At 37.1% G+C, this 121,896-nt stretch overlaps 1 pseudogene; it reads right to left on the bottom strand.

Moving 5' to 3' along the window:
- Positions 1–45,277: 45,277 nt before the first annotated feature.
- LOC131423505 (ubiquilin-4-like) lies at positions 45,278–109,375 on the bottom strand (annotated as a pseudogene).
- Positions 109,376–121,896: the final 12,521 nt, after the last annotated feature.

A 121,896-nucleotide genomic window follows, 5' to 3' on the forward strand; every position in this document is an offset into this window, starting at 1 on the left:
TTCAGTTGCTTTCCTTTGTACCCACAATATATACATAGAATCTGAAATTTAAAACACTAATATTTTAATATTTACATGAACACTTAACAAACTAAACCAAATTATTGCACTGCAACCCATAAATATGTACAATTATTATGCTGATCACAAATTAACTTGGAAAATCTAACAAACACCAAATGTCCAAAATTACAACAGATCTGCACAAAGGCATATTATAATGAAAAGGCCTAGCATAGAGAAGAAGGGTAAAATCTTAAAATCTGCAAGAGAGAGGAATCAGATCACATATATGAGGAGACCAATTCATATCTCACCAGATTTTTCAACCCAGACCCTCAAAGCCAGGAGATTCTGGAAAAACATATACCAAGCTCTGAAAGAAATGGATGCCAACCAAGATTCTTATATCGAGCAAAATTAAGCTTTAGATATGATGATGAAATAAAAACCTTTCATGTAAAGCAAAAGTTAAAAGAATTTACAACTAGAAAGCCTGCACTATAGAACATCCTTGGCAAAACATTCCATGAAGAGGAATTAAACAATGATAATTAGCAAAGGGAGGTAGTACACTAAAGAAAAAAACTAATCAAAGGGGAAACCAAGTCTAGTTAAATACCCAAAATAAACAAAAATGGCTGGGAATACGAATCATGTTTCAATAATAACCCTGAATGTTAATGGCCTAAACTCACCAATCAAAAGACATAGACCAGTAGATTGGATTTTTTAAAAAAGACCCAATAATATGCTGTCTCGAAGAGACACACCTCATAGGAAAAGACATCCCAGACTAAAGGTAAAAGGTTGGGAAAAAACATACCACTCCAAAGTTAATCAAAAGAGATAAAAAAGGATATTTCATTCTGCTTAAGGGAACCATATACCAACAAGACATAACAATGATAAATTTATATATCCCAAACAATGGAGCAACGTCATCAAACAAACTTCTCAAGTTCAAGAGTCAAATAGACCACAGCACAATAATTCTGGGTGACTTTAACACACCTCTTTCACCACTGGATAGATCTTCCAAACAAAAACTAAACAAAGAAACTATAGAACTCAATAATATAATCAATAATTTAGACTTAAGTGACATATGTAGAATATCTCATTCTTCAATGAGCAAATACACTTACTTCTCAGCAGTACATGGATTCTTCTCTAAAATAGACCATATATAATGTCACAAAGCAGCTCTTAGAAAACACAAAAAAGTAGAGAAACTACCCTATCTTCTATCAGATAATAATGAAATGAAATAAGAAATGAATGATGAAATAAAAAAACAAAAACTACTCCAACACCTGGAGACTAAGTAATATGCGACTGAATGAAAAATGGGTTGCAAAAGACATCAAGGAGGAGATTGAAAAATTCTTATAGCTAATTGAGAACATTGATAAAACATATCAAAATCTCTGAGACACTATGAAATCAGTATTAAGATGAAAGTTCACTGAATGGAGTACATTCCTTAAAAGAAGGAAAAGTCAACAAATAAATGACCTAACATTACATCTTAAAGTCCTAGAAAAAAGAAGAACCAATCAACACCAAAAGCAGTAGAAGACAGGAAATAATTAAATTTAAAGCTGAAATCAATTTTTAAAAAATGACAAAAAGTTGGTTCTTTGAAAAAAATGAATGAAATTGATAAAAACTTAGCCATGCAAACAAAGAGAAGGAGAGATAAAATTCAAATTACTAACATCTGTTATTAAAGGGAATATCATGACAATTCAGAAATACAGAAGATAATTAGAAATTATTTTGAAAATTTGCACTCCAATAAAATAGAAAATGTCAAAAACATCAATAAATTTCTAGAGTCATATGATTTGCCCAAACCAAAACAGGGTGATTTATACAAGTTAAATAGATCAATTTCAAGCAGTGAAAGAGAAGTAGCCAGAAGCCTACCAAAGCAAGAAAAGTTCAGGAACAGATGGATACACAGCCGAGTTCTAAAAGACCTTCAAAGGAAAATACCAATACTCCTCAAATTATTCCATGAAATAGAATAAAAGGGAACACTTCCAAACCCATTCTACGAGGCCAATGTCACCCTGATTCCAAAACCAGACAAAGACAAATCAAAAACAACAACAAAAAAAAAACATCAGACCATTATCTTTAATGAACATAGATGTAAAAATTCTCTGGCAAATTGAATAGAAAAACATTAAAAATATAGTGCACCACGATTAAGTGGGGTTCATCCCATGGATGCAAGGTTGGTTAAACATACAGAATCAATAAATGTAATTCAATAGGCTTAAAGATAAGAACCATATGATCATTTCAATAGATGCAGGAAAAGCATTTACAAAATACAACACACCTTCATGTTCAAAACCCTAGAAAAATTAGGGATAACAGGAACATATCTCAACATTGTAAAAGCTATCTATGCTAAGCCTCAGGCCAACATCATTCTAAATGGAGAAAAATTAAAAGCATTCCCTCTAAATACTGGAACAAGACAGGATACCCTCTTTCACCACTTCTATTTAACATACTTCTTGAAACACTCGCCAGAGCAATTAGACAGATGAAAGAAATTAAAAAGAAGAACTCAAATTATCACTATTTGCTGATCATGGGATTCTGTACCTAGAAGACAAAAAAAAAAAAAAAATTCTGCCAGAAAATTTCTAGAACTAGAAATGAATTGATGAAAGTAGCAAGATGTAAAATCAACACCCATAAATCAAAAGCATTTCTGTACATCATTGACTAATCCTCTGAAAGGGAAACAAGGAAAACTACCCCATTTATAATAGCGTCAAAGAAAATTTTCCCCAAAATACTTGGGAATCAACTTAATGAAAAAGGTGAAAGACCTCTACATTGAAAACTACAGAATACTAAAGAAAGAAATTAAAGAAGACCTTAGAAGATAGGAAGATCTCCCTTGTTCTTAGATAAACAGAATTAATATTGTCAAAGTGACCATACTACCAAAAGCACTATACACATTTAATGCAATTCCAATCAAAATCCCATTGACATTCCTTATAGAAATAGACAAATCAGTCATGAAATACTTCTGGAAAAATAAGAGACTCAGAATAGCTAAAAATCCTTAGTAATAATAATGAAGCAGGTGGCATCACTATATGGGACCTTAACCTATACTACAGAGCAATAGAAACAGAAGCAGCATGGAGTTGGCACCAAAATAGACTTGTAGACTAATGGTATTGAATAGAGGACATAGAGACTAACCCACATAATTACAGTTATTTTATATTAGAAAAAGGCACCAAAAACATACATTGGTAAAGATAGCCTCTTCAACAAATGGTTCTGGGAAAACTGGAAATCCATATGCAGCAAAATTAAATTAAGCCCCTGTCTCTCACCACGAACAACACTCAATTCAAAGTGGACCAAGCACCTAGGAATTAGGTGACCAGAGACACTGCACCAGAGACACTGCACCTGTTAGAAGAAAAAGTAGGCCCAAATCTCCTTCATCTCGGATCAGGCCTCGACTTCCTTAATAAGACTCCTATAGATCCAACATGGCGGCGGGCGGAGAGGCAGCGTTTTCAATACCCCCCCAGTGATGGGGTCATAAAGATGCATAGATAATGCTTACATTCTACCAACGGGAGAATCTCCTAGCAAAATTCCACTGAAGAGAGACCGGCCGGGAGCTACTAGGATTTTTTGAAGCAACATATTGCCCCAGACGAGCGAATCCCTGCCAGGAGACGCAGAGGTCCAGATCCACCAGCCACAGTCTGCGCGCCGCGCCATGGCGCGGCTACCGGCCCATCCACCAGCAGCAAACGTGACTGGGTCCTGCTAGCCTCCGAGACACAGCTTGGCAGGAAGAAGTCTTTAGCCAAGCCTTCATGAGATAGTGAGCTGGAAGCTGAAGCCTACCAGGGACGGACCAGTTCCACCCCTCACTTCAGACACTCTGGCAAGGAGCCTGAGGCCCACCATAGCAGAGAGGTGACGTCATCGGAGTTTGGCTGATGGAATTCCTTCCCAGCAGAATCCACTTTAGCAGGTGTGTGACTCCCTCCCCATCCAGATACAAGCAGCCAGGAAACTTCATGGACCTCTCAGGGGTCGTGTCTGTAGGGAAGCAGAGGGGATCCCTGACCCCCAACCCCCCATATCACCAGCGGTGACTCCCAAGGTCTTAGCCGCCAGTTTACCACAGCACTGGGGCTTAAATGGGACATGCGGTGGGGCTGCAAGTGTAACTAGATCTCTGGGGAACCGCTTCTGGTGAACAGGACCTGGCTGGCTGGCTGACAGGAGGAAGGGGGGTAAGGGCCGGAGAAGTGAAACGGCTCTGGACTGACAAGTCTGAGAGACTCCCAGGAGATGCCTTACAGGGATTGCTATGGGCAGGTAGAGAGCAGAAGCTCCGCTGGGAGGGCACAGCTCCGCCTACTGGAAGAGAAGAAAATGGATCTCTAAGACTTCAATATTTTTTTCTTCTTCTCTCTCTGTTCCTTTCTTCCCTTTTCCTTCACTCTTTCTTTCCAGTTTCAAGTTTTATTGTTCTTTTCATTCTCCTCTAATCTATCTATCTCTTTCTCCTTCTTTCTTTTTAAGAGCACCTTCATTCCCCTACCCCCAAACTTTCATCCCAAGCATTATGTCTTCCATTACGTGTAGTTGTCTAAATGCAAATAGGTGAATGTCTCGAGGCTGTCTATGGGGCTCCTAAATACCTAGCTACTACCAACACCCTGATCCAATTGCCTGTTAGTATCCACCTTCAGTAGAGCAATCTTCTAAAGTAGCCAAGACATACTAACCCTAGTACCATCATAGCACCTAACCTAAACATATAGTCCTAAGAACAAACAACAAATCACTATATGCATACAGAACCTGGAAGCCTTTTATGAATTGAATGAATCAGCTTTAAAGTACAATAAAGCCCAACATTTCTAGACATAATCTCCCACCACAAAGGAGAGACAACAGAGATATACAAAGCCAAAACAAATGTATAGGAGAAAGCAGTTACAAAGCAGTCAAACAGAGCTGGAAAGTAACGTGAACAACATGAAAAAACAAACAACAGTGCAGGACAACTTAAATCGACAGGAGGAACTAGAAGCATCAGAAACATGGACAGGGAAAGAAATCAAGGCATACCTAACTCAGATGGAACAGAATATTAGAGAAGACATGAGACAGCAAGTCCAAGCATTGAAAGTATATTTTGAAAATGAACTAAACAAACAAATTCAAACTGCAAAGAACGAACTTTACCAGGAGATAGAGATTTAAAAAAAAAACCAGACAGTAATCCTAGAAATGCAAGAAACCATAAACCAGATTAAAAACTCTAACGAGAATATTACAAATAGACTAGATCAAGTAGAAGTCAGAACATCAGATAATGAAGACAAAGTTTATCAACTTGAAAAGAATATAGTCAACACAGAAAAGATGCTTAAATCCCACGAGCAATCTATCCAAGAGATATGGGATCTCATAAAAAAAACAAATTTGAGAGTCATTGGGATAGAAGAAGGCACAGAGGATCAAACCAAAGGAATGGACAACTTATTAAATGAAATAATCCTAGAAAACTTCCCAGAGATGAAAGATGGAATGGATTGCCAAATCCTGGAAGCCTACAGGACCCCAAACATCCAAAACCGTAATAGACCAACTCCAAGACATATAATTATGAAGATAGCTAACATACAGAACAAGGAGAGAATATTAAAAGCTATGAGAGAAAGGAGGCAGATTACATTCAGGGGTAAACCAACTAGGTTAACGACTGATTTTTCATCACAGATTTTGAAAGCGAGAAGATCCTGGAACAACGTATTTCAAACGCTGAAAAATAATGGATTCCAACCAAGAATACTGTATCCAGCAAAATTAAGCTTCAGATTTGACAATGAAATTAAAATCTTTCATGATAAACAAAAGCTAAAAGAATTCGCAGCCAGAAAACCAGCACAGCAAAGCATTTTGAGCAAAATACTACAAGAAGAGGAATTGAAAAATAGTGCCCAAAACTAACAGTGGGAGGTATCTCAGTAAGGGGGGAGAAAAATAACCAAAGAGTAAAAACTAGCCAAACTAAAATAAATAAATAAATAAACATGACTGGAAGTACAAACCATATTTCAATTGTAACCTTAAATGTTAATGGCTTAAATTCACCAATCAAGAGACATAGGCTAGTAACCTGGATTAAAAAAACAAATCCAACAATATGCTGCCTTCAGGAGACTCATATGATAGGAAAAGACATACACAGGCTGAAGGTGAAAGGTTGGGAAAAATCATATCACTTACATGGCCCTCAGAAGCAAGCACGAGTGGCCATACTCATATCGAATAAAATCAACTTCAAACCTAAGTTAATCAAAAGGGATAAAGAAGGACACTATATACTGTTAAAAGGAACCATCCACCATCAAGACATAACAATTATCAATTTGTATGCACCAAACAATGGTGCTGCAACGTTCATAAAACAAACTCTCCTCAAGTTCAAGAGTCAAACAGACCACAACACAATAATTATGGGGGACTTCAACACCCGCTCTCGCCATTGGACAGATCCTCTAGACAAAAGCTGAACAAAGAAACTCAATAACGCAATCAATAACCTAGACTTAACCAACATATATAGAATATGTAAACCATCATCAAGTGGATACACGTTCTTCTCAGCAGCACATGGATCCTACTCAAAGATAGACCTTATATTATGCCATAGGGCAACTCTCAGTAAATATAAAGGTGTGGAGATAATACCATGCACCATATCTGATCATAATGGAATGAAACTGGAAATCAACGATAAAAGAAGGAAGGAAAAATCCTACATCACATGGAAAATGAACAATATGTTACTGAATGAACAATGGGTTACATAAGACATAAAGGAGGAGAAAAAAAATTCTTAGAGACAAATGACAATACAGACACAACATACTGGAATCTATGGGACACAATGAAAGCAGTTTTAAGAGGGAAATTCATTTCTTAGAGTTCTTTCCTCAAAAAAAGAAAAAACCAACAAGTAAATGAACTCACACTACACCTCAAAAACCTAGAAAAGGAAGAGCAAAACAACAGCAAATGTAGTAGAAGACAAGAAATAATTAAAATTAGAGAAGAAATCAACGAAATTGAAACAAAAAAACATTGAAAAAACTAAAAGTTGGTTCTTTGAAAAAATAGATAAGATCGACAGGCCCTTAGCCATGTTAAGGAAGAGAAGAAGAGAGAGAACTCAAATTACTAACATACAGGATGAAAAAGGCAATATCACAACAGACACTACAGAAATACAGAAGATAATTTGAAAGTATTTTGAAACCCTATATTCCAATAAAATAGAAGATAATGAAGATATCGATAAATTTCTTAAGTCATACGATCTACCAGATTGAGTCAGGAAGACACAGACAATTTAAACAGACCAATAACAAAAGAAGAAATAGAAGAAGCCATCAAAAGACTACCAACCAAAAAAAGCCCTGGACCAGATGGGTATACAGCGGAGTTCTACAAAACCTTCAAAGAAGAATTAATACCAATACTTTTCAAGCTATTTCAAGAAATAGAAAAAGAAGGAGCTCTTCCAAATTCATTCTATGAGTCCAACATCACCCTGATCCTGAAACCAGACAAAGACACTTCAAAGAAAGAAAACTACAGACCAACATCTCTAATGAACGTGGATGCAAAAATTCTCAATAAAATCCTGGCGAATCGAATACAAAAGCATATCAAAAAAATTGTACATCATGATCAAGTAGGATTCATCCCTGGGATGCAAGGCTGGTTCAATATACGGAAATCAATAAATGTAATCCACCACATCAATAGACTTAAAGACAAGAACCATATGATCATCTTGATAGATGCAGAAAAAGCATTCGACAAAGTACAGCATCTCTTTATGTTCAAAACACTAGAAAAACTAGGGATAACAGGAACTTACCTCAACATGGTAAAAGCTATATATGCTAAACCTCAGGCTAGCATCATCCTAAATGGAGAAAAACTGAAGGCATTCCCTCTAAAATCTGGAACAAGACAGGGATGCCCTCTATCACCACTTCTATTCAATTTAGTTCTTGAAATACTAGCCAGAGCAATTAGACAGACAAAAGAAATTAAAGGCATAAAAATAGGAAAAGAAGAACTTAAATTATCTCTATTTGCGTATGACATGATAATATATTTAACAGACCCAAAAGTGTCTACAAAGAAACTGCTAGAGTTAATAAATGAATTCAGCAAAGTGGCAGGATATAAAATCAACACGCATAAATCAAAGGCATTCCTGTATATCAGCAACAAAACTTCTGAAGTAGAAATAAGGAAAACCACTCCATTCACAATATCCTCAAAGAAAATAAGATACTTGGGAATCAACCTAACAAAAGAGGTGAAAGATTTATACAATGAAAACTACAGAACCCCAAAGAGAGAGATAGAAGAAGATCTTAGAAGATGGCAAAATGTACCCTGTTCATGGATAGGCAGAACTAACATCATCAAAATGGCGATATTACCCAAAGTTCTCTACAGGTTTAAAGCGATGCCAATCAAAATCCCAATGGCATTTCTTGTAGAAATAGATAAAGCAATCATGAAATAAATATGGAAAAACAAAAGACCCAGAATAGCAAAAGCAATTCTAAGCAGGAAGTGTGAATCTGGAGGTATAGCGATACCAGAGTTCAAACTGTACTACAAAGCAATAGTAACAAAAACAGCATGGTAGTGGTACCAAAACAGGCAGGTGGACCAATGGTACAGAATAGAGGACACAGAAACCAATCCACAAAACTACAACTATCTTATATTTGATAAAGGGGCTAAAAGCATGCAATGGAGGAAGGATAGCATCTTCAACAAATGGTGCTGGGAAAATTGGAAATCCATATGCAACAAAATGAAACTGAATCCCTTTCTCTCGCCATGCACAAAAGTTAACTCAAAATGGATCAAGGAGCTAGATATCAAATCAGAGACACTGCGTCTGATAGAAGAAAAAGTTGGCTACGATCTACATACTGTGGGGTCGGGCTCCAAATTCCTTAATAGGACACCCATAGCCCAAGAGTTAATAACAAGAATAAACAAATGGGACTTACTGAAACTAAAAAGTTTTTTCTCAGCAAGAGAAACAATAAGAGAGGTAAATAGAGAGCCTACATCCTGGGAACAAATTTTTGCCCTTCACACTTCAGATAGAGCCCTAATATCCAGAATATACAAAGAACTCAAAAAATTAAACAATAAGATAACAAATAACCCAATCAACAAATGGGTCAAGGACCTGAACAGACAATTCACAGAGGAGGACATACAATCAATCAACAAGTACAAGAAAAAATGCTCACCATCTCTAGCAGTCAGAGAAATGCAAATCAAAACCACCCTAAGATACCATCTCACTCCAGTAAGATTGGCAGCCATTATGAAGTCAAACAACAATAAGTGTTGGGGAGGATGTGGGGAAAAGGGTACACTTGTACACTGCTGGTGGGACTGCAAATTGGTGAGGCCAATTTGGAAAGCAGTATGGAGATTCCTGGGAAAGCTGGGAATGGATCCACCATTTGACCCAGCTATCGCCCTTCTCGGACTATTCCCTGAGGATCTTAAAAGAGCGTACTATAGGGATACTGCCACATCAATGATCATAGCAGCACAATTCACAATAGCTAGACTGTGGAACCAACCTATATGCCCTTCAATAGATGAATGGATAAAAAATGTGGCATCTATACACAATGGAGTGTTACAAAATCATAGAATTTGCAGGGAAATGGATGGCATTAGAACAGATTATGCTAAGCGAAGCTAGCCAATCCTTCAGAAACAAATGCCAAATGTCTTCTTTGATATAAAGAGAGCAACTAAGAACAGAACAGGGAGGAAGAGCATGAGGAAAAGATTAACATTAAACAGAGACGAGTGAGGGGAGAGAAAGGGAGAGAGAAGGGGAAGCATATTGAAATGGTAGGAGACCCTCAATGTTACACAAAATTACATATAAGAGGTTGTGAGGGGAAAAGGGGGGAACAATAGAGAGAATTAAACAACAGCAGATGAGGTAGAGAGGGAAGATGGGAGGGGAGGGGAGGGGGGATAGTAGGAGATAGGAAAGGCAGCAGAATACAACAGTCACTTATATGGCATTATGTAAAAATGTGGATGTGTAACCGATGTGATTCTGCATTTGTATTTGGAGTAAAAATGGGAGGTCATAACTCACTTGAATCAAATGTATGAAAGATGATATGTCATGAGCTTTGTAATGTTTTGAACAACCAATAAAAAATAAATAAATAAATAAAAGACTCCTATAGCACAATAATTAAAATCAAGAATCAATAAATGGTTTCTATATTGAGAGAAAAAAAGAATCAATAAACGGGATGAATTCAAATTAAAAAGTTTCTTCTCAGCAAAAGTGAGGTGAACAGAGAGGCTACATTTGGGGAGCTAATTTTTACCACACACACATCAGATAGAGCACTAATCCTTAGGATATATAAAGAATTAAAAAATCTTAACACCAAAGTAACAAATAACCCAATCAACAAATGGGCCAAGGAATTGAATATACACTTCTCAGAATATGATATACATTCAATCAACAAATATATGAAAAAATGTTCAACATCTCCAGCAATTAGAGAAATGCAAATCAAAATTATTCTAAGATTTCATCTCACTCCAGTCAGAATGGCAGCTATTATGAATACAGAAAAAAAGGAGGCTGGGGTTGTGACTCAGTGGTAAAGTGTTCACCTAGCACATTTGAGGCCCTGGGTTCAAGCCTCGGCACCACATAAAAATAAATAAATAAATAAATAAATAAATAAAGGTATTGTGTCCAACTATAACTAAAAGATAAATATTTTTAAAAGAATACAAACAACATTAAGTATTGGTGAGGATGTGAGGGAAAAGGCACACTCAGACATTGCTGGTGGACTGCAAATTGGTACAGCCAATATGGAAAGCAGTATGGAGACTCGTTGGAAAACTGGGAATGGAACCATCATTTGACCCAGCTGTCCCATTCCTTGGTCTATACCCAAAGGACTTAAAAACAGAATACTACAGGGACACAGCCACATCATGTTTGTAACAGCACAATTCACAATAGCTAAACTGTGGAATCAACCTAAATGCCCTTCAGTAGATGAATGGATAAAGAGAATGTGGCATATATATGCAACGTAATATTATTCAGCATTGAAAGAGAATAAAACCATGGCATTTGCAGGTAAATGAATGGAGCTGGAGAATATAATGCTAAGTGAAGTTTGCCAATCCCCAAAACCAAATGCCAACTGTTTTCTGATTTAAGGATGCTGATTTATAATGTGGTTGGGAAGGGGCATGGGAAGATTAGATGAACTCTAGATAGGGTAAAGGGGAGGGAGGAGAAGGGAGGGGGTATGAGGGGAGACAAGACTGTGGAATGAGATGAACATCATTACCCTAGGTACATGTATGAAGAAACAAATGGTGTGAATCTACTTTGTGTACAACCAGAGATATGAAAAATTGTGCTCTATATGTGTAATATGAATTGTAACGCATTCTGCTGTATATATAACAAAATAATTTTTTTAAAAAAATAATAATTTAAAAATTAAAAAAGATTTAAATACTTAACTATGAATTTAAAATATGTGTAAAATCTATTGAGGAAAACTATACAACAATGACTAATAAAATAAAATAATTAATAACTGAGATATTCATGGATAGGAAAACAAATATTGTCAAGATGTCAGTTCTTTCCAAAGTAATTCATAGATTCAGTGCAATTTCAATCAAAATTCCAGTAATTCACTTTGTTCAAAATGATTCTAAAGGTTATGTGAAGAGGCAAAATATCAAAATAACCAGTATAATATTGAAGAAGGACACAACCCCAGCTCACTATAAAGTCTATAAACCGATAGTAATCAAGACAATGTATTATTACTGAAAGAATAGCCAAATGAATCAACAAAACCAAATGGTCCATAATAGTCAACTGATCTGTGTTAAAAGTCAGAGGAGTAAATCTAATATTTTTAATTAATGGTGCTGGAAACTGGACGTATACATTCAAAAGAAAAAAAAATGTAGACACAGACTTTACACCCTCCACCAAAATCAACTGAAAATGGATCACAGATCTAGAAGTAAAATCAGGACTCTAACACCTCTAGAAGATAACATAGAAGAAAATATAGATGACTTAGGGCATGGCAATGGCTTTTTAGACTTAGTATGAAAAGCGCAATTTATGAAATAAATCATTGATAAGCTAGATTTCATTCAAATTCAAAACTTCTGTTTTGTGAAAGACAATGTTAAGAGAATGAGAAGACAAGCCACGGACTGGGAGAAAATATTTGTAAAATGCATACTGGATAAATGACCATTACCCAAAATATACAAAGCTATTTTAATACTCAACAATAAGGAAATATAAAAACCAATATTTAAAAAACATTGGACAAAAAAATGCTGAATAAATATCTAACCAAAGAATGTACAGAAATAACAAGTAAGTATATGAACTGATGTTCAATATTATATGTCTCCTGACAATACCAAATGCTGAAGAGAATGTGGAACAACAGGAATCATCATTCATTGTTGATGACAATGCAAAATAGTACAGTCATTTTGGAAGGCAGTTTGGAAGACTCTTACAAAGCTAAACATGTTCTCTCCATAAAATTCAGTAATTACACTTCCTGGTATTTACCTAAATAAATTGTAAACTTCTGTCCACCCAAAAACCTATATATCAGTATTTATAGCAGCCTTCCAAAACTTGGAAGCAACCAAGATATTTCTCAGCAGATGAGTGGGTAAACTGTACATTAAGACAAAATATTATTCAGCAATTTAAAAATGAGCTATGAGGCCATGAAAATCCATGGAAGAAGTGTAAATGAATTTTGCTAAGTGAAAAAAGTCAGCATGAAAGTTATATACTGAATGACTCCAATTATATAACATTACAGAAATGAAAAACTACAGAGATAGTTAAAAAAAAATCAGTGGTTACCCCAGGTTAGCAGGGAGGGAAAGATAAATGGAGATCAGAGAATTTTTTTTTCTTTTGCAGTACTAAGTACAGCATGCAGGGGCACTCTACCACTGAGCTACATCCTTAGCTCTTTTTCATTTATTTGCTTATTTTAATTTTGAGGAAGGATTTAAGTTGCTGAGACTGGTCTTTTTTTTTTAATTTTTATTTTTTATTTTTTATTGTTGGTTGTTCAAAACATTACATAGTTCTTGATATATCATCTTTCACACTTTGCTTCAAGTGGGTTATGAACTCCCATTTTTAGCCCATATACAGATTGCAGAATCACATCAATTACACATCCATTGATTTACATATTGCCATACTAGTGACTGTCGTGTTCTGCTACCTTTCCTATCCTCTACTATCCCCCCTCCCCTCCCCTCCCCTCTTCTCTCTCTACCCCCTCTACTGTCCTTCATTTCTCCCCCTTGTATTATTTTTCCCTTTCCCCTCATTTCCTCTTGTATGTTCTTTTGTATAACCCTGAGGGTCTCCTTCCATTTCCATGCAATTTCCCTTTTCTCTCCCTTTCCCTCCCACCTCTCATCTCTGTTTAATGTTAATCTTCGTCTCATGCTCTTCGTCCCTACTCTGTTCTTAGTTACTCTCCTTATATCAAAGAAGACATTTGGCATTTGTTTTTTAGGGATTGGCTAGCTTCACTTAGCATAATCTGCTCTAGTGCCATCCATTTCCCTGCAAATTCTATGATTTTCTCATTTTTTAATGCAGAGTAATACTCCATTGTGTATAAATGCCACATTTTTTTTTGATCCATTCGTCTATTGAAGGGCATCTGGGTTGGTTCCACAGTCTTGCTATTGTGAATTGAGCTGCTATGAACATCGATGTAGCAGTGTCCCTGTAGCATGCTCTTTTTAGGTCTTTAGGGAATAGACCAAGAAGGGGAATAGCTGGGTCAAATGGTGGATCCATTCCCAGCTTTCCAAGAAATCTCCATACTGCTTTCCAAATTGGCTGCACCAATCTGCAGTCCCACCAGCAATGTACAAGTGTACCCTTTTCCCCACATCCTCGCCAGCACTTGTTGTTGTTTGACTTCCTAATGGCTGCCAATCTTACTGGAGTGAGATGGTATCTTAGGGTGGTTTTGATTTGCATTTCTCTGACTGCTAGAGATGGTGAGCATTTTTTCATGTACTTGTTGATTGATTGTATGTCCTCCTCTGAGAAGTGTCTGTTCAGGTCCTTGGCCCATTTGTTGATTGGGTTGTTTGTTATCTTATTGTTTAATTTTTTGAGTTCTTTGTATACTCTGGATATTAGGGCTCTATCTGAAGTGTGAGGAGTAAAGATTTGTTCCCAGGATGTAGGCTCTCTATTTACCTCTCTTATTGTTTCTTTAGCTGAGAAAAAACTTTTTAGTTTGAGTAAGTCCCATTTGTTGATTCTAGTTATTAACTTTTGTGCTATGGGTGTCCTATTGAGGAATTTGGAGCCCGACCCCACAGTATGTAGATCATAGACAACTTTTACTTCTATCAGACGGCTTGTCTCTGATTTGATATCAAACTCCTTGATCCATTTTGAATTAACTTTTGTGCATGGCGAGAGAAAGGGATTCAGTTTCATTTTGTTGCATATGGATTTCCAGTTTTCCCAGCACCATTTGTTGAAGATGCTATCCTTCCTCCATTGCATGCTTTTAGCCCCTTTATCAAATATAAGATAGTTGTAGTTTTGTGGATTGGTTTCTGTGTCCTCTATTCTGTACCATTGGTCCACCCGCCTGTTTTGGTACCAGTACCATACTGTTTTTGTTACTATTGCTCTGTAGTATAGTTTGAAGTCTGGTATTGCTATACCGCCTGATTCACACTTCCTGCTTAGCATTGTTTTTGCTATTCTGGGTCTTTTATTTTTCCATATGAATTTCATGATTGCTTTCTCTATTTCTACAAGAAATGCCATTGGGATTTTGATTGGCATTGCATTAAACCTATAGAGAACTTTTGGTAATATTGCCATTTTGATGATATTAGTTCTGCCTATCCATGAACAGGGTATATTTTTCCATCTTCTAAGATCTTCTTCTATTGCTGAGACTGGTCTTGAACCTGCCATTCTCTTGCCTGTACCTCCAGAGTCACTGGGATTACATGCGTACATTATTTTGCTGGCTGTACAGATAATATTTAGGGCAGTGATATTATCTCTGTATGATACTAAAATGGCTTTTATATGGTATTATACATTGATCCAAATCCAGAGTAGTGCAATAGCTAAACTAGAATCTAAACTATGAACTCAATGTGGTAATGATGTATCATCAACTGTGAAAATAAAATGTACTACTTTGGTGCAGGATTTTGATAGTGGGGAAGTTTATGTGTGAGGGAAAACAGGGGATTGTGAACCTTCTATGCTTTCCACTCAATATCACTATAAACTTAAAACTACTCTTAAAAGAAGTTTAATGTTTAAAATGAAGACTAATGCAAAAACTGTTAAAAATCTATTGGGCAAGCAAACATCTCCCACACAGTTTGAAATATGGATTTGTTAATTCACCAAAAAAAGTGAGCATCGACCACATGAGAGGAGCTGTCCAAGGTATCAAGAATACAAAATAAATAAATGAGACAGATTTTACCTAAAAGATGGAGATATAATGACATAATTATAATATATCCTTGAGAGTGCTAAAATAAAGATAAGTACTATGGAATACAGAGGTCAGAGTTTGAGCATTTAATCTATCTCCTAAACTATGGAAACGACCATATATGCAAATGAGTTACCACTATAACAAATGAATGTGTTAAGTTTTTATATAAAATTTATAGAACCTTAATTATAGTATGGAATTTATATATATATATATATATATATATATATATATATATATATATATATAAATCAGTATTTTCAAATTCAGCATCTAGCTTCTAAATATCTATTAGGAAAAAAAAACTTGTTTGAATGCCTAGACATTTGCTTTGTAGATTGTCATATATTTTTCCTTTAATATAGATCAGTGTCTCAATTTTTAGCAAATACAAGAATTACTATATAGGGCTATATATACAAAATTATGTATATTATATTTTGGGGACAAGATAGAGAATTTTTCAGAGTTCTTTAGATCACACGAATGTGCCAATTCCACTTGCTGCTCTGTTAGCCCACTGTAACTTTGTTTGGGTTTATTTGTTCCCAAAGGAGATGACAGTAAAACAGAATCTAAAACTATAAAATAAATTGTTTAAATTTAAATTTAAAATAAGTTCAATCTTAAATCTTTTAAAATATGTGATTTCATGCTTACTTTGAGATTCAAGGATCTCAAGTGATGTGCCTGGCAAAATGCTTAAAATGTGACATGTTGCCAAAAACATTCTCATCATTGAACTCTGGTTAAAAACACTCGCACGTGAAATTGAAACCAGTGAATAAGTAGGTGAAGAGTGGTTTTGTCATGAATACAGACAGGTTAGGTTAACATGAATGGAAATGGAAAAGTAAAATGTTACATTTAAATAACAATTTCCCAAACATTGTGATACTGAATATAAAACTGATAAATGCCATCAATGTTCTGATATAACATCACTGTCCCTTAAATCTCTACAGAATATCTCAACCTCAGTCATGTCCATACTTTTCAAAAATAGAAATTCATTGATATTTCTTGGATTGTTCTTCACAAAATTCCCCATAAACATGGTGGGTTTGTGATTATTTAAATGACAACAGGTTGAAGTTTGAAGTGTCAGCACATGGCTGTTTCTGCTTTTGTTATGGTCAAGGAAGGAATAGTTTATTTCCCAGTCACGGAAAATAGATTAGATTTCCCAAAATGTACTAATTTGTTTATGTTTGTTGTTTGTTTGTTACCAGGGATTAAATCCAGAAGCATTCAACCACTGGGCCACATCTACAGCCCTTTTTAAAATATATATATTTATTTATTTTGAGATAGGGTCACTAAGTTACTTAAGACCTGGCTAAGTTGCTGAAACCGCCTTTGAACTTGAAAACCTCCTGCCTCAGTCTCCCAAACCCTGGGGTTATAGACGTGTGCTGCCTCACCCAGCTCCATAATGTATTCTTATAACACTGATCTCACAAAAAGTTTCATGGACAAATTTTTTTGGTAAATGATGCACAACATACCCTTTCTTGGAGATTCAAAAGGCACATGGAAAACCATTTGAAGTCTGATGATAGAGGTCAGTATTTCACTCTGCTTAGCCAGTACTTCCCAGACTTCCTCAAGAATGAACTCTATGGTGCTTAATATTTATTAGCAACACTGAGACTGACAATTTTTCAGACATACCATGGAAAATATGGCACCATATAAAACCATAATGCTCTCCATTGTGAGAAGCAGTGATGTGAATCAAGGTGTCTGATTACCTTGTATTTATGATGCATTTCCACTGGGATTTCCCTGTACAAGAGTATAGGGTTAACATTTCCCTGTGCAAAAGCACAGGGTTAAAATTCCCCAGTTGCCATGGCATACCAGCCCTTGGTCTTTCTGGGCAAATATCCAGAGATGTCAGTTTTAACCTTGAGTCATAGAAGATTTTGATCATAGCAAGATAACGGTAATGTCTTGCCAGTGCTGTGACCTTCAAGCCTGCCTGCTTTTCAGAAACTTTCTCACAAATAACCTTTTGATGACAGAGCCTATATAATAAATGTGTGAAGCCAGCTCTGGATCACTGTTCCTCCAGAACCCCCCTGATCCCACCTTTCTCTCTAAATGTTTGTATGTTTTTCTTAATCCCCCATCATCCTTCACTGATTTCTGAATTAATGGCCATGCAGGTCATGATATCCATGAAAGTGCCTTCTGTTTGAGTAGAAGCTCTTACTTAACAATAAGTAAATCATGTGATTTCTACTCGCTTTTCATGAGCACTCATTTTAGAATTACATATTTTAAAGTCTTACATTTCAAATCCACTAATGAACTGTTTTGACCAAACTTATGAGCAATTATTTCAGAAAAATAATAATTTACACTATTTTCTTGAAACCATTCAATGTCAAAATAATTCTTCCCACCTGCTGTTCTGTTAATATTTGTGTTGAAATCTAATCCCCAATGCAATAGTATTGTGAAGTGGAACTTTTAGGAGATGAGTATTAGGTCCTCATGAATGGTATTAGTGCCATTAAAAAGAGGCTAAAGGGAGTTTGCTAGCCCCTTCAGTCATGTAAGTACACATAGAGGGCACAATCTAAGGGGAAGAAGGCCCAACCAGACACCAAATCTGCTTGCACCGTGATCTTAGAGGTCTCAACCTCCCAAACTGTAAGCAATAAATTTCTGTTGTTTATATATTACTCAGCCTAGAGTATGTGGAGAAAAGAGAACAATTTTACACTGTTGGTGGGATTCTAAATTAGTACAACCACTATGGAGTTTCCTTAAAAGACTAGAAATTGAACCACCCCATGACCCATCTATACCACTCCTCAGTATTTATCCTAAGAACTAAAGTCAGCACATTATAGCAATAAATGCATGTCCATGTTCTTAGCAGCATAATTCACAATAGCCAAGTTGGGGAACCAACGTAGAAGTCTGTTAATGGTTCAACATACAAAGAAAATCTGATATCTATATATATGATGGAGTTTTATTCAGCCCTAAATAAGAATAAATTTATGTCATTTGCAGGAAAAACAGATGGAACTTCAGAACACTATGTGAAGTAAAATAAGCCAAACTCAGAAAGTCAAGAGTCATACATTTTCTCTCATATATGAAAGCTAAAGAGGAGAAAGGAAAAGAAATGTGTGGCAGGGGGTAATCTTATGAAAATCAAATGGAGATGAGTAGAATAGAGAAAAGGGATCAAAGGGAGGGAGACGGAGAGGAAAATAAGAAACACTGGGGAAGGATAATTACCAAATTATATTGTTATGTCATGTGCATGTATGAATATATAACAATAAATCACACCATTATATACAACTATAATGCACCAATAAAAAATAAAAATATGAAAAAAATGTGCTCAATACATATGAGCACTTACAAGTATAAGAAAACAATAATAAGGCTAATAGGGCTAGGATTGTAGCTTACTGGTAGAGTGCTCACCTTGCATGTGGAAGGCACTGGGTTCAATCCTCAGAAATACATAAAAATAAAATAAAGGGCACCTGGAGGAGATCCAAGATGGCAGGCCAGAGGAAGGCAGCATTCTGTGTAGCTCCATAACCTGGAACTCAAGTAGCAAAAACACTGCTTCTCTGGGAATGATATCCCTGCTCCCACACAGAAATCATGGACACTGTGCCCATCCATGGCTCCAGGCCTCGATATCAGAGTAGGTCTCCCACCTACTTGCCCACACAAGATACCCAGTGCCCAAGCAGAACTTTCGGCCACCCACCTGAGCAGAAATCACGGAGGCCACTCCCATGCAGGACACCCAGCAGCTTCCCACATGCAGGAACTCCCACGGTCACTCCTGTGTGGACCCCCATCTACCAACATGGGGCTTCCCCGGTGGTCACCATCTTGGGACTCTGCAGCAGCCGTGATAGTTCCCTATGCACAGTAGCCTACCTTCACCCGAGAACTTCACACAGGCTCTGAAGACAACCAAGAGCCACACACTGCATACCTCAGACCCCACACCCCACCCCTGAAAGCAGGTGCCTCCATCTTGTGTTACCTTCATCACCATCTTCAGTGGGGGGCAACTCCCAGTTTGGAACTCCAGCTGGCCATGTATCCAGTTTCTAACTCCCCCCAGTAGCTGCTACCCTGGCACAGTGACACCCTGGTTACCTTCACCATCCTGAGGGCAGAGATACCAGCTAACAACAGATGACCCCATCTATTGGATGAGAAGGAAAGCAGGAAGAATACTGATCTCCAACCAAAACAATCCCTGTTTGTTCCTTCAAGATTTTTTTCTCTCCTTATCTATTCACCTGCCCTCACATCCCCAACATATGTGAAACCAAGTAGACTTAGGATTTTCAGAATAGGACTGCTGAATAGTATATTACAGTTGTGTTGAATATTCTTTTTTTTCTTTTTTCCTACCAATTTCTTCTATTTTAACATTTTTTCTTAATATATATGTGTGTTTGTTTTATGTACTCTACTGTCTCACCACTTACTTGTCTATCCAAAATTACTTCCTCTTCCTTCTTCTTCTACTAATCTTCCTCTTTAGATTTCTCTTTCACATTTCCTAAGATATAATAACTCTATATCCTCACTTCCTACCTCCTCTGCATATCATCCTGATCCTCACCCCAGTTCTTGGTCCACCATCAGAAACTGTAAACCCTTTACAAACCTACTGAGTATATTGTAGATAATAATTGAATTCATGATTTCTGTATATTGTGACCAAACTGTAAATGTCTTAATAGCAAACATTTGATTTTAGGTTATATATTGTTTATACTGAGATCTGTTAACATTGTCCTTCACCTCAAAGGAGAGGTATTGGATCCCTACAGGGGCACTATAAGCCTATAGGGTAAAAACAGTAATGCCTTGGATCCACAGTGCTAGAGGGGAAGACACACAGGCAATATGAAAAGACAAGGGAAGAAAGTGCCCCCAAACAAATCAAGATACCACATTATTAGAATCCATGGCCAGCACAGCAAAAAAAAATGACAGAGAAGGAGTTCAGAATGTACATAATTAAAATGTTCTGCTAATTAAAATATGATATAAGAGAGCAAATATAGGCAGCAAAAGATCATTTTGACAAAGAGTTACATAAACAAATATAGGAAGCAAAAGATTATGTCAAAAGGGAGATAGAGATTCTAAAATAAAAAATCAAAATAGAAATCCTTAAAAAGAAAAAAAACAAACAAAATTAAAAGTTCAATTGAAAGCATTACCAACAGATTCTACCACTTGGAAGAAAAGACTTCAGACAATGAAGAGAAAATATATAATCTTGAAAAAAATGTAGACCACACAGTGAAAATGGTAAGAAACCATAAGCAGATCATTCAGGAAATATGGGATAGCATAAAAAGACCAAATTTAAGTGTTATTGGGATAAAAGAAGGCATAGAATTCCAAACCAAAGGAATGAGCAATCTATTCAATAAAATAATATTAGAAAATTTTCCAAACATGAGGAATGAACTGGAAAACCAAATTCAGGAGACTTACAAGATGTCCAATGTACAAAATCACAACAGATTCATACCAAGGTACATTATAATAAAAATGCCTAACATACAGAATAAGGAGAGAATATTAAAAGCCACAAGAGAAAAATATCAGATTACATATAGGGGGAAAACAATCAGAATATGTGCAGATTTATAAACCCAGACCCTGAAAGTTACAAGATCATGGAACAACATATATCAAGCTCTGAGAGAAAATGGATGCCAACCAAGAATCTTATATCCAACAAAATTAAGCTTTAAATTTGATGATAAAATAAAAACCTTTCATGATAAACAAAAGTTAAAAGAATTTACAACTCAAAAGCCTGCCCTACAGAACATCCTTGGCAAATATTCCATGAAGAGGAATAGAAAAACAACAATGAAAATCAGCCAAAGGAGGTATTACACTAAAGGAAAAACTAATTAATGGAGAAACTAAGTCAAGTTAAATACCAAAAAATAAGCAAAAATGGCTGGGAGTACAAATCATGTCTCAATAATAACCCTGAATGTTAATGGCCTAAACTCATCAATCAAAAGACATAGATTGGCAGATTGGATTTAAAAAAAAAAACCACAACAATATGCTGCCTCCAAGAGACTCATTGGAAGAGACATCCACAGGAGCTGGTGTTGTGGCTCAGTAGTAGAGCGATTGCTTCACACATGTGAGGTACTGGGTTCAATCCTCAGCACTACATAAAAAATAAATGAATAAATAAAGATAATGTGTCCATCAGCACCTAAAAAAAAATTTTAAAAAGACATCCATAGACTGAGGTGAAAGGTGGGAAAAATCATACCACTCACATGGACTGTGCAAAACTTAATTAAAAGGGATAAAGAAGGCTATTTCATACTGCATGAGGGAACCATTCATAACAAGACATAATAATAATAAATTTATATGTCCTAAACTTATAAATTTAGAGTTATTATTGAGACATGATTTCTATTCCCAGTCATTTTTGCTTTTTTTTTTTTTTTTTTTTTGGTATTTAACTTGACTTGGGTTCTCCATTAATTAGTTTTCCTTTAGTGTAATACCTCCCTTTGCTGATTTTCATTAATGTTTTTCTATTCCTCTTCATGGAATATTTTGCCAAAGATGTTCTGTAGGGCAGGCTTTTGAGTTGTAAATTCTTTTAACTTTTGTTAATCATGGAAGGTGTTTATTTCATCATCATATCTAAATGGAGCATCCACATTCATCAAACAAACTCTTCTCAAGAGTCAAATAGACCACAACACAATAATTCTGGGTGACTTTAACACACCTCTTTCACCACTGGATAGATCTTCCAAACAAAAGCTAAACAAGGAAACTATAGAACTCATTAATACAATTAATAACTTAGACTTAAGTGATATATGTAGAATATTTCATCCTTCAATGAGCAAATACACTTACTTCTCAGCAGTACATGGATTCTTCTCTAAAATAGACCATATATAATGCCACAAAGCAGCTCTTAGAAAACTCAAAAAAGTAGAGAAACTACCCTACCTTCTATCAGATTATAATGAAATGAAATAAGAAATCAATGATGAAATAAAAAATAAAAACTACTCCAACACCTGGAGACTAAGAAATATGCTACTGAATGAACAATGGGTTGCAAAAGACATCAAGGAGGAAATTGAAAAATTTGTAGAGGTGAATGAGAACACAGATACAACATGTCAAAATCTCTGGGATACTATGAAGGCAGTACCAAGAGGAAAGTTCATTGCATGGAGTTCATTCCTTAAAAGAAGAAAAAGTCAACAAATAAATGACTTAACATTATATCTCAAAGCCCTAGAAAAAGAAGAACCATTCAAAACCAAAAGCAGTAGAAGACAGAAAATTATTAAAATTAGAGCTGAAACACAATGAAATTCAAACAAAAGAAAAAATTGACAAAACAAAAGGTTGGTTCTTTGAAAAAATAAATATAATTGACAAGCCCTTAGCCATGCTAATGAAGAGAAGGAGAGAGAAAAGACATATTACTAACATATGTGGTGAAAAAGGAAATATCACAACAGACTCTACAGAAATGCAGAAGATAATTAGAAATTATTTTGAAAATTTGTACTTCAATGAAATAGAAAATATTGAAGGCAATGACAAATATCTAGAGTCACATGATTTGCCCAAATTGAATCAGATGATATACACAATTTAAACAGATCAATTTCAAGCAATGAAATAGAAGACACCATCAAAGCCTACCAACCAAGAAAAGCCCAGGACCCAGATGGATACACAGCCAAGTTCTACAAGACCTTCAAAGAAGAACTAATACCAATACTCTTCAATTAATTTCAGGAAATAGCAAAAGAAGGAGCACTTCCGAACTCATTCTATGAGGCCAATATCACCCTGATTCTAAAACCAGGCAAAGACACATCAAAGAAAGAAAACTTCAGACCAATATCTCTAATGAACATAGATGCAAAAATTCTCAATAAAATTTGGGCAAATCAAATACAAAAACATACCAATAAGATAGCGTACCACGATCAAGTGGGGTTCATCCCATGGATGCAAGGTTGGTTCAACATAAGGAAATCAATAAATGTAATTCATCACATCAATAGACTTAAAGATAAAAACCATATGATTATCTCAATAGATGCAGAAAAAGCATTTGACAAAATACAGCACCCCTTCATATTCAGAACACTAGAAAAAGTAGGGATAACAGGAACATATCTCAACACTGTAAAAGCTATCTACACTAAGCCTCAGGCCAACATCATTATAAATGGAGAAAAATTGAAAGCATTTCCTCTAAAAACTGGAACAAGACACAGATGCCTTCTTTCACTACTTCTATCTAACATTGCTCTTGAAAAACTGGCCAGAGAAATTAAACAAATGAAAGAAATTAAAGGGATACAGATAGAAAAAAAAAGAACACAAGTTATCACTATTTGCCGATGATATGATTCTATACCTAAAAGACCCAAAAAATTCCACTAGAAAACTTCTAAAACTAGTAAATGAATTCAGCAAAGTAGCAGGATATAAAATCAACCCCCATAAATCAAAAGCATTTCTGTATATCTGTGACAAATTCTCAGAAAGAGAAACAAGAAAAACTGCCACTTTTACAATAGCCTCAAAAATAAAAAAATAAAGTACTTGGGAATCAACTTAATGAAAGGGGTGAAAGACCTCTACAACAAAAACTACAGAATGCTAAAGAAATGGAAGATCTTAGAAGATGGAAAAATCTTTCATGTTCTTGAATAGGCAGAATTAATATTGTCAAAATGGCCATATTCAATTGCAGGAAAATGGATGGGGTTGAAGAATATAATGCTAAGTGAAGTAAGCCAATCCCAAAAAACCAAGTGCCAAATGTTTTCTCTGATATAAGGAGGCTGATTCATAGTGGGGTTGGGTGGGGAACAAGGGAGGATTAGAAGAACTCTAAATAGGGCAAAGAGGAGGGAGGGGAAAGGAGGGAGAATGAGGGATACGAAAGGTGCTAGAATGAAATGAACATCATTACCCTAAGTACATGTATGAAGACACAAATGGTGTGACTCTAATTTGTATACAACCAGAGATATAAAAAATTGTGCTCTATATGTGTAATATGAATTATAATGCATTCTTGTGTCATATATAACAAATTAGAATAAAAAATAAATTAACATATTGTGTCTATATACAACTAAAAAAAATTTTAAAAACAATAATGAAATGAATTTCCACATCTTATTTTTAATAATGAAATAAGTAAGTAAATAAATAAATAAAAATAATCAACCAGACTAATGTGCTTTGTTATAACAATCTGATCACGCTAAGATACTCCCTATACACAATATGAACATAAAAAATAAAGACATCAGAATTAAATAATACATTAGTTTAGCAGATATTTTATTAAGCACATTTATTACAGCAACCTGCACAAAATAGGCATTCAATAAATTCTAGTTGAATTGAATTGAACTGAAACACAGTATGTTCCTTTGGAAGACGCCCTTAGACCTCCCCTTCTCATTATCTTGAGAATAATAATTCTTTTAGAATATCTGTTGCCTCTGTGTGAGAGGCAAGTGAGCTAGTGTTCTGTCAATTGTGTGTTTCTATTAATCAATTGGTTCAAAAGAAATAGCTAATTAAAGGAATTGTATCAGGACAGAATGCAGAAGTTGTGTTGTTGGATAGTCCGTTTTTTCCAGCAATGGGAACCATAAGAGAGAAGGAAAAGTACAATATTCAGAAGGAAAGGAAAGCTGTTTAGGTTTGGAAGCTACACAGGCAGGAGCACTTTCTGTGCTGTTATTTCAAATGAGTGCCTGTACCCTGGATTCCTTTTCCAAATACACGTAGGCCAGCTGTGAAATGTTCTCCCTTTGCTTGAAGCTCCAATTTCAGTAGTGTTGTGTCCGTGTTAGCAAACCAGCATTTTTATTCTATGTTGCTTGTGCATTTTTAATATCCCATGAGGCAGTCCCCAGCTGTTATGCCTTCAGACACTATTACTGTTTTTGTTAATGCTCTGGTTAGAAAATTGCATTGGTTTTAACTACTCTGCCCCAATTCTATTTTCTAATAAAACCTGTTATTTTTAGTATAGAATTTTTCAAATTAAGAGGCTTCCAGGAACATAAATTTTATGTTCTATCAAAATTCCATGCAATTATAAATTAATCCTTTAAAAACAGGAATGAGTAGTATGGTTTGATGACAAAGGCCACTGAGTCTCTGACACCAAGGATATTAAAAAAAAGAGGAGTTAGGAGTAAGTTATTTATATTGTGGATTGAATGACTTCAATATCCTCCTAACCCTTCCAGTTGCTCTCATCTGGCCTTTTTTTTTTTTCCTATTTCTGGAAAATATCAAGTTCATTCCCACCTTAGGGCCTTTCAAGATATTTTCTTTCTTGTCATCCAAGTCTCAGCCCCAATGCCACTCTCAGGGAAATCTTTCCTGACCATGTTGCCTAAGACTCTACTCCCCAAACTTATGTTCTATAATATACCTCTATTTCATTTCCTTCCTAACATTTAATGTTTGCTCATTTTTGTTTGTGTCTGGCCAGCCCTGTGAAAGCCTTGTTAACCAAACAGATGAAGCCAGAGATGTAGGAAAGCTAGAAATATAGGCATTGGGAAAAGGCCCTACCACCCATCATGCACAGTCTAACCACCTGTGTCTCCAGCTTCTTATTTATCACTGTTTTCTCTAACAGCTTCTCATCACAGCCCTAATAATTACTAAATATTTAAGAGGAAGCACTAGGCTTTTAGCCTCATCTCAGGCTACACCCTATCCTTGCTAGTTTATTCATAAATTTCCAGTATCTTGAAGGCCTGACTTCTCAGAAGCACTACAAAAAAATATTTCTTGAATGTATGATTTCATAAAAGGAAAAGTACTAATTGACAAATTAAGAGATTTTTTCCCCTGGCCACTTAAAACAATCCTTAAACAATTGAATCTGTCAACTTATTTTTTTTTCTCACTGTCTCATTGGCTCTCAATGCATACAGATGGGCATGGAGATAATGGCTTAAAGTTGTATTTGTTTGCTGTCTTCTAATGGAGCATTCTTCGGCTGTTTTCCCTTTTAGCTGCAATGTTTTTAAATAAACCAGTGTCATGTAAAGATGAGGGTTTAAAAACAAGTAGAGTTGGGTCAATGAATTCCTTAGAAATTCAATTTGAGAACAGTATGCTCTAGTGGAAAAACTGACTTAGCACTGTAAACAGACTGAAGGATTTTAATAGTTACATTCAGAGTTGTTTCGTGGATACAGTCTTGTCATTTATTGGCACAAAATAAATGAAAGTAAGTTTTTGTCACTAGGATTATGTCTTTAAATATGCCATAAAAGTTAAACTTTTTCTCTTTTTCTTAATCCCAGCTCCAAAAGTGATTCTCTAAGTGTTATGGTTTGGAATGTGAGGTATCCCCCCAAAGCTCATGTGTCAAACAATACAAGAAGGTTTGGAGGAAAAAATATTGAGTTATGAAAGCCTTAACCCAATCAGTGAATTAATTACCTGATGAAATTAATTGAGTGGTAACTGAAGGCAAGTGGGATATGGCTGGAGGAGGTTAGACATCAAGGGATATGGCTTTGAGGTATATATTTATATCTCACAAGTGTAGTCTCTCTCTCTCTCTCTCTCTCTCTCTCTCTCTCTCTCTCTCTCTCTCTGCTTTCTGATCATCATGTGGGCTGTCTCTTCTGCCATGATGCTCTTATTCACCTAGAGCCCCAGGGAAAAAAGCCAACCTTCTATGGGCTAAGACTCCTGAAACAGTGAACCCTCAAATAAACTTTTCCTCTGTAATTGTTCTGGTGAGGTCTTTTGGTTGCAGCAGTAAAGAGCTGACTAAAACACTAAGGAATCATCTCTTTACTAGATCTGTAAAATAGTTTAGTTGTACTTAACTATTGTATTCTTTTTCCATAACAAATTTATTATATAAGCCATAAAAATTTGAATCAAAGGAAGAGATATTTTGACCCAAAAGGAAATATCTGATATGAATGTATATTTTAATTTTTATTAATATATTATAGGTTGGTATCATATAGCTACAATCATAGTGATGGACAGGGGCACCAGTCACAGCTCACGTTTTCTTCATTTGCCTAACATCACTGAACAATTTCAGTCAATGATCATAATGCCCAATTTCACAAAGGCATTTCTATCTAATCAATACACAAAAGCTCAAGTACAGAGCACTTTGTTTTAATTCAAGAGGAGTTTCATGCCCTACCAGCCCTCACAGCTATGAACTACCACATTCTAATGGGACTACAAAGTCATTACCCTGCACACTGTCTCACAACTAGAAAGAGCTTTTGCTTCTCTGAATAGTCATTTCTAATGTAAACAATATCTTTACAACAAACCAAAACATGGAAAGTTGTAAGCTGAATGCAGCTGTGAATTTAAAAAACACTGGGAAATTGAATGTTTCCACTACAATAACAAATAAATTCACTGCAGATGAAGCATTTGCTATTAACTGGTGCCATGGGGCTAGGTGGCTTAGCTGTCAAGAAATTTCCCATGGGGTTGCTAGGCATAAATCAGCCCAACACTAATGAATCTCATCCTATTTATCTCACTTCTAAAACCATTATATAAATTGGTTCAATTCCACATGGAAGATAAACACAGTAAGCCAAAGGATAAAAAGCAGAAGAGAGTTTAGCATTTACATATCCTGGATGTCCTGCATAGGGAAGTTTACACCAGATTAACCACATAAATATAAGCTAATAGTTATTATTCTATGAGTATTATTATTTGATGATGATTATAGGTGATATTTACTGAGCTGCTAAAAGACATCAGGATTTAATACACTAAATACTAAGTGCTATGTATGTCATCTCATTTAATCCCATCATTCTAATGGGTCAGATGCTATTATAAACTCCACTTTAGAGATAAAGATGGAGTATAGAGCAGTGAAGTAACTAGGGATCACATAACTAGTAAATAGCAGACCTTGAACTCACTGTGTCAACTTCAGAATCTATCTTCTTAAATATCATGATAGACAAGTTAATGGTACAAATAAACATGAAAATTCAATAGGGCTGAAAAGTATTAGTTTCTTCCTAGTAATATCAGAGTATGTGATTTCCACTTTTCAGTGGATTAAATATGAGCAAGGATAAGAAATAAAGTGATCTAAAACTCTTACTTCAATTGTATATTAATCAAACTCTTAGAAACACGGTTAAGCTATGTCTAAGATCCTTACCTATTTAGAAATTTTCCCTGACTTAAACAGTGTTTTTCTAGGACCAAGTTGAATTTCTTCAGTCACATCAGAAACAGAGAGCCTTCTGCATGTAGTCTTTATTACCTATTGAAATAATGAACTGCTACTGTGAAAATTAGGCTCCCCCCAATATTTTCTAAAATATTTTAATTCTATTGTGCTTTCTAAAGTACAGCCTTATGTCCTCATGGATTTCCCAAGTCGATGGGTCAAACTGTAAGGAAGGTCAAATCTAGTCCTACGTAGGACCTACAGGAAGGCCGGGAATAGGCCCTGTGCCTCAAGATTGCAAATCAGGGGTCACAGATATGGTCAAGGTCATAAGCCTGTGACTATTGATTCATGGATATTACAAATTCAAAGAGATTGTTTACAGAAATGCTATCAAAGCCTCTGTGGCCCTGTAAACAAATTTAACTTTAATAACTACTTTAAATCCAATAAATATTCAGTTGTTGCACTTGCTATCTCCTTGCTGAAAATCAATGACTCATTGTAGTGAGTTTGTCACTTGGTCTGATCTACCTAGGAACCCTGTAACCCTCACAAAGTCATGCTCAAGAATACAAGCCCTGAATATTGCCTCCTTTTCCTTTCTCTGTGAGTGAAAAGACCAAGAAAACTCAGGGAAATTATCCAATTTTTTAATTTAAGTACAATTTACCTGAATCTGAAATATATAGCTCAATGAATTTTTATAAACATATAATATTTTTAGAACCACCATTCTTTTTTATTTTTATATTTTTAGTTATAGATGTACACAATACCTTTGTTTTATTTTTATTTAATTTTATGTAGTGCTGAGGATCGAACCCAGTGCCTTATACATGCCAGGCCAGCACTCTACCACTGAGTCACAAACCCAGCCCCATAACCAACTTTATTTACAATCACACTGGAGTCAAAGACTTCTCCAGCACCTCTGATAGTCCCCTTGAGTCCTCTCCAGGTCAACAACCCCCATTCAGGTTAATCACTACTCTAACATTTATCCTCATGAATCCATTTTTCCCATCTTTTAACTTTAAAAATGGAACCATACAGATGTAGTATATGTTCTTTGGTACTGGGCTTATACATATTGTTTGGGGATAAATAGTTCATTCTTTTTATTGCTCTGCAAATACACTTTCTGTAGAAGGATTGTTTCTCCTTTGGGGAAACAATGACTAACACTAATATGAATAGTCTCATACAAAGCATTTCTGTTGGGTCATGCCCAGGACCATAGCATAGGTATGTACTCATCTTCACTAATTATTGCCAGTTTTATAAAGTATTTATACCAATTTGATTCTCACCAGCAGTGTATGAGTTCCAGTTGCTTCACTCATTTGACTCTTGTATTGATTTTAAAATTGACTGAAGGCAAAGACCTTTCTCAAACTCGCCATTGACCTCCAACCAAATTTCTGGTCATTCCTCAAAACCAGTTAGTTACTCTCTGTTTCACAGAATTTAAAAAAAAAAAATCAAACATGTCTATTCAGATGGCTATTCTGAAATCAGTGAAATACTAAGAATTCTCTCTTTTTTTTTTTCAGATCAAACACTAACATTTTCTGTTAACAGCAAATGTTCACAAATGTTCAGTGTAGAAAAACCCTGAGTTTTCTGTTGGATGTGTATGTGAGAGTTTTACAGCTGTTTCTCCAAATAAAAGTCTGTGTATTTGAACAGGATAGTTGCTGATGGCTTTCAGCAGGAATTAAGCAATTAGCTGATTCTATTTTTCTCTTTGCAATAAATTTGCCGTTAGCCAGCACAGTGGGAAATGAGTGTTCCTCCTCCGCAAAGCGCAGTTCATTTCTCCCCATCCATCTTCATTAGCTGTCACAAGGGTGAATATAAGAAAGTTCCACTTTTAGCAATTTATTATTGAACCAATTTGATTATGAAGCTTCTGTACACATAAAAAAATCCATTTGTCAAAAATGCAAAACGCACATGGTTGGAAGATAAAGATTGTGAAGAAATGGTAGAAAAAAATTATCCCTGAAATTAACAGAAAAATTTCTATGCCTTTCTCACATTAATTTAAGAGTAAACACCACCGGCTTCCTCTCAAATTCTTACAAATGTATTTTCTTTCTTCTGACATGTATTATATATGAACAACAAAATTTTAAAAACCTCTGTAGAGTTACATTATTCAGCTTCAACTACCTATTATTCTTCCTGATAATTTTCTTTATGTGCTGACTTCTCCAAACTTCAAGTGCCGTTCATGTCTAAATGTTCTTTTTTGTGCAACTTTTTCTGCATAAAAACAATGTATGGTTTGGATCTGGAATGCCCCCCACAGGCTCATGTTCCCAATGTAGCAATGTCCAGAGGTGGACCTTATAATCTTATTCAGAGGAAACAATTAGATCATAAGAATTCTGACCTCATCAGTGGATTAATCCATTGATAGCTGAATGGACTAATGGGAGTTGGGACTAGCTGGATGAAGAAGATCACTGGGCACATGCCCTAGAAGGGTTTATCATCTCCCAGCTCCTTCCTCTATGCCCCACTCCCATCTCTACTTCTTGGCTGAAGTGAGCTAAAACCTTACCTTAACCATAGCCTCTTGCCACTGTGTTCGCCCCACCTCAGGCCCAGAGCAATGGGCTAGAATCATGGACTAAAACCTCTGAAACCATGAGCCAGAATAAATCTTTCCACTTCTAAGGTATTCTTGTCAGATATTTTAGATACAGTGATGAAAAGCTAACCAACAATAATGGTATCCAAAACCGTTCTCCTAGATGATGATGATGATTCCTCAGGTGTTTGATATCTGTTTTTTCTCCACTGATTTTTTTTGAAGAAAGTATTTCCTTCTGTAAATACAAACACTAACTTGCTGAGAGTTTGTCAAAATAGTCTCTCATAAATGTAAGCTTTATCCCCTGATCTTTGTTATGTTAGTCAGCTTTTCGTTGCTCTGAGAAAATCAACTTGAAGGAGGAAAGATACACTTTAGCTCAGTTTCAGAGGTTTCAGTCCATGGCCACTTGGCTGTGTTTGTGAGGCCTGCTGTGAGGCGGAACATCATGGTGGACAGCATGTAGTAGTGCAAGTCTGTTCACCTCATGGCAGTCAGGGAGAAGAAAAAGAGTAAGAAAGAAGGAGACCTGGGACAAAATATATCCCTTTGGAACGTAACACCAATGGCCTGCTCTCTCCAAATAGGCTCACATCCTACAGTTTCCACTGCCTCTAACAGTTCATTAAGTTATGAATCCATCAATTGGCCATTCCACTGATAAGATTATATCCTTTATGAGCCAATTCCCAAAGGCTTCACCTTGAACATTATTGCATTGGGGACCATAGAGCTTTTGGGGGACATTTCAGATGTAAACCATAGCATTCATGAAAGTATCTATTATAAAATATAGTCATGAAAATTGCTTTTCTTTAGTCCAAAAACTCTTATCTTCTGAAATGTCATGATAGGATTATTTTGGTTCATTGTGCTAGAATCCCTAATTTTTTATCCCTCAATTCTAGAAAGTTCTCATGAGACTCCCTGCTCTGTAATCCAGAGATCAGGTTCTATCTTTGCTTGCCCCTCCTTAACTTCCCAACCCTCTACATTTCCTTCTTTCTACAGACTCCTTCTCATCTTCATTTAAATATGCTAATGAAAATCTTCTTTATCAAAACAAAAGCATTCTGTACCTTCACTCCCATGGTCAGCCCTTATCCTATCACACTTTTGCAAAGCCCAATTTCTTGAAAGAATTATCAGGATTCTATTTTCTCACATCCTAGTTATCTCTCAATCCATTCAGACCTTGCTTTTGTCATCACCAATGACATTGGACTTCTTAAATCCAGCTAACACTGTTTAGACCTTACCCTACTTTTTCTACAATGGAACCATGGAGTACATTATCCTTGTTGAAGTATGCGGTCTGCCTGGCTTTGTGACTCTGCCTCCTGACTTTCCTTCCAGTTACACATTCCCTTCTTCTTTACAGCCTACTGGCCCTCTGCCTACCCCTTAGAAGCTGACACTTCCCAGATGTCCTTCACCCTCTGTTGTACTCACAGCACACCTCCTCCCAACGATGTGAACTCAATTAATGCCTGGAGCACTCCACCTCCACAGGGTGATGGGGCAAATGCAACATCTAATGTGTTGAGGGACAACAAGGATGTCAGAAGACTGAATTCTGCAAATCGCAAATCTTTTCAAGAAATATGCTAATTTGGGTGACATTCAAATATCTCTCCTGAATCCAGACCCATAAATGCAAACCTCCACATCTTTACTGAAACTCTGTCTTACCCTCCTTCCTCAATACCTGCTTCCAGATAAGCTATTTCCTGCCTTACCCTCATCTCTCCCAATTATTCAGGTACTAAATTTAGTTGATTCCAAAAGTATCAAGTAATCATTTTTAAGAGCTGACTATGCCAAGCACTGTGCAAGGAGCTGTTACATGCATCTCTTAATTTAATCCTAACAACTGTTAAGATAAAGATTATCCTTATCCCCATTTTCAGATGAAGAAATTAAGGTTTAGAGATGTTAGGTAACTTGTTCATCTTGAAAATGTGAATCCAGGATTCTTTGTTGTGTATTCCCCTAAACATTTTTCCAAAGTACCTGAGTTAAATCACCATCCTCTGTCTCTGCCACTCTCTCTCCCTTCCTCACTCTCTGTCTTCCCTGAATTCCTAAAACAAATTTTTATTATATTCATTCTGTCTCAATTTTATACACCAAAGGGAAAGTTCCCAAACACAAATCTGACCAAGTCACTCCTGTTTGAAGATCTTTGATCTTTAAGGGGAAAACTCAGTGTCCTTATCATGTTTTTCCAGACCTTCTGGGTTCTGAGCCTCTTCAGCAAGTCACCTGCACTCTCCTTAACATATACACCACTTGAACCAAACTTGTCTCATGTGCACTCTAACCCTCAATGAAACGATCTGCCACACCCATCCCTCACCTCCTGGCTGATCCTACAGGTCCCATGGATCGGCATTTCCTCCAACACTGTTTTAGTCAGGTTTTTTTTTTTTCTGCTGTGACTAAAAGACCCAACAAGAACAATTTTAGAAAAGGAAAAGTTTATTTGGGGGCTCAAGGTTTTAGAGTTTTCTGTCCATAAACAGCTGGTCCATTCCTTAGGGCTCAGGGTAAGGCAGAACATCATGTCAGAAGAGTATGGCAAAGGGAAGCAGCTCACATGATGATCAAAAATAGAGAAATTCCACTCGCCAGATACCAAATATATATGCCAAAGGTACACCCCCAATGACCCACTTCCTTTAGCCACACCTTATCCAACCTCAGCCACGAAACAGTTAATCCCATCAGGGGACCAGGTACTGACTGGATTATGGCTCTCGTGGTGTGGTCATTTCTCCTCTAAACCTTCTTGCATTATCTCATACATGAACTTTTGGGGGACACCTCACTTTTAAGCCACAAGGGACATCAACAGATAGGTCTGGCTCCTTGGCTATGTGTCCCCACTGAACTCTCTACTTACCCTATCATTCTTTATTCCAATTATTACATTATCCAATTCCTCTGCTACATTTTAAGCCCTTTGAAGACAAACATGGAGTATCTAATAAGTATGTGTTTGATGAATAAAAATACATTTCATATAAAATGATTGCTATTTTTTCTTATTTTTTCCCTACAGAATCAGGTTACTGACCTCCAACATCAGTTGTGTGCCTCAATCAGCAACTTCTAATACTTAATTCTCCAAATATCCATGTGCTTTTCAAGACACAAGAGCTACAGGAATGACAGAAACAGAGTTCCTGCTGACAAAGGAGCATGTGATCCAACAGACAACAAGACAAAGTCCCAATGATCTCAAGAAAATATGATTATTTTCATCAGGGTTTTCAGGAAGGAAATTTTGAAATGGTTAGAGTCACTAAATGGACATGAAGACAGGGGTGCCAGAAGTAGACACAGTCTGAGGAAAACAGTGAAGGTAGACTGTGAACACCTAAATAACAAGGACAATGTCTAGAGCTCGGGGAATCACAGTGGGATTAGAGACCAGAAAGATAAGTCAAAGTCATCTCAGGAGGACCTGGATACCAAGGGAAGAACCATATTCATGTCCAGTTCCTCGATGGAGAACTGGTACAGAGTTTGAGCAGTAGTGACATGATTGGAGCAGTTTTACAAAGTTTTTTTTTTTTTCTCTCAGTGGTGTGTAGAATCAATCATAAGATAATAAAGGTGAGGAAGTTCCCAAACTTTATAAAATCTAGTTCAAAAATCAATGGGAAGAAGCACCATTGTTTGATTTCACATTAAAAAAAAAAAATAGGGGGTGGGGAGAAAGCATCAATACCCAAGATGGAGAGAACATTGGCTCTAGAATGAGCATTTTGGTCTCTATCCTAGAGGAGCCTCTGTTGTAATAAAAGCAGAAAGTGTGATAAGGAACTGAAATAATGTGTGATAGTAGAAATATAAAATGCAAAAATAAGCAGGAACCACCAATTTGACATTGGACCGGGAAGAAAAAAAATAATCTTTCCTAAAAAATCTGAAATGCCAAGCAGTTTTTATATAAATGAGTGGTCTGAATCAGACTATAGTGTGAGCCAAAAACATCAGGCAGAGAACATAAAGGAAAGGACAAAAGAGACACAGTAGAGATGAAATTATTACAATGAGACAAGCAATTTGATGTGGTGGGGATTGAAGGAGAAAGAGAGGTCAAAGAGACCAAGAGTCTGACCCACAAGGACTGGGTTGATGTGGTACCTGTGGCACACAGAGAAGTCAGGAGCAGATGCTGCTTTAAGAAGAGAGATGAGTGTAGTTTTGTACAGGTTACATTTTACTCTTCCAGTGGGACTCCCAGGTAAAGTTTCACAGCAGGAAAATGAAATGCAGATTAAGAGCTTAGAATTTCATTATTCAAAAAATCAAACTCTGGATGTCATCATTATATTTGTTGTATATAAACAATGGAAAAGGCTACATAATTACATATGCTCTTCTTTCACCCTTTAAAGAAATAAGAGATAAGGTGATGTGGAAAGAAGAACATTCAAGTTTTACTTTCTACATATTTATTTTTTATTTAAATTTTGCTTTATTATTAAGAACACATCAAACTATTTCAGCTTTTTTTCTACATATTTATATTATGTTAAGTTTTTATAATGATCATGTGCCCAAGTATTATGTAGTTTTAAAATCTTTGATTTGGCCTGGGTGTGGTGGTGCACACCTGTCATCCCAGCTACTCAGAAAGCTGAGGTGGAAGGATCACTTGAGCCAAAGAGTTCAAGATTAGCTTGGGTAATTTAGTGAGGCCCCAGCTCCAAAAAAAAAAAAAAAAAAAAAAAAGTATCAATTTAAAATATTTGGCACTAGAAACACAGGTTAAAATATCATTGTCATGAAGGTGATAGTAGGAGAGGATACAGCTGCACACAACCACAAATATAAAGATATAAAATCGGTGGTTTAAGGATTACACTTGGAAACATATTCTTAAAGAATGGGAAGAAGAACCCAATATCAAGGAAAAAAGTAATATCTGTCACTAATATGAACATGCATAACATAAAAGAGAGATTGGGAGAGGAAGACCAAAACAAACCCCTTGGTTCCAGATATTAAGTTAGTGACTGTACATATACAAACACATACACATACATATATATCAGAAATGATTGCCTTTTGTTGAAGAATTATTATATCTCAGAAACATGATGAGAATTATAGAGATATGATTTTATTTTACCTTCTTAAGTAACCTAAAGGTATATATGAAAGGCCTGGTTTTGAAGATGTGGAAATTAAGACTCAGAGAAGTTAACATTGAAGTTAACATCTCATCACTAGCTTAGTTGAAAACCCAAGTTCAAAGCCAGTTCTGAATTCAGAGACCTTGCTCAGAGCCCTGGCCACTTTTTTTACCTGAAAAGTACAACCAGAATGTCAAGTGCTACCTTGATGTAGTGAAGGTAGCAACAAACAAAGAAGGAGTCAAGCCAGTGTCTGGAAACTCCCTACTGAAGTTTTTTGAGATCTGTGTTTCAGTGCATAAAGGGAATGAACATCCAATGCAAGAAATTAACATAAAGCTTTATTTTTTTTTTCAGGTGGGGAACTGGAATTTGTCCATCCTTAAATTAAGCTGGTTCTGCAACCTAAATTTATGATCAGTAATTTTATTTTTTTGTACCAGGGATTGAATCCAGGGATGCTTAACCACTAAGCCTCAGCCCCAGCCCATTTTGTATTTTATTAAGAGAAAGGGTCTCACTGAGTTACTTAGGTTCTCATTAAATGGCTTTGAACTCGCATTCCTCCTGCCTCAGCCTCCCAAGCTGCTGGGACTATAAGTGTTTACCACCATGCCTGGCTATGTTCAGTAATTTTTATTGCACCATAAAAAAAGGATTATTTATGGTAGAAGAAGTGAGAGAGGGGTCACAATTAATGGAGTGATACCCTGGAATAGATGGGCCCAAGACTACAGATAGAAAGTCAAGGATACAGATGGAAAGTCAAGGCTTGCAGAGAACACATTTTAAGAAAAAGGAGAAAAAACATAAATGAGAAAAAATCTCAATAGAATCAATTGTGAGAATTCTACTGAGTGGCTTCAAATAAGAGTGTCTAGTAGAGGATTGGGGCTTGAGCTATGTAGAAATTTTGAATAATCACAGTGAAAAATATGATAGCAAGCCAACTTAACTATCAAAAACTTGCTGAGTGACAAATGGATCTGATTAAGAAAATAAAATAAACCAGGTGTGGTAGCACATGTCTATAATCCCAGAGACTCAAGTGGTTCAGGTAGGAGAATTGCAAGTTCAAGGCCAGTGTCAGCAACTTGGTAAGCAACTTAGTGAGATACTGTCTCAAGATAAAATATAAAAATGGGCTGGGGATGTAGTTCAGTGGAAAAGCACCCCTGGGTTCAATCTCCAGCAGCCCCACCCCCACCAAAAAAAGAAGAAATGTAAAAGAGCATGGGTTTTATAGGTACATTTATTAATCATTTTAACCTGATTTGGCAATGTGCAGTGGTCCAATATTCTAAGGGGTGGCCTAGAGTAGGTAAAAGGTCATCACTATGAAGTAGTGGTGAAACCAGAGACCAGGTAGGGAACTGAAATTTCTACATCCTTAAATTAAGCAGGTTCTGCAACCTGCTACCTCTGTAGCTGGATACTCTATTTCATCCTTAAACCTCAAAATTTTAATCTCTAGAACAAGATAATAATAGTACCTATTTCCGTACTTTGTTGTGAGAAACATATTTCTGCATAACAAGTATCTGTCATATTCCAAATTCACAACACATAATCAATATTAAATGGTGGGAGAATTAAGAGAAGTGTATAAAGGACTGAAAGAAAAAAATTAAGACAAAGAGCTAATGAAGAATGAGTGATAGAGTAAAGGAAAAAGAGGTTGTGATCCAAGGAAGAGATTTCAGAATTTAAGATCTTGCAGGTAAAGCACTTTTGACTGATTAAGTGTTAAGGTTGAGCCAGATAAGTAATTTTAAGAAATGGAGGCCATGAAAACTAAGACAATTGGACAGCTGAGAAGGAAATATAAAGATATTTCCAAAGGAGGCATCTCAGGATGGGTAATGAGGAAGACAGAGAGCTAAGTAAGTGATGCATGAAATCATTAAGAATGCTAGGAGAATGTGTGTATGGTGTTTATAGGTGACTGAGACAAGGAACAAGAGAAAAATCATATAAAGGAACTTCAAAATAAAAAAAAATGGTAATGGAGAGCAAAGAATGTGTAAAACTCTCTCTGGGAGTGCAATGTGGGGAAAATATTGTCAAGAATCATGAACACTGTGCACATAACATGATTTATACTCTAAAAAGAAATGAAAAGAAAAAATGGAAAAAGACAAGCCCCAGGTAGGGACAGACATTGAAGAGACAAGCTGGTGAGATTATGGGAAGAAGGGATAGTGTTCTGTTTACAGTGTGGCAGTTCTGCTCTCATGTTGCTTATGTCATCAGAAAGAAAAACGAGTGTGTGAATTCAGATCCCCCTGTGTATGTGGTGCTGGGCTGGGGAAGGGCCAACTCGAGCTTCCAGCCCTGCCCTGCCTTCACAGTCCATGGACAGAGGCCCTGAGGTTTCAGCTCCATAGCCCACCCCTTCAATCGACCTCCCCCAAGGCTCTGAGGAGTGCTAGTAAATATGATCACAGGGACACACAACTTTGTAGAATTTGCAAAAGGAAGCATTTAACATAATTAGTTAAGATTGTGTATCTGTCCACTATGATTTGCTTGTCATGACATTTCTCACAGGATGGTCCTGGAGTGCACACAGGTAGGGTCCAACTCCGGAGGAGATGAGTTCAGGGGTCCATTTGGTTTATGTTTAGTAGATATGTGTTGGTACCTCGGAGTCATTTCCACACCCCATGCTGGTACAGGAGTGGCATCAGAGATTCTCCCCTGCCTACTGTACTACTCTGCTTAGCAACACCACACAAGGCCATGGGGCCACAGATCAAGTCCCATTGTCAATGCACTGTAGATGCCTGTACTAGAGGTACAAGGTGTGGAGAAAACATAAGTTTCACAATGAATAGGACCAGAAGCTAATCTGTGAAAAATTCTTCCAATCATCAGATGTATAAAACTGTAAGTAGAGGTTTTCATTTCTATCTTGTTAAAATATACTCCAGTACATACAATTATAATACAGAAATGTTTATAACCTTATTACATTATATAGATGTTTTTAATAGGATTGTTATGCAACAGAACTTTCCAAATTCTTCTGCTTTTAAGAAACAAACCTACAGTAAGCTTACAAACCAGGAATAATCTTTGGGTGCATTAGATGTTATATATACATCCCATTTACGAATATTGAAGAACAAATTTATATCAACCTTACCAAAAGAAAAATGAAATCATTTTCTATTCTTCCTATGGAAAATGCTATTATAAAATCTTATTCAAATGAAGAAGTAATCAAAGAGTATTCACCAAAAATATATAGGAAACATATAATAATAGAGGTCTATCAGGCAGTTAATTAAAAATAACATGTTACTTTTGTGGGGCAAAGAAAAGAATTTGGAAAGGTCTGAGATTTTACCCTCCTTGTAAGTAGCAAATTAGCCTACAACAGTTCCACAAATGCTGGTAGAAGACACAAGCTACTATGTCAGAGACAATGGTCTTTATTACTCACAGTGACATCAGTAACCATAGCATTATCATTTACTTTCTTGTGTCAGTTCAAGAGACCCAGCTCCCTCAGAGGGTGTGAAAGGGCTGGGTGGCTCCTGAGCATGCAGTGGGTTGAGTTACAGTGGATGTTATATATATTGAACTTTGGGAACACAAACCTTCTATGATGGGCAGTCAATCATCAGGGCAGAGAAATGCCTGCACTTTGCTCTAAAGGGAAACACTATCTCCACCATCTCACACTGTTAAGTAAATTGGCTCTGTACTTGGAGGAAGACACTATCTCCATCCCCCAAGGCTGTTTCTTATACAAACATCCTTGAAAAGAAGGACCCAAACAAAGTCAGCCAGTGCCATGTTCAGGAGATTTGCAGAAATGCAAAAGACCCTGAAAGAATTTTTTTTTCCTAATAGGTATCTTCCTTTGTTGAAAAAGATGGAAAGAAAATACTAGCTGAGAAAAAAGAGCTTTTGAGTTAATACAAGCAGATCAAAATAGAGCCTTTTCCATATCCAGCTTCTTGGCTCCCAACTCATCCTCACCAGTAAGATGCCCTGTTTCCAGGCTTCCTGTTTCAACATCTATCATGATAAAACATGTGGCTTCTAACTGTAGAAAACATATTTGCAATTCTGGCATTGTTATATGACTCCCTTCTGCTCTTTGTTCATTTGTGTATTAAATTACCCCAAGTTATGCTCTTAGCCTCTTGGATGAAACTTGTTTTGTGGAAATCTCCAAAACTGACAAGGAAATTCTGTTTCTCTGAGAATTAAGATAAAGGAGTAGAACTGAGTTGTATATGTTTGCTCGTGCACTGAATGATTAAGAATGGTGGAAATTCAGGAAGAGAAAGCTTTATCATAAATTTGGAAAATCACATATTAAAAGTACCTAACAACATCTTCTTTGATCATATGAAACATTAAAAATGATGCCACAGCCACTGAACTTACTTGTAAATAATTGTTTTCAAGTGAGACTAAAACTTTGCAAGGCACAGCAATTTTTTTAATGTGCATAATACCATAAAATCCCTAAAGAAGTGAGGATTTAGTCACAAATCCACATTTAATCTGCCTTGTGAGAATGTCTGGATTTTTATAATGATCTTCTCCTAAGCACTGAATGGGCCCAATGTCTAAAAGAGTGGTATTGTGACAAACGGTGATTTTGGTTCTTGTTTGTTTTCCCAATATTTTTTGGTGTATAATTTATAATAAAAGTTATGTATATTTATGGTGTATGATGTAATATTTTAGCATACCTATCCATTGTGAAGTAGTACCACTATCAAACTAATTAATGCATTCATCACCTCACATAATTACCCTCTTTGTATGTGTGTGGTGAGAACACTGAAGATCTACTGTCAGCAACACTGAAGTATTCAATACAATATTTGGAAACATAAAAAAGGTGACAGTGTGCCAGTTATAGTGACACACACCTGTAATCACAGCAAATCAGGAGGCTGAGACAGGAAGGCCAGCCTCAGCAATTTATTGCTGCCCTAAGCAACTTAGCAAGACCCCGTCTCAAAATAAAAAATAAAAAGGGTTGGGGATGTGACTCAGTGGTTAAGTGCCTCTGGGTTTAATCCCCAGTACCAAAAAAAAGGGGACAGTATTTTACTTTTCATTTAGAAAAACACTATTATTTTCCCTTTCAGACAAGGGCAACTTTCTTTCTATGCAAGGCAATAATAACAGTTCCTGTTTCCACAGTCCTAACTTTGTGCCAGGGACTGTCCTACACACTTCCTATACATTCACTTGAACTTCACAAAATTCCTTAAATTGTATTCCATTACTTTCCCATTTATTTTCCCATTTTAAAGATGTGGAAATTCGGGCACCAGGAAGTGATACATTTTGCTTGAGGTCTCATTGCTAAAGTCAGGATTTGAATCTGGGCAGTTTGGTTCTAGCCTATTTGTGCCTTGCAAGGAAATACTGAGTGATATTTACGGAGTATGTACCATGTTCCAATCATTGGACTAATTTCGTTGTGTATTTTTTTTTCTCATGGAAGCCTAAAAACAATCCTGTGAATTTGGATTCACTGTAATTTCCAAATTACAGAGGAGAAAATTGAGGCTTCAATAGATCAATACACCTCATACAGCTAGTAAGTGATAATGGTTGTATCTGGAATTTTTTTGCTTTTCACAAAAAGACCTATGCGAGAGTCGGTGAAGGTTGGGAGGAAAGCCAGACATCCTTTCTGGACCACCTGGAACCCATTTCTACTTGGAACAAGATTCTGTTCCGCTTGCCTCTACATTTTCAGCCACTGGTTCTTCAAGAAGCCTGGCAAAATGGCAGAGGGAGGACATAATATGTCCAGCAGAACAATGTCTAATCCCAAACCAAAATCTACACTACCATCCTCTCCCCTTCTTTCGAACTTCCTGGCCTGGAGGAAAATAGTGAAGAATTGAAAATACAGGGGCCAGAGTGCCAAAGGTCAGTGGCTCTGGATGGAAATATCCCTCTACTCTTCTCCCAAAGCAATCAGGGGTGATGTAGGTACTAGTCACAGATCTGTCAGCTTCAGAAGTAGTACCCACTCTACCCTTGTGTTTTAGTCACTTTGTTGCTGTGTGACCAAAAGACCTGGCAAGAGCAATTTTAAGGGTGAAAAAAAACTTATTTGAGGGCTCATAGTTCCAGAGATCTCAGTCCCTAGATGGCTATCTCCATTCCTCAGGGCCTGAGGTGAGGCAGAACATCATGGTAGAAGTGTGTGGTGGAGGAAAGCAGCTGTGGACGTGGCACCAGAAGGAGAGAGAGAGAGAAAGAGAGATTTCCCTCAACATGAAAAAAAATATACACCCCAAAGGCACTCCCTCAATGACCCACCTCCTCCAGCCACACCCTACCTTTCTACAGTTACCACCCCCTTAATCCCTAGCAGGGGATTAATGCATTGATTAAACTAGGGCTCTCATAACTCAGTCATATCACCTCTAAACTTTCTTGCATTATTCAAATATGAGCTTGGGGGGGACACCTCATATTTAAACCATAACACTTGGGTTACCTAATATCCACAGGTCAAAGGACCTAGCTCCCTGTCTTTATGTATCCCTGCCCTAGACATACTCTTTTACAACTCTTTCTGGTAGGAGAGAACACTGAACCAGAAAACAACAAAGAATTCATTCTACCCAATTCACATGTGTATACAATACACACACACACACACACACACACACACACACACACACACTGCTGATGCAGGTTCTTTATACCCTTTTTGTTTTTTGAGAAGAGTTCATATTACTTGTGCCTGGGAGACACAGGTAGGGCTTGGGTTCATGGAAGTGTGTGTGTGTGTGTGTGTGTTGTGTGTGTGTGTGTGTGTGTGTGTGTGTTGTGCACATGTGCACACAAAGGCATATATCTTTATATATGAGTCCTCTAATCAGCTTCTTTTGCACTGTGACCAAAATACTTTACAAGAACAATTGAGAGGAAGAAAGGTTTATTTTGACTCACAATTTCAAAGGTTCAGTTCCTGATTGGCTAACTCTACATCTCTGGGCACAAGGTGAGACACACATCATGGTGGAAAGGCATGGTGGAGAAAAGCAGCTCAGGTCATGGCAATGAGGAAGAAGAGAGAACTCTGCTCACCAAGGACTAAATATAAACTCCAAATTCAAACCTCCAATGATTCCTCCAGCCACACCCCACATGCCCAGTTTCTACCCAGTAAATCAGTATGTGGATTAATCCACTTATTAGGATACAACTTCACAATCCAACCATTTTGACCCTTAACATCTCTGCATTGTCTCACACATGAGCTTTTGGGGGCACCTTATATCCAGACCATAACAAGGAGCTAATGTGATCCCTATGGGGCCCTATGGCTTAGCTTTTTTGAGCCCTTTTCTTCAATTCAAGTTTCATCAGCACTTCTAGCTCTTCTCTGCCAGGCCCAGGCCTGAATTCTCCTACCTAAAAGGGGTATCAGTGCATCCACTATCAATTCCAATTTCCAAGTCTTTTTCTCAGGCTCTTCACCCCATTTCCACTCTTCTAGAAAAAGGTTCCTTCCCTCCTCTTCTGCACCCCTCTTTACTAGGATATTCTGGAGCTTGTTAATTCCATCCAGAGGACTGTGTCCCATCTCCCCTTTCAGACGGGGAAGAAAGGCATTTTCCCAACAGAGCCCATGAAAAAGTGTTAGATAAAGTGACCTGAATAGAAGTTGGTGAGGAAAATCATAGAATGGTTTATCTCTTCCTCTATCAGAATTTCAAATCCTAGCATTGATTGACTGGGTAGGAGGAAGTAAGGGAAGAAGAAGAAGGGAAAGAGTTAACAAAAGTAAACACCAAAAAGCAAAACCCTATTGTTGCAGATGGGAGAGCCGTTTCCAATAAATCAGACAGTCCATTCCTCCTTTGATTCTGCACAGCCACTGAGAAATTTGTAGATTGAAAAAGGTGAAATAAGACAAGGAATTGGGGCATGTTAACATGAACTGTGAAAACTGTTAAAATAGCTCTGTTCAAAGAGGACTAAGAGCAAAGATTTTATAAGAGATGTATCAGTAAAACCAAATGTCTTAGAATCCATGGGGTTGAGACCCATGCCTCTAAATCACCCTGCTATTTGGGAAGGACAAGGAAGAAGACAGAAGGGATGACAAGCTACAGACAGTAGAGTCTGACAGAGGAGCTAAATTCTGGCATTGAGGAATGAGAAAAGCAGGAGGCATGCACTCCGAAATTAAGAGAGCCGGAAGCCCAGGAGTCTTTAGGTAGTGGCAATCAGGGCCTGCAGGAAGGCCTTCCATTAATGAAGCCCATGGAGTTGAGCTGCTCCAATTGTTGCTGAAATCTCACTCTGGCACCTGCACCTGTGAGTTTCTACATCCAGTCAAAAGCTGGAGCTTCTACATGAGCTGCTAATAAGCATCTGTAAAGAAGATAAGGCTACCTGATTGGATTGAGTGGAGTTGGGGAAAGTGAGTGGGCTGGAAATGGGAAAGATAATAGAATGACTCAGACATAACTTTCTTATATTCCTATATGAATACATCAAATTTGGGGTTCTAGTCTGCACTTACAGGAGGTGAGATCACATTCTGCATTAGCCAGGGTTCTCAAAGACCTGCTGAAAGAGTCCCTGCACTTCTGACCTCAGGTAAACTGCATTGATCCCAAATAGGTCAAGACTGTCAGGTGCATCTGGCTTGTGTCCAATTCTACAAGACCCTCTACCTGGCACCTAGTGGCCTCGTGGGGCGAGGGAGGAAAGGGGCTTCAGGGACTAAGGAGAAGCTGTATATTCTCAGTCTTCAGAGGCTGGGGGGATGAGATGCTAAAGTTCTCAGCCAGGAAACAAGAGGGATTATGGCCAACCCACTACTGGGAAGCACTGAACATGGGCTCCTGCATATCTATGTAGGTGCAGCAGAGGGCATTATAGCCTCTTAGGAAGCTCTTGCGATAGCTCAGGGCTTGGCCAGTTAAGCATTGTCTTCTGCATCATGGATAGATTCTGTAAGGCTGCATCATCTGCCTCATCAACTTGGGATTGGAGAACATGTAGCTCTCACCTCCAGATTCTGCCATCAACTGCTGAATCTGGGGGTTAGCCAAACCATGTGGAACATTGGGTCAGGGTTAGACATCATGTCCTGGACCAGACAGTTCTCCATGACTTTGACAGCATCTCAGGATTTGACATCAGCTGACTCTGCATCTGATGCTGCAGTTTCAGAAAGCTGGTGGAGCCCAGGCCCAGGCTTCCCAGACCCAGATGATATTTTCAACCAAAAAAAAATATTTTCACAGTTTCTACCAGGCACTGTACAAAGGCATTAGGGCTATAACAGTATATAAGGCTATAATCAATCCTCTTATCCTTCACTGAGTTTGCTCTATGGGAGAGACAAGCTCCCTAACATAGTATAATAAAGGTACAGAGTGCTTTGAGCATAGATAGGAGGCTCCTAACCCTAGTTGAAGAAACTATGAAGGCTTACAGAAGTTATTGGAGGCTTTGTAAAGAAAGCAATATTAAGCACACATCCCTATCCCCATAGAAACCTGTGGAATGAGCAGGGATTAGCCAGGAGGACAAGAAGCAAGGGGAAAGTAAGTGCTCCGTGATAAGAAGAAATCACATGCAAAGATTCTAGGGCTCATGCCAATCAATCGATGAATGGATAAAGAAAACACGAAGGAATATTATTCAGTCATAAAGAAGAATAAAGTCCTATTATTCGCAACAAAATGGATGGGACTGGAGGACATTGTGTTAAGTGAAATAAGCCAAACACAAAAGGACAAGTGTTTTTTATTGATTCTTTTTAGTTATATATGAGAGTAGAAACCATTCTGATAAAATTATACATGTATAGATTATATCTTATTCTAATTAGAACCCCATTCTTGTGGATGTATATGATGGTGGGGTTCACTTATGTTTTTTTCATGTATATATCTAAGAAAATTATGTCAGATTCATTTCACTGTCTTTCTTAAAAGTCTTTCCCCTTTGTCTAATTTACCAACTTTTATTCTTCTCCCCCCACCACTTTACTGTGGTTTAGTTTCCACATATCAATGAAAACATTCAACCTTTGATTTGGGGAAATTGCTTATTATACTCAGCATGATAGTCTGTAGGTCCATCCACTTATTAGTAAATGCCATAGTCATTCTTTTTTAATGGCTGAGTATTATTCTATTGTGTATATATATATATATATATATATATATATATATATATATATCACAATTTATCCATTTATCTGTTGAAGGGTACTTAGCTTGACTCCATAGCTAAGCTACCATGAATTATACTGTTATAAATATTGATGTGGCTGCATCATTCTAGCATGCCGATTTAAAATCCTTTGAATTTGCAGTCCCACCAGCAATGTATGAGTGTACCCTTTTCCACATATCCTTGCCAACATTTATGGTTACTTGTATTCTTTTTTTTTTTTTTTGGCAGTTGAGGGGGAGGAGGTATTTGGAATTGAACTCTGGGGCACTCAATCACTGAGCCATATCCCCAGCCCTGTTTTGTATTTTATTTAGAGACAGGGTCTCACTGAGTTGTTTAGCACCTCACTAAATTGCTGAGGCTGGCTTTGAACTCTTGATCTTCCTTGCCTCAGCCTCCAAAACCTCTAGGATTAGATGACTGTTACTTGTATTCTTGATACTTGCCGTTCTGACTGGAGTGAGATGACACCTTAGTGTAATTTTGATTTGCATTTCTCTAATTACTAGAGATGTTGAACATTTTTTCATATATTTATTGACCATACTTCTTCTTTTGAGAAGTGTCTATACAGTTTTTTTTCCCTTTTATTGACTGGATTATTTGGTGTTAAGTTTCTTGAGCTCTTTGAATATCCTGGAAATTAATGCCCCATCTGAGATGCAGGTGGCAAAGATTTTCTCCTAGTCTGTAGGCTCTCTCTTCCTGTTCTTGATTGTTTCCTTTGTTGTGAAGAAGCTTTTTAGTTTGATGCTATCCCATTTATTGACTTTTTATTTCATTCCTGTACTGTAGGAATCTTGGTAAGGAAGTCAGTTTCTGAGCCAATATGTTGGAGTGTTGGGCCTACATTTTCTTCTAGTAAGTTCAAAGTTTCTAGTCTAATTCCTAGGTCTTTGATCTACTTTGAGTCGATTTTTGTGCAGGGTGAGAAAAGAGATAAGGATTAACTTTCATTATATTACATAAGGATTTCCAGTTTTTCCAGCACCATTTGTTCAATAGGCTATCTTTTCTCCCGTGTATGTTTTTGATGTCTTTGTCTAGTATGAAGTCACTGCATTTATGTGTGATTTTCTCTTGTGTCTTCTATTCTGTTCCATTGGTCTTCTTGATTGTTTTGGTGCCAGTACTATGCTATTTTTGTTATGATAACTCTGTAGTATAATTTAAGGTCTGTTATGGTGATACTTCCTGCTTTGTTTTTCTAAGAATTTCTTTGGTTATTCTGGGCCTTTTATTTTTCCAAATGAATTTCATGACAGCTTTTTCTATTTCTATGAAGAATATCATTGGAATTTTGATGGGAATTGCATTGATTCTGTATAGTGCTTTAATAGTATGACCGTTTGGAAAAAATTAATTCTTCCTATATCCAAGAACATGAAGGTAAAAAAACAAGAATCCTTGTTCACTTTCAGATGTGGAAATTTTTTTAATGTTTCCTTGAAAATGGAATAGTGATTACTAGAGGATGTCAAGGGGCACAGTGAATAAATGAAGGTTGGATTCGATTATTATATACCGTAAGCATGTGTTGAAATATCTTACAGAACCCCATTAATACATATAATTATTACGGGTGAACCAAAAATAAAATGTTTTTGAAAATTTTCTAAGGCTAAACATAGCGGGTTGGGTCAGCATGACAGAAGCCAGGTTGAGGAAGAGCACTTACTGATGTGCTAGTGAGTTAAGAGGAGAGAGGATCATGAAGGGTCTTGCTGACTAACCAAAATAATTTGCACTTAATTTCAGAAGCGGCAGGGAATTTACTGAAGCATTTTCTGCAGGAGAATAACATGGTTCATGGAAGACCACTCAGGCTGCATGGTAAGGACTAGTCTCTAGAAAGGCAATTATGACACAGTTGCACAAATACAGGCAGGCAGGCAAGTGGCAGTGAGGAGAATGAGAAGTTGGGGTATTTGAAAGTGATTCCCAATGTATTTAGAAATTTCCAGGACTTTGTAATTGGAAGGGCTATCTGAGGAAGAATCAGATGACTTGAAGACCTCTAGCTTAAAAATGTATTCAAAGAAGAAGGAAATACGAGAGAAACAGCAGGCTTAAGAGGGCAAATAATTATTTCTGCTGGAGAAATGTTGAGCTGTATGTGCCCATGAGATATCCAGAGGAACAAGTTGCTTCAGCAGCTGCTAAGATTGAAGTTCCCTTAAAGATAAGGGAACTATCTGCAAGTAAATAGTAGTTGAAGCCCTAGACCTGAAAGATCACCCAGAGGAAAGGAAAAAGTAAGTCTGGGTGAGAACCAACCTTTAAAGATCACAGAAAGAAAGCTCAGAAAAGGTGGAGAAAGCCCGACCCAACACTGGTAAGTTGTGATGTCACAAGGAACAGGAAGAGAGGTTTCAAGAAGCAAAAAAGTGGCCCTTATATCAAATGCTGCTGAAAGGAGAAGGGAAACAACTGAAACTGTGTCCAGAGGGAGTCTCCAAAAAGTCTAGCTTTGTTCACCATGGGAGAAGCTACTAGAATAAAGCAACTCTCCCTACCTTCTTTAAATAAGGGCTTTTTGAAGGGCTCACACTGATGCCCTAGGTCTAGGTAAGGGGGCTTCAGAGTCAGCAAGAGGAGGGAGAAGAAAAGAGGAAGTGTTTGGATTAAAGATGAGAGGTGGACTGGGATATAGCTCAGTTGGTAGAGTGCTTGCTTCGGGATTGAACGGCCTTGGGTTCAATCCCTGGCACCACAATTTAAAAACAAAACAAAAAAAAAGACAAGAGGGGAGGTTAAGAGAGAGGACACAGGGGGCAGCCAGGGAAACAAGCCTGTGCAATGACTAATAATGGGAGATAGTCCATATTTAGTTCCTTGCTTAGCCACTTAGATATCATATCACCTTTGGTGAGTCCTTCATTTCTTTGTAATTCAGTTTCTTCATCAGTAAAGTGGGATTGTTATGAGATTTAAATGAGTATGAGTTAACTGCTGTAATGGGCTTGAACAACACATGGCAGATGATCAACGTTTTGTGTTAGAACTTTTTAATATTTGCTTACGTTCTGGAAACTGTGTAAGCCTTCAGAATTCTGATGAAATCTTTGAGAACAAGAGTTGGCCCCTAGTACCAACTGTGATTGGGTTATCTCCAATCTGGAAAAAATGAAAGAACAGAAGAATGCTAGGAGGTAGACTTACAGAAATATAAAAGAAAAAGGGAAGAATGAGGCCAAAGCTTGGCTACATTACTACAGCAGGAAACAGTGATTACCATAAGCATAGACCAGGCATCATGATGTGAACATTCGTGTGCTCCCAGAGTCTAGTCATTGAAGTCTAATAAAAAATATAGTGGTGTTAGGAGGTGGGGCCTAAGTCAAGGGAGAGGAGCCCTCATGAATAGAAGTAGGGCCTTCATGAAAGAAGCCCAAAGAGTTTTCTAGTCCCACCACCATTTTTTTGAAAAAAGTTTGGCCCTCGCCAGACATCAAATCTGCCTTGATCTTGGATTTCTTAACTTCCAGAAATGTAAGAAACAGGTATGTATTGTTTATAAGCTATCCAATTTATAGTATTTTGTAAAAGCAGCTGAATGAACTAAGACATTAGAGACATAAACCTACTGCCCACCCTCTGGTGTTGTAAATAACATAGCCACTTGCATCCCTCAAAATAGTTTCTATGTCTATTTTCACACTAAAACAGCACTGACTACATGGTCCTCTAAGCCTAAAATGTCTAGGATCAAGCATTTTACCGAAAAAGTTGTCAGTGTCTGATATCATCATATTTTCACAATATTATGAGAGCACCTAGAGAAAAAAAATTAAAGTACCTGGGGATTTTAATGGATGTAGATTGCACATGAATTAGTCATATGGCTCGACTACTAAAAGTGAAATTGATCCATAGTTGAATTGCTAGAAGCACAGGAAGAAAGGAAGCTGGAAGCTGGTGATCTTGAGTTCAGATCAGTACTATAACAATCTAGAAAGTTCTTTCTATAAATTTCTGTGATTATGAAAATGTTCGAAGCCTTCACTGTCTAATACAGTAACCACCAGCTACATGTAGATATGGTTTGATGAAGGAACTAAATTTTAATTATATTTATTTTTAATTACTTTAAATATAACTAGCCACGTGTGGTTAATCTGTCCCATATTGGACAATGCAGATGGAGACTATTCAGCACCACAGAGGTAGTTGTGTAATGAAAAGAAAACAACTTAATTCAATATCTCTTTGGTAATACTTTATTATGGGGATGCAAAAGTAAGATTCAATTAAAATCTAGCATATAGAAAAGATACCTACAAAACTAAAATACAAGGACATAAATGTAATAACAATAGATAAAAATTTATTGAGTGCCCAGGCTTCCATCAAAGTTGTCAACATTGTTATTACATTTAAGTCTTCAAAAACTCAGTGAAATAATTATCATCCTAAAATTCATACTAAAAACTAAAATACATAACTAAACTCTAAGTTGAGGGGATTCAAGCATAAGTCTATATAACTCTAAAACCAGAGGTAACTTTCTACAAAACAGAACAAATACTTGTCATAAGAATACAAAAATGGAAGAATATATTCTGGTTTTAGAGGGAGAGATTTGGAGAGAGGGAAAGGCTAAGAAAAGCTAAAGAAGATACATGATATTTAAGTTGAATCTCAAAGGAGGGTGTCTCCATAAAAATAAAAGGAAAAAGTCATTCTAGGTAAAGAGGAGCATCCTGAGGAAAGATATAAGCATGGAGAGCAAAGTGTCAGATCATGATGTTCAATAGGTTACCTTTTATTCTTTCCATTTACTGCCTTGATATACTTATGGTCCTCAGCATTGTAGTAGGTAAAACACACAAAAAACAGTCAAGACACAGTCCCCACAATTCATGAACACACAACCTACCCCAGAAGACCAATAGAAAAACAGACTAGCTGAAAAAAAAATAGAACTGCAAGTTAACCCAAGAGATGAGAGATTGGGCTTCTAATTCATTAGAGGCTAGGATAAAGCATCATCAAAACGGTGAACTTTAGGTTTGTATCAAGTATAAGACACTTAATAAAGATCTCAGAAAAATCAATCCAAATAGTCAATGGCACTCTGATAGAAGAAACTGGTAGAGAATTTTAGAGATGGTTAGCCTGAAAAAGGTCAAGGTCGGGAACACTTAACTTCCACCTTTTAATGTTTGAAGGCATGTGATGGAGCAAAAGGATAATTCCTGTATCACTATAGAGAGCAAAACAGAGTCCAATGGAGGGTAAACTCCAGAAATCCCAGTTTGGGTTCTGTATAATGAAATTTTTGCTAACAATGAGGTTGGAAAATGGCCTGGGTTGCCTCAGGAAGACATCACTTACTTTTACAGCAGTTCAAGAAAAGGCTGGGTGAAGATGGTGACTGCACCGATTGTCCAAAAGATGCTGTAATAGATTCCAAACTGATCTCCTGAGCCTGATGTTCTGGGGTTCTAGCACAGAGCTGGCAGCTACATTCTGCTTGTTTTTTCTTGTAACTCAACTTTGACCATTTTCTGATCAATTCTTAAAATTGAGTTGCAGTTTGTACTTCAGAAAGGAGGACTCAGAGTCTCTGGACTCTACATTCAAGGTCCCAGCCTTCTTATTTATTTCTTTTTAATTTTTTTATTCTACTTTGTTATATAGGACAGCAGAATGCATTACAATTCATATTACACATATAGAGCACAATTTTTTATATCTGATTGTATACAAAGTATATTCACACCACTCGTGTCTTCATACACCCTAAACAAAAATGTTTAATGTGGTATGCATTTTGAATAATAAATCCACATTCTTTTTCAAATATTTGACAGGTCAGCCTTTTCACTAGTCCATAACTCTCTCATGTTCCCTTGCTCCCTTTGCTGATCATTTGTCTCTAAGTTCTCCTCCGCAACCTTCCTCTGCTCTGTGTTGCAGGAGGCTGGTCCCTGGCAAATACTCCCCAGACTCCCTTAACAACTGGCTTCTCATTAGGTTTGGTGAGTAGGAGACTCTGATAGGAAACTGGAAAATAGCCAAGAGGAAGGGAGAAGGCCAACACCCTGATTTGTATATAATGTATGGCATTTCCAAATGTCTTTTCTTCAGTCTCCTGCTGTGGTCACAGCTGAGCTGCCACAGCCCCTGAAGGCCCATGCCACTGCTTTCTTTCTTTGTCCCTCCAGCCACAAGGTGGGAAGGATGTAGTTCCTGCTTTGTTAATGGCTGAGTAGTTGCTCTGTTTTCTTTACCTCTCCATCTCCATCCTTCTGTTTCCTTGACTCTCTATCCTCTTTATTCTTTAGCTTTCCCAAAACTTGGTACACTCATTCCAAGTGTACTAGTTGTACTGTTCAGCTATGTTTTTGTGTCTCTTTTTCTGATTGAACCTGACTTGTACCACCCTATTCTCTAATTTAACAGAAGTTTTATACAATTCGAAACTGCAGGTTCAAAAAGTGAGTAGAAGTCACCAAAAGAAGCTATATTAATTTAAAGAAAGCCTGTTCTTACCCTTGGTTTAAATCTTAAGTGACGGCTTTTATAGCCTCCTTTCTCTCTTCCTTGCAATCTACTTTAAAGTCCCTCTCCACAATATAAAAAGAGGCCATTGCGTCATCTTGTACTTGAACACTCATTACGCCTTCAAGGTTAGAGATTTCATTTTGGATTTTCTTATTAGACTTTAAATCCAATTGAATTAATATGAATCCTTCAATACAAAATCTATTTAGAAAATCATTCACAGAAATCCCTTTGCCTCTTGTATTTTATTTTTCTATTCTTATTTTTTTTTCTCCCTGCCTATTGCCTTTTTCTCTTTTCCCCCATGGAAATAAAAAACATGATCAGAGCAACATTTAAACAGCCCACCAACATGACCTCTATCTTCCTTCATGTCATAAGAGAGAGAGGTTGCCGTGGCAACTCTGGAAGACATTCTTGACTCCCTGGACTGCAATCTCCAAAAAAGAACTGTCTTTGAGATATTATTCATCCTCAGGTAGAAGACATGATATTGTTTTATATAGAATACCTTTCTTTATTGTGAAAGCCACATTTAAAGAACAATTATAGGTAGTCTCTGGGTCACATTCATTTGTCAGGTGGGCACTATTCACCTACAGAGCAACTTGTGCTCAATGGCTTCTCATTCTGCAGATGCTGAGATTATACTACCGACTCAAAATTGTGAATGTTGATGATCATCAATTACTGAGGTTTTGAAATGGAAAATGCTGGGAAAGGGTGACCAGTCTGAAGCCCTTCTCCTCAAATGAGTGATGTTCTCTTACCATATTCTTCCTGTGACCATTGGTCATTTCTACTTTATTTTTTTTCCACTTTAGATTTTCTTAATATACTAGACTCTTGTCTCCTTCAACTCAGCTCTCTAATCTGAATTGAAGGATAGTCATCCCCTGTCCCCTGGGTAGAACACAGCTTCTGTAGCAGGGAAGCCTGGATAAGCTAAAGTCAAAGTTCACCAACTTTGGGAGTGGAGAAATCAAGAAGAGGGGACAATGCATGTTCTGGAAGATAAATTACAGAAACTTCCACACTGAGCATACCTGAACCTGCCTTTAAGACTGCTTCTTGTTTCAAGAGCCAGAAAGAAACAAGGAGGAAAGGAGAGAATCTTTCTAAGGCAGCAGTGTGTTTGTATTGGCCTCGCTAGCAGTGATGAACCCTACATACACCACAGGGCGAGCCCACTTCAGCTCCTGTCCTATCCTCTCACTCTTCCTTAGCTCTAACCGGCAGCCTAGAGATGATACTAGGATGCCCAGCACTGTTCCAAGCCCTTTGCATGTTTTCTCTTCTCATCTTCATGAAAGCCCTGAAATATAAATAGCTGTCTCCTATTTTAGCCATATTAATAACAAGTAACAAGGACAAGTAACTTGCCCAATGACTCTTTACTTGAAAATTACAGAGGCCAGATTTGAACCTTGGCCAGTCTGACCCAAAGATTTTTTCACATATACTACATTGCATCTACAAAAGAGAAATTCTGAATAATATGAAAAGAGACTGTTTATATGTCTAATGTTCCATTGGCCTATAAGCAACGTGAGTGAAAGAACAATTAGTACACACTTCAATATCCTCCAGGCCTGGGATATTATAAATACTAAACAAGCATTTGTTGAATGATGAATGAATTTGTTAATTAATATCCACTTCTTTTTCTTTTTTTCCCCCTGCTTTGGTACTTTGGGTATTTAACCCAGGAGCACTTAACCACTAAGCCACATCTCTACGCCTTTTTTATTTTTTTTTTTATTTCGAGTCACATTCTCAACAATTTGCTAGGGCCTTACTAAGTTGTTGAGGCTGACCTTGAACTTGTGATCCTCCTGCCTCAGCTTCCCAAGTTGCTGGGATCACAGGCATGTGCCACCATGCGTGATTTGCTCTTATTCTTAACCACCTCTGATCAAGCTTCTACAACCAATTGACTAATTTGATCTTATTTCTTTAAAATTGCTCAACAGTCTCCATTAAAGAATAAAGTACCAGTTTCTCTTCCTCCACACATTTATACTTAAAATTTTCTCTCTTTCCCCTTATATCTCAAACTATAAAAAACCTGCCCCTTAGCTGGGCACAGTGATACACACCTCTGATACCAGGCAGGAGTATTACAAGTTCTAGGACAGCCTGGGCAACTTAATGAGAACCTGTCTCAAAAGGACTGAGGATGTAACTCAGCAGTAGAGCACTTGCTTAGCATGCTTGAGGCCCTGGCTTCAAACCCCAGTGTGTAAAACTAAACAAAACAATACCTATCACTTCATCCCTTTGTTGAAATTTTATAAAAGTTTGAATGATGGGAAGTTTCCCACTTAGAGTTATTTTAACCCTTTGAAATTTGTGCATGTAAATTTCCTCCAGCAGGAAGGTCTGAGTCTCCCATTTCATACACATAAATTAACACACACACACACACACACACACACACACACATACACCCTTCCCCTCATTTTCCTGGCAAACTCCTATTGCTCCTCCAAGAATTAGTTCAAAAACCACCTCCTGATATTCCTAGATGTCCCCAGAAGAACTCAGAGCTTTCTGCTCCTTTTGCAAATGTCCATTACAGAAATTGTTGTTCCATGCTCTCCCTGTCTACTTCCCACTATTTTATGAGCTCATGCTAGGTTTGAATGTTACCTCCAAAATTCAAGCTAAAATGTAATTGCCAAAGTAACAGTATGGATCAATACCATTATCAATGGTATTAAAGACTGGCTTGTTATAAAAGCAAATCTGACCTCCTTAGCTCTCTCATGCTGCTGCCCTGTCACTCTCTTATGTCCTCTTTTCTGAATCATGTCCTCCACTTCATATGCAGCAAAAAGATCCTCACTAGACGCAGCATTTTGATGTTGGTCTTTCCCATCTCCAGAATTGTGAGAAATAAGTTTATTTTCTTCATAAATTACCCAATCTGTGGTATTCTGTCATAGCAGCAGAAAATGGACTAAAATGGCTTGCTAAAGGCAGGGAGGACCTTTTCATCTCTATACCCCAGGACTAAGTAAAGTGTTTGGTGCTGTATACTTAATGAAGCCAATACTTGTTAAAAACATGAAGCAGGAAGGAAGAAATGAAGAAAGGGATGGGGAAGGGAGGATTCTCTATTTTGTGGTATTTTGAGGTTGAACACAGGGCTTTACATGGTCAAGGCTCTACCACTGAGCTACACCCCCAGACCTGAGGGCTCTTGATATGGCTGAGAAGAGGAATCTACTGAAATATGCACTCTGTGATCACATTTTGTTCTTTGAGTAGGGGTGGGTTAGAAACCTGTAAGGTCTGAACTTTGCCCCACACAACTAATATGAGAACTATGTGATAATAATATCAATTAGGGTAAGAATTCCAGAAGAGAAGGGACAACAACAAAAAAATGTTTTCATGACTTTATCTTGAGCTGTAACTGTCTTGAAAGATTTATCCCCAAACCCAATAACATTACAACTCTTCTGATATCATTAAATTTATTTGTTTTATATATTTCTATAAAGGTTAAAATATTTTGAGAAAAAAAAATAATGCCTCTTGAAAATAGTATAATACTGTCTTGTCAATTGGTTTTTCTCCCTGCCACAAACCCAAAAACTCACTTAGGGCCTGAAGCATGAAATATATTAGATTCAAAGAAAGTCAGAATTTCAAAATGCTTACATGTGCTGTATCTAGGGGAAGAGAAATTAAGTTTTTCCAATTACAAAAGGCCTGGCTTATTTTATTATCTCTCATCTATATGTTAATTATTAAAATAAAACATCAAATATACATAACATTAGCCCAAACTTGGTCATACTGAGTGAATAAAAGACAATGAACATGTTAACAGTAGCAATGGGGCTTTCAGTGGTTAAATTCAGACTCAGATATTTTTTGAGACTGACATTTTTAAGACCAATAATAATAATGCTAGTAAATGTAATAAATACACATTCTTCAACTCAAAAGGTGACGGAAGGAATATTCAATATGATGAAGGATTTATTAATACTAATTGGATAATAAATAACCTTTGGTCTTTATCAATATTATAACTTTGACATTTTTATAGAGATAATATTTATGTTGGTGGTCCTAACACCAAGGTGTCCTTCTTCTTGGTACTCTAGCTTTTTTTTTTTTTTTTGAGAATTTTAATATTTATTTCTTAGTTTTCAGCGGACACAACATCTTTATTTGTATGTGGTACTGAGGATCAAACCCTGGCTGCACACATAGCCAGGAGAGAGTGCTACCGCTTGAGCCACATCCCCAGGCCTGGTACTCTAGCTTTTTGGATTATATTTGCATGGAGGTGTATTGCTTAGGGCATTTAGTACAGCAAAGTGTACAATTGTTGGTTAATGATAGCAACAGTTATGTATTAAGAGTTTAACGTGTACTAGACACTTTCCCCAAACTATTTCTGAACAATGTAAAAATTCTTGAAGGGAAATATTATCACTGCCTCTATCAACGTTCAAACAAATTAATTTTCCTATGGCCCCGAGCTCAAAAGGAAGGACTTGCCCCATGCCTTGACACTGCCCCTTGCTCTGCAATACTGTCTCTTCTCTGAATTGAGTATAGAAGCCTGAGGCACCTGCTCAGCAAAATGTATCGAGAGAAATGCCCCTTTTCATCAGAGAATTGAGTCATTTTGCAAGTCCAAGCAGGTTTTCAAGGAGGAAAAAAGCATTAGAATTAAGATAAGTAGTTTAGCATAATCTCTTTAGAAACACTTTTTTAAAAAAAAAAAAAATCATGAATATGAAAAAACTGATGAAAGAGACCAAAAAAAGTTCCCCTGAGACTAAGCACAATCAGTGACCTTTTGTAATTAGAACTACAGGGGTCCTGGACAAAAATGATTGGCACTAAGCCTGCCTTGGCTACCTGTAAAACCAAGAAAGGATATGATAGTTTTTGATATGTCAACTTGGCCGGCCTATAGTCCTCTTTTTCTATCAAACACTAATCTAGGCATTGCTGTACAGACATTTTGTAGATGTGATTAAAGTCCATAATTAGTTTACTTTAAACAAGAGAGATTATTCTGGAAAATCCAAGTGGGCCTGATTCCATCACTTGAAAGGCTGTAACAGCAGAACTAGGCTTCCCTGAAGAAGAAGTTACCTCTGAACAGCAACCTCAGCCCATGCTAGAGAGCTCAAACTGCGGCTCCTGAACAAATCTAGATTTTAGACTTGCCAGAACCCACAGTGACACAAACAACTCCTTGCAATAATTCTCTTCATGTTTCCTACTAGTCTGCTTCTCTGCACCCTGATACAAAGGATTTGTGAATTAAAACACAACAAAACTGAGTACAAAATTTTAAAACTTAGGGGTTGCTTATTTGGTCATGCATAACTCCTAGGTTCTTTTTGACAAGGTAAGAGATAGACATCAAAAAGTCTAGGTGGAAAATCCACAATAAGGAAGCCAGAGAATAGAAGTTTGGTGGGATAGACAAAGGGGAATGAAGGGGAATGGAAAAAGGAAAGACAGTGGAATGAATCTGACGGAACTTTCCTATGTACATATATGAATACACCACAGTGAACTTCACCATCCATCATGTACATCCTCAAGAAATTAATTTTTTTAAAAAATAACTATTGGTAAATGGCAGGAAGATCAACAGAGGAAAGAGAACATAGGTGGGGAGAGGGAAGGGGTAAGAGAAGTACTGGGGTCTGAATTAAAATAAGATATAATCCATGCTTGCATAAGTATGTCAAAATGGATTCTACTGTTCAACTAAAAAGAACCAATAAAAAAAATTTTAAAAAAATCTAGGTGGGCAAATAAAGTTATACCATAACAACTTAAACTGATTTTAATGAAGGTAAATCTCAGATCAAATTTTGCCATATTAAACACTATTGATTAGCAAAACATTTCACACAAACTGCTACCTACAGATGCCTCAGTTCTCTCTTTTAAGGTGCCCCATCGTCACCCTGCATGAAAGATCACTCTAGGCACATGTGACAATATACCACAGGTAGGATTCTATTAACCCACTGCCAATAAATAAATAAATAAGCTGTAAAATACTCTAAACTAAGGGCTGGACTTGGACTGTTTATGAATCAGCCTCATTTTCCATACCCAAGGGTACATGTTTTGGTAGTTTCTGTATACCTTCTTTATGCAATACTGTATCTCTAAAATATTTTAGAAAAGTCACACAATCCTAAATACCGCTAATTTCAGTAATGAGTGACTAAAGGTTAAATCTATTCTGCCGATTAACTAGACATTAATTTCTCCTGCAAAAACTGATTTCTGTATTCATAATACTTCTAAACAAAATGTCTAGTGCCTATAGAGAACAGCCATTCTGATTAAATACTAATCTACCATAACCTCAACCAACAAACCCAAAACCACACTTGTATGCTAAAGTGTTTCAGAGTAAGTCTCAGACATAAAAGTGCTGTAACCCAAATATCTGAAAGAGAAACCAGATTTTCCTTACGCTACTCAAATTCCAACAAATTAAGTAATTTGCCCATGGTCCCAGAGCATGATCCCACCATGATGTTTTTGATGTCTTTTAGATTGTAAAATTCATCACTAACCAGCAAACTGGCATGTTTGATTAAGCATATCTTTTTTGGGGAAAGGGGGGATACTGGGGATTGAACTCAGGGGCACTCAATCACTGAGCACATCTCCAGCCCTATGCTGTATTTTACTTAGAGACAAGGTCTCATGAGTTGCTAAGTGCCTCGCCATTGCTGAGGCTGGCTTTGAACTCGCAATCCTCCTGTCCCAGCCTCCTGAGTCATTGGGATTACAGGTGTGTGCCACCATGCCCAGCTGATCAAGCATATCTTGACATCTATTTTATTTCTTTAAAAAGAAGGAAAATTACTACTTCTGGATTTAAATAGGCTGAGATAAGTAAGGATGGCCAAAATTATTTGAACAAGTTTAGAATGCCATTTTCATGGTGTTTTTCTTAATTATTGTAAAGGTTTATGAAAATTTAAATTTATAATTTTTTAGAAAATCTCTTACAGTAACTTTAATATGGGAATATATAAACCAATGAAACATTTTATCTATTAAATTAGATCTATATCAATTCTGATTGAATTATATTGAATTGAAATATATACACATATATATTTAGGTTATTCAGGACATACAGTTAATTTGACCTCCCAAGCCATCAAAAACACAACTATCAAGGGGCTAAGAGTATTGCTCAATAGTAGAGCACTTGCCTAGCATGCTCAAGACCTAGGTTCAATTCCACGCATTGAAGAAAACAAAAAGAGAAACCATGAGGAGAAAGGTAAAGAAATATGGGAGTATGGTTCTTGTTCTTTAATATGAAAATGAGATAGATGCAAAAGAGCCAACCATGCCTATGAGCGTATCAGCAGTGTTTACCAAAATTCTCCATCAAATGCCTCATTTCTTATCTTTCCAAAAGCAGACCTCCACAATTGAAAAGTGGGGTTATTCATCAGGCAGAAAGCACAGAATGTGTTTCATTTTGTCCTGATGTCTACAAATCATAATGTTAAATCATGAGTTTGGGCACCAAGGACTCAGCTCCTCCACCTGACCATCAGAGTAAATATGGAGCTTTGGCTTGTGGAACTCTGTGGGGAGAATGACACAGACACTGCTGGCCATTACTTTCACCAGGCTCAGGAACTATAATCACAATGTTTTGGGTAAATATGCAAAGGCCCTGAAGATTTTTTTTTTTTACTAATTTGTTTAATTGACATTTATTGAGCATCTGTTATTTGGCAAACTTAGGACTAATAGGTGGGAGCTCAAGCATGTGTAAGACTAATTCTATTTACCCTCAAGGATTTCACAGTCAATTAGGAAAGATAAACACAAAATGGCATTAAACTAAATGAATAAGCACATTATATGTATATACACAAAGGGTGTGTTTGTGAAGATCAGGCAAAATAGAACTGATAAAAAGTGATGATTTCTTCCCCAGTTTGAATAATATGGCCCAGGGAATGTGGATCTGAGTTTCCACAACCTGTAAAAAATTCACCTCTGTCACCCATTCATTTTTATGGTCACCTTTTTGTCCCTTACACCCAATGCCCAGTACCCAAAGTCAATCTCTCTGGCTTCCCAAAGCATTAATCCACTCCATTTCATTGTTGCTTCAAAAGTCCTGGGATCTCAGGGAAACGAACATCAATCAATTAGGACAAATTTTCTTAGACAAATTTTCACCAAGGAATGACTTAGTAATTGTGGCATGATAATCTTCCCAGGTGATGAGGAAACATTAAAGCAGAAACACACACACACACACTCAATGAAAATATATGCAAGATTTAGGACATACTGGTTATCCTATAGTCTGAGAGTTTAAAATAAATACATACTGAGTACCTACAATTTAATTTTACCCAAAGTAAATCACATCCCTCTTGATTAATCCCTGATGTTGCATTGTGTTTTCATATGGAAAACATTTTTATTTTAAAAATTGTGTGTGCATGTGTGTATGTGTTTCCTTGCATCTGCTATTACTTACATGTAATTATGTTAAAAATAAAAGTAGCAAAACAAATGACAACTGGTTTTTCATTTTAGGGAAATAAAATGAGAAACTGAATATACAAATGGATAATGTCTGAACCATATATAGGAATAAAATTCTGACCCACAATCTGCAGCAACCAGCCCAGGAAAACAACCCATTTTCTACAGCATCAAACTAACAAGCTTATTTTCTGCAAGCCAGACTTGTAGGAAGTTAGACCCCTCTTCCTATCAACTACGCCAGGAGGCCAAACAATAACCCCTATAAACAAGGAACCCAAAATGCCCAGGACTCAACTAATAACTGACAGCTTCTCCAAGTTTTCCCCCATTTCCAATGTGGGCCAACAGGAGAAAGCCAAATATACTCTATCACATAGAAAGCTTCACTTCTAGTTATTCCCCCTACAACTTCCCCACAGCAATAGCCTCCAATCAGGGCATCCAATCTTGGTTTTACTGTCCTAGTCTTCTGCTTGCCTTTGGATCTCTACCAATACAAGGAAGATGTCTCACCCCCTTGGAATCATAAGATATTATTAAACAGCCTATGCTCTCTTTTTTGTGGTTGTATTAGTACATTTTCTGTTACCAATAACATAACACGATAGACCGGGTAAGTTTCAAAGGAAAAAGGTTTATTCTGGCTCAATTATGAAAGTAAAAGGTCAACGGGCTGCATCTGGTGATGACCTTCCTGCTGGCAGAGCCCCAAAGTAGCACAAGGCACCATATGGTAGGAGTATATGTATATGTGTGTCTTACTTGATTTCTCCCCATCTTCTCATAAAGCCACCAAAATTCAATCATGGAGACGCCATCCTAATAACTTTATCTAATCCTATTACGCTCCATAGGCCTCCCAACTCTGAACACCATAGTTGCTTAAATTTCACTCTCTTAACACCTCACAATGAAGATTAAATTTCAACACATAAAGCACTGGGAGACACTGAAATCATATCCGAATCATAGCAGTAGTTTTAATATATTTCTACAAAATAAAACCTTTTCAAATAAATGTACTTCAGTGTGAGAAGGGAATTTAATTACATAAAAATCTAATTAAGTAATAGTACAGATGGTGCAGGAACATTGTAAAAATTATCCCAGGGGTACACAAATGAGTGAAGTTTGGAAACACTGCATTCTGTGCAAGGTGTGTGCAGGATGCTGTATTGTCCACAAAAACATAAAGGGGCTGCATGCTCCAGCCTCAGGCCCTTGCCCTGGCCGCTTCCTCTGCTTGGCAAGTATCCTCACACTTCCACAAGATAATGCTGTCTCTCTTCTCTACACACACACAGATCTTTCCACCTTCCATGTTTTATTTTCAGGCACAGCACTTAATCATTATCCAGTAAACTGTGTATTTTACTTCTTTGTTTACAATTTATCTCTCCCCTTCCCCCAACTACAATATAATATCCTAAGGACACAGGTTTTTTTCCTCCTGTTTTTCATTTCCTCTCAATACCTTAGGTAATGCGTGCTCAGTACCTATGACAGTACCTTGGATGTAAGAAAGTCTTCAATAAATATTTGTTAGTGGAAGGGAAGAAGGGAGAAAGAAAGGAGGGAAGGAAGAGAGGGAGGGTGGGACTGGAGGGGAGGAAAGGAAAAAAAAAAAGGCTTTGGTTTTGGAATCAGCTGAACCCAAACTCAGTTTCAACTGTGATTTACTAGCTGTGGTAGACATTGGAAATGTATCACCCAGAACCCCTTGAAGGGGTGAAATGTTGCCCCTCCAACCTAGGCCCCGGCTATCCAGATATCCGCTACTTCAGGATTTGCCTCAGCTGCAAAGTGTGACTCAAGGACACACCCTGACAAGGCAGTCAACACTAGTGACTCACTGAAGCAGGAGTATGAAGTGCTGCAATTTCAGCCCTACCTGAGCAGCTGCTGATGGGCAAAATGTACTCCAGAGCTCCCCCTGGTGTTAGTCACAGCTTAGTCATGACTGTAACACATTTCTCTCTCTTTTTTTTTTTTTTTGGCCTGGGAGTGGGAGGATACTGGGGTTGAATTAGGGGTGCTTTACCACTGGGTTACATCCCTAGTCCTTTTTATTTTTTATTCTGAGACAGGATCTCACTGATTAAATTGCTGAAGCTAGCCTCAAACTTTTGATTCTCCTGCCTCAAGCTCTAGAGTCACTGAGATTAGAGGTATGCACCCCTACACCCATTTATGGGTATATCACATTTCAATTTCTCCATCTACCCAATCCTGCTTCATGCCTTCTCTCTTCTACAGGTGTTAATCCTTAATAAACACCTTGCACATAAAATTCTACCTCATTATTGCCTCAGAAGAACCAACCTGTGACACTAGCAAAGTTCCCAAGTATCCAACTTGCAACATCAACTAAAATTCCATCTTTTCTAAGTTTCTCTCATCTCTCAAGTCTTCAAAGCACCTCTGAATGTTTATGATGTGTTTTTAGCAGCCATCCCAGTAGCAGCTTGTACCTCTCAGGGCATCAACATATTCATGCAGATCCACACATGGACAAGGCCTAAGAGTCACTAGAGCACAGGCTCCTGAGAGGAGATCTGCAAGACCTCAAGGATCCAGCCTGCTGGGAACACTTAGCAAAGTTTGACTCTCACTACAATGAAATAGCGAATCTCTAACCTGCTGCTATTTACCTTTCTTCTCAGCTGCCCCACTTCATATGAAAATGATTGCTTTTATTCACAATGTCCACACCCAGGTTACAATCCCCAAGGGCACCCTCATGTCAAAAACTAACACAACTCTGAGCCTGGCTTTAGGACTCTCTAAACAATAGAGAATTTATGATACTAGCAACTAATCCTCGGCCTTCCAGTGGATTCCGACCATTAGGAATGGCAGAGGCTTCAGGCTATTACACTGTGGTTGTTCATTTCCCATACCTAGTTAGCCACACTGAGCTTGGAAGCAAATTATTGATCAACATTGGATAAGCACAATATATATTCTTTACAAATTTCTGCCAAGTTCAGTCCAATGACCTAGGAGAAAGAAATTTATGAGTCATTTGAGTGTAAATATGAATAAAGCCTCTAGTGTCTAAAAAATGTTGTAGAAAAGAGTTTTCTCCATTCAAGGAGACAATTAGTTTTTAAAATGTGTTTCAATGGGTGTTAAACCAAATACAAAAAGGAAAGTACATTTTTAATTAAAGTTAAGTGATATGGATAATGGCTTTACAGATAAATTGGTTATGTGGTAGGTTATGCCTGTTCTCCTGTCACTGAATTGAGATGGGCTTTGAATAAATCACAAGCAACCATACAAGCAAATCCCATAATAGAAATGAAAAAGGAGCCAAATTACCTAGGAGCAAATATTGTGTCTTGTCGGAGCTATTTCCTGTGGTCTTTGGATCAGTTTAACAGCTTTGCACATTTAGAAACCTCTGAGCTGACACTGCTGACTGTTTTCAGAGAACCTCATCAGATTATCCATGATGTTTATGGTGTTTTATGGGTAAGAAACTAGAAACCATTTCCTCCCACAATTTTCAGGGGCAGACAGCCACTTGCCCAGGTAGTGACACCAAAAAACAGCAATTAATTTGCTGACACACTGAGTGGAAGAGTGTTCCCATAACTTCTTCAAGGATCCTCCATTGTCTGTTCCTTTCCCCAAGACAGAGAACCTCCTTTCCAGACACAGTCCAACAAGGCTCTCCTATGACTCATAGTTTGCGGCACCAGCAGGAAGATTGTTTTCATGAGGAGGATGTGATCTCATAGTCTAGAGGAGTGATTGAAAGGACTAGTAATACCCAATCCATGCAGGAAGTCATGGCCTCCCAAGACAAGAGACTCCTCCATTTTGCAAACTGAAATGGGCAGATTGACTTAGAACAGTGAAAGAGACTTAAGGAGACCACATGGATGCCAAAACAAATGCAGGCATCTGGACAGCTGCTCACTAGCACGAGACACAAAAGACTTAGTTTTGTAATCAAAGTGCTCTTTTGGAAAAAGCACAGACTCTTTGTGTAAGAAGTCATGGTAACTTTCTAAATGCTTACTTAAGACAGGCATAGAGAAGACAGCCAGAGGTCAATGAAAAGGAGGAACACTGGATTTTCCCCCTGGCTCTCTTTGCCCCACATAGGACCCATAAAATTCATTTTGAAAAGAGGACTGCTGTGCTTTTGCAATGTAATACATTAATTTCAGACCCCAGAATCTGTGCTTTTCAAACTGAGGATGCCAACCCATTAGTGAGTCACGAAATCAATTTAGCACATCTTAATGAAAAAATAGAACCGATGAGAACAGAATAGATCAAATGCCTGTCACATAGTAAGTTATTATCTTGGGACACTCTTTCAGTTATAAGTATGAATGTATGTCATTTGTGAGCATGTAAGTGTGTGCATAAATTGGGTAACAATGTAAAACTGATATATTACTCTGGGTTTGATTTTTTTCTTTTTAAGTTTGAAAGCCTACTCTAAATTAACAGAGGTTTCAAGATGGCAGAATAGAGCAGGTTGCTTTCCTGGTGGCTCTATGGCATGAATCCAAGAAGGCAGATAGGCAGCTTCTCAGCAAGGTGGGTGAGTGGGGGGAAAAAAAGTGGGTTGGGGGGAATTTACTAGTTAAAATTGGACACTCAAAGCAGATCAGTGACTCAAGAGGTTGGATATAATACAGTAAAGAAATGAACTCCAGCTCCACAGCCACTGCTGCTCTAGCCAGAGTGGTTCCTCCACAAGCACAGTGGATGGATAAAAGAATTAAAGAAACCCACATTTTCAAGAAGACTGAGGCGTGTCTGAATACGGAGAGTTTAGCCATCAAAGACACTGTGCACCTAAACTGAAAGACACACTGCACAATACCCTTGTATGGGAAAGAAACCATATCTCTCCTGGCAGACTGAGGAGGACAGAGGAGGGGATGATTTTGCGAGGGAGCACAGCCCATGCAACCCTGAGTCTGGCCCAAAATACAGGCTTGGCAAACCCACACTGCATGACATAGAGTGTGCCTAAGTGACCAGGATAAAATAAAATGTGGAGAGGGGTTTACAATGGTCTCAGAAACCCAGCTGGCTTTCCCAGTCCCCATGCAAATCACCTGCTTGCAGGACTGGTTGGGAGAGACCCACCTGGCTGAGAATTCCAAAGGGTGGGGGTCAAGAAAGACTGAGTGTGGAGACTGAACCTGAGACCAGGAAAACTGAGGTCCACAGGTGACATGGTGGACTAAGAATTAGCTCCTCCACCGAAGGAGTGGAACCCAGCAATTACTGGGTCCTGGAGCTGCATTTTTGCCATCCAGCAAAAAGCCTGGCACCTACTTAAGCCCAAACCCTCCCTCCAGAAGTTCCACCTATGGGATTACCTCTCTCACCCTGGCAACCCCACCCTGAGGGTGGAGCAAGCATCCTCTCTAGGCGACCACACCAAACACTGCTAAGAAGGAAGCTGGGAATCTTTTGAACTGAAACAGAAGCAATTCTTTAACTTTTCATTGAGATTTTTTCTTTTCTCTGCTTAATTGTAAACTTAATGATTCACAATTCATATAATTTTTTTCTCATCATTTCTAACATTTTTGAAACCAGTTATTTTTCATGGATCAGTTTTTTGAGGACTAGGAAGTTTGATTCATATATTTCAGTTTTGTATTCTTTTATTCTTTTATTTTTAATTTTTTATATTTATACTTTATTATATATATTATGCAATATATATATATATATATATATCAGTTATGTTTCCCTTAAATCTATCTCTCTTTTCTTCTGCTAAGTGCCAATCTCTATTTTTCTCTATTTCACTCTTCCTTAAATTTTTTACTTCTACCCTTTCTCATCTTTCCTCATAATCATCACATCCTACATCACCTCTGTTCTCTCCCTGTGCACCATTCAAAATTGTACTCCATTTTGAAAACTTACTCTTTTTATTGTAGATAATAATTGAACACATTATTTCTGCTTATTCTGAAAACAGTGTAGATGTCATAGCAGGAACTATTTGGTTTAATGTTGCATATTCTTTGCATTGGTTTATGTTAATATTTATCTTCCCTTAAATGGTGAGATACTAGAAACCTTCAATGACACTATAAGTCTACAGGGTAGAAACTCTGCCTAAGATCTATACTGTTAGATGAGTAGACACACAAACAACATGAAAAAGCAAGGGAACAAACCAAACAGACCAAGATACAAATGTGGCATATATACACAATGGAATATTACTCAGCAATAAAAGATAATGAAATCATGGCATTTGCAGGTAAATGAATGGAGTTAGAAAAGATAATGCTAAGTGAAGTTGACCAATCCCAAAAAAACAAATGCCGAATGTTTTCTCTGATATAAGGAGGCTGATTCATAGGGTGGGTAGGGAGGGGGAGCATGGGAGGAATAGACTAATGCTAGATACAACAAAGGGGTGGGAGGGGAAGGAAGGGGATATGGGGTTAGAAATGATGGTGGAATGTGACAGCCATTATTATCCAAGGTACATGTAGGAAGACACGAATTGGTGTGAATATACTTTGTATTCAACCAGCTATTGTGCTCTATATGTGTAATAAGAATTGTAATGCATTCTGCTGTCATATATAAATAAAAAATTAATTTAAAAAAGAATATAAGTAACAATAAATGTTAGTGAGGATAGGAGGCAGGGAAGTACTAATACATTGCTGGTGGTACTCCAAATTGGTGGAATCACTCTGGAAAGCAGTATTAGGGTTCCTCAGAAAACTTGGAATGGAACCATAATTTGACCCAGTTATCCCACTCCTCCGCATATACCAAAAGCACTTAAAATAAGCATACTATAATGACATGGCCACATCAATGTTTGTAGCACCTCAATTCACAATAGGTAAGTGATGGAACCAATCTATATGCCCTTCAACAGATGAATGGATAAAGAAAATGTGGTACATATACACAATGGAATATTATTCAGGCATAAGGAAGAATGAAATCATGTCAAATTCATTGCACTCTCATGTATAACTAAAAAGAACAAAGAATTAAAATATTTTAATTAATTAATTAATTAGTTAAGAGAAACAAATAACCCTCAGTCATTTGCCTCCACATAGATATCAGAGTGTAGACTTGATCATCAGAGTTATCACACAGAGCCCATCAGAAAACTAACTGAAAGCCCTTGTGGTCTGCACATTTCACAAGGCCCATTAGAGGGAAGGCCTATGACCAACTCACTGGATGACATGGTTCCCCATACTTTAGGCATTTCCATAAAATAAACTTTCTTTAAGGCACATAGTACATCTGACACTGCAGATACATTTGCTTACACACTTGTATCTAGCATCTGTTTTAACACGCACCTCTTAGACAAACATCTCCTATTTAATCTAACAGCATACTTAGAACTCAGGTAATTAACAACACTTCATAAAGTTTTTCTGATTTTTGGCCATGGATCCACATACTTTGATCATATGTACCCATGAGAATTCAGTAGTACATGAAGTCAAGTAGGGGAAAAATGCATCTTTATTTGTGTAAATGCCTGATGGGTTAGTGGGTGCCTTCACTATGAACATAGGCCATGAGCTAGCATAAAAGTAACAGTACCTAAGACTTCATCAACATCAGAAATCATCAGAACAGAAATCAAAGATATTTTCATAGTTTATTACAGTTATTATCAAGTCTAAAAATATTATTTATATGTACTACTATATCAAAATTAGAATACTTATTTGATTTTCTGCTACCTCATTATTTAGTGTGTTAATAAAGACAGACATGGATTATAATTCTTTAACTTTAATAACTGTATTTTAATATAAGTGGTTTCCATTGTATTTTATTTTATGCATTTTGTAGCATTATTCTGAGTTTTTTTCAATTACCAAAAGGGCAGGTGGCATGGAAATGATTAAATGATTATAGAGAATTATTGCAAAGAGCAAAGCAGAAAGGCACACACTATCCAGAACAATTAGTCATGGAGGCTACATGGAGTAAATTATCTGGGCTGTGTACGCTAGAAACACTTGGCCTGCCCAGAAGTTCTTCAGAACACCTCCAAACTCTCCCCACTAGTGAGGATAATAGGAGATCATGGAAAAGAATCAAATATTCAGAGTCACCTTGACTACCTAAGGCAGAACTCCTAGCACTCAGGTGCTGGTGGGCAGACAAGCTCATTTTGGGGAACAAGCCTCACATCCTCTCCAGGGCCAAGGCCACAAGCTGGGTAGTCCTGGTCAACCTGGAAATTGCTCAAAGCCTAGAAAATTGGAAAAAGGGCTACCTGAGATTCAGAGTTTAGGGAGATCTTCATCCATGTGACAGGCACTGAACTTATTGTTGAGTAGCACTTAATCCTCTACGTCATCCTATAAGAAAGATTTCACAATTATAGCTTCAGTTTTAAATTTTGAAGAAACTAAGGCTGAGAATTTTGATTTAGATTGCCTAGGGCTGACAATCTAAATCAGATATGGATCCTACCGGCCTTCTGCAGACCCTGAGCTTCTGTTTCACTCTGCTGACTCTCCAACTACTGCAGAAGTAAGCTGCCTGCCTGTCTTATATGGCTGTGGGCATTGCTTAGACTTCACTTGGCTGGAAATTCAGTTAAGTAGACTTTGCCTAGGAAAGATCCAAAATTCTGGCTATATAAGTAAACGGGCTTAATTTCCAAGTCTGCATATTCTCCTTAAAAGAGGCACAGCATCCTGGGGGCTAGAATAGAGTCCATATCCCCAGTAATATTCTCTCCCAATAATATTCTCCCTTGTCTGGTTTATTCCTGATGTATTGGGGTGTCGATATAGGCATGGAGAAGCCTGTCACTGTTCCGTCTAATCCTTTTCACAGTTCTTTCCCAGGTCTCAGGCAGTCCCTCAAACACAGAAACTGACCAGCAAGGAGGAACTTGCAAATCTGGTTCTCTGAACTTTCTCCTGGGTCATTGTGTGGGTTCCCATGGAATCAACTCTATATCCTCAACTTGGGGTGTATGGCTTCCAGCTGCTCTGTACCATGGAATGGAAACCCGATATGATAAGTTGAGAAAACTGTACGACTCATATGGTCTGGTTTGGGGGGTTTTTTTGTGGTTGGTTGGTTGGTTACTTTGTTTTGGTACTGGGGATTGAAGTCAGTGGCACTCAACCTCTGAGCCACATCCCCAGCCCTCTTTTGTATTTTATTTAGAGATAGGGTCTCACTGAGTAGCTTAGCGCTTCGCTAAATTGCTGAGGCTGGCTTTGAACTTGTGATCCTCCTGCCTCAGCCTCCCAAGCCGCTGGGATTACAGGCGTGTGAACACAACACCTGGCTCATATGGTCTGTTTTTTCTCTCTCTGGAATATCTTTTCTTTACACCTGTGGATGAAGATCTTGAAGACTATTGTTTTATATATTTTATCTGGTTTATTTTTGATGGAAGTATAAATCTTTATTCAACTTCTTTAGTTTCTCAGTAGATAACTTTGAAATTAGGGACCTATGATTTCACTATAATCTTTTCTGAAGAGGAATGTACAACACAGTAAGAATAAGAAAACTTAGCAGGTTGGTGGTGAATATACACAGCCAGGAATCCTTCACCCTTTAATCTCACTAACTTTATGCACAGGGGTTTTGGTAGGATAACAAAAATACACACTTACTGCAGAAGGAATATTCCAGTGGTTCACACTACTGCACTTGCTGGGTCACACAGGCCCTGTCTCCTTTCAAGTCAGCAGAGTCCTGTCAGTAGAACAGATTGAGCTACTTACTTGCCAGGGATGCTGAAAAGATTAATTTGGATCAATTAATCCAGTGCTTTTGGAAAGTGCTAGGTTCTTGCTACATTATGAAAATTACCCAGAAACCACACTAATGATGTGTTGTTGAATTCAGAAAATGAGAATGTCAACAAACTACATAAAAATGAAAGATACTGCTTTTCAAAATGTATTGCCTCCATTTATTCTGTCAAGCAAAGTTGGGCTCCTCTCATTTAGGTTAGACTGCTTTGTGGCATACAAGCAAAGTATGTATTTTATGGGTAGCAATAAAGTCTTATTAGTATACAATCTCATTACAGATAATGATGCTTACATGTCTCTTTTGAAGTAGGTGAGGTTGTCTCGCTTTGGAGAGAGCTGACTGGTAGATGGATTGATTAAGTGAGGAAAATTCAAAAAGGTAAATCATGTTGTCAGGCTCTGCTTAGTTCCCAGTCTCTGCAGCCACTCTCATCACAGTTGCAGACATCAGACCCTTGGCCTCAAATCCTTTTATCAATCCAGACAAACTCAGAAACTGGAAAAGCAAAAGCACTTTACTTGTGGCCTGAGAATTGCAATTTGGGAAACACAGATTCAGACAGTTCTTTTTGTATTCCTTTCTGGCTACTGGGGATTGAACTCATGGTGCTCTACTACTGAGCTATGTCCCCAGCCCTTTTGAGACCAGGTCTGGCTAAATTGCTGAGAATGGTCTTAAATTTGCGATCCACCTGCCTCTGATTCCCCCAGTCGCTGGGATTACAGGCATGGAACACCATGTCCAGCCTGATTCAGACAGCTCTGAACGAGTTCTCTGAAAAAAACTCAGATTGCTGGCTGCATAATTTGCAGTATAAAATGAAAATTCTATACTAGGGGTATGGAAGTCAATTTCTCCTTCCCATGTGTCTATTGCCCCAGCCCCTGGTTAAAGAGATTCCTCTCAATGAATTGCAACCTATACAGCAAGAGGCAATTGACCTAGACCAAGAATGGTTGAAAGGCCCTCAATAAACTGCTCACCAAAAGCTCCATGGTGCTCCCAACCCAGGGCAGAGACTGCAGCATTCTAATGTAATCACCACACTCCCCAATGCCTGCACTCAGGCCCCTGCAACACCCATACAATTTGGATGTCAAAGGGTGGCAGCTATTATCAGGAAGAATCTATGCCAATATGTGATATTGAGATAATAGCCAAGAACCTATTTAGAACAGGTAGGAAGGTAATAGGAAGTAAGACTTGGCCATGAGTTGAGACTGCAAGCCCCCAGGCTACAATCTGTTGTCTCAATAAACTTAATTTACAAGACACAAATTCAAAGACTAAAAAATTAAGAATTTTGAGAGGCTACTAGAGCATTAAATCTCAATTGCAGCACTTTCTGAATGCCAACCAGCTCTGTGCCACTAAACCTCTGGAGAGAAACAAAAAATGGAATGCAACATGCCAAACCCTTTGGGATATGTCAAAAGTAAGTTCTAGGAAGATCATTTGTAGTGATAAACACCTGGAAAATAATAAAGATCTCAGATAAACAATTTATACCTTGAGGAACTATAAAAAGAACAAACTAAACCCAAAGTCACCAGAAGGAAGAAAATAATAAAAATCCAAGTAGAAATATATCAAATAGAGAATAGAAAACATAAGCAAAACTAACAATTGGGGTTTTTAACTAAAAATTGAACAAAATGGACAAACTCTTAGCTAGGCAAACTAAGAGAAAAGACTCAAATAAAATTAGAAATTACATTACAATGGATGCCTCAGAAATAAAGAGGATTATAAGGGTCTGTTATAAACAACTAAATGTCAACAAATTGGATAACCCAGAGGAAATGGGTAAATTCCTTAGAATAAATAATCTACCAAGATTGAATCAAGAAGAAATAGAAATACTGAAAAGTCCAATAACAAATACATTCAAGTAGTTATTAAAATATCTCCCCCAAAATAAAATACTAGGACCAGATGACCTCACAGCTGAATTCTACCAACTATTCAAGAGGAATATCAATCCTTCTTAAACACTTACAAAAATTAAAATATAAATGATAGACAAGCTCATTTTGTGAAGTAACCATTCCGAGAGCCAGAAAAAAAAACCATAATTCAATATCTCTGAAAATATAAATGTGAAAATGCTCAAAAATACTAGCAAATCCAATTCAGCAATTTGCCAAAAAGATTATACATCATAACCAATTTGTACTTAGGACTAGAATGTAAGTCTGATTTAACAAATGCTGACCAAGTAATGTAATGCATAACTTTAACACAGTGAACAACAGCAAAAAATCCACATGATCATCTCAATATATACAGAAAAGAATTTGACAAAGTTCAACATAATTTCATTACAAAAACCCTCAATAAACTAGGTTTAGATGGAAATTTCCTCAACATAATAAAGGCCATTTATATAAAGCTCACAGATAACATCACAATAAAATTGAAAAAACAAAACAAGCTGAAAGCTTTCCCTCTGAGATGCACAATGATGTACAATGCAAGGATGCCACTCATTCCACTTCTAGTCAGCATAGTACTTGAAATAGCAGCAAAAGCAATTAGATAAGAAAAAGAAATAAAAGCCATCCAAAATGGAAAGGAAGAGCTAAAAGTATCCCTATGTGCAGACAACATGTATCTATATGTCAAAAACCTAAACATTCATAAAAAGAAAACAAAAAAATGTCAGAACTAATAAATTAATTCAGCAAAATTGCAGGATACAAAATTTTCATATAAAAATTAATTGCAATTCTTTACACTAATAATGACATCTCTGAAAAAGAAATCAAGAAAGTAGTCCAATTTGCAATGTCATCAAAAAGAATATTTTTGAATAAATTTAACTAAGAAGGTGAAAAATCTCTACACTGAAAACTGTAAAATATTAATGGGAAAAATTGAAGAAGTGACACAAGTGCAAAACTGACACAAGTGGAAAAATATCCCATGTTCATGAATTGGAAGAATCAATATGATCAAAATGTCCATAATACCAAAAATAACATGCAAATTCAACACAATTCTTATCAATATTCCAATGGCAGTTTTCACAGAAGTAGAGAAAACAATTCCAAGATGTTTATGGAACCACAGAAAACCCTAAAAACTGGAGCAATCCTAAGAAAGAAAGCTAAATTGGAGGTATTATACTTATTGATTTAAATTGCACTACAAAACTATAACAAGCAAAACAATGTGGTAATAGCATAAAAACAGAGATCAAGGGAACAGAACTGAGAGCCCAGAAATAAACCTAAATATATGCAAACAACTAATTTTTGGTTACAGTACCAAGAAGATATAATGGAACAAAGATAATCTCTTCAATAAATGGTGTTGAGGAAACTGAATATCCATATGCAAAAGAACAAAATTGGATTATATACAAACAGCAACTCAAAATAGGTTGAAGGCCTAAATATAAGGCCTGAAACCAAAACTCTTAAAACATAGAGGGAAAAAAAAAACTTTGATGTTGATCTTGTCAATGATTTTTTTTTTTTGGTAGTGCTCAACATCACTAATTAGAGAAATTCAAACCAAAACAAAATGAGCTATTACTGCATATCTGTTAGGATGGCTTTTGCATTTAAATTTGAGCATTTCTTTGTATGCTTATTAGCATTGGGTTTTCCTCTTTTGTAAACTACTTAAATAATGCTCATTTTCTTCTTGGGTAACTGACTTTTTGTTAATTTCCAGAAATTTCTTGTTATTATAGGCATTAATTTTTGATGCACAGCTGAACTGCTTTCTGCTTGTGTTCCCCACCCTGACTCTTAATAAGGGCACTTGCCCCTGTGTTCTCCTCTCCCTCTTTATCTCCTTCTGGTCCCCACCTTCTTGGTTGAGGTTGGCACATCCCCTGTTCCCCTACTCCACAAACATATTTTACTATGTCTCCCTCTTGTAGAACCTGGGAGTAAAATTAATTTTCAATTTGAGATACTAGGAATATGTCACTCATGCTCCCACCTATTATCTTTCTTTATTATCTCCTTGAACAAATTCAAACTCCCAATGTTCATATTATCAAATTAAAACTCTTTTTTTGACTTTTTGATTTCTGCTTCTTATCAAATTTCTACCTAAAGTATCTAAATGCCTCCTATGTAAAACCAGTATATGTGCCAGACCACTGCAGCAGTACATGATACATGACATATGGAAGAAAAAGCTTTATTCTGTAACTCTCTTCAAGCCAGAGGAAACTTGCCCAAAAGTACATAGAGAAATGTTATAATATGACTGGCTTAAGCTTGGGCTTCTGAACCAGTGCTAGCAAGAAAGAGAAGATGACCATGATTGGCTTAAATTAGTGAATGGTGCAGCAACACAATAAAAGCAGGAGAGAAAACCACAGGGTCCAACTACAATAATCTATATGAAATATGAAATTTTAGTTTTTTTCTGTTCTTACTTAGTGTTTTTATTGTTTATAATATCTAATTATTTTAAATGCCTTTTTAAATTCAATGACATAATAATATTAAGTTTATACTTTATTTAGCGAATGTAATGAATTATAATGATAATTTTCCTTATCACAAACCATCCCTAAAATAAACCATACTTTGTAAAAATGTATTGGTCTTTTGATGCACAGCTGAACTTTTGTTTGGTAATTATTTTAATTTACATTTGTATTCATAAATAAGGTCAGTCTATAATTTACGTTGCTTTTGTTGATGCTGCCACTGCCGCAGAACATTTTTAATCAGGTTTTACAATATTAAATTGAGGGGTCAAGTGCTACTCATAATTTTTCTGACCTTCAGAATAATTTTAATAACATTAAGAATTAGCTTGGAGTTTAGTGTGCATGTTGGGGGAGGACCGGGGATCACATCCAGGGGCCTCCCATGCTAAGTGGTAGGAAAATACTCTACCACTGGGCTACACCTCTAACCCCCAGAATTAACTGGTCTTTAAAGTTTAGTTGTAATGTAAATGAAAAAACACCTGATCCTGGTGGCTTTTCCAATGGCCCTTAGCCCACTTTTTATCTTTGTATCATAAATTTTTTAGACTTCATATTTTCTGAATGCTTCAATGCCCCATAAACAGACCCTGAGCACTCTTCCAGGCAACCACATATACCACTGTGATAAGCTGGTCCCTGCCACAAGTTCCTCCTGACTATGATCTAGTGATATTCAAATCTGCCAATAAAATCCTCTCCTGTTTTCTGCTTGTGTTCCCCACCCTGACTCTTCATAAGGGCACTTGCCCCTGGGTTCTCCTCTCCCTCTTTCTCTCCTTCTGGTCCCCACCTTCTTGGTTGAGGCTGGCACATCCTCTGTTTCCCCTACTCCACAAACACATATTTTACTATGTCTCCCTCTTGTAGAACCTGGGAGAAAAATTAATTTTCAATTTCATATGCCTCTCCAAGTGTAATTTCCAAGACTGTGTTGAAATAATTTCCCTAGAGTATTTATTCCTTATTTGAAGTACAACTTTCTTCTGCAGTAATTGCTCTGTTCACATATTCCACCACTGTGCTGTGCATTGGTCACTTATATTTTGTTTTGATTTTCAATTTTTTTCCATAATGAAACTTTGTGCTCTCCAATAATTTTGTCACCAACCTCACTGATCATTTTGTATGTTTTTCCTTTACTACTCTCATATAGAGATTATCTAATCAGTCAATCCATAATCTAGTTATCTGAATATAACTAGATTATGGATTGACTGATTGTGTTACTGAAAAGCATATAACATTGATTTCCTTTCCCTATATTCTTTTATTTTATTTTATTATATTTTCTAGTTCCTTAAGATAGATGCTAAATTTCTTGTTTTTTTTAGTCTTTCTTCAATAAAAAAAATACCATTAAAATTATATATGTTTTCCTTGAGTACAGACTTGGCTGTATTTCATAGGCTTGGGACTCATTATTTTCCTTATCATTTTTGATGCAATCTATATTGAGAGGCTTATTTATGGGTGCATTTCTTAATTTTCAAGGTTAAAATGTTTTCTTTGTTTATCTTATTGGATTATGATCAAACAAATGGCCTACAAAGCTTTTTACCTCAAAATTATTAAAAGCTATTTTAAGAAAGTGATTCACTCTGAGCAGAATAGAATGTCTGCTATGGCTTGAACATTGACTGCACACCACCCCTGGGGAACTCATGCAGGAGTTTAAACCCCAAAGTCATATGTTAATGGTATTGTACACCAAAAACTAAAAAATAAATATAAAAAAAATAAGAGAGTAGAAACTTAATCTCACTCTGGTGTTCAGAGGTTGGGGCTTTTGAATAATCATTATATCTATATAAGGTCATTAGGGCAAACATCTATGATTGAGTCCTGGTGGCTTTATAAGAAGAGGAACAGAAACCAAACATAGACACATGGACTTTCTGTCTCTTGCTATATGCTGTCATGTGCCATCTGGGGCTCTGCCAGCAAGAAGACTATCACTAGAACTGAGATAATGCTAGAAACATGCCTTTAAACCTCTAAAACTATGAGCTAAATAATCCTCTTTTTTTTAATAAAGCTAGCCTGCCTCAGGTATTTTGTTATAATGAAAAGCTAATACAAATACAATGCATGATTGTAATGATAGAAGATGGCAGATGATAGAAGACAGAAAATGCTTATCTTGCACCGCTTCCTCTCCAAAGGAACTTCAAACACAGGGCCTGCTTGGGAGTCTGTGACTTACTGACAGACTTCCCAAAGAATGATAATGTAATGCCTGCTCAGACTTCTAAATTCTTTAGCCCTAGGTTCCCCATTATTGAATATAGAGTTTCTGAGAATTAAAATTGACTATATGTGCTTAATAGCAGATTAAATGCTATAAAAAGAAAGAACATCTTGGATGTTCTGTTCATGGTTTCTAACTTTCTTCAATGTGTGATCAACTTTATTTTCCAGTTTGTATACTTTGTCTACATTATCTGACGTTCTTTCTTCCAAATGATCTAGTCTATTGCTTATGCTTTCTATTGAGTTTTTTATTTGATTTATTGTACCCTTCATTTCAAGGATTTCATAGGGCAGAGGGGTTGGAGGGAAAGGGAGGGGGGATGATGGTGGAATGTGATGATCATTATTATCCAAAGTACAGGTATGAAGACATGAATTGGTGTGAATACACTATGTATACAACCAGAGATATGAAAAATTGTGCTGTATATGTGTAATAAGAATTGTAATGCATTCTGCTGTCATATATAAGTTCTTTTTAAAAAGGAAAGAACAATGAACTTTAGAGCATAAAAATAGACACTATCCAAAATGAAACACAGAGTAAAAGATATTTTTAAAATAACAAAATATTAGTAACCTGTAGGACAATATCAAGCAGCCTAACATTCATGTCATTAAAGTCCCAAAAGGAAGAGAAAAGAAAGAAAGGAACAGAGAAAGATTTAATGACAGAGTAGCCCCAAATATTCCAATCTTGGTGAAAATTATAAAACACCCAAACTCAAGAAGTTTGATTACCCATAACAAAAACATAGATCCCCTTATCAAGGGACATGATAATCCAGTTATTGAAAAAAGGAATTGAAAAAGAGACTCTTAAAAGAATCCAGGGAGGAAAATAGGGATTCAACATGGGAAAACAATGATGTCAACACCTGCATTACAACAACAGTACAAGTGGTAGGAAAAAGGGACCCTAATGGCATGTAGATGTACAAAGAGCAGTAATGAGTGCTGGAAAGGCTAAATATGAAAGTAAATATGAAATTTATTTTCCTCATTTTTAAATGTTTTAAAAACTAACTTGTTAACTTTAGTATGAATAATAATTAAAAGTTTAGGGGTGTGGTAATACATATGAAAGAGAACTATAATAAAATAAAAACAGAAATAATGGAAGGTTTTGTAACATTCTTAGATGATATACTAAGTGACATAAACTTATTTAAAGGCAAAGTATATAAGTTAAAATGCATGCTATAAATTTTAGTAACCACTTTAAAAAAATGAACAAAGAGGTACAGCTAATAGTAGTGGAGATACTATAGTACGTTTAGAAATAATGTAAAAAAATTAGGTAAAGAGGAACTGGGGTGCCGCAGTCTGGCTGGGCACAATTCAGGAGCCACTTGTCAAAAGAAACGAACTTTATTTTTAGAACCACACACCACACCACACAGCTCCTCAGGAAAACCCCTCAGAGCCCAACTGCCACCACCGACTTCCCACAAGCCTCTCCACCTCCCCCACTCCTCCTACTCTTGAGGCCAATTGGCTGGGTCGTGTGGGCGGAGCCAAAAAAAAGTCCCCCAGTGAGCAGCTCCCTGGTCTGAAAGGGGGGGAAAACAGCCCAATGAGCATCATCACAGAGGAGCCAATCAGTTGGCAGCTAGAAGTTTGCTGGGGCCGCTGTGAGCCAATCATCAGCTGGCAGCTGGAAGTTTGCTGGCAGCTGGAAGTTTGCTGGGGCCCCTTTCGGCTGTGGCTCTCAACATCTCCCCCTCTCTGTTTAAACAAGAAGCATGTGGCTTAGGGACCGTGCCTGCCTTAGGTTGTCCAATACTACATATGGTCCTTACCCGTCCTCAGATGAGCTGACCTCAAGGCGTCAGCCTCCTGTCTTAGGTTGGTACCATTGCAATTGGATCTTACCCGTCATTGACTACCGATCCAGCATACAGCCACACCTGTGGATAGGTCTTTGTACCAGAGGGGGGTGAGGTTCTTTGCCTCACCTCTGTTGGCCCCCAAATTTTAGCTGAACGACCATCACAAGCAGAAGGGAGGAGAATACACCAAGCCAATTGACGGCTCCTTTTGGAAAAATTGTACCACCGATGACACCATCAGCAAAAATACCCCAACACTACCACAAGTCGCTGCACCAACAAATAGTTCACAGTGCATACAGGTGAGTTCACAATGCATACAAGTGATACATAGTCCAGGCAAGTTCTGCAAGCAGTTCAGTGATAGCTATTGCAGAAGCTGTAGATTGGTTTTATCTTTGTCATCACTGGCACTGGGATGAAGATAGGAATTCTGGCAATAATGATTAAAGAAAAAATTATGTAACATTCCAGAAGGCACTAAAAGAAAACAATTTTCTTAACAATTTACATTATCTTGAACAGAATTATTAAATATAATGAAAAGGAAAGGTGAAAGTAAACAAACAGATCTGTTAACCTCTTTTTTGTTCACATATTAAAACAATCCTCAACAGCTGTTTACCCAATTTAAATTAAACCATTTAAATCACATGAATAAAAAAAATATTTGGATCTATTTTTTCATGAGTGCTCATCATATATGATATATGGACATACATACATACATACAACATAAAACACAAGTGTGCACACATAATATAATACATACAACACATAACATAATAGTAAAGGCCTTATAACTTTTTTTTTTTGTATTGGTTGTTCAAAGCATTAAAAAGCTCATGATATATCATCTTTCATACATTTGACTCAATTGGGTTATGAACTCCCTTTTTTACCCCAAATACAAATTGCAGAATCACATCGGTTACACACTCACATTTTTACATAATGGCATATAAGTGACTGTTGTATTCTGCTACTTTTCCTATCCCCTACTATCCACCCTCCCCTCCCCTCCCATCTTCGCTCTCTACCTCATCTGCTGTTGTTCAATTCTCTCCCTTGTTCCCCCCCTTTCCCCTCACAACCTCTTATATGTAATTTTGTGTAACATTGAGGGTCTACTACCATTTCCATATGCTTTCCCTTCTCTCTCCCTTTCTCTCCCCCCACTCGTCTTTGTTTAATGTTAATCTTTTCCTCATATTCTTCCTCCCTGTTCTGTTCTTAGTTGCTCTCTTTATATCAAAGAAGACATTGGGCATTTGTTTTTTAAGGATTGGCTAGCTTCGTTTAGCATAATCTGCTCTAATGCCATCCATTTAGCTGCAAATTCTATGATTTTGTCATTTTTTAGTGCTGCGTAATACTCCATTGTGTATAGATGCCACATTTTTTTATCCATTCATCTATTGAAGGGCATCTAGGTTGGTTCCACAGTCTAGCTATTGTGAATTGTGCTGCTATGATCATTGATGTGGCAGTATCCCTATAGTACGCTCTTTTAAGATCCTCAGGGAATAGTCCGAGAAGGGCGATAGCTGGGTCAAATGGTGGATCCATTCCCAGCTTTCCCAGGAATCTCCATACTGCTTTCCAAATTGGCCTCACCAATTTGCAGTCCCACCAGCAGTGTACAAGTGTACCCTTTTCCCCACATCCTCGCCAACACTTATTGTTGTTTGACTTCATAATGGCTGCCAGTCTTACTGGAGTGAGATGGTATCTTAGGGTGGTTTTGATTTGCATTTCTCTGACTGCGAGAGATGGTGAGCATTTTTTCATGTACTTGTTGATTGATTGAATGTCCTCCTCTCTGAAGTGTCTGTTCAGGTCCTTGGCCCATTTGTTGATTGTGTTATTTGTTATCTTATTGTTTAATTTTTTGAGTTCTTTGTATATTCTGGATATTAGGGCTCTATCTGAAGTGTGAGGGGTAAAAATTTGTTCCCAGGATGTAGGCTCCCTATTTACCTCTCTTATTGTTTCTCTTGCTGAGAAAAAACTTTTTAGTTTCAGTAAGTCCCATTTGTTTATTCTTGTTATTAACTCTTGGGCTATGGGCGTCCTATTAAGGAATTTGGAGCCCAACCCCACAGTATGTAGATCGTAGCCAACTTTTTCTTCTATCAGACGCAGTGTCTCTGATTTGATATCTAGCTACTTGATCCATTTTGAGTTAACTTTTGTGCATGGCGAGAGAAAGGGATTCAGTTTCATTTTGTTGCATATGGATTTCCAATTTTCCCAGCACCATTTGTTGAAGATGCTATCCTTCCTCCATTGCATGTTTTTGGCCCCTTTATCAAATATAAGAAAGTTGTAATTTTGTGGATTGGTTTCTGTGTCCTCTATTCTGTACCATTGGTCCACCTGCCTGTTTTGGTACCACTACCATGCTGTTTTTGTTACTATTGCTTTGTAGTACAGTTTGAACTCTGGTATCTCTATACCTCCCGATTCACACTTCCTGCTTAGAATTGCTTTTGCTATTCTGGGTCTTTTGTTTTTCCATATGAATTTTATGATTGCTTTATCTATTTCTACAAGAAACGCCATTGGGATTTTGACTGGCATCGCATTAAACCTGTAGAGAACTTTGGGTAATATCACCATTTTGATGATGTTAGTTCTGCCTATCCATGAACAGGGTACATTTTTCCATCTTCTAAGATCTTCTTCTATCTCTCTCTTAAGGGTTCTGTAGTTTTCATTATATAAATCTTTCACCTCTTTTGTTAGGTTGATACCCAAGTATCTTATTTTCTTTGAGGATATTGTGAATGGAGTGGTTTTCCTCATTTCCATTTCAGAAGTTTTGTTGCTGATATACAGGAATGCCTTTGATTTATGCGTGTTGATTTTATATCCTGCCACTTTGCTGAATTCATTTATTAACTCTAGCAGTTTCTTTGTAGACCCTTTTGGGTCTGTTAAATATATTATCATGTCATACGCAAATAGCGATAATTTAAGTTCTTCTTTTCCTATTTTTATGCCTTTAATTTCTTTTGTCTGTCTAATTGCTCTGGCTAGTATTTCAAGAACTAAATTGAATAGAAGTGGTGATAGAGGGCATCCCTGTCTTGTTCCAGATTTTAGAGGGAATGCCTTCAGTTTTTCTCCATTTAGGATGATGCTAGCCTGAGGTTTAACATATATAGCTTTTACAATGTTGAGGTAAGTTCCTGTTATCCCTAATTTTTCTAGTGTTTTGAACATAAAGGGATGCTGTACTTTGTTGAATGCTTTTTCCGCATCTATCGAGATGATCATATGGTTCTTGTCTTTAAGTCTATTGATGTGGTGAATAGCATTTATTGATTTCCGTATATTGAACCAGCCTTGCATCCCAGGGATGAATCCTATTTGATCATGGTGCACAATTTTTTTGATATGCTTTTGTATTTGATTCACCAGGATTTTATTGAGAATTTTTGCATCCAAGTTCATTAGAGATATTGGTCTGTAGTTTTCTTTCTTTGAAGTGTCTTTGTCTGGTTTCGGGATCAGGGTGATGTTGGCCTCATAGAATGAATTTGGAAGAGCTCCTTCTTTTTCTATTTCTTGAAATAGCTTGAAAAGTATTGGTATTAATTCTTCTTTGAAGGTTTTGTAGAACTCTGCTGTATACCCATCCGGTCCAGGGATTTTTTTGGTTGGTAATCTTTTGATGGCTTCTTCTATTTCTTCCTTTGTTATTGGTCTGTTTAAATTGTGTGTGTCTTCCTGATTCAATCTGGGCAGATCGTATGACTTAAGAAATTTATCGATATCTTCACTATCTTCTATTTTATTTGAATATAGGGTTTCAAAATACTTTCAAATTATCTTCTGTATTTCTGTAGTGTCTGTTGTGATATTGCCTTTTTCATCCCATATGTTAGTAATTTGAGTTCTCTCTCTTCTTCTCTTCGTTAGCATGGCTAAGGGCCTGTCGATCTTATTTATTTTTTCAAAGAACAAACTTTTTTGTTTTATCAATTTTTTCAATTGTTTTTATTATTTCAATTTCATTGATTTCTGCTCTAATTTTAATTATTTCTTGTCTTCTACTACATTTGCTGTTGTTTTGCTCTTCCTTTTCTAGGTTTTTGAGGTGTAGTGTGAGTTCATTTATTTGTTGGTTTTTTCTTTTTTTGAGGAAAGAACTCCAAGAAATGAATTTCCCTCTTAAAACTGCGTTCATTGTGTCCCATAGATTCCAGTATGTTGTGTCTGTATTGTCATTTGTCTCTAAGAATTTTTTTATCTCCTCCTTTATGTCTTCTGTAACCCATTGATCATTCAGTAGCATATTGTTCATTTTCCATGTGATGTAGCATTTTTCCTTCCTTCTTTTATCATTGATTTCCAGTTTCATTCCATTATGATCAGATATGGTGCATGGTATTATCTCCATGCCTTTATATTTACTAAGAGTTGTCCTATGGCATAATATATGGTCTATCTTTGAGTAGGATCCATGTGCTGCTGAGAAGAACGTGTATCCACTTGATGATGGTTGATATATTCTATATATGTCGGTTAAGTCTAGGTTATTGATTGTGCTGTTGAGTTCTATAGTTTCTTTATTCAGTTTTTGTCTAGAGGATCTGTCCAATGGCGAGAGCCGTGTGTTGAAGTCACCCATAATTATTGTGTTGTAGTCTATTTGACTCTTGAACTTGAGGAGAGTTTGTTTTATGAACGTTGCAGCACCATTGTTTGGTGCATATAAATTGATAATTGTTATGTCTTGTGGTGGATGGTTCCTTTTAACAGTATATAGTGTCCTTCTTTATCCCTTTTGATTAACTTAGGTTTGAAGTTGATTTTATTCGGTATGAGTATGGCCACTCCTGCTTGCTTCCGAGGGCCATGCGAGTGGTATGATTTTTCCCAACCTTTTACCTTCAGCCTGTGTATGTCTTTTCCTATCATATGAGTCTCCTGAAGGCAGCATATTGTTGGATTTGTTTTTTTGATCCAGGTTACTAGCCTATGTCTCTTGATTGGTGAGTTTAGGCCATTAACATTTAAGGTTACAATTGAAATATGACTTGTACTTCCAGTCATGTTTGTTTATTTATTTATTTATTTATTTATTTTAGTTTGGCTAGTTTTTACTTTTTGGTTATTTTCCTCCCCCTTTACTGAGATACCTCCCGCTGTTAGTTTGGGGCACTATTTTTCAATTCCTCTTCTTGTAGTATTTTGCTCAAAATGCTTTGCAGTGCTGGTTTTCTGGCTGCGAATTCTTTTAGCTTTTGTTTATCGTGAAAGATTTTAATTTCATTGTCAAATCTGAAGCTTAATTTTGCTGGATACAGTATTCTTGGTTGGAATCCATTATTTTTCAGCGTTTGAAATACATTGTTCCAGGATCTTCTCGCTTTCAAAGTCTGTGATGAAAAATATGTCATTAACCTAATTGGTTTACCCCTGAATGTAATCTGCCTCCTTTCTCTCATAGCTTTTAATATTCTCTCCTTGTTCTGTATGTTGTCTATCTTCATAATTATATGTCTTGGAGTTGGTCTATTACGGTTTTGAATGTTTGGGGTCCTGTAGGCTTCCAGGATTTGGCAATCCATTCCATCTTTCATCTCTGGGAAGTTTTCTAGAATTATTTCATTTAATATGTTGTCCATTCCTTTGGTTTGAATCTCTATGCCTTCTTCTATCCCGATGACTCTCAAATTTGGTTCTTTTTTATGACATCCCATAGCTCTTGAATAGATTGCTCGTGGGATTTAAGCATCTTTTCTGTGTTGACTATATTCTTTTCAAGTTGATAAACTTTGTCTTCATTATCTGATGTTCTGACTTCTACTTGATCTAGTCTATTTGTAATATTCTTGTTTGAGTTTTTAATTTGGTTTATAGTTTCCTGCATTTCTAGGATTACTGTTTGATTTTTTTTTAAGATCTCTATCTCCTGGTAAAGCTTGGTCTTTGACATTTGAATTTGTTTAACTCGTTTTCAAAATATACTTTTATTGCTTGGACTTGCTGCCTCATGTCTTCTCTAATATTCCTTTCCATCTGAGTTAGGTATGCCTTGAGTTCTTTCCCTATCCCTGTTTCTGATGCTTCTAGGTCCTCCTGTAGAATTAATTTGTCCTGCATTGATTGTACTCCTTTTTTCCCTTGTTTTTTCATGATGTTCACATTACTTTCCAGCTCTATTTGATTGCTGTGTTTCTGCTCTCTTCTATAGATTTGTTTTGGTTTTGTATATCTCTGTTGTCTCTCCTTTGTATTGGTAGACTATACCTGCTAAATTGGAATCCGCTGGGAAGGAATTCCGACGGCTGAGATCCAGTGATGTCACTTCTCTGCTATGGCTAGCCCCAGGCTCCTTGCTGGGGTGTCCGAATGGGGGGGGTGGGACTGGAATGTCTCTGGTTGGTTTCAGCTCCCGGTCGCTGGCGGGCGGGCAGTCTCCAGCCGCCCAGTTGCGCGGGCAACGGGTGGGCTCTCGCCGGCGGGCGGGCGGTCTCCAGCCGCCCAGTCATGAGGGCCTGGCCACTAGTCCCCTGGTTTCTCCTGCTAGTCCTGGTTTCTCCTGCTAGACCAGATTTCCCCTGAGTGATGCCTCTCAGCAGTTCAAACTGTACTCTGGGCCTGCCGTTTGTTGGGTGTGGAGGGTGTCTATTGGGAACCCCAGCACTCTATTGTTTTGATTTTTTCCACTTGCCCCTCCCCCAGTGCTGGCTAGACAGGTTTCGTTTTCGCCGCTGATGGGAGGGGGAGTTGAAGGTCAGGTGTCTCTAGTTTTCCCCGCACCTTTATGCAGGCTTGCTCTGATAATCCCACCCCCGGAAAGCCTAGGAAAGATTTTATGCGAATTCCCCGCTGTATGGGAGCTGAGCTGAGTAACACACACCTGTTTTATTGTTGCAATCTGTCGGAGAGTGGAGGTGGTTACTTCAGCTCTCCAAGATGGTGGCCGCTGGTTTCCTTGGTGGAGTTTCCGTTGTGGGGGATAGAACTGTACTGCTTCCTTCCCCGTCTGAAATCCCGAATTCAGCCCGGGGCTCAGTGGGTGCTCAGCCGGCAGGATTCCTCAGAATCTGCAGCAATGTTTCTTCCTGCTTGCTGGTTGCTTCTCTTGGTACCCCGCCCTCTGTAGCCACAGGGCAGGCAGCGCGGATCAGTCTGCCCGGCCTTATAACTTTTTACAGGTGAAATCTCCATTGCAATGTTTAAAAACTCTATAGTCAAAAAATAGGACTGATCAGCAAAACATTAACCTAGGTCTGTATGAGCTCAAAAAACAAAATAGAACTTCATGATGTGGGAAAGGGTAATAATAAAATAGATATTGAAAAAAGCATCCTGGTTCTGTAGCAGATGTAAGGATAGCCAAACTGGAGTTTTGGATATCAGCTTTTATGGATTTGAGCCAAATCATCTTCTTTTTGGTCTGTAGAAATCACTTTAGTTAATCTCTCTGGAATCCAAATCAGCTGCTGTTCTCCCTGTGCAAACATACAAACAGACCCCCGACTCCAGACAATCACTGGGTCAGGACCTTTCCATTGTCTTGTTAGAATACCCTTCCGAAGTATCTTGGGCTTATGTACATTTTTTTGGATACATATGCCTTTACGCAGCACTAAGTCCTGATGAATCCAAATTTTAAAAGTTTAGAGTAAAAAGGGTTATTTTAAGTTTATCTTTGGGGAATATATACACCTTCCCAATTCCCTCTTTTTGCTTTAATAAGTACATTTTAATAGTTTGATGAGCTCTTTGAACTATGCCTTCTCCCTGTAGATTGCATGGGATTGCTGTTATATGAGTAATGCCAAATGATGAGCAAAATTGTTTAAAAGAGGTAGAAGTATAACCAGGGGCATTATCTGTTTTTAACTGTTTTGGAATGCCCACAGTGGCAAAATCTTGTAAGCAATGAGCTATAATATCTTTAGTTTTTTCTCCAGCATGAAGGGAGCCCATCAAAAATCCAGAAGAAGTATCAACTGTAACATGCAAATATTTTAATTTTCCAAATTCTGGCAAGTGTGTGACGTCCATCTGCCAAATATGGTTAGGTATCAATCCTCTAGCATTGACTCCAAGATTAACTTGTGGTAAAAAGGTCACACAATTTTGACATTGTTTTATTATTTGTCTAGCTTGTTCCTTAGTTATTTTAAAACACTTTTGTAAAGTATTAGCATTGACATGGAACTTTTTATGAAAATTTATAGCTTCTTCTAGTGTAGAGAAAATATGTATGTCATGTGTAGTTTTATCTGCTAAATCATTGCCCAAACTAAGGGCTCCAGGCAATCCTGTATGTGCCCTGATATGTCCTATAAAGAATGGATCTTTTCTGTCCCAGATTAGACTTTGTATAGTGGAAAGCAAAGAGAAAACAGTAGAGGAAGGGGAAATCCTACCAGCATCTTCAAGGGATACTATAGCATTAACTATATACTGACTATCGGAAAATAAATTAAATACAGAATCTTTAAACATCACAAAAGCTTGTAAAACTGCATTAAGCTCTACCTTTTGAGCTGATTGTTTGGGTACTAAAAATGTAAAAGTTTGATCAGGTGTAACTATTGCTGCTGTACCATTATTTGATCCATCAGTGAATATATTTGGAGCATTCATGATAGGTGTTTTTCTTGTCATTTTTGGAAAAATTACAGGATGCAATGACCAAAGAGACAATAAAGGATTAGATGGTAAGTGGTTATCAAATGAAACATTAGATTTGCACATGATTATTGCCCAAGTATTTAACTCATTAGCTAACTCATCAATTTGATTCATAGTATAGGGAGTAATAATTTTATTGGGAGAAATTCCAAACACTCCCTTTGCTACTTTTATTCCTTTGAGTATTAATTGTCCTACAGCCTCAGGATACGTAGTAAGAATAGTGTTAGGAGAATAAGATAAATGTATCCATAATAATGGACCTTCTTGCCAAAATACTCCTATAGGAATATTTTTTGTTGGTAGTACTGTTGAGAGTCAGCCAAAGGGGCCCCAGCAAACTTCCAGCTGCCAGCAAACTTCCAGCTGCCGGCTGATGATTGGCTCACAGTGGTCCCAGCAACATCTAGCTGATTGGCTCCTCGGCCCCAGCAACATCTAGCTGATTGGCTCCTCGGCCCCAGCAACATCTAGCTGATTGGCTCCTCTGCGGTGATGCTCATTGGGCTGTTTCCCTGCCCTTTCAGACCACGGAGCTGCTCATTGGGGGACTTTTTTGGCTCCACCCATGTGACCCAGCCAATCGGCCTCAAGAGCAGGAGGATTGTGGAAGGTGGAGAGAAGCTTGTGTGGGAGAGAGAGGCTTGTGGGAAGCCGGTGGTGGCAGCTGAGGCTCTGAGGGTTTTTCCTGAGAGGCTGTTTTGTTTGGCGTGTGTGGTTCTAAAAATAAAGTTAGTTTCTTTTGACAAGTGGCTCCTGATTGTGCCCAGCCAGACTGCGGCATTTGGTGGCTCGCACGGGGAGCGACTGAGGGTAAGTGAAACTGCTCGCCCCTGAGGGCAGGGCAAGAGGATGGGTAGCCATTTTAAGATTCCTCTTTTATTTTGCTTCACTTTTGTTTTAAGTTGCCTGTCCCTGGAGATGAGTGAGACGGAAGAAAAACCGCTCACATCTGAGGAAAAACTATTTACGTCTGAGGAACAGATAGGGAGAAAGGACGGATGCACATGTCAGGAGGATAGAAAGGCTATAATGACTTTTTGTTGTTCCCTTTTTATTTCATTCTGTCTCGGTTTTGTTTGGCGTCATCTTGTTGGGTTGTATTATAGTAGAAATATGGGATCAGAAATTAGCAAAAAACAAACTGAAAGAGTGTTAAGTAAATTGTTAGAGGAAGGAGGCATCTCAGTAAAATCAAGAACAGTCAGGGCATACATTGATACAATACAAAAATGTAGCCCATGGCTTTTTAAGGAGGAGTTGTTAAATATATCACAATGGAACCATCATGGTGAAGATTTTAAAAGAATAGAAAAGAACAGCCCAGGGACTCTGCCAGTTGGCACATTGCCATTGTGGACGTTCGTATCTGGTTTGCTTAGTCCAAAGCCTTCAGTTCAGACAATGGTAGAGGAAGGAGAAGACATAATGATTCAAGTAAAAGAGAAGGTCTCTCAAGTTAGTCAGACAGAGGAAAAGATTCAAGTAAAAGAGAAGGCCTCTCAAGCTAGTCAGACAGAGAAAGAAAGTGTAAAACAGAAAAAGCCATCAGGGGGAAAGTTACAACAGGAGACTGCTACTAACACCTTTCTATCACCAGAGGGTGTAAGTGTCCAACCAACAGCACCACCTCTACAGGAGACTGCTACTAACACCTTTCTATCACCAGAGGACGTAAGTGTCCAACTAACAAGGCCACCTCCATATGCTGGGAGGTCCCCAACCCCCGCAGTTGATAGTTGGGATCCTGAGACAAGATCTCAAATATTAACATGCCCTGTATTTGAGGCAGGAGGGCAGCGATTTTACCAAGTTTTAAATTTCAAAACAGTGAAGCAGCTAAAAGAGGCTGTAACAACCTATGGTCCTCAAGCACCCTTCACTGTAAGCATGGTCGAATCCATTAACAACTTGAACATGACGCCAGCAGATTGGGCTAATATGTGTAAAGCTGTGCTAAATGGAGGACAATACCTGTTATGGAAGGTTGCCAATGAGGAATTTTGCAAGGAGACGGCTAGGCGAAATGCAGCAGCTGGTTATCCTCAGAGAAATCTAGATATGTTGTTAGGAAAGGGACCTTATGAGGATCAGCAGCAACAAATTGCATATGATCCTGGTGTATATGCACAAATTGCTGTAGATGCAATTAAGGCATGGAAGACTTTACAAGGACATGGAGGTTTACAAGGTCAATTATCTAAGGTAATACAAGGAGCTAATGAACCTTATGCTGAATTTGTAGATAGGCTTATTCAAACAGCTACCAGAGTTTTTGGGAATACAGAACAAGCAATGCCATTACTAAAACACCTGGCTTATGAGTAAGCGAATCGTTGGTGCAGAGATATCATTAGACCATGGAAACATGAAGATTTAAACACATATATTAAATTATGTAGAGACATTAATGAACAAGAGCAAGTCGTGGCAGCTACAGTAAAACAGGCTTTAGATGCCAGAGACATTAATGAACAAGGGCAAATTGTGGCAGCTGCAGTAAAACAGGCTTGAGATGCCAGGCCAAGAACATGCTACAATTGTGAACAAAAAGGACATTTTAAAAGGAATTGCCCCATTGGAGGAGGGTTTAACAAAACTAGGTATCAAAGGAGTAGAATACCAGGTATTTGCCCACGATGCCGTAGAGGGAGACATTGGGCTAATGAATGCCGTTCTCAAACCACCATAGACGGTACTCCATTATCAAAAAACGAACAAGGACCAGGTGTTTATCCATGATATCGTGGAGAAAGGCATCGGGCTCCATTGCCAAAAGATGCACAGGGGGGCCCAATGCTCCGGTGCCCAAAACCACAAATATGCGGAGCACTGGAGGAACCCAGCAACCCCATCAGGGTAGTGCCCAGGACACATTGTCCATCAGATCCCTCATCAGACAAACCAGAGGGAGCGCAGGGTTGGACATCTGCACCTCCAACAGAGCAGTACTAAATCCAGGGATGGGAGTTCAAATCATTCCCACAGGGGTGAAAGGACCTCTTCCCAAAGGAACTTATTATTGGGACGCAGCTCTTCTACTCTAAAAGGACTTATGATAAGTCCAGGGGTAATTGATCCCGATTATGAAGGTGAAATAAAAATTACAGCCAGTTCTCCAAAGGGTATATCAGTAATTTCACCAGGAGATAGAATAGCACAGTTACTAATAATACCCAGCCTACATGATAAATTTTCCAGTCGTACTGTAGAAAGAGGTTCCAAGGGATTAGGCTCCACAGGTGTAGATTGGGCTATGCTTTCTTTAAATTTAGATTCTCACCCCATGCTAAAACTAAATATTCAAGGACATGAATTTAATGGGCTACTGGATACAGGTGCAGACCTTAGCATCATCTCTCGTCAAGAATGGCCAAAACATTGGCCATTACAACAAGCCACTCAAACGCTTTGAGGCCTAGGAGTGGTGACTAATCCCCATAGAAGTGCAATGGTATTAGATTGGAAGGATCCTGAAGGATGTGAAGGAACTATACAGCCATATATATTGGATCATCTTCCCGTAAATTTATGGGGACGAGATGTCCTAGATCAATTAGGTTTGACATTAACAAATAACATCAACCAAAATGCACCCACTATTATGACTAGACAAGGTTTTAGGAAAGGAAAAAGATTAGAAAAACAAGAACAAGGTATAGCAGCACCAATACAAATAGATCAAGGAATGGACAGACATGGGTTGGATTTTCAGAAAGGGCCACTGAGACAATAAAAATTACTTGGAAATCAGAAAGACCAGTATGGGTTCCTCAGTGGCCCCTGACTAAAGAAAAGATACAAGCAGCCCATGACCTGGTCAAACAACAATTAGCAGAAGGACATATACAACCTTCTGTATCTCCCCATAATACTCCCATTTTTGTCATCAAAAAGAAATCTGGTAAATGGAGATTATTGCAAGATTTAAGAGATTAATAATGAGACGGTTATTATGGGACCTGCTCAATCAGGGATTCCTCAGTTGTCTGCTTTGCCAAAAACCTGGTATGTTTTAGTTATAGATATTAAAGATTGTTTTTTTTCAATTCCAATTCATCCTGAGGATAGTCCACATTTTGCATTTACTATCCCTTCACTGAATCATGAAGGTCCTGATCAGAGATATGAATGGAAAGTACTCCCTCAAGGGATGGCTAACAGCCCAACTATGTGTCAAATTTATGTTAACAAAGTAATCCAGCCACTTAGAAATCAAAATCCTGAACTACAAATATTTCACTATATGGATGATGTATTATTAGCACACAAAGATAAAAACACATTGCTAGAATGTTATGCCACACTTACAAACTTATTAAAAAATTATAATCTAGAGATAGCAATAGATAAAGTACAATTAAATTTTCCAATTAATTATTTAGGAGTTGTATTATCCTCAACCATGGTCCGTCCACCAAAAATTCAAATACGAGTAGATCAACTCAAATCACTTAACGACTTTCAAAAGTTATTAGGAGACATAAATTGGATAAGGCCTTATCTAGGTATACCAACAGGAGAGTTGGGACCTTTATTTGATATCCTAAAAGGTCCATCAGATCCAAATTCACCCCGAATGTTAACGCCTGAAGCAAGAAAGGCATTAAAAATCATTGAAACATATATGGAAAATATGCATTTGGATAGAATTGATATAAGTTTGCCTTTATTATTTATTGTACTACCAACAAAAAATATTCCTATAGGAGTATTTTGGCAAGAAGGTCCATTATTATGGATACATTTATCTTATTCTCCTAACACTATTCTTACTACGTATCCTGAGGCTGTAGGACAATTAATACTCAAAGGAATAAAAGCAGCAAAGGGAGTGTTTGGAATTTCTCCCAATAAAATTATTACTCCATATACTATGAATCAATTGATGAGTTAGCTAATGAGTTAAATACTTGGGCAATAATCATGTGCAAATCTAATGTTTCATTTGATAACCACTTACCATCTAATCCTTTATTGTCTCTTTGGTCATTGCATCCTGTAATTTTTCCAAAAATGACAAGAAAAACACCTATCATGAATGCGCCAAATATATTCACTGATGGGTCAAATAATGGTACAGCAGCAGTAGTTACCCCTGATCAAACTTTTACATTTTTAGTACCCAAACAATCAGCTCAAAAGGTAGAGCTTAATGCAGTTTTACAAGCTTTTGTGATGTTTAAAGATTCTGTATTTAATTTATTTTCTGATAGTCAGTATGTAGTTAATGCTATAGTATCTCTTGAAGATGCTGGTAGGATTTCCCCTTCCTCTACTGTTTTCTCTTTGCTTTCCACTATACAAAGTCTAATCTGGGACAGAAAAGATCCATTCTTCATAGGACATATCAGGGCACATACAGGATTGCCTGGAGCCCTTAGTTTGGGCAATGATTTAGCAGATAAAACTACACATGACATACATATTTTCTCTACACTAGAAGAAGCTATAAATTTTCATAAAAAGTTCCATGTCAATGCTAATACTTTACAAAAGCGTTTTAAAATAACTAAGGAACAAGCTAGACAAATAATAAAACAATGTCAAAATTGTGTGACCTTTTTACCACAAGTTAATCTTGGAGTCAATCCTAGAGGATTGATACCTAACCATATTTGGCAGATGGATGTCACACACTTGCCAGAATTTGGAAAATTAAAATATTTGCATGTTACAGTTGATACTTCTTCTGGATTTTTGATGGGCTCCCTTCATGCCGGAGAAAAAACTAAAGGTGTTATAGCTCATTGCTTACAAAATTTTGCCACTGTGGGCGTTCCAAAACAGTTAAAAACAGATAATGCCCCTGGTTATACTTCTACCTCTTTTAAACAATTTTGCTCAACATTTGGCATTACTCATATAACAGGAATCCCATACAATCCACAGGGACAAGGCATACTTGAAAGAGCTCATCAAACTATTAAAATGTACTTATTAAAGCAAAAAGAAGGAATTGGGAAGGGGTATATATTCCCCAAAGATAAACTTAAAATAACCCTTTTTACTCTAAACTTTTTAAATTTGGATTCATCAGGACTTAGTGCTGCGGAAAGGCATATGTGTCCAAAAAATGTTAATAAGCCCAAGGTGCTTTGGAAGGATATTCTAATAGGACCATGGAAAGGTCCTGACCCAGTAATTCTCTGGAGTCGGGGGTCTGTTTGTGTGTTTCCACAGGGAGAACAGCAGCCGATTTGGATTCCAGAAAGATTAACTAAAGCGATTTCTACAGACCAAAAAGAAGATGATTTGGCTCAAATCCATAACAACTGATATCCAAAACTCCAGTTTGGCTATTCTTACATCTGCAACAGAACCAGGATGCTTTTTTCAATATCTATTTTATTATTGCCCTTTGCCATATCATGAAGTTCTATTTTGTTTTGTGAGCTCATACAGACCTAGGTTAATGTTTTGCTGATCAGTTCTATTTTTTGACTATAGAGTTTTTCAACATTGCAATGGAGATTTCACCTGTAAAAAGTTATAAGGCCTTTACTATAATGTTATGTGTTGTATGTATTATATTATGTGTGCACACTTGTGTTTTGTGTTATATGTTTGAATGTACGTATGTCCATATATCATATATGATGAGCGCTCATGATAAAATGGATCCAAATATTTTTTTTCACGTGATTTATATGGTTTAATTTAAATTGGGTAAACAACTGTTGAGGATTGTTTTAATATGTAAACAAAAAAGAAGGTTAACAGATCTGTTTGTTTACTTTCACCTTTCCTTTTCATTATATTTAATAATTCTCTTAAAGATAATGTAAATTGTTAAGAAAATTGTTTTCTTTTAGTGCCTTCTGTAATGTTACATAATTTTTTCTTTAGCCATTATTGCCAGAATTCCTATCTTCATCCCAGTGCTGGTGAAGTGAAAGATAAAACCAATCTACAGCTTCTACAATAGCCATCACTGAACTGCTTGCAGAACTTGCCTGGACACATTGTGAGCTCACCTGTATGCATTGTGAACTATCTGTTGGTGCAGTGACTTGTGGTAGTGTTGGGGTATTTTTGCTGATGATGTCATTGGTGGTACAATTTTTTCAAAAGGAGCCGTCAATTGGCTTGGTGTATCTTCCTCCCTTCTGCTTGTCATGATCGTCCAGCTAAAATTTGGGGGCCAACAGAGGTGAGGCAAAGAACCTCACCCCCCCCGCTGGTACAAAGACCTCTCCACAGGTGTGGCTGTATACTGGACCGGTAGTCAGTGACGGGTAAGATCCAATTGCAATGGTACTAACCTAAGGACCATATGTACTATTGGACAACCTAAGGCAGGCACGGTCCCAAAGCCACATGCTTGTTGTTTAAACAGAGAGGGGGAGATGTTGAGAGTCAGCCGAAGGGGCCCCAGCAAACTTCCAGCTGCCAGCAAACTTCCAGCTGCCGGCTGATGATTGGCTCACAGCGGCCCCAGCAACATCTACTGATTGGCTCCTCGGCCCCAGCAACATCTAGCTGATTGGCTCCTCTGCGGTGATGCTCATTGGGCTGTTTCCCTGCCCTTTCAGACCACGGAGCTGCTCATTGGGGCCTTTTTTGGCTCCGCCCATGTGACCCAGCCAATCGGCCTCAAGAGCAGGAGGATTGTGGGAGGTGGAGAGAAGCTTGTGTGGGAGAGAGAGGCTTGTGGGAAGCCGGTGGTGGCAGTTGAGGCTCTGAGGGTTTTTCCTGAGAGGGTGTTTTGTTTGGCGTGTGTGGTTCTAAAAATAAAGTTAGTTTCTTTTGACAAGTGGCTCCTGATTGTGCCCAGCCAGACTGCGGCAAGTACAATAAATAATAAAGGCAAACTTATATCAATTCTATCCAAATGCATATTTTCAATATATGTTTCAATGATTTTTAGTGCCTTTCTTGATTCAGGCGTTAACATTCGGGGTGAATTTGGATCTGATGGACCTTTTAGGATATCAAATAAAGGTCCCAACTCTCCTGTTGGTATACCTAGATAAGGCCTTATCCAATTTATGTCTCCTAATAACTTTTGAAAGTCATTAAGTGATTTGAGTTGATCTACTCATATTTGAATTTTTGGTGGATGGACCATGGTTGAGGATAATAGAACTCCTAAATAATTAATTGGAAAATTTAATTGTACTTTATCTATTGCTATCTCTAGATTATAATTTTTTAATAAGTTTGTAAGTGTGGCATAACATTCTAGCAATGTGTTTTTATCTTTGTGTGCTAATAATACATCATCCATATAGTGAAATATTTGTAGTTCAGGATTTTGATTTCTAAGTGGCTGGATTACTTTGTTAACATAAATTTGACACATAGTTGGGCTGTTAGCCATCCCTTGAGGGAGTACTTTCCATTCATATCTCTGATCAGGACCTTCATGATTCAGTGAAGGGATAGTAAATGCAAAATGTGGACTATCCTCAGGATGAATTGGAATTGATAAAAAAACAATCTTTAATATCTATAACTAAAACATACCAAGTTTTTGGCAAAGCAGACAATTGAGGAATCCCTGATTGAGCAGGTCCCATAATAACCATCTCATTATTAATGGCTCTTAAATCTTGCAATAATCTCCATTTACCAGATTTCTTTTTGATGACAAAAATGGGAGTATTATGGGGAGATACAGAAGGTTGTATATGTCCTTCCGTTAATTGTTGTTTGACCAGGTCATGGGCTGCTTATATCTTTTCTTTAGTCAGGGGCCACTGAGGAACCCATACTGGTCTTTCTGATTTCCAAGTAATTTTTATTGTCTCAGTGGCCCTTTCTGAAAATCCAACCCATGTCTGTCCATTCCTTGATCTATTTGTATTGGTGCTGCTATACCTTGTTCTTGTTTTTCTAATCTTTTTCCTTTCCTAAACCTTGTCTAGTCATAATAGTGGGTGCATTTTGGTTGATGTTATTTGTTAATGTCAAACCTAATTGATCTAGGACATCTCGTCCCCATAAATTTACGGGAAGATGATCCAATATATATGGCTGTATAGTTCCTTCACATCCTTCAGGATCCTTCCAATCTAATACCATTGCACTTCTATGGGGATTAGTCACCACTCCTAGGCCTCGAAGTGTTTGAGTGGCTTGTTGTAATGGCCAATGTTTTGGCCATTCTTGACGAGAGATGATGCTAAGGTCTGCACCTGTATCCAATAGCCCATTAAATTCATGTCCTTGAATATTTAGTTTTAGCATGGGGCGAGAATCTAAATTTAAAGAAAGCATAGCCCAATCTACACCTGTGGAGCCTAATCCCTTGGAACCTCTTTCTACAGTACGACTGGAAAATTTATCATGTAGGCTGGGTATTATTAGTAACTGTGCTATTCTATCTCCTGGTGAAATTACTGATATACCCTTTGGAGAACTGGCTGTAATTTTTATTTCACCTTCATAATCGGGATCAATTACCCCTGGACTTATCATAAGTCCTTTTAGAGTAGAAGAGCTGCGTCCCAATAATAAGTTCCTTTGGGAAGAGGTCCTTTCACCCCTGTGGGAATGATTTGAACTCCCATCTCTGGAGTTAGTACTGCTCTGTTGGAGGCGCAGATGTCCAACCCTGCGCTCCCTCTGGTTTGTCTGATGAGAGATCTAATGGACAATGTGTCCTGGGCACTACCCTGATGGGGTTGCTGGGTTCCTCCAGTGCTCCGTATATTTGTGATTTTGGGCCCCGGAGCATTGGGCCCCCCTGTCCATTTTTTGGCAATGGAACCCAATGCCTTTCTCCACGATATCGTGGATAAACACCTGGTCCTTGTTCGTTTTTTGATAATGGAGTACCGTCTATGGTGGTTTGAGAACGGCATTCATTAGCCCAATGTCTCCCTCTACGGCATCATGGGCAAATACCTGGTATTCTACTCCTTTGATAGTTTTGTTAAACCCTCCTCCTATGGGACAATTCCTTTTAAAATGTCCTGTTTGTTCACAATTGTAGCATGTTCTTGGCCTGGCATCTAAAGCCTGTTTTACTGCAGCTGCCAAGACTTGCCCTTGTTCATTAAAGTCTCTACATAATTTAATATATGTGTTTAAATCTTCATGTTTCCATGGTCTAATGATATCTCTGCACCAACGATTCGCTTGCTCATAAGCCAGGTGTTTTAGTAATGGCATTGCTTGTTCTGTATTCCCAAAAACTCTGGTAGCTGTTTGAATAAGCCTATCTACAAATTCAGCGTAAGATTCATTAGCTCCTTGTATTACCTTAGATAATTGACCTTGTAAACCTCCATGTCCTTGTAAAGTCTTCCATGCCCTAACCGCATCTGCAGCAATTTGTGCATATATGCCAGGATCATATGCAATTTGTTGCTGCTGAACCTCATAAGGTCCCTTTCCTAACAACATATCTAGATTTCTCTGAGGATAACCAGCTGCCATATTTCGCCTAGCCATCTCCTTGCAAAATTCCTCATTGGCAACCTTCCATAACAGGTATTGTCCTCCATTTAGCACAGCTTTACACATATTAGCCCAATCTGCTGGCATCATGTTCAAATTGTTAATGGATTTGACCATGCTTACAGTGAAGGGTGCTTGAGGACCATAGGTTCTCTTTTAGCTGCTTCACTGTTTTGCAATTTAAAGCATTGTGAATTCACTGCCCTCTTGCCTCAAATACAGGGCATGTTAATATTTGAGATCCTGTCTCAGGATCCCAACTGTCAACTGCGGGGGTTGGGGGCCTCCCAGCATATGGAGGTGGCCTTGTTGGTTGGACATTTATGCCCTCTGGTGATAGAAAGGTGTTAGTAGCAGTCTCCTGTTGTAACTTTCCCCCTGATGGCTTTTTCTGCTCTATACTTTCTTTCTCTGTCTGACTAGCTTGAGAGGCCTTCTCTTTTACTTGAATTTTTCCCTCTGTATGACTAGTTCGAGAGACCTTCTCTTTTACTTGAATTGTTTCCTCTGACTATCTTGAGAGGCCTTCTCTTTTACTTGAATTTTTTCCTCTGTCTGACTAGCTCGAGAGACCTTCTTTTTTACTTGAATTTTTTTCTCTGTCTGACTAGCTCGAGAGACCTTCTCTTTTACTTGAATATTTCTACTATAACTATAATACAACCCAAGAAGATAACGCCAAACAAAACTGAAACAGAGTGAAACAAAATTGGAACAACAAAAAATCATTATAGCCTTTCTATCCTCCTGAAATGTCCATCCGTCCTTTCTCCCTATCTGTTCCTCAGATGTGAGTGGTTTTTCTTCCATCTTACACATCTCCAGGGACAGGGAACTTAAAACAAAAGTGAAGCAAAACAAAAGAAGAATCTTAAAATGGCTACCCATCCTCTCGCCCTGCCCTCAGGGGGGAGCAGTTTACCTTATCACTTACCCTCCGTCGTTCCCCATGCGAGCCACCAAATGCCGCAGTCTGGCTGGGCACAATTCAGGAGCCACTTGTCAAAAGAAACGAACTTTATTTTTAGAACACACACACCACACCACACAGCTCCTCAGGAAAACCCCTCAGAGCCCAACTGCCACCACCGGCTTCCCACAAGCCTCTCAACCTCCCCCTCTCCTCCTGCTCTTGAGGCCGATTGGCTTGGTCGCGTGGGCAGAGCCAAAAAAAAGTCCCCCAGTGAGCAGCTCCGTGGTCTGAAAGGGGGGGGGGGACAGCCCAATGAGCATCACCACAGAGGAGCCAATCAGTTGGCAGCTAGAAGTTTGCTGGGGCCGCTGTGAGCCAATCATCAGCTGGCAGCTGGAAGTTTGCTGGGGCCCCTTTCGGCTGTGGCTCTCAACACTGGGGTTGTGGCTCAGAGGAAAAGTGCTCGCTTAGCATGCATGAGGCACTGGGTTTGATCCTCAGCACCATGTAAAAACTAAATAAAGGTATTGTGTCCTCCTACTGCTAAAGAAAAAATGTTTTTTTAAAAACATTAGATAAAGAAGATAAAGAAGGAAAAACAGAGGGACAAACATCAAACAGGGTCAGATCATAGACTTAACCCAACCATGTGGATAAATAGAATAAATATAGTTGGCTAAACACTCCATTAAAAGATTGTCAGGCATAATTTTTTTTATTTGTTCTACTTAGTTATACAGGACAGTAGAAAGCACTTTGACGCTTCATACATAAATGGAGTGTAACTTATTCTTCTGGTTGTACATGATGTAGACTCACACTGATTGTGTAGTCATATATGTACATATAGACACCGGTTAAAAATCATACAGTCATGAAAATATACCATTTTATCCTAATTATGAGAAAATTAGAGTGGCTACTTTAGCATCAAATTAGATTTTGGACATAAAATCTTATCAAAGGTTAAAAAGGTGCTTCATAAGGATAAAAGGGTTAATTTGCCTAGAAGACATAAAATCTTAAATGTCTCTGCACATAATTATAGAATTTCACAGTACATTGAATCAAACTCAAATAACTGAAAGGAATAGACAAATCTATAATTATAGCTTAAAATCTCAATATTCCTTACTGTCTCATAATTTATAAAACAAGTAGACATAAAATCAGCAATGATACAGAAAAGATGAGCAAGACTGTCAATCAACTTGATCTAATTGACATAAAATACTACCCAACAAACTAAAAACAGGCACACAGAGAGTCACCAAGTGGCTCTATATAGGCCATAAAACAAATCTTAATAAGCTTTTAAAAACTGAAGCAATAAAAGTATGTTTACTGACCATAACAAAATTATATCTAAAAAACAATGACACATAAAACACCCAACAAACTAAGAATAGAAGGGAATTTCCTCAACATGATGAAAAATATTTACAAAAAACCTGGAGCTAACATAATACTCAATGATGAAAGATTGAACATTTCCACCCTTCCTAAAGTTAGGACCAAGACAAAAATTCCTGCCTCGCTAATTCTAATTCAAATATTGTATGGGAAATTCTATCCAGAACTTTAAAAAAAATAGTTGTAGATGGACACAGTACCTTTATTTATTTATTTATTTATTTATTCATTTATTTATTTATTTTTATTTGTATGTGGTGCTGAGGATCAAACCCAATGCCTCACACATGCTAGGCAAGCACTCTACCACTGAGCCACAACTACAGACCCCAGGCAGAACTTTTAACAAAAAGTAAACAAGTAAGATGTACAAACTGGAAATTATCTCTATTCACAGATGTCATGACCTTGTGCTATGGTGTGAATTTTTGTGTCCCCCTAAAGTATGCAGATTGGGACTAATCAAGCTGATGATATTAGGAAATGGGCCTTTTGGAAACTAATTAAGTCACCATGGTAGAGCTCTCAGGAACTGGATTAGTACTCTTACAATCAAGACCCCAGAGAGCTCTTTCATGTGAGGATATGGTGAGGATATGGCATCTATGAACTATGAAGCTGTCTCTCATCAGATACTAAATCTTCCAGTGCCTTAATCTCAAGACTTCTCAGCCTCTAGAATTGTGAGAATTTCTGTTTCTTGTTCATAAGCTACCTGGTTAATGTATTTTCTAAGATAATGCAGATAAACTAAGACAAAAAGAAAATCTTAAAGAATCTCCAAAAACAAAAAAAACCTATTAGAATTAAGAAAGAAACTTATCAAACTAGAAGAACACAGATTAACATACAAATAATCAATTGTTTCTCTTTACAATTAACAATAAGAAAAAGAAATGAGAACAATAATTCCATTTACAGTAGTATTAGAAGAAAAGAATACATTGGAATAAGATTGACCAAGAAACTATAAAACTTGTACACTATGAACTACAAAACATTGCTGAAAGTAGTTAAGGATGATCTAAATATAAATGGAAAAAACATCCATGTTCCATATTCATGTATTGTAGTACTTAATATTTTGTTAAGATGGAAATACTCCTCAAAACAATCTATAGATTCAAGGCAATCACTATTAAAAACCCAATAGCCTTTTTGCAGAAATGAAAAAGTACATCCTAAAATTATATGGAATTTCCATTGACCCCCAAATAATCAAAATAATCTTGAAAAAATTATAATAAGATTGGATGACTCACCCTTCTGAATTTTAAAACTAACTACAAACCTACAGTAATCAAAACAGTATGATACTGGCATACGGATGTACATATAGACTAATAGAATAAAAATAAGAGTCCAGAAATAAAACCCACACACCAATGTTGAACTGATTTTTAACAGCAGTGCCAAGACCATGGGGAAAGAACAGTGCTTGAAGAAGAAAACATAAGGTAAATCTTCATGATTGTAGACTTGGCAATAGATTCTTAGCAATGACACTAAAAGCACATGCCACAAAACCAAAGGATAACCGAACTTCAACAAAATTAGAAGCACTTGCATATACAAGAGCACTATCAAAAAAACTGAAAAGATAGCCTACCAAATGGGAAGAAAATGCTCACAAATCATGCAATTTCATAATGGCCCCTTGTAGACCCTTCCTTAAGGGTCTACAATCCAGAATAAATAAATATGCTCTCAGCTCAACAGGAAAAAAGACAATCCAATTTTAAAATGGGCAAAGAACTTGAGTTGATATTTTTCCAAAGAACATACATAAATGGGCAACAAACATGAAAAGATGTTCAGCATCATTAGCCATTAGGGAAAAGCAAATCAAAATTATAATGAAATATCACTTCATATTCACTGGGATGGTTATCGTAAAAAAAAAAAAAGTAATACTGGAACCCTCACATATTTCTGGTAGAAATATTAAATTGTATAGCAATGTGGAAAATAGTTTCATGGCTCCTGGAAAAGTTAATAATAAAATTATCATAGACCCAGTAATTCTACTCCTAGGTATTTTCAGAGAATTAAAAACAGGTATTCCAACAAAATCTTGTAGACAAATGTTTATAGATGCATTATTCATAATAGCTCAAAGCTAGAAACAACCCAAATGTCCAATAAATGATGAATGAATATGTTCATGCAATGGCATGTTATTCATTTATAAAATAAAGTATGATACATGCTATAACATGGACAAACTTCAAAAAATATGCTAAGTGAAAGGATCCAGACATAAGAGGTCACATAATGTATAATTTTATTTTCATATGAAATATTCAGAATAGGCAAATCCATAAAGACAGAAAGACATTAGTGATTGCCAGAGGAGAGAATGTGGAGTGGTTTCTTGAAGGGTAAAAGGTTTTCTTTTCAGGTGATGAAAACATTTTGGAACTAAATAGAGGTGATCATTATACCACATTCTGAATGTGCTAAAGGCCAATATACATTTTACCTCCTAAAAGTGGTTAATTTTACACTTCATGAATTCTACCTCAGTAATAAAACAAATTAATAGCACAAAGAAAACTGGAAAAATCTCCAATTATTTGGGAATTAAAGCACCTTTGAGTCCAAGATAAACTCAATAGGGAAATTAGAAAATATTTTTAACAAAGTTATAATAAAAGAACAGCATATTAAAATTTATGATAACAATGCTTAGAATATTTATGAATCTCAATGCTTATCCTTAAAAAGAATAAAAATTGAAATCATTATATAAGCTTTAATTTTAAAAAGCTGGATAGAAATAAGGGGAATAATAAATAAGAAACACATATTAAATCCAGAGTAAGAGTAATAAAGGAAATTACAAAGATAAGATTAGGACTTAACAAAATTTAAAAAGAGAAAATCAGTAAAACCATAAGTTTGTTCTTTGAAAAAAGTCAACAAATGCATAAACATCTAGCTATTCTAATCATGAAAAACTAAAAGGCACAAATTACCAATAATAAAATAAAAGAAGGGACATTATCACAAACAGATCCCACTAATGTTAAAGAAATAATTTTTTATTATCATAAAAACTTCACAATAATAAATCTATTAACTGAAATGGACACATTTCTTGAAAGACACTGGCAGATTGTATTTTGCAAAACTGGTACAACAATACTTCTCATTTCACATGCTTTTTCATAATTTTCCTCTCCTGCTTTAGGAGATGGAGTCTGTCACATACCCTTGAACCTCAGCAGGGTTTTGGAACTGCTTCTACTAATAGAAGACAACAGAAGTGGAGAAGTGACACTCTGCAACTTCAGGAGGTAGGTCATAAAAAGCAAGAGAAAGACCAAAAAAAAAAAATGCTAGCAACTGCAATACAACATGAATGCAGGTGTGCCTAAAATACACACACACACATTTCATGGCTTGCATACAGTTCTTGGAACATATTCTCAGAAACCACCTGCCTCATTTTCTGTCTTCAAACTGATTATATCCCAACATGACATGAGTTTAACTAATCCCAGCAGGGGAAATCATTATATTAAATTTCTCTTCTATTTAGTTAGACAACAATTCTGCAACACAAGGTCAGAGTCATTCTGCCTTCGTTATTCTCCTGTGTTTTAACAACTGACTTTGTGCCCAGATGGTCTGAGTCACGGCCTTCTTCAACATTCATGTGCTTTGCCATTTTTTCTGCCTCCTTCCTTAAGAGTTGAAGTCACAAGATAAGTGACAATTTCTTAAAGGCTAATTAAGAACCTTTCTGCATATGTCCTATTTAATTAGTTTCTGCCAACCTTGATTATACTCAAATTTTTATAATTATTCTTAACTTATATTTATCCTGCTTATATGAACATCATGAAACAACAGAGGACAGGTATTGTTCTGAGCTTTTCCAGAGAATGACTATTATGTGGCAATAAAGGAATTATCAGAATAACATAAATGCTAACCCAGAGACTCTTTAATATGAATCTATTTCATACTAATGAACTCCCATAATTGCTGTTCATGTTTAAGGGCAAAAAGGTAATTTTCTTTGGCATAACAAACCCTAGTGACTGCTTTGGAATTTCTTAACATAAAAATGATTGGTGGAGAGGAAAGCATCTCAAATTCTAATGCCTTTCAAATTCTATAGTGTAAGATTATCTGGGAGCTGGTTAAGAATTCAGATTCCCTGTTCCCACCTGCACATGTGCAACCCTTATTCTGAGCATTCCTTGTCTAATGATTTCCCCCTCATATATAAAATAAGAATTGGGGAGGCTGAGGCAGGAGGATCACAAGTTCAAAGACAGCCTCAGCAACTTATGAAAGCCCTTAGTGAGACCCTATATCAAAATAAAAAATAAAAAGGGTTGGGATGTGGCTCAGTGGTTAAGTGATGGTTGGTTCAATCCCTGGTACAAAAAAAAAATGGAGTATGGAGTCTATGGGTCTACATTAAAGGTACTTGAATATTTAAATAATGAGTGCAAAAGTTTTAGCACAATACCAAATATACAATACCTACATGGTCTCAAGATTCTGATTCAGTGGATCTAGTGCCAGACCTAGAAATCTGTAACTAAAAGCAAGAAGCCCTATCACCTGGTAATATTATTGCAAATGGTCTGGGAAATTATCATACATAGAGAAAATTTTCCCTTGTCAATACTCAGTGATTCTCAGTTCTCCCTCTGCCTCAGAATTACCTGTGGAGCTTTTAAAACTGTGAATCACTGGGCTTCACTCCCTGAAATTCTAACATTGTATTCCTGGCAAGGTACTGAAGAAGCATGATGAATGTTTTAAAAACTCCACAAGTGATATTAGCCAATATTAGCCAGAATTGAGAATCATTACATCAAAGTTTCCAAATATTTTTGTCCATCTCCATGGTGGACAAAAATTCAGCACATCTGCAGTATATTGTATTCATCAGCTCTCCATCACTATGATGAAGTATCTGAGGCAATTAACCTAAAGGAAAAAAGGTTTATTTTGGCTCACAGTTTTGAGGTTCCAGTCCAGAATCTAGTGGCTCCATATCTTTGGGCCTCTCATGAAGGCAGCACATCATGGCAGGAGCACACAGTGGAACAAACCTCTCATCTCATGAAACAGGAAGCAAAGCAAAATGCTGAGAGGCCAGAGATCCACAATCTCCTTCAAGACACACCCTCAACAATCTATGGACCTCCCACTAGATCCACCTCTTAAAGGTTCCACCATCTCTCAATAGCACCATCCTAGAGACAAGGTCTAAACAAATGGCCTTTGAGGGACATTCAGCATTCAAATTATAGCATATAGATATGGGTAGATATATAAATACACACATTTATAAAGTAGGCAGCTTTATTACACTACATGTTATATACTTAGAAAACATAAAAATGGGAGTTTTGAGACTAAGATAAAGCAATAAAAATCTATTTAAATATGTTTTATATAATAATAGAACAAAATTCTCTTTTGTCATCAGTTAATTTATTTTGTAGGTTGGGGGTAAAGCTCTGCAGTGGGGTGCTTGTCTAGCCTGTGCAGGCCCTAGGTTTGATCTCTAGCATTACATGTACAGAAAAAGTAATAAGATTTCAGAAAATTAGTTCATAAATGTTTGCTAGCCATGATTAGCAAACATTATTGGTTATATTATGCCAATAATCACATGCTTGTGATACAATATATACTCTTTACATCTCGAAGAAGGCCCAAGATACCATACACACTCAATATTTAGCCATGTATCTGAAAACATACATCATCAATAGTAGTGGATATAAGTTCATATTTCAGAGCCCCCTTTTATTTATTTATTTATTTTTGGTACCAGGGATTGAACTCAGGGGCACTCGACCACTGAGCCACATCCCCAGCCCTATTTTGTATTTTTTAGAGACAAGGTCTTGTTGAGTTGCTTAGCACCTCACTTTTGCTGAGGCGGGCTTTGAACTCAAGATCCTCCTGTGTCAGCCTCCCAAGCCTCTGGGATTACAGGCATGTACCACCTTGCCCAGCCAGCTTTTCAGTGCCTTCTTGATAACCCTAATCTTTTTGGCTGACTGCTTATTAGATCAAATTAGGTTGTCACTGTTTTTTCCTTACAATATTCTGGATGAAGAGCTTGTATTAGGAGCCAAAAAGTGCTGACTCTGACATTTTCTTCTTGTCTACTTGTGTTTATTAGTTTCTTTTTTTTTTTTTTCTTTTTTTGGACAGGAGATTGAACCCAGGAGCGCTTAACCACTGAGCCACATCTCTAGCCCTTTTTCTTTTTTATTTTGAAACAAGGTCTTGCTAAGTTGCTAAGGGCCTTGCTAAGTTGCTGAGGCTGGCTTTGAACTTGTTATCCTGCTGCCTCAGCCTCCCAAGCTTGTGGTATTACAGGCATGTGCCACTGCACCCAGCTGTCATTGGTGTCATTTCTAAACAACAAGTGTTTTGCAGAAACTTTTTGAAGCCATTATGGTTTCTAAGGTATCTTCTTAAGGCTGTTTTAAATATTCAAACTCTTGGATTATTTAGGCCACACTTGGCTTTAGATTTGTTTAGATGCACATAGTCTAGGAATCGCAGCCTGCCAGAGCAGGCTGAGCTAGCTAGGCGATCCTCTTATGTGGAAGTCTTTGAATAGTCCTTGCCACAGGCCAGGGTTGCCCTCTGACCTTCTTGTATTATATCTCAAGTTCAAGAATATGACAACCTCTTTACTGACTAGTTTCATAGTCCACCCTGGTAGCCAATGCCTCATTGCTATTATTTGAATGTGTACCCCAAAAGTTCATGCATTTGAAAATTAACCCCCAGACTCATGTTAGTAAATTTGGAGGTGGAGCCTTTTGGAGGTAATTAGAATTAGATGAGGTCATGAAGGTGGAGCCCTAGAGAGTATTTAATAGTTTTATAAGAAGAGGAAGAGAGACCCAAACCCATGTTTGCTCTGTCGCACCATATGACATTCTCTACCATATTATGATTCAGCAAGAAAACCCTCACCAGATGCCAAGTGGATGCTAGGGCTATGCTCTTGGTCTAACCAGTCTCCACAACCATGAGCAATAAACTTTTGTTCTTTATAAATCACTCAGTCTTCTATTCTGTTTTAACAACAGAAAATAGATTAAGAAACTCATGTGGCAACTCAGAGGCATAGCATACAGAATTCCCAGGAAGATGTGCTCCAAGAGTCACCACACTGAGCCAAAAGCTGAGAACTTACAGTTCTCACAGTTGAGTGGTAGTTTTTTTACTTAGTCATTTTTATCATAAGCAATGTTGCCTAGCAACCTGTTTGACACACTGCTTTTTCAGTACTCTAAGGAAAGAGCGGGAAAGATAACAAAAGGTCAAGTTCTTAGGCAGAAAGAGAAAATGTTTGCTAACTCTTTGCTCACACAAGTGTGGATATCCAATGTTGTGGTTATTAGTTTAGTTAAAACCAGAAGATAAATTCATTTAACATTGCACACATCAAAATGCAGTTTGCTGAAAGTGAACAAACAAATCTCTCTGAGCACCCTCATCCTTTCCTCATGGTAAGCATTGGCATTAACACCATACAATGAAATGTTACTCTCACTTTGCTTTCTGATCCAATTTCCTGGGGTAGGGGTTGGGAAAAGCCATGCTGTCCTGTTCATCATTCTTGGTCACTGCCCCCATGCCTGGCCTTGTGTCCTGCACATGATAAGAACTCAGTATCTATAAAATAAATTAATTAACCTTCATTTTTAAATACATCTGAGTTTTCTAGTATAGTATGAAACACACTGAGGGAAACATGATATCTACATTTTTAAACTACATAAGAAATATATATATTATTATTTAACAACAAAGATGACACTATTAACAACATCACTATTAGCCAAAAATCATATACTAAGCATTTGTTTTATCAGTCACTAGAAGCTGAAGAAGAAGACAGATAGGATTCCAGACTTAACAAAGATTGTACTCTAGTAGGAAAGACAGACCCTCAAGGGTTTGGAGTTCAAACATACTCCCCAAACCCAGGGACTAATACCAAGAATTCCCCTCTTCTCCCAAGTGAAGAGGAGGCAGAAAATGACACTGAACATTGATCTAAACCGATTTGTATGAATAATTATATGCATTAAATAAAATAATTTCAAATGGGCTAAATGAGATGTTATAAAGCACAGAACAAGGGCCCTACAGCCCAGTCTGGCAAACTGGGAAGTCTTTCCTGCAGAAAAACATTTAGACTGAGATCTGAGCAATAGGTTAGCCAGGGAGCAGTCTGGAGGTCTTGATGAGAAGGGACAGTATGTTCAAGACCTTCAGGCAGGAGCCAAAGGAGGGAGACCTTAGAGGGCAGAGTCCAGTGGGGCTAGAGCAGATGTCTGAGATGAGCCTGGAAAAAGAAGCAGGAAACAGTTTCATAGAAAATTCTGAACTTTAGCCTGAGTTCAATGGAAAGTCTCTGAACAATTTTAAGCAGGAAAATTATGTGCTCTCACTGCTATGCTGAAGCCCTCCCTGGCTCCAGTAACTACAATTACATCAGAATAAACCAGATAAGCCTTTCCTTCTCTTAATGATTTTTATTTATATATTTTTCCACAGTTTGTGAACCATAAAATAACTCTGTCCTTGTAAATCACTCAGTGATTCACCCTGAATCTTATAAAACTTAACTGGAGGCATTCCAATGCTTATGGTCTAGATTTTTCCCTGAGCCTAATAAAAACGTCATAATTCAAACTTTGATTATTCTTCATGGCATCTACTGCCTTAAAATTTAATTTTACCCATTATGGTAGTAGCAATTTATTAATCAAATATTAAAGGAGTTAATAATATTGCAGGAGTTATAAATATACTTCTACTTCAAAAGATATATAAAAATATCCAAGTATCTGGGAAGTAATACAAATGATTATTAGTCTTGAGATGACAAAATGTACTTATTAATATCAATACTTGAAATTATAATGACATTCCTGGTGCTGTAAGTCATCACCTCCTGCCAAAGTCTGAATGTTTGTTTCCCCCATAAAATTCATATTGATATGTTGAAATGTTAATCCTCATGTAGTGGCATTAGAAGGTGGGACCATTGGAAGGTGATTAGGACATGAGGTCAGAGCCTTCATGAATGGAACCAGCGCCTTTATAAGAGATTCCCAGAGAGCAATCTTGGCCTTCCCTCCATGTAAGAACACAGCAAGACACCATCTACGAATCAGAAAACAGGCACTCACCAGACACTGAACCTAGCACCCTGATCTTAAGCTTCCCAATTTATGGCATTTTGTTAAAGCAGCCAGACTGGACAAAGGAACCCACTCCTTTGATAATGTGTAATTTGATTAAACCTGGATAGTTGTAATGAATTAAATAAATTTTATTTCATAATAACATGATTCTTCCCAAAGAAGATATTTTATTTAATTAGGAAAATAATTGTTAAAATATTTTACTGAGTAAAGATAGAGGTGGTAAGTGTAAGACTTTCTGTGCAAGGAACATGATCATATACAATAAGTAGTTTTTCTTTTCCTATATCTGTCGTCCACTAAGCCAGTGGTTTTGAATTCTATCTAGCCCCATTGACCCTTTCTTATGATTAGAATTGAATAATGTCCTTTAGACATCCAGAAATCAAATTATTGGATAATATTCCTATCCAAAATCATTTGAAACAATTCAGTAAAATTCCCTAAATAGAGGGAATATAAAATTTTATCTGGCAACTCCATAAATAGAGGGACACTACTTAGGACATATGTACACTAAAAATTATTCATTGTTAATATGAAATTCAAATTTCAGTGGGATTCCCATATTATTTGCTAAACTTGGCAAGCTTTAATATACAGAAGAAGTAAAAGGAAAGCTTTATATAATAGTAATAAGTGTTTGAATGTGTAACTGCTCAGCCATATGGTACATAATGAGATAGTCAGATGCTTGCACCCACCATGGAATCACGATTGCAGTTAATGTCAAGTGCACACTGATAACAGTAGCTGTTGGCCACTCAAAATATCATAAATGTATGGCCATTAGTAATGTGATTTTTTTCTGAAATGATAGAATATTTTCAGACAAAACAAGCCTCCAACTTCTTTTAATTTGCGTATCTGTTGCATTCCTAGAAAATTTGATATATATTACAACAATTCCAAACACAAACAAAGTTTAAGTAAGTTCTAGACTCAGCTCATTACAAACAGGTTTCTCATTTACATGAATGCTTAGTATGAAATGCAAGAGGGATAGAGAACTTAGCATATTCTTTGTTTTGGGACTTCATTATACATTAAAGGACATTAGGTTCTCTGACTCCAGCTTACTGACCAGTGGTATCCTGCTCTATGGTAAACAATTAAAAAAAAAAAAACCTTCCCCCAATTTTCACCATTGCATTATAATAGTCTCACTAAAACTACTAATTTAAACTATGCTTAAAGGGAGAATGAAGGGACATTTCTTTCTAGGACAGATAAGGAAAGAGTTTGCAGAACAAAGAGATGAATAACTAGAATTTGATCAACTTTCTTCTACTGAATAAAATCACTGGTCAACCTATACAATTTTGAGTGGGACATCCATTTATTTGTTTCTTAGAGCTTTGGAGTAGGAAGGAGGAAATAGGCTCTGAGACTATATTCCCTCTAAGATGTATATTCCCTTCCTCTAGGCTCTATAATTCATGGTATGAAAATAAGGAGTGATAAGTAGGCAAAGTCCATGGGGGATATTGCTTGTTAGTAACAATATTAGACACTGAATGTTTCTGTCACTCACAAAATTTGTATATAGAACCCATAATCCTTAATGTGACATAGAGCATTTGGAGGTGTAGAGCATTTGGGAGATAATTATATTTAGATGTTGGTCATAAGGATGCAGCCTCAATGATGGAATTAGTGCCCTTATAAAAGGAGGAATGGGCACTTTCTCTTCATATAAACACACCAAGGAAAGGCCATGTGAGCACACAACAGAGAAAGCAACTGTCTACCACTGACTACTGAATAAACACTGGGTATAGTTTTTCTTGGAATGGCATAAAACTTTACTCTGTCCTGTTCCAACATAGGCACCCCTTTCAAAATGGCAGCTACATTTAAGAGAAGGCTTCTACTGGACCTCCCAGTAATACAATGCTCAGAGTTCTTGCACTTCTTCGAATATCTCTATTACTTTATGTAAGTCCTCTTCTAAACCCTATGAGGACCTTGGAAATATAGATTCTCTCACTATCCCCCTTCTACCCTACTCTATCCCCCACTTTTTAGATACACTATAGCACAATCTCTTGAAGCTTAGGAAGTATGTGTAACTCCTTTGCCCCCCCCACCACATCAAAAATCTCCAGGCCCCAAATGGACACCAATTTCTAGGTTCAAACTTATCCCCAAATCTCAGAGGACTAATGTCAAATCCCCTTTTCTCTATAATGGGAAGGAGGCTAAATTGTGACAAGTGTCATACAATGGCCTAAGTCAATCCAGATCTTCTTGAAAGATATCCATAGTCCCCTGAAGTTAGAGGTAGATAAGGAGTACATATATCCTCCTCAATATTACTGCCATGTGGTATTCTACAATAAATTTGCAACCTGTACTAATGGGTATTACAGAAGGCAGGGAAACAATCTCACTGACCTAAGAACAGTCTCAGAAAGCTCTTCTATAAGCTTAAAAAAAAATTCTAGCTTTTTGTTCAAATGTGCTTGAAAGGTTCTCTTGAAATAGATGCAACAATATTCAGTTAGCTTTCTGGTCAGAGACAGGAAACAAAATATTCCATAAGAAAATTAGAGACAAACTCTAAATTTCTTTAAAATCTTAAACTTGGGAGGCTTTTCCAAATAGCATATGCTTTTGAGTTCCCTGTGTACTTCTACACTGTTCTTATAAGAATGGAAATGCCCATATAACATTTCTGACCTATCTACATATCTTGAACTCTACTAATTTCACTAATGAAAAATTTATAATATTCATGGTGCTAATTAACAAATATAACTGATGTCAATGTTGCCTTAGGAGATTGAGCTTCTGATTACCCATTCAAACATTAACTACTTTGGGAGTGTGCATCCCCAATTAGGGTACTTCAAATGTTAACTAATAACTCATAAATTTAGTGTATTAAAGTAACATGCATATATCACACTCTCTGTTATGAAGTATATTAAAGGAATTTTTAGGTAGAGTAATCAGGCAGCCTGGTTAGTGCCAGTCAGCTTTTCATTACTATAACCAACATTATGCTGAAATAATCAAATTATTAGCAGGCTTATTTTGGCTCATAGTTTTGGAAATTTCAGTCAATGGTTAGTTGGCCTTGTTGCTTTGGGGCTTGTGGGGAGGCAGCACATCATGGCAGGAAATATGTGGTAGAACAAATTGTTCACCTCATGGTCAGACAGCACAAAAAAAGGAGAAAAAAGGGGGACTGAATTCCCAATATCCCTTCAAGGTCATGCTCCAGTGACCAGAAGACCTCCTACTGGCCTCTCCTCTTGAAGTTTCCACCACCTCCCAATAGCACCATATTGAGGAACAAGCCTTTAAAATGGGCCTTTGGAGAACATTCCAGGCCCAAACTGTACCAACCTGGGAAAGTCCTGTACTTGGACAAGACGTACAAAGATAACTGTACGTCTTGTCCAAAGATAATTATAAATAGTGTCCCCTTTCATCCTCACGGTGTCCCAGTTTTGGCAAAAACCATAATCGCCATATTTTATTTTTAAGGACCTATGTAGGTTCACAGTGTATCAACCATTACATAGAAAACACAATGCCAGCCTCCCCACTTGGAGGTTATCCTCAACCTATTAAGGGACTCTTTAGCAGACCTGTCCCTTGAATTAGAAAGGAAAGATAAACGCTCCCTAAGAAGAAAGGAAAAGTAGTCTTTTTGAACTCCCTAAAAGGATATGTCCTCTTCCTCCCCCAATCTTCTTCTTTCATAGGGTTGGGAGATGGGGACAGAGCAGAAAGGGCAGCACTGCTGGTTCTATGCTCTGACCAGCATTCAGCATGGCCAGCAGACAGGGGACTATTCTGAACTGCAGGCAGCCTAAGCATCCCAGTTTTCAACCAACAGTCCTAAAACTCCTGCCCATTCTCTAAATTCCAAGTTCTATTATTCTTCCATTCTTTTCAAGAATGCTAGGAAATAAAACTTAGATACAGAAGCATTCTGAGAAAATCATAACCCAACTTGACTTGGAAAGACCCATAGCCTCCAAAATTCACAGACATTCCAACTTGATTGGATTGCATTTTTGTAACATAGATCCCTTTCATGTGACAGGGTTCACTTTGTGCTCTGAATATAAACCTTGCTAATATACCACCAGTGACTTATTTCAAAACTGACATTTTTTCCCCTTCTTCTTCTACCTTTTCCCAATCATGGGGGAAGCCAGAATAACAGTCATCCTGTCTAGAGCCAAGTTATCTGCCATCCCACTCACTCTACATAATAACAAAGACATTAGTAAAGCATATATGCATTTCCCAGATGAATAGCATGGGCACAAAGAAGTTATGTTGGATCTGGGAACTAGAACAACAGCTCTTTCAAGGATATAAGTTAAACATTAATTAGATTTACTGATAATGATACTTGGAAAACTATCCCCATTTTTAAAGCCCTCTGGTGGTTAGAATGGCAACCTCTGTGACTTGAGTTTGTTGCCTCTCTCCTTTGTTAACAAAGCAGTAAAACTTTATTTCCTTTTTCTCAAAACCTTGCCCTCATAATTGAGTCAGTAGTGTGGACAAGGATCAAGTTTCCAGTATCACGTGTATTTCATTCCCAGGTTTATGGTGCCTGCCCTAGAAAAGTGACACTCTGAGGGAATGGAGACTATCTTTCTTAAAAATACTGTTCAGAAAGTAGATTTGAATCCACCCCTGGTCTTGCAATTGTGACTGAGTCCTCAGCTCCTTTAGGCAGGAGATGTCCTGACCTGTGGCAAAAACGCAGGCTATGTTGCCTCCCCTCTGCACAGCTTACCTATGGTGAGTGGTGGCAGTGTGGGAGACAGAATCACATAGGCAGATGGTGTTTGGGTTTTGATCTCACATGCAATGGTAACCGGGGCTTCACAATTGGGTCATGACAGCCCAACAAGTTTCCTTACACAGCCTCCATTACTGTAGCTACTCATCTTTAGCTCCAATCTTCAAACATGCTATTGTGGTTTGGTGGTTTTTGTTTGCTTTTTTACCATTTCTGATCTAGAGTTTTACTCTGAGAACTCAGTTCCCTTAGAGTTGTCCCTGATTTTGGAATGTCTGATTAATCTTTACAGTAACAGAAAGAACAATATAGATTGTATGTTCAACTCCTTCATTTGAGAACCATCATAACATAAAAAGTGTCAGGATCTAACATCAAAGACCCTGTGTTCAAATCCCTGTTCATCACTGGTTAAAGCTATGATCATAGGCAAGGCACTCAACTTGAGTTGCTGCCCTAAACAATGAACAATACTTACCATACAAAGTCATTTGAAGAGTGGTTTTAAAGAAAGTAAAGCATATATGCATTTCCCAGATGAGTGACATGGGCACAAAGAAGTTATGTTAGTTATACAAAGTAACACACTATTCAGGGGAAATACCCAGGTCTCCCCTAACTCAGTTAATGATAACTGATATTGACTAACTGCAGACAGTGAATCAGGCATAGTGCTAAGCCTTCAATATACTCATTTAACCTTGCTTTTTCTTAATATGGTTACTAATATATTCATTTTCTGATAAAAAAACTCATCTTAAAATGATTAATACGATTAATACGTGCCACATGTGTAGCTAGTGGCAAAGACACATTCAAATGCAAGTTTTCCTAACTAGAGCAGCTGAGCTCTTATTGCTGAGTCAATAGATCTCAAATTTTTGGACCAAAAGATCAAATTAAAAATACCAATTCACATGTCATTTTTAAAGTTAGAGAGACCTTGTTAGCTTTGTTTTATACACTTGAAACACCTAGAAGAGTGCCTGGAACAAAGTAGACTATTTTTACTTCTTTCCTCCTAATATGTCTTACCTGGTGAATTAGAGGTAGGGATGGGAGCACTTGTGCGTAGGGAGCAAGCCTATTGTGAATATGCAGTTAAGTCAAAGTGATAGAAACACAGAGGGAAGGCTGTGACTTATCTGATGGAAGGGTGGGTAGTTCAGTCATCCCCAGGTACTTCCCATCAGAACAACACTAACCCTCAGAAAGGCCATACTTACATAAGTATAACCCCAGACCAACCAAACATGTACATTTTTTCTCCTGAAGCTATCCTGGTGCTTATTTCAACCTAATTTCTCTACCAAAACAGGTTCAGGGGGTTATAAAAGCTTATATCTCTAAACTTCCCTTTAATATTACATGTTGTCTTTAAATATGTGTTTGATAATATATTTCATAATCAGCTATCACCTGTAAAATAAAAACTTGATTCACAGTAAGAAGTGTCAGGAAATTAATAAATTTCTTTCCCAATATAGTATTAGTAAACAACCCAACAAGAGGATCTCCTTGCTGAAATGGATTTAATTAGCTGAGGGAGGTCACCTTGAAGTGCTTCCTTTCTACCTCAGGATAATAGTACATCCGCATCTTAAACATGGAAGGACTGCCAGTATGTACTCAAGTTGGTGTCGCTGTTTTCTTCTGATAGAGTTTCATCCAGATACATGTGTCCCCAAAATAATGGAATAAGTTACTTGCAGGGTGAGAAGTCCTTCTTAACACTGTTCTCTAAACTGACACCTATTGAAGTCTATATTTCTCCTATATAAGTCAATCATCTGTCCCTAAAAAAGCATTCAACCTCCTGAAATGTTCAAGGGGTTGAATCTCTAAGGCACCTGGCTGAAAGTCAGAAACACTCAGAAGCAGGATGCCTGTAGACTCTCCAGGCTTTTTTATGAGATGAAGTTTTTTTATATCAGTAGTTGACTGAAGAAGGAAAGAAAACGTGACCATAGAATAACTTGACATGTTTATGAGTGTTCTACCCCTTTAAAAGGCACCAAGCACCAGGTTTTAAGTGGGATTTTATCCAAACCTTCCAATATCACACTACAAGGCTAGCAAAATCCTCTATGTGTACAACACCTATGAACATAGGTTTGAAAGTTCTAAATAATTTTTCTCCATTTAGAATAATATTGACTATAGTTTTAATGTATGCAGCTTTTTTATAATGTTGAGGTATGTTCCTAATATCCCTAGATTTTCTAGTGTTTTGAACATGAATGGATGCTGACTTTTGTCAAATGCTTTTTCTGCATATATTGAGAAGATCATGTGATTCTTGTCTTTAAGTCTATTGATGTGATGATTTACATTTATGGATTTCTATATGTTGAACCAACTTTGCATCCCTGAAATGAACTACACTTGATCATGGTGCACTATCTTTTTAGTATGTTTTTGTCTGTGATTTTCCAGTATTATATTAAGAATTGTTGCATCTATGTTCATCAGTGAAATCGGTCTGAAGTTTTCTTTCCTTATGTCTTTGTCTGGTTTGGGTATCAGGGTGATACTAGCTCTTAGAATGAGTTTGGAAGAGTTCCACCTTTTCTATTCCATGAAATAGTTTGGGAAGGATTGATGTTAGTTCTGTTTTGATTGATGTCAGCTGAGAATCCATCTAGCCCTGGGCTTTTCTTTGTTTGTAGGCTATTTATGGCATCATCATTTTCATTGCTTGAAATTGATCTGTTTAAAAAATCTATGTCCTTGAGCTGGGGGTATAGCTCAGTGATAGAGCACTTGCCTAGCACACATGAAGCACTGGGTTCAATCCTCAGTACCACAAAAATAAATAAATAAAATGAAGGTATCATGTCCATCTACAACATATATATATATATATATATATATATATTTAAAATCATATATGATTTTTTTATTCTTTTTTTATTGGTTGCTCAAAACATTACAAAAATCTTGACATATCATATTTCATACATTTGATTCAAGTGAGGTATGAATTCTTATTTTTACTACGTGTACAGATTATAGGATTACAATATATATATATATATATATATATATATATATATATATATATATATATATGATTTTTTAAAAAAAATCTGTGTCCTCCTGATTCAATTCAGTTAGGTCATATGTGTCTAGATATACGTCCATATCTTCAAGATTTTCTATTTTATTAGAGTATATATTTTCAAAATGATTTCTGATTATCTTATCATCTGTATTTTAATAATGTTCTTGGTGATATTTCCTTTTCATAACAAATTTTAGTTATTTCAGTTTTTTCCTCTTTCTTGTGGTTAGGTTGGCTAAAGGCTTATCAATTTTTTTCCCCAAAGAACCAAATTTTTGCTTCTTTGATTTTTTTTTGAATTGTATTTTGCTTGTTTCATTTCTTTGACTTCAGCTTTGATTTTAATTATTTCCTGACTTCTACTGCTTTGGGTGTGGATTTATTCTTCTTTTTCTAGGGTTTTAAGATTTCATGCTATTTAGTGACTTTCTATTCTTTTAATTAATGTGCTCAATGCAGTTAGAACTTCCATCATACTTTCCCAGAGAATTTGATATGTTGTGTCACTGTTCTCATTTACCTCTAAGCATTTTTTTTTTAATTTCAACCCTGATTTCTTCTGCTGTCCATTGGTCATTTAACAGCATATTTTTTAGTTTTCAGGTGTCAGAGTAGCTTCTATTTTTTATTTTATCATTGATTTCTAATTTCATTCCATTATCTGATAAAATGCAATGTATTATCACTATTTTTTGTATTTGCCATCAGTAGCTTTGTGGCCTAAAATGTGGTCTATTTTAGAAAATGATCTATGTGCTGCTGAAAAGAAAGTATATTCTGTTGTTGATGGATGAAATATTCTATATAAGACTGTTAAGTCTAAATAATTAGCTGTATCTTTTAGTTCTATAACTTGTTTATTTAGTTTTTGTTTTGAAGATCAATTGAGTGGTGAAAGAAACATGTTAAAGTCACCTAGTGATAGTGTGTTGTGGTCTATTTGATCAATGAAATTGGAAGGTTTTGTTTGATGTATGTAGATGTTCCATTGTAAGGAACATAAATATTTCTGATCATTATTTCTTGTTGCTATATAATTCCCTTAAACATTATGAAATTACCTTCTTTGTCCTTTTTGACTAACTTTGGTTTGAAGTCCACTTTATCTGATATGAGGATAGAAACCCTTGTTTGTTTATGAGATCCATATGAATGATATGTTTTTTTTCCCATCCTCTTACCTTCAGTCTCTTTGCCTATGAGGTGGGTCTCTTGGAGACAGCATATTGTTGGGTCTTGTTTTTTAATACAATCTGCCAGTCTGTCTTTTGATTGATGAGTTTAGGCCATTCACATTCAGTGTTATTATTGAGATATGATTTTTATTCCCTGTTATGATTTACTTTTTTAAAAAATATTTCAATTAGTTTCTCCATAGATTGACTATTCTAGTGCACTTCCTCCATTTGCTTGTTTTCAATTTTATTTTTCATACCTTTTTTATGAAATTTTTTTTAGTGTATTTTGTAGTGCAGGCTTCTTGACTGTGCATTTTTTAACATTTTTTGTCATGAAAGGTTTTTATTTCATCATCAGTTCTGAAGTTTAATTTTGCGTAATATAGTATTCTTGGTTGGAATCCGTTTTCTTTCAGAGCTTGTTATATATTATTCCGAGTGTCTGGGTAGAGAAATCAGCTGAGATATGTATTGTTTTTCCTCTAAATATGAATTGTCATTTTTCTCCGTCAGATTTTAAAATTCTATTCTTATTCTTTATGTTAGGCATTTTCATAATAATGTGTCTTGGTGTGGATCTGTTGTAAAATTGTATACTTGGGGTCCTGTAAGCTTCCTGTATTTGATTTTCCACTTCATTTTTAAGGCTTGGGATATTTTCTGATACTCTTTCATTGAGGAAATTGTGCATTCCTTTGTTTTCTGTGCCTTTATCTATGCCCATAAATCTTAAGTTTACTCTTTTCATGTTATCCCATATTTCTTGAAATTTCTGTTCATGGTCTCTTAAGATCTCTTCTCCATGCTCAACCTTATTTTTAAAATTATATATTTTTTCCTTATTGCCTGAAACTCTGTCTTCCAAGGAGGCCTGGTCTGTTCATGATGTTTTCCATTGAAAATTTAATTTGGTTTATTGATTCCTTCATTTGAAGATTTCCAGTTGATTGGTTGTATTTTTTTTGTAGAATTTTTATATCTTTATTGAAGTGATCTTTCACTCCTGTATTTTCTCTCTTATTTCACTCATTACATCATGTTTTACCTCAGAGATCAGTTTAACTATGAACTTTCTAAACTCTTTCTCTGACATTTCTTCCACCATAGTATCAATGGATTCTCTTATTGAAGTATTTTTGTTTGTACAGAGTGGTTTATTCCCTTGGCTTTTCATGTTGTTTGTATATCTACCAATATAACAATATGAATCGGAAGCAGTAGAGTTTATAACCTATGGACTTATAGTTTTTCTGAGGGTTTCCAGTACCTCACCATTTAGGTGGAGAAAAATAACAACCACCAATGCAAACAATATACAACATTAAACCAAATATTTCCTGCTATGACATCTGCAATGTTAATTGTCACAATAAACAAAAATGATGTGATCAGTTATTGCCCTCAAAAAAAAAAAAAACAGTAAGTTTGCCAAAGGGTTTACAATTTCAAATGGTGAACAGGGAGAAGATATGTAGGATGAGATGATTATGAGGGAGAAGGAGAGAAAATTGAAATAAAAATTAAAGGAAGAGTGAAAGAGAGAACAATTGAAATTGGCTATTAGCAGAAGAAAAGAGAGAAAGAGAATCAAGGGAAACTGATAAGTGAGAGAAAAATATATAAAATAATTTTTTTTAAAAAGTAAAATAAAAGAATATAAAACAAAACCAAAATATGCAAATCAAATATTTTAGTACACAAAAGACTGAGCCATGAAAATAACTGCCTTCGAAAAATGCTAAAAATGATTTTTTAAAAAGAGATATGTATAAGTGTCCATGATCCATTTATCTCACAATGAAAGAGAAAAAAGAAAGAAAAGTTCTTGATGAAAAGTTAAGGAATCATTTCCATTGATTTTCAAAACATTCTCGGCTTCCCTTCTCAGCAGTGTCAGGTGGGATGAGCCAGAGTGTGATGTCTGT

The sequence above is a fragment of the Marmota monax genome, unplaced genomic scaffold, assembly GCF_021218885.2.
Source record: "Marmota monax isolate L192 unplaced genomic scaffold, Marmota_monax_Labrador192_F-V1.1 WCK01_AAM20220418_F8-fsc00048, whole genome shotgun sequence".
NCBI classification, from domain to species: Eukaryota; Metazoa; Chordata; class Mammalia; order Rodentia; family Sciuridae; genus Marmota; species Marmota monax.